At 34.3% G+C, this 115,424-nt stretch overlaps 3 protein-coding genes across 4 annotated transcripts; all 3 read left to right on the forward strand.

The window, feature by feature from the left end:
• Window positions 1-20,664: 20,664 nt before the first annotated feature.
• vsx1 (visual system homeobox 1 homolog, chx10-like) lies at window positions 20,665-22,818 on the forward strand. The gene is made up of 5 exons (XM_056477708.1): window positions 20,665-21,049; window positions 21,669-21,747; window positions 21,841-21,964; window positions 22,052-22,232; window positions 22,565-22,818. The coding sequence occupies exons 1-5, from the start codon at window positions 20,665-20,667 to the stop codon at window positions 22,816-22,818; spliced, it is 1,023 nt and encodes a 340-aa protein (XP_056333683.1).
• Window positions 22,819-29,275: 6,457 nt separating this feature from the next.
• ube2d1a (ubiquitin-conjugating enzyme E2D 1a) lies at window positions 29,276-36,750 on the forward strand. The gene is made up of 7 exons (XM_056476807.1): window positions 29,276-29,364; window positions 30,922-30,985; window positions 31,069-31,100; window positions 31,209-31,286; window positions 31,367-31,472; window positions 34,255-34,348; window positions 36,333-36,750. Exons 1-7 carry the CDS (start codon window positions 29,341-29,343, stop codon window positions 36,376-36,378), a joined length of 444 nt encoding a protein of 147 aa, XP_056332782.1. The 5' UTR covers window positions 29,276-29,340; the 3' UTR covers window positions 36,379-36,750.
• A 1,841-nt stretch (window positions 36,751-38,591) lies between these two features.
• bicc1a (BicC family RNA binding protein 1a) lies at window positions 38,592-111,716 on the forward strand. 2 transcript variants are annotated; one of them, XM_056476823.1, is made up of 21 exons: window positions 38,592-39,020; window positions 56,948-56,991; window positions 75,747-75,816; window positions 84,014-84,093; window positions 84,735-84,893; window positions 89,666-89,719; window positions 91,463-91,648; window positions 94,257-94,517; window positions 98,812-98,943; window positions 99,023-99,224; window positions 103,355-103,555; window positions 103,668-103,828; window positions 104,910-105,033; window positions 105,590-105,743; window positions 105,821-105,923; window positions 106,009-106,048; window positions 106,903-107,057; window positions 107,148-107,322; window positions 107,412-107,572; window positions 107,973-108,072; window positions 109,583-111,716. In XM_056476823.1, exons 1-21 carry the CDS (start codon window positions 38,834-38,836, stop codon window positions 109,711-109,713), a joined length of 2,880 nt encoding a protein of 959 aa, XP_056332798.1. In that variant the 5' UTR covers window positions 38,592-38,833; the 3' UTR covers window positions 109,714-111,716. The 2 variants fall into 2 exon arrangements, with proteins under 2 accessions (XP_056332798.1, XP_056332799.1); XM_056476824.1 differs by having other exon boundaries at window positions 107,415-107,572.
• Window positions 111,717-115,424: the final 3,708 nt, after the last annotated feature.

Here is a 115,424-nt window from a genome sequence, read left to right on the forward strand (position 1 = left end):
TATTCATACTTGTTCTGAAATGGAAGTGCACACCAGAAGGATGATTTTTGGTTCTTAAAGACCATGCAGTCAATGGTCCATTTATTTCTCTAATAAAAACTTTAATGCTGGAAAGAAACTTTTCGCTGCATAAACCTTTTGCGGAAAGCAAAAATGGATGTTAAAACATTTAAACATTAGCATCATCTTCACATTACACAAAAGGCCTTAAAGTGGAAAATATTCTTGATCTTGAAAATACAAATGGGTATTTGAAGAACATTTTGCATACTGCTTTTTGTATTGTAAGATCATTTTATGACATCACTGTCAACCCCCCTTTTTTGGTTCTTTGTGGAATACTGTATCTCTAGTTTTAAGAGTGCATTTATATATACTCTTCAAGCAAATAGCTATTTCCCCCCCAAATTGTTCAGTATTTAGCCTTTGGTGTTGAACAGCAGAAAGAAACAAATGGAGGATGAGTATATAATGACAGATTTTTAATTTTGGTGTAAACTGTGCCTTTGAGAGTGTCGTTTTCTTGTCATTACTGTTTTAATGTTTTATTTTTTCTTTCTGTGGACTTTACGGCTTGCAGTGTGGCAATGAGGTGGATGTTATGGCCTTGGGGAAAGGGAAGCTGTGTGCTCATGGAGCCCCAGTTCTCATTTGTGACAGATTGGAGCCAGATTGGGAGACGTTCTGACAAGGGACAGGAACTTGCAAGTCTGTCCCGCTCCTCAAGGTTAGTTATTGAATGCTAGCACATGACATCTGCCACTCAGTGCCAAACGCCACAGGGTTTTGGGCACTTCATCAGCGCCGTTTTCCTCTAATTAACACAGTTAATGTGAATTATAGAAATTAATAAATAAATTGCTTGCCCTCAAAAATGTGCTTCTATATTTTGGTTTTGGATGGATTGTATATACAGTTGAAGTCAGAATTATTAGCCCCCCTGAATTATTAACCTGTTTATTTTTTCCCCAATTTCTGTTCAGCAGAGATCTTTTTAGCACATTTCTAAACATAAGAGTTTTAATAACTAATTACTAATAACTGATTTATTTTCTCTTTGTCATGATGACAGTAAATAATATTTTCTAGATATTTTTTAAGACACTTCTATACAGCTTTAATTGACATTTAATGGCTTAACTAGGTTAATTAGGTTAACTACAGTTTAAGGTAATTAGGCAAGTTATTGTATAATGATGGTTTGTTCTGTAGACTATCGACAAAAAATAGCTTAAAGGGCTAATAATTTTGACCTAAAAATGGATTCTCAAAAAAAATTAAAAACTGCTTTCATTCTAGCCGAAATAAACAAATAAGACTTTCTCCAAAACAAAAAAATATTATCAGACATACTGTGAAAATTTCCTTTCTCTGTTAAACATCATTTGGGAATTTTTTTTTTTAAAAACATCAAAGGGGGTTGAATAATTCTAAATGCAACTGTATGTATATGATAAAAGTTATAAATAAATCTAAATATCATGTAACAGATTTTTTTGTATAGTTTTGTTCCTGTTCCTTGTGTGTGTACATCACATATACATAATAAATATCAGTATATAATGCACACACATATAATATCCCAACAACCTTTTATTTTGGACGAATTAATTGCAAATAATCTTTGCCCAGCACTAATTTTAATAAATGCATTTGGTAACCCTTTGCATAAAAATGAAATATTTCTATAGTGACAGATTAGTTTCTGCTTTTAACTTGGTGGATGTTGAACTATAATCACATTTTTATGAGGAAAGAGACTTGCAGATATAAGTTGGTAATCCATGTGAAAGATTGCTCCTTCTGCTCCGCTCAGATATGAACCATATGCCTCATAACATATGTGATTATTTTTTTAAGATGGACATAAAAAAGGACAATAGTCGCTTCACTCTTTTAATAATCCTTTCGTCCGATTTAATATCGCAACTATTATTCAAATCAAAGGCAGATTTTGTTTTCATTGTTTTTTATAATACTCTTATGATTTCTCCCTATCACTTTCAGGAAAGTCCTCTGCCAGTTAAAGCTAAACCCCTCCTCTTGTCCTGTCTAGGACAGGGGGGTGTGCTGGGTCGAATTAAGTACAGCATCTCCAATTTATAATATGGTGAAAAGTGTACACATGCTATATCAATCAACATCTGTCTTTGCTATAAGCCTGCAACACAAATAGTGTTCAATTGTTGAAGCTGATGTACATTTTATTCAGCTCTGTAACACAGAAATGCATCAACTATTATTATTCAAAACTCAGTGTTGAATAAAAAGCTTTCAAATAATTTCATATTATTATTTTAGAATGTTACATCTCACCCTGGTGGAAATCATAATCTACATCTCACCCCCGGATGTGTTACAACTAACTCTATGGGGTAAATTTGAACATTTCACTCATACTTTTTTAAACTAAACTGTACATTTTCTGTTTGTGCTGCAAAGATAACACCCATGTCACTTAACAGCACACACTTGTAAGCATTTTGAATCATATTTTGTACACACTGGTATTAAAGATACAGAGAGAAAAGTGAAAATGTTACAACTATCCATGGTCTCCCCTATATAAATATAACTTTATATTGTGCCATTCAGTCTGACGTCAGTAAAATGTTATCTTTTAGAACATTCTTCACAATACAAGATTACAATTGTAGTATTTATTATTCTCACAATGTCAGCATATATTGATCAAACAGTGTAAAAACTAAAATATATGAAAACATTCATTCATTTTCTTTTCGGCTTAGTCCCTTTATTAATCAGGGGATCGCCACAGTGGAGTGAACCGCCAACTTATCAGCATATGTTTTACGCAGCGGATGCCTTTCCAGCTGCAACCCAACAACGGAAACACCCATACATGCTAATTCACACACATACACTAGGCTAGTTTAGCTTTGGACTGTGGGGGAAACCGGAGCACCCACACGAACACGGGGAGAACATGCAAACTCCACACAGAAATGGCAACTGACCAGCCAGGGCACGAACCAGCGACCTTCTTGCTGTGAAGCAATCGTGCTACCCACTGTGCCACCATGACGCTCATTATTATTGCTATGTAATAAATTGAATATATACTGAAAATTAAGATTAAATGTTTTTTTTCAGCATCGTAACTTTAGTGTTTTGTGTGACAGAAATCTAATTTGCTGTTCAGTTTTGTTGGAAAGCTTCTGCAATTAATGAACTCTCCGTTTTATTAACTAACTTACTGGCATGCGTAAACTGGGTTGCCAGTTCCCTGAAAACTTTCTAAAAACCCAATTTAAAGCCCACCCAAAAGGAATGAAAACAGGTCATGTTTTTCCATCCAATTACATCTGACAGCTGCAGGATATCTTAATGGACCTTTAGATTAACATTTAGACTTTAATTATTCTGTTTAAATTCATTATTCGATGATTTCAGCTAGACATGCTTTTTATTGCAGATTTCAATTTGCAGATTTAATACTGTTTTAGATTGCAGACTGCACATTTTTTTGCTGTATATCCTTTTGACTGCCCGCTCAACCAAATGGTTTGACCATGTTTTGACTGCTTTAAATAATGACTGTTAAAGTCATTTAAAGAATGGCTTTTTTAAATAATGGTTTACACACACAGCATTGTTGGTTTACAAACATAATCCTGTTGCACTACACTTGATTCTTGTTATTTTTTACAATAAAACCAAAACGTGTGTTAAATGAGAATCTGAAATAGTTTATGGCATATTCACACAAATAAAGATCATTCAGTATTTAAAAAGGTTTTGTTTTTAATATTTTTTAATAAATTGGTCTTACACTTTATATTTTCTGATTTTCACAGTATATGTATTAATTTCGGTACTTTTACCACAAACCGACATATCAACCGTTTGGTAGAAGTTGATATTTTATTAACTATGGGATGTGTTGAAAAAATGCACTGAGTGTGTTAACTAGTGACTTTAGGGGTCAAAAAAATCTTGGTGTGGGTAGTTAAAGGGATATTGTCAATTCTTTCTTTTTACTGTCAAAATACAGATATTTTCTGTTAAGATATAACAGAGACTATACATATACTATAAACTTTTACTGTAAAGGTTACATGCTATTAACTGTAGCTATCATTGTACAATTATTTGCATTTGAACACTCTACCCCCCCCCCCACCATTCCTGTGTTTAAGTTTGTTTTAAATACCTAAATAATGATCTATTTTCTCTGGCTTTTTAAAAATCCTTGTATGCTGTTTTTATTGCTTTTACTTATTAAGTGTTTTCTATTTACATTTCATTTTCTTATTTTCTTCCCTGTCTTTATTGTACAGCCAACATAGGCTCTAATCTGAAAACGTAGCCCTATATACATTTCTGGAGATCGCAAATTATGTAGCCAAAAGTACGAATGAAAAAACGAACACTATGGGGCGGAATGACGTTGTTCCTTTTCGAGCTTACCAGCTGACTGCTTACCTTCATATGGACGGCTTTCTGCTGTTAACAGTTTGTTCAGTGGCTCGCCATGTACGTCAACGGACTTAAGACACAGAGAGGAGTTGACCACCATGATGAAGTTCGAGTCCAGCAAAGACAGTTCCAGAAAGCAGGTAAGACAAAAACAGAAGCCAAAAAATAAAATAAACACGTAATTAACTGAATGTCGTAATCTCTGAAAACGTGGTAAAAATCAGGCGCGGGCTTTTCTTTTGAAAACACTATTGGTTGGGTTTAGGGAAGGAGGGGGGTGAGTCAGTCGACCACTCAGTCAGTCGTTCAATCAGTCGACAGTGGCCTCTGGTGGATTTACGGGAGAACAGCAGGTGCAAGTGAAATTTGAGATCTGGAAAAGTGTGCACAGTCGCCTCTGGTGGATTCGCAAACAAAAACTGCAAATAAAACGAAGCTCCTGGGACGTTTTGGCACTCTCCAAAAATGTATATATAGGTACGTTTTCAGAATGAGCCAGGGTTGTGTACAGGCCTTTGGTCAGCTTCGATTGTTTTTAAATGTGCTTTCTTATTAATAAATATTGTATTTTATTGTATTTGAAAATGACTAAATCAATTAATCTGTCGTAATACAATCCATGAGACCATGACGTGGCCCAGTGGCGGTTGGTTGTCTGGACAGCACAATTTGTCGCTGATCACGGCCTCATAATGAGTCTCCGTCTTATAATTGACCTGATTCCTTCTAATTAGCACACTTTAAGGAAGTGGGGAGAGAAAAGGAGAGAGCGGGAGAGGAGAGAGGGGGATTTGGGAAGGAGTGGGAGCAAGAAAAAGAGAGTGATCAGTGTCTAATAGGTTAAGTGAGTGCGACAGGCCTGTGATGGCTTTTCAATGGTGTCTTTGTTAGCTAGACTAACTGAACAGGACACACAAGGGTCATTAGTGGACGGGATTAGTCATTACACAAACTCAACTGGTGGTTCGGCGAATCCAACTGTTACCTTCATATTTGCGTTTTTCCTCTAAACTGATTTTTTTAACCTCATTATATAAATATTCATTTTATATATTTTATACATCAAATATTATTTTGGAATACTGAAATCAAGTGTCTAGTTGCTAGTAACAAATGTGTATAGCCTGGGATGTAATTTTTTCCATCATTAAAACAATAAACGTATGATACAGTTTCTTTCCTGCATTAAAATGAGGAATAAATACCATGATTTACATTAGATACACACTAAATGTCATTGAGCTTAACTATAGTTTATATAAAAAAAAAACCTGACAGGCAAATTTACAACAAGAATAACATTAAAATAAATAATTATTAAATAAATAATAATTAAATTAATAAATAAATTATAATATTAATAATATTATTATAAATAATTAATAAATAATTATTAAAATGTCATTTAAGGTTCTCAAGGGAGGTAGTCATAGCATACAAATGATCAAATATTCTTAAATGTAGCATAGTATATTGCCTATTATTACTTTTAATCCCTGTACAGATGAAGTCACAATTATTAGCCCCCCTGAATTATTAGCGCCTTGTTTTTTCCTCCCAATTTCTGTTTAACGGAGAGAATATTTTTCAAAACATCTCTAATATATCATCTCTAATAACTGATTTATCTTTGCCATGATAACAGTAAAAAATATTTCACTAGAATATATATTTCAAGACGCTTCTTTACAGCTGTGACATTTAAAGGCATAACTAGGTTAATTAGGTTAACTAGGCAGGTTAGGGTAATTAGGCAAATTATTGTATAAAGATGGTTTGCTCTGTACACTAAAAATTGCTTTTATTCTAGTCGAAATAAGACTTTCTCCAGAAGAAAAAATATTATCAGACATACTGTGAAAATTTCCTTGCTCTGTTAAACATCATTTGCAAAATATTTAAAAAAAGAAAAGAACATTCAAAGGGAAGCTAATAATTCTGATTTCAACTGTATTTGTGCAAGAGTATTTATTAAGCTGAATGATAAATGTTTGACTGATATGTTGACAGTTTTATTTGACTGTTAAAGGTTTGTTTGTTTCAAGTAAAAATAATAAAATAAAATTAGACATTTAACTTGCTTTCATGCTTTTTGTTTATAAAACATAAATGGGATCAGTAAAATGTAAGCTTTGATTTAGTAAAAATGCATTAAATTAATCAAAAGTGACAATAAAGTTTTATAATGCTACAAAATATTTCTGTCAACTGTGTCAAAGATTCTTTTTTTTTTAATATGAAATGACAATAACAAAAATCCATAAACAAATGCATCAACAATTATAGGTGTTGAATTTAAACAAGCAAATTAAATTTAGTAATGTTCAACTTAATAATGTTTTACAATAATACCGCTTTTTATACTTTTGCATTTTGGTGAGCATAAGAGCTTTTAATAAAAACGTTTAGAAAATTTTATAACCACAATCAAAAAAAAAAATCTTTGCAGTGTACTTGTTCAAACTACTTATTTAAAATGAGCTGAAACAACACAATTCTTGAGATTTTTGGGGACAACTTAATTTTTCTGTTCAGTCCATTTAAGTTAAGTAATTAAGTTAACTTAATTGATTTATGTTGGAACAACATAACATGTGAAATCCTGGATATTTTTACAGTGCATATTAGACAAAACATTAAACTTTACATAAATCAAATTCTTCTGATTATTCTTTAAGTATGATTAGCTTCTCCTTATCCATTAACCAAAGAAGGATTCTGTCAGTTGTTCTGACTGCTGCTGTTGCAAAAAAAAAAAAAAAAAAATCCTTAAAATATGTCTGGATCCATCTGCTCTGGCTGATCTATCCTGGAGGCTCTGGACATTATTAGTTTGGAATACACCACAGCCAAAATAAATCTCATATTTAACCAAAATTGTACAGTTTTTTTTTTACTATCAGTAAAAAAAAACTGTACAATTTTGGTTAAATATAAAGAGACTGTATCAGATATGTTTCAATCCTGATTTTGTACCTATTTTACAGTATTACTTTAGGTTTTATTTGACTTTTTTGTTGGGTGGATCTCGGGCTTTGTTCAAAATCAAAAGAATTTTAAAAAAGTATGATTAGCTTGACAGCTAAGTAAGGTGTTTATCCAACACAGGCTGTAAAATAGCCATTTCAGTTTATATTTGTTTAATATGCATATTTGCAGAAAGAAACTTTCTATTATTGAGCATGTCCAGTAATTATATCAGGGTCACAAAGCTTTGCTAATCATGTGCGACTCAGGATGACCCAAGCTGTGCTGGACAGCTTTAGAGAAAGTGTTTAAGACGAGACACTTAAGGATTAAGACTATTGACATGTCAAAACTACATGTATAGATTGCTCGACTAATCTGTAAGTCCAACTTATTTATATATTTTAAAAATTTTAATATATATGATTTATAATTCACAGTTATGCTTTTAAGTTTAATTTTGTAAACTGCTGACAACATTTCTTCCAAATTTATGGAATTTGCCATTGACTGCACTTTTGACAAATGATCAAAATAACAAGGTGCCATGTTTTCACATGTTTATATTAACATTTAGACACAATACCAATATTTTAACTTCATAGCAGTTAAGAAATCAATATTTGCTGGAATAAGCCTCATTTTCAATCAAACATTTTAAAATTTTCTTTAAAAAATCTAATGAAATCATGATCTTTTTCCAACTCGTCATTTTCTGGAAATAAAATGCTCTAAATAACATGGCAGAATTCATACATTTTAATTTTAATGAAACATTAGGAAAATACCTTATCAGAGGACCTTTATAGAGGAAAACAAATATTAACATTTTACTCAAGTCCATATTTTATTCTATATGTTGCATGAACCCGAGCATATCTTATATATATTTTCACTTGTTTTCAATGACATGAGGGCAAGATGTCAGAACTTTATTTGTAATTTGCAAAGCTAGCATTTTGCCATTAGCATCTAGCTTTGTAAGGTGGGCACGTGGCTTATTTGCATATAAACACATGCATAATTACAAAGGAAAGCTAATATAGGTTATAATAGAGAACGTTTATAAAACGCCTCTGACCCTGCGCATTCTCCAGTAATCTTTAATCCTTAACTGTTGTTTATGTTGTTGACAGATTCGTGTAACGTGTCTTGCGCGCTGCGTGGCGTGGCCTCACTTCGCATGTCAGATTACCGGTAAAAGAAAATAACGCTCTAAGAAGAGCAAAAGCCCAGACTTGCAGACATCAGAGATCATTAGTGGCCTTGACTAATTTACAAAACTTTAATCCCACGACTACCCGTTGTTTACATCAATGAATTAGGTTAATCTACAAGGAGGGCTATTTGCATAAATGTGCATTTTTGAATAATTAGTGGGCCAGAGGCGGTGAATGGGGTGTGACCGGCGGGAGGGGTGACGCGTGGCCAGACTATTGTTGCCCCTTTATCTAGCATAAACAATGGACCAGCTAAACAATTAAAAACAAACCTAGTTGGGTCTGGTGTTTATAGGTCATTGTTGAAGATGACCCAGCACATAATCACTGTCTGGATGCAGAATTATAGCAATTACTGCTATCGTTTACAGTGTGCACACGCAAACATGCCAGATCTGAATTACAGTATGAAACAGTTCCTCTCCCATCTGCCAAATTGCCTTGTCTTTAAACAATAAAACCATTAGCATATTTATATATATATATATATTATTAATATATATATAATTATATATATATATATATATATATATATATATATATATATATATATATATATATTATATATATATATATATATATAATATATTATATATATTATATAAATCATCATGCACTGATTCATCTAAAAACAAACATTTGATTTACTCACTCTCAGGCCATCCAAGTTGTGGGTGACTTTTTTCTGCAGTAGATTTTTTAGCTGAAACCGTGATCCTTGGTTATCATTGGCTTGTCATCCGCTACCAGCACTTTCGTGATTCTAGAAATAGATAAAACTTCAATAAGCTTTACACAAATAAGCTTTGTATGTGTATTTAGGGACAATTTGATTAGAAAATATTAACATTATAAACATATACATATATATATATATATATATATATATATTATATATATATATATATATATATATATATATAATATATATATTATATTTATTTATTTATTTATTTATTTTATTTATTTTTTTTCAGGGCCAGAGTCAGTCAAACATAGTAGAAGTTAAACATTCATGTATACATTCAGCTTCAATGATCATGAAATAAATAAGTGTAATTAGGGCTGCGTCCATAAACAATATTATATCGAATCGCAATAAAATGTATGTCAATAACAATGATAAGCTCTGGACTTTTTACTCTATATTGATTTAAGAGCCAATCACACTGCAGAAATGCGTTCATATTAGAGATTTTTCATCCACCGACAATTTATCATGCAAAAAAATGTTATGCCATTTAATGGACCCTCTGTGGTTTCAGTCATTGTGGGATATTCTTTTAAATCTGGAAGCATTAACAACTTACTTTGAAATAGACATCATTACTGTTCAATATGGATAATAATTATCGAGATTGCATTTTTGCCATATCGCTCAGCTCTAAGTGTCATTTAATGTTTAAATCTGCTTGGTACTTTAAATACTTTAAGTACTTTTAAATAATGAGCAGTGCGGTGGTGCAGTGGGTAAGTTGGCGGTTCATTCCGTGGTGGCGACCCCTGATTAATAAAGGGACTAATTTGAAAAGAAAATGAATGAATCAATGAATGAATGAATGAATGGCTTTAAATAATTATGTCTCACTTATGTCTCACTCAATTATGTTTGTGAGTAAGAAAATTTGAATATGTTTTGTTTTTTGTGCATTTAAATGTTTTAAACTAGCATTTGACTAGAATTTGTACAGATTGCACAATCTCACCCTCATGTTGTTCAAAACAATATGCATTTCTCTATTCTGTGAAACAAAAGACATTCAAAACTACTTACTAAAAACCTTAAAGGGGGTTGTTTCACCAAAATTCTGTCATCGCTCCATTTCTTCCAAAACCCATTTGAGTTTCTTTATTCTGTAGAACAAAAAGAGATATTTTGAAGAATGTTGGAAAAAAGACATCCACAGAGTCCCTTTAGCAAAAAAAGTTAAGTACAATAGACAGTTATTCCACTGCCATTGGTTTTGTAAATAGTATTTAAATAATTGTGTAAGTGTATTATGTTTTTGCTGTTGTGTGTGAGGACTCTGTCAATTTCTAACCACTGTGGGATAGACAATAAAGTAAGTTTATTGAATTAAATTGAATATAATTTTTTGACATCCTACAATACATTTGGCAACTACCAGTTTCCAACATTCTTCAAAATATCTTATTTTATCTTCAACAGAACAAAACTAGTCACACTGGACACTTCTAACCAAGTTTCTTCTATTTCCCAGTATTTGTGCGCAAAAATCCATTTCAAAATAGCAATTCAGCTGAAATTTTGTGTCTTCCCAAGGGGCAGATTTACAACATAAGTGATTCACAGCTTTAACTGACTGGCCAATTTCTCTATGCTTCTGAGTGTAATTGATCAGATGACCCCTGATATCCTTCTATGTCTGTGTAAGAATATGAGAGTGTGTGTGCGGAAGGTTTTTAATTAACCCGCCTCTCTTAGTCCCAGGTGGGCTTTTCCATGCTTTTGTACTTTTTCCCCAGAGAGGGAGAAAACCGCGTCCTAACGCCTCAGCAGCACACGACTTCACACAATGCATTTATTATAGCGCAAATGTGGGTGTGCATTGGTCTTTATTGCTTTCAGTGACTGCTAACAGATTCTAAAGGTTTTGGCCTGGAAGCGGAAGAAACGTATTTAAAACTGATCAACAAGTCATAAGGATTCAGTTATCAATGCACTGTATTGCAAATTTAGGGATATTTGGATCAAATATGAAAAGTATTACATCATTTAATTTAATTAATGTTGTTACAAATCTGTATATGTTTCTTTTTTCGTTTGTTTGTTTCTTTCCTTCTTTCTTTATGAAGAATAAGAATAAATCAGCTTTTTTACATACTAAGACAGTAAACAGTGTTTAGTGTATAAATTTAAAGTTTGTGTTACTCCGAAGAAACAAAACTTACATTATGCAGGTTTATAACAACATGAAAGTGACAGATGAACTGGGACTTATGAATAATGAATCCTCTTTTGATAAATGATGATAGCAAGCCTCTGCTCTCGTCAGGATGACTAAAGAAACCAATGTTGTGATGTGCACTCTAGCTGTGAAAAATAACCAATAACAATATAATCCTCCGATTCTCCACTTCTTGGGAAAACCAGCAATTTCTTGAATAAAATGTAGCATATTTATGTGTCTATATTAGTATTAGATGTTGCAATATCGTTTCCTAGCGAAAGGACGGTGTGTTTTTAATAAAAAGGAAACGTACCTTAACCAAGACTGGACATGACATTGGGTTGATGTCTCCTCTGGGTTCTAATAGCCAAAATGACGGCCGAATATCTCAAATATGTTGATCATTTCCTTTAAAAACTGTAGAGATGAACACGGGAGGTAGAGAAATCGTTTTTATCTGTTTAATTTAGATCGGCTGTGAAGCACGCGTTTGTACCACCAATGTTTAAGAGTGCTGGTGAAACGGATATAAAAAACATGACACGGAGAGGTAATTTGATAAAAAATAACAACAATATTGCGTTATAGCCTAAATAAACTTGGTAATACTTTATAATAACTACACACTATAAATCATTTATTAAGCATTAGCATCTAGTGAATTCATTATCTGTTAAGCATTAACTCTACATGAATAAACTTTAGTAAGCAGTTTGTAACTGCAGCTACAAATGGTGTGTTATTGACAACTACATTTATAATGGGCTTAATAATTGTACTTTTGTACTTTATAACTGGTTGATTTTTCATTACTAAATTAAGTATTGCATTATTTACAAATCATTTGTATTTAAGAGTAGTTGGAGGTTTTTAAGATCATTCAGAATGAGTTAGTAAATGATTAATAAACTATTGAAATCAACGTTTAAATATCTTATTATTTAGGCATATACTAATAGTAAATTTATGTATTAAAAAATGCTTTATTAACTCAACTTCATGCAGTTTTGTGACCTAATCTAAAGTGAGGACTATTTATGCTTTATAAATCCCTTATAAATGACAATTAAAAGCTCAGTATCAAATGAACAATAAGCTTTGCAATCTTATCTGAAAAGTAAAATTACTGTAAAGTTTAAACATTGCTGAATAACAGGAGTGTCAAATTACGACATAAAACTGGATAAAACAACAACAATATAATAATTTATCAATATAATAAGATGCGATGTTTAAACTGTATAGTTATTTTATTTTAGATAAGGTTGCAAAGATATATATTTTTTTACTTGATACAGTTTCATTTGTGCATCTTCAAATGAATAGAAATGAATGAAAGTCATTTATGTTCTTTTTTTTCCTGTTAAAAATAAATGCAATATAGCATTTATTAACATACAAATTAACTATTAGTATATGCCTGAATAATAAGAATTATAAATGTTCATTTGAATAGTTTATTAATCGTTTACTAACTCATTCTGAATGATCTTAAAAAACAACCAACAATTCTAAAATAACTGGTTTTCAAATAATGCAATACATAATTTAGTAATAAAAAATGAATCATTAAAAAAGTATGAAAATATGATTATTAAGCACATTATAAATGTGCTTATAAGTCAATAATACAGCATTGTAACTGCATTTACAAACTGCTTACTAACGTTTATTAATGTAGAGTTGATGCTTAACAGATAATGAATTCACTATTTGCTAATGCTTAATAAATGACTTATAGTATGTAGTTATTATAAAGTGTTACTATAAACTTTATAACACAAAAACAACATTGTCAGTTAAATCAGTTGACTGTTGAAATTAAAATGTTTTAACCCAGCTGGTTATTAATGAATAACCCACTAAAGGTTAAAAATAACCCAACACAGCACCAAATATTTTTAACTCAACCATTGGGTTAAATAAATAACTCAACGCTTTTTAGAGTGTACACAAAATTCTAAATGAAACATAAATTGAGTGGCATGGTGGCTCAGTGGTTAGCACTCTCGCATCACAGAAAGTAGGCCGCTGGTTCGAGCCCCAGCTGGGTCAGTTGCCGTTTCTGTGTGGAGTTTGCATGTTCTCCCCGTGTTCATGTGGGTGTCCTCCGGGTGCTTCGGTTTCTCCCACAATCCAAAGACATGTGGTAAATTGAATAAGCTGAATTGGCCGTAATGGATGTGTGTGAATGAAAGAGTGTATGGGTGTTTCCCAGTGCTGGGTTGCGGCTGGAAGGGCATCCTCTGCGTAAAACATATGATGGAATAGTTGGCGGTTCATTACGCTGTGGCGACTCCTGATCAATAAAGGGACTAAGCCGAAAAGAAAATGAATGAATGAATGAAACATAAATTGGAGCATCTTAAAAGAGTAATCCGTTCATTAGAGCATATTTGAACCTTCCAGAGTTTCCAGACTTGTTTTATTACTGAATTCTACAACATCTAATATAAATGGCAGATAGGAATTCAGTAGAGTAAAGCATACTGAGGTGACAAAAAGGCAAACCCAATTTGAAAACAGAGAAAATGAATGACTAAATCTGATAGATTTGTGCTTTGACAGATAAGCTGCCAGCAGAGCTAAGAATGCGAAAACATAATCTCGACAAAAATTATTTACCACTCGTGGATGAATACTTCTGTGGTGTGATTACAATTCACGGCTTTAATGTGGCATACGTTCCAAAAAAAAAAAAAAAATGTTCAGCAGCTTATAAAATATTACCCCATCAAAGCACAAATCGTTGCCCTTAGTCAGTTTGAATTTTTGTGCACAAATGCTGTTAAGCCTGTTCTCCTCTAATACAGCAAAATGATTATCTGGCTGGTCTCCCTTTGCATGTTTGAAAGCAGCCGAATGGACATCTGCATTGGTTTTTCATTATTGTTATTATATAAAAGATTATATAGGGTTGGGATGAGGGCATTTCATTTTGCTTACAATTAATATACGCTTTATTTTTGTCCTGATTTGAGACAAATAGGATGCTGGGTTACAAGCTTGTTTGTGGTTTTCAGGATGAAGCTTATGTGTCACAGACAGAAGCTGACATTAACAGTGCGACGTTCTACTGCATGAATTTCTTAGACTACTAAGTGATCCCTCAGTGTATTTGTGGAACAACAAGTCGTTTAAGGGGATCATCCACTGTTGTTGAAAAGCAATGAGTGTCAGTCGTTGTGACTATTGGTCGGACTGAATTTAAGTAGCGGTGTGTCATGTTCTTGCTGATTACAAATCAGCCGGGATCTTAATAGATTGACGAAACATCTGGAGATCTAAGGACACAGATGTTTGCACAACAAACACATAAGACCCCTGACTCTTGACATAGACAGCTACCAAGAATCGAGGATTTGGATTTAGATTTGAACATCTGCCCAATGTTGTTAAGTGACAAAAAAAGCATGTATAACAAGGGAATCCATGATTAAGTTTTTGAGGGATCTTGTTTCCCTAAAGCCATTAAAGAACAAAACTGAAGATCCTTATACCAATATTCTTAGACATACACTTTTAAAAATAAAGGTTTTCAATTGGCATTCATGATACATTCATGGATACTTTTCATTTCACAAAAGGTTTTTATTCTGGGAAAAAAGTTATTTAGATGATTCAAACTTATTTCAGACTAAGAGAAAGCTGGTTATTTTAAGATTTAAAAAAAAAAATAAGTTCTCTGAAACATAAATGCCATAATTGTGAAAAAAACAACATGTGGAAACTTTACTATTGTTTGTGGAAGGTAAAGTTCCATCGATGTTAAAGGCTCATGGAACCATCAATGCCAATACCCAGTTAGCACAGGTATGTCTGCAAGAATTATTTAAAAAAAGGGTTTCATTTGTAAAACATCTGCTACAAAGATCTGATAAACATCATAGCATCTAACAGCAGATGATGAATATGAACATGGGTGTCTCTGTGATGAATCTGTTATTTCATGAAGAACTTTTATTTTTTAAAGTGTATAGAAAAACTTTGTTCATCTGTTAACAGTAAACTCTTAAAAATAAATGTTCTATACGGGAGCCAATGTTGCACGAAAACCATCCATGGAACTTTTTCATTTCACAAAGGTTCTTTAGATCATTAAAATGCTGAGCTCTCTACGATGGCTCTTATAAGAACCATTGACTAAAAGGTTATTTGAGAAAAATGTTTCTTCTATGGCAAAACCACTCCTTTGTAACCTTTAATTTTAACACTGTACTTTTTCAAAAAAAATTTAATAAGTGTATGTTTTAGGGGTTTTACAGGTTTCACCAAGTCAAATCTGAGACTTTTTTTAGACCTTTATAAGATCATTATGAAAGAAATTTCAGACAGGGCAAAACACTTAGGATTTTTTTCTAGTGGCCAGCGGAAAAGATTTTTTACTTGCACTATTAAAATTCTAATTTAGTTATTTCTTAGCCACATATTTTGAATAATGTGTCAAGACAAGCACACTCTATGCAAATACATATACATTTCAGCATAACCTTTCTTTAAAAACTATAATAAGCTACAGTATGCACAACAGTCTGTCCATGAACCATATTGGTAAATACACTAAAAAATGGCTTTTGCTACTTGTAAAAACTACTTATTTAAAAGGAGTTAAAGCAACACAATTCTTAAAGAGCATATTGTAAGTTAGACACCCCAGTTACACTTTTTCAAAAAGAATTACATAGGATTTTCCCCAATATATCCCCTATTTGTGATTAGTGCAAATCAGAAGAAGCTGATTTAGCTCACAGTTTTGTATTCTGTCATAAAATACAGGGTTTCTGGAATGAGGTTTTTAAAGTGCTTTCAGATGTTTCTTGATCTACACATAGATTCTGACCCAATGCTTATTATATTAGGACATTCTGATTATAAATATTCATTGAACAGTGCACAACCGAAATTCCTTACATGTTGTTTAATAACAGATAAAAAGCTGTTATTATTGTTCTAGAAAAATGTTAATCATCCAACTGTTAAACTATGGCTTGAAGAACTGATATATACTCTGCACTTGGAATGAACCAAAAATATTTTAAAAGGCAACATTGGACAATTTCAGAAGATTTGGGGGTCTTTCTTCTGTCACTCCATGGGAAATTCTTTTCCCCAAAGAAATGTGTTGTAACTAAAAAGTTGTTTTGATTATCACTGCACTGTAATCTTGGGTTAGGGTGTTTGTTTTTTGTAAGTTTATGCATATAAGAAAAATTAATCCTGAAATTTGTGATTAATTTAAGTCCATTCAATGACCAAATAAAACTGGCAAAACCATTGCTTTGGAACCGTTCATTTTAACTGTCTTCGTTTTCTTATAATAATAAGTGTATGTTCTTACACAACTGCAGGTTTCATCAAGTCAAAATTAAGACTTTTTAAGACCATTGCGAATGACATTTTAGGTTATACACTGCAAAATGCTAAGGATTTGTCTTCAAAGGCTTAAATAAATCTTAAATAATGGATCAAAACAAACAAACTAACAAACTGTATTTATATATACATACTTTTTTGCATAACTTTTTTTTAAAGATGTTTAAAAAACTATAATAAGCTAAATGTATTTACAACAGTCTTACCAGGTAGCTAAATACAAAGAGAATTTTTAAACAAATATTATTGTTCAGGAAGGTAATTAAACCATATTGATAAATACACTCAAAAACGGCTTTTGCTGCTTGTTCAAACTATTGAAAACAACAAAATTCTTAAGTGTTTTTTTAACAATGTAATTGTGCTCAATCCCCTTAAATTTGTAGAAACGGTTAAATTAACTTAATTTGTGTTGGGCCCCTGATAAATATTAAAATTTCACAGTAGGTTCACACAAGACTTTTGGGGTTCTTTAGACTACCATATGAAAAATGTTTTGCAATGAACAGCAAACTGAAAGGTTCTTGAAGAACCATGAATAGTCATCACTGACTTCTATTTTAATTGTAGCCTATCATGCAGTTGCTAAAAAAATCGCTAAAAGCTTTTAATGACGCGGGGAAAACATTTAACCTTGAAAAAAAAAGTTCACCTTGATTGACTTAGAATCTGCATTTTGTCCATCATATCAAATGTAAAATCTGCATCAAATCCTATTGCTTAATAGCCATTCTGCTGGCAGTCAGTCAGCGCTTCTCATAGGTGGGCGGCCGGGCGGGTGATGGCGGGGCCGCGCGCGCGTGTGGCGGGTCATGCTTAGAATTAGGGCACGTGGCAGGTCTATTAGTCAAACAACCTCCATGTGCCGCGCGCCACGGCCAGAGGAAATTAGAGCAAAGAGCGATTTTTTGATGTTACGCTCTTTAAGAGATTAATAATCTTGGCGGCGGAGAATCGGCTGGAAATCTTCTCTGGAAAATAATGAGCGGAGAAACATTTACTGATTAGTTTAATCCAGGATTATCCTATCTGATGACACCATGAAACCCAGCCTTGTAATCTGGCCCTTAAAATAACATAATTTATTTCCTCGCTTTACCGAAAACGCATAAAAATGTTGTTTGCTTCAGTTAGGCCTACTTAGCGCTATGATTTCTATATATTGTTTATTCGGGATATTTCTGTTAAAGCGCTTCTTCCTGAAAACCAAAGCAAAGAAATCAACGGTCAAAAAAAACAAAAACAAACTCGCTACTCTGAAAACCGCGCTAAAGTCATAATCTAATATTAATTATTTCTTTCATTTGCAAATTGTTGGCTGGTAAGCTGCCGATAGGCATATTTAGCCACATCATCAAAAAGTCCAATTAAATAAAAATTAAATGCGCTTCAGACTCGGCAATAGTCTTGATCACTTGGCATTTTTGATTTCATAATGTTAGTAGACCTGCATGTGTGAAATGATGGCTGAAACAACTATATAAATACTGAAAACAAACAAACAAACAAACAGTTCCGTTATAAGGAAATTTTTAATTTTACATCTTGATCCTAATTAATGATAAGGTTAATAATGCATAAATTCTGTGTTAATACCTTTCTCCTGTAGGTCTATATAGCCACTTTAAAAACAACAACAAAAAAATGTTGACCATGACAATTATTAGGCTATTTTGTTGCAGAGATAATAGCCTAATGAGACAGACAAACCGGCAGGCAAGCAATTATAATTTTACTCTTATTTGTTGCAGAAATAGGCTAATAGCCTGCTGATAGAGAGATAGACAGACGGACAGATAGATAGATAGATAGATAGATAGATAGATAGATAGATAGATAGATAGATAGATAGATAGATAGATAGATAGATAGATAGATAGATAGATAGATAGATAGATAGATAGATAGATAGATAGATAGATAGCTTATTCTCCTGTTTGATCACTGATCTCTCTCCATCCCTTTTCTCTGGTAGGATCGCATTCATTTTTATTTAACGCTGTATTATACAGTTTTAAGGATTATTGTGGAGCAGCTCTCCGCCGGTTAAAATGCTGGAGGTCGTCCTGGTGGAAACGGGCCCTAAAAGCAGATTTTACAGAGTCGAGCTCTTTAAATGACAGATTAATGTTATAAACGAATTTAATGGACTTCATTTAATTATCTTGTGTAAGATGATTTCTCTAATTGCTTCTTTTAAAAACAGACTGGACGCGATGTTGCCTGTTTTTTTTTTTTTTTCTTTCTTTCTTTTTCTGGCTTCTGCTTTATTATTTCGATCTGCTGACAGCATTTTAGGTTATACTGTAACTTTGACCTCATTTCCTTACTTAAAATTTAATTAGGTAATTTTCTTTACTCGTTTTTCTTTTATTTATTTTTTGTTGCAATAACTGAGTAGATGAAATAAAGCAGATTCGGATCATGTTAATGGACGGTAATGACTTTTAGTCCGATATCAGTGGATTGCTAGATCTCAGGGCGGGAGATTCATTAGTGAAATAAAAAATATATATTGATGAAATATATGCGTTTAAGGACAGTCATCAGTCATAGGCCTATTAAAAAGTAGAACTTTTTTTTGTTTAAAACATGCACATTAGGAAAATGTTTTCGTTAAAAGTTGTTTTCTTAATTTAACTACTATAGGACAAAATAACATACATTTCAATATAAATAAATGTAATATAATACAGAATCCAAATGAATTAATATTTGATTACTAATATCGGCTATTCAATTAATTTAAATTGAATATTTAATATTAATAATTATTATTATTATCAAGGATAAACAAGTGTATTATTGATTAAGGCTATATTCTCGAGTTGAAACAACATGTCTATTATCAGTACATTTAAGGCTTTTAAAAAAAGGCTAATAGGCCTAAATTTAAATTGATAAAAGTTTACATACCAGCCTAATTATAACACCACAGTATGATAAATCGGTCTTTATACATAACTAATTAATTTTTAAATATGCTAGTTATAAAATAATAATAATAGTTTTTGCTATTAATATTAATATTCACTAACAAAAAATATGCTCGTTATATTTATGTTTTAGTTGCTGTTGATTTGCACGCAGTATGCTTTTAGGGCAGCGAAATCTTTTTTTTTAATAGCGGCAAAGAGTGAATAAGCCTAGCCATATTTTATTTTGTTTACAGTCAAATAAAATGTAGCCTATATTAGCAATGTACTTGACAACGAGATATGATTTTTAATAGGCATAGTGTATGATAAAATTAGAGGATTTTATGATAAATTATTTTTGTGTATATTTATTTAGTTTATTTTTATTTACCGTCTCATTAATTTTTTAACACATATTATGCCTAAATTACGGCTATCGAACAAAAACACAAATAAGGAAATCTACTTGTTATTTCTTTTAATTATTTTACACATTTCAACTGAAATGCACATAAAAATCAGCAACAACCCACTTAACCAGCGGCGTTGGAGTGCATGCGCACATGAGTGAAATCTTTCATCTAAAGGGAAAAAACTACTTAGGACCAATTCAAACAGGGGAGGAAAATCCTTATCGGATTAAAGGGAAAATTGGTGGCAATTAATCCTTTGTGATTGAAAAAGGGAAACGCCTCCTCATGGTAGACATATCTGTCGTTGAATCTGATTGGACAGGGCGATGATCTGCTGGTTTGGACAGGGGGATAAATGGTCCCGGCGGAGCGCGTAACCGTCCACCAGTCTGAGAGAAAGTGAATTAAACAAACTGCCACCATGACGGGAAGAGAAGAGGCTACAGATGAAAAACCTAAAGTTAAACTTTACCCTTCGTTCGGAATCGACAAATCACGTCTGAATGGATCTGGTTTTCGGTCCAAAGGGTTCGCAATCACAGATCTCCTTGGTCTGGAGTCGGAACTTCAGCCGCACCAGTCCGGTCCAGGCGCGGGGCCCAATGGAGAGGGCCAGAGCGCGGCGGTTGGAGGATTTGCTTTCCCGGGAGGATCTTTGCCCCTGGGCTTGGGGTTTCTGTGTAGTTTGGCAGCGCAACAGCCTCCTGGAGCCCCGTGTTTTCTCCCGAGCCACATTCCGCTGCTGCAGTCGCGGACGGAGAGCCACTTCATGCAGAATCTGGAGCAGCAACGGGACGTTTACTCCGGTACGAATCACTTTGTTTGTTCGTGATTGAAGTGAAGAGCTGTTCACAGATGCTGGTGCTGAAACTGTCATTGAAATTAAGTTTCTTTATTTGCACTGTAAACTTTTAAATGAATGAATTGGTGGTAATTTTGGTGATTGTAAATGAAAATTGCTTTAGATTTTAAAACTTTTAGTTGGGACTACAAATTATTTTAATTTCTTTAAACGCATTTTAAAAGACGTAAACTTCAATTGGAATAGAATTTCTGATTAAAAAGATCTAATTTACATTAAAGGTGCATTTAAAAAAAAAAATTACTGATTTGTACCAGTTGACTTAGAAATAACGAAATGCTATTTTATTAACACTCTTCTCGCAACCTTCATTTGTGATTTTAAATTATATTATAATTGTTATTATATTTTAATACACTTAAAACAAAGAAACAACTTTCAATTGTTACTTTGAAGTATTCTAGCTATATAAAAATATATAATTTTGTTGATGTAACCTGTATTCAGGTTGATTAAGATTATCAACATTATTCTACTTGTGTAAACTGTTAAAATTGCACTCAATCATTTTGATGCATGTCAACAATTCTTAATTTTTATGAACAAAATTGTTTTCAATGCAGATGATGACTGTCTTTCTGGGGATCGCAATGATGGAAAAAACTCTGGGAACTCTCAAAAGAGAAAAAAGAGAAGGCACAGGTATGTGAATGAACTCAAATGTTCCATTCAGTCAGATGTTATACATATCTGTTAATCCGTTTGACAAATCGCTCATCTCGTTTTGATTTTTAGGACAGTTTTCACCTCCCACCAGCTTGAGGAACTGGAGAAAGCCTTTAATGAAGCACACTATCCAGACGTTTACGCGAGAGAAATGCTGGCCATGAAGACAGAGCTGCCAGAGGACAGAATACAGGTATAGAAAATTTTGCACATTTTTTATTCTCCTCCATCTTTGTTTCTTGATCTCAAATATGTAATGCACATATTTGTTTTGGCGCAGGTATGGTTTCAAAACCGGCGTGCAAAGTGGAGGAAGAGGGAGAAGTGCTGGGGCCGCAGCAGCGTGATGGCGGAGTATGGGCTGTATGGAGCCATGGTGCGCCACTCCATTCCCCTCCCAGAATCCATTATCAACTCTGCTAAGAGCGGGATGATGGGCTCATGCGCTCCCTGGCTTCTAGGTGAGCCAGCAGGTGGTTTTCCTATTTAGTTCTCAAAGACTCAAATATGTATTCGATCACTTGAATACATAGCTGAGGTGTCTTGTGAATGTCTGTCTGGTGTTGTCCATAATATATTTTAATATTTAACTTTTTTTAAGAAAATTTCAGACTTTTTTACTTCAAAATAATATGTTTCAGTGAATTATTTTTGGTGATTAATTGTGAAATTTGCTAATATTAGTTTCTGCGTGAATTTCTTTTAGTTAATTATATATATTCTAAATGAAAAGCTATAAATATCCAGGATCTTAAGATCAACTTTTAATCATGTCTGCATTTTAATCTAACAGGAATGCACAAAAAGTCTATGGAAATTGTGAAGAAATCTCCCGGCACGCCTGAATCGACACATTCAGATACATATTCAGAGGAACACAAAGGGAAAGACAGCGACACGACATGGTCAAGCGGAGCTAATGGAGCGGACGATTCAGAGGACATGGCAATTGATCTGTCCAGCACTTCAAAACAAGAGAACAAAAGCACTTTGAAAAGATCTCCACCTCGCACAGAAAACAGCAGCGATTCTGAAAACGAGAGTTAAATATGCACCTGAATTTATGGACAGTTTGAAGAGCACATGCTGTACAAGGACTATCAGTTTATAGGCTGTATCACCTTTTGTTTGTCAGCGTTTCTGTGTCATTTAAGGGTTTTTTATGTTGTTGTTTATCAAATAATTGAATACTAGAGACTGTTTTATTCTGAATTATTTTACGTTTGATGTAAATAGTGTTAAAAAAGTTTGCATTTATGGGCATTATCCATCGGTCTGATTTTCAGTAAGTTACCTTATTTTCATTTTTCTCTGTCAAAAAAGTAATAACAAATGCTGTAAGGTGACTACTTGTTCACCGCTACTGTGAATGTCATATTTCCCTGTTATAATACAGCATGTGTCTGGGGAACAGAAAGGATTTTAAAGCACTTTACCTGCTGTGATGATGAATGTTAAGCATTGATCGGTGTCATCAACAGAGCAATATAATGCCAGCAAAAACAAATCCACATCACCACACACAAAAAAAGAATAACTAAATAAACATATTTTATGCTTTTGATCATCTGTCTGGTTTCTTTGTTGTTTCAGTGCACCACAAATGAAAATCATAGAAATCATAGAAAGTCATAGAAAATTACCTTGACTTGCCGCACACAATTGCAATTTCAACATTCTGGCCACACGTCCTGCTGTCAAAAATATGCGGAAGTTATGATGAAGGCTTGCTGACCTGTTTAATGGTCAGTTAACACTCCTACCATCTGGAAAAAATTAAAGTGCATTCAAGTCAAAAATAGGTTAAGCAGTCTATTTCCCAGAAATGATCAGACTGAACAACCCAGTCATCTTTAATTAATTTCAGCCTGTATTTATTTTAACAACCTTTAATTTATTTATTCCATCTCTGCTCTGTAAATATATTTACAGTAGATGTCTTGTGCTTTTAGTCACTTTCTATTCATGATCAGTGGAAACTGATAAAATTGTTATGTTTTCATATTTAGCTGAAAATACTTTCATATCCAGTTGTTTAATATAAGGGTTTAGCTTTAAAATCTAATAATAAATTGATATTCTGTCTTATCATAGAAATTTACATTCATCTTCCTTTGGTCTGGTCCCTTTATTCATCTGGGGTCACCACAGCGGAATCACAATGCCAACTTATCCAGCATATATTACACAGCGGATGCCCTTCCAGCTGCAACCCAGTACTGGGAAAAACCCACACTGTAAAATATTTGACCTTAAATTTACAGTAAATTACTGGCTGATAATTGCATTACTTTTACAGTAAGGTACTGTATGTAAATTCACAGCATATTACTGTGAGGCATTTCATTATAACAATAATTCTGTAAATATCTCTAAACATCAAAAAAGTGCCTGTACTGGCAAAAGTTAATGTGTATTAATTTCTATGTTGAATAAAATATTAAGTGTTTGAATTCATATAACTAATGTGCAAAAGATATAGCCATTTTTATAGTAATTTTCTGTAATCATGATGCCTGCCTTAATTAAACAAAATTCTAAAAACATCAAATTAAACAGTTAAATCCTGTAAAGTGACACTAATGTAATTTACTGTGAAAAATTACAGTAATATGTTGTGGAATTCTGACCAATTTAGCTTATTCAATTCACCTGTACCGCATGTCTTTGGACTTGTGGGGGAAACCAGAACACCCGGAGGAAACCCACACTAACACGGGGAGAACATGCAAACTCCCAGAACACACAGAAACACCAACTGACCCAGCCGAAACTCGAACCAGCGACCTTCTTGCTGGGAGGCGACAGTGCTAACCACTGAGCCACCGTGTCACCCTACAAATAAATATACACTCGACTGTGACCCAAATGTTGTTGTTTAAAAACAACCATTTACAAATCAGCAATTTTAGGATAATGCAAAATATGGCAAAAAATTTAATAACAATAAAAGTTGTTGTTATTATTGTACTGGCATTTTTGTCTAACCTTTGTTTAAATGTCATGTAGTAATTTGGTAATGGGTGAATAAGCAATTTTATAGTATCTATATTTTTTTTCTTCCAAAGGTAATCTCAATAATATGACATTAGGAAAGTAATTGTTTTGTTAGGGCTTTAAAGAGAATAATAAAAAAACAGATTAGTAGAGGAGAGGGGCACGAAAACAGAGATTAAAAACACTTCAGCCTGAGACGAGCTCAGGACCTACTGAACGAATTAAATCTATTAAAATATTATCAATCACTGCTGATCCCAATAATCTTTCATGCCAAATACCCATAACAAAATAACAATTTCAGATGATGGGTCCTTTTTAAACTATTATGTCCAGGGTTAGACAGGAAGATAATCCTGCCTATTGTTGGAAATGGTCATTAATGAAAAACAAAATTAAATAACCTGATTTATTTTAGGGCATACCGAAGAAGAGTTACATAAAAGCGCCATTTGATTTATGATGACAGGGTGAATGCTTGATGTATTTCTTTCTAATGGTGGCCCACATTACTTTAAAGGGATTTTAAACAATTTGGAAAGTGCTGTATCATCTGCTATTGTTGTGGACAGAAGACCAATCAGCATCCAGAGCCACATGATGTAAAAGTAATAATAACAACAGTGTTGCAAAGCATTAAAACAAAACAAATAAATTATATCCCAATTCAACATCTGTTCTGGTTATAGGCTTAACCATAACCCCACAAAGGACACTGGGTTTGGAGCCAAGTTGTTTTAAAATTAGCCATGTTTGTTGTACTCTCTCTACAGTATGTCCGTGTTATGAGGGAAAAGGACAGATTGGCACAAACCAAAGCTGTGATGATTATGATAATGATGAAGAGAAAATATGATGTCCACTGCTAATTTGTAAGTAGCTTAGCAGTGCAGAGAGCTCCAAACATACAGATGTGCATTTGGCACACAGTTGTCCTTTGGCGAAAGCCCTGTGGAATCACATATCTGAACAAAGCTGATTTGGTATAACGTGGTGGAGCTGACAAGGTTTTTCGAAACGAGACCATTTGGCATATGAGAGCTACCTCAACCGGTAAACAAACACTAAACCTCTACTACAATAACAACATTCACTGCATATCTAGTAGTATAACAGTCTATCTAATGTAAGAGAAAATAAATTTTAAATAATAACACAAATCTTACCTTATGATTGACAGCAAGTTTAAGATCTTTTTCTGAAGCTACTCCGCTAGTCAGATAACGTTAGCATCACTGGAATTTCAAAGTATTTAGTCAAATATAAAATTGTATGGAACATATGAAATCCTTTGACTTTCTTTTGTGAGACTGGCATCGCAGACATATAAATGATAATGATTTTACTGTACAATTTGTACACCCGCAATCTAAACCTAATGAGTTGCACAATGTCTACATGTTTATGATGCAATGACGGGTAAATATTTAATCGTATGCTTCCATCTGGTGGCCAAATGAAAAATGAATTAAGGGCATATGCAAACTTTTTTTTAGGTACCTTAGGTCTTGCTTGTATGGTTTGTTGTACCCCCTTTTGGCACAGACTCCTTTGAAAACATTACCTCTGAGATTTTGATCTATTTTGATATGATATCACACTTTAGATTTATCAAAAACACATAATGATGGTGTGAATCTCCAATTTCTAGCCCATCCCAAGTCTGTTCTACGTTGGATTGAGATTTGAGAAAACAGTTAAGGAACTCCCTGTCATCTGTCATGTTCAAGAAAGCTTTTTGACATGGCACATTATCCTGAATTAATTATTAAATATGGGTCACCTGCAGTGTGTGAATTATACATTGACGTCAGCTTTTTTAACAGTGGTTTGGTAATACATGCTTCAGTGAATAAAATTTATGGATGTATTTCAATTACATTCAATCTAATTTATTAATAAAATGTACACGTTTTAATTGTTTTTAGGGATTTAGTGACTATTTTAGAAGTTATAGGCTTATAGGTTATACAAATTATGTGTATAATTTTACTTTTATTTATGCTACATGCAGATGTTAAATGTTAAAAATATGTTTTGTGAATACTTAAAATCTGCTTTGGTTCTCTAGAACTGCCAGTTAATTGGGGGGCGGGGGGGGGTGCAATCCCCCCTAAACCCCCCTGTAATTCACACCACGGTCACCTGTTGTAATAAACTATTGTGAATGCCAGTAGCAGCCATGCACAACCACATTTAAATTATGCTCAGGACAGGTAGTACTCAAGGCCCCAAAGTGAGCAAAAACCAAATCCCCTACATTAGACAACCAGCAGAAGCCTGCACCATTGATACACAGTATAAATGGATGCTTTTCTCTCCTGTTGTTTATGCCAAATTCTGACCCTATCATCCAAAAACAATGCAGAAGAAATTAAGATTGATCAGGACAGACAACCTTTTTCCAATTACCTATTGTCTGTGTGAACTGTAGCCTGAGTTTGCTGTTCAGTGCTGTGTCAGAGATGCCATTTTGCAAACCTCCGTTGTAATAAGAGGTTATTTTGTGGTATTATTGCCATTATATCAAGTGGCAATTCTCTTCTGACTTCTGAAATCAAAATTTCTTTGATATGATTTCTTTCATATTTTTTACCATTATTTTGAAAACTCAGAAAGTCTCAGTAGTTCCTTAAAAACTTAAGACGTTGATCATTTTTATATTGATAATAAAGAAACTATGGATTGTATAATATAATATAATATAATATAATATAATATAATATAATATAATATAATATAATATAATATAATATAATTAAAACAATTTAAATCCAGTGGAGTGCAAATACACACTCATTTATTCATTTTCTTTTCGGCTCAGTCCCTTTATTAATCTGGGGTCGCCACAGCGGAATGAACCGCCAACTTATCCCGCACAGGTTTTACGCAGCGGATGCCCTTCCAGCTGCAACCCATCTCTGAGAAACATCCATACACTCTTGCATTCACAAACATACTCTACGGTCAATTTAGCTACCCAATTCACCTGTACCGCATGTCTTTGGACTGTGGGGGAAACCGGAGCACCTGCAGGAAACCCACGCGAACGCAGGGAGAACATGCAAACTCCACACCACATGACTCGAACCAGCGACCTTCTTGCTGGGAGGCGACAGCTACTTACTGCGCCACGCACATGTTCCCACACTCATTCATAGAACAACAAAATACAATGGATACATTTATCAGTTACCTAACCAACCTATATACAATTTTCACATAAAAAATTATGGAAAGAATTTCACTCTAAGCTAACAATTAGCCTGCATTAATAACATAGTCTACATGAAAGTATATCTGCACACACAAGACAAACAAGTGATATGAAAGCTACAGAAGCAAGGCCGCATAAACAATCAGATTATTTCCTGCAAGTAAACATGTAATTCATACAACAGTGAAGTGGAGTTCATCGCAGAGGATGCAGGCAGTAATTCTGTCTGATATGTTGTTTACTGGGATTAGCTCTAATTTGCGATTAGCACACAGAACATCTGCATGCTGCATCAGAAATGAATTACAGTAATCCCTCAGCACCCATCCACTAACACCCTGTCCTTCCAGTACCCTTCTCTTCCTGTTTGGTGCATTTTGAGTTACGTGGACATGCATTAATATGGCAAATGCTTTCATCTAAATCACCGTAGTGCATTATTTATCATTCTCTGAAAACATTCACATATTTGTGCAGGATACCTCTAGGACTGCAGGGGGTGTATGATGTCCAGCTAAATTTCATAAGCAAGTGCAAAACAATTAGTGTCAGATGTACACTTCTGTGATGTTTTGTATGATTTTATGTATATGAGATACTGTTAAAGTAAACATTCATACATTAATTTTCTTCGGCTTAGTCTCTATTTCAGAGGTCGCCACAATGAACTACCAACTATTCCAGCATGTTTTACACAGATTGCCTTCCAGCCACAACCAGTATTGGGACATAAAGTAAACATGTAAAAGCAAAATACTGGTAATAACGACACAAGAAGCAATACAAATGAGTTGTGCATTTAAAAACGCAGGATCGTATGATCATAAGCAAATATAGTTTGTTAGTTTATTGTATAAAAACATAATATATAATGCACGCACGCACGCACGCACGCACACACACACACACACACACACACACACACACACACACATATATATATATATATATATATATATATATATATATATATATATATATATATATATATATATATATATATATATATATATATATTCATTTTGCCATATATATATATATATATATATATATATATATATATATATATATATATATATATATATATATATATATATATATATATATATATATATATATATATATATATATATATATATATATATCAACCAACATATATAATATAGTCAGTATAACCAATATATATAAGTCAACCAACCCCTGAACGAACCACCCGACGCGCTTTGTTTACTTTTGCAATTTGTAGTCAATAACGAGTGGGACTTTTATTTTGAAGTAAACTCCGCTCATGTCCGCCCTGTCATTGTTTTTCTCTTCACATCCACACAGACTGAGAGAAAAGAAGCGGAGGTCTGATGGCTTTGAAAAGGATCCAAAAGGTAATATTTTTTTATTTCTAAAAAATAATAAATGTCTTAAAAGTAGACTAGCTTTACGTCGATTCTGGAGATCTACTCGTGTCTGTTACAACGAATCCTCTCAGTCCACATTACTATGTAAAGTCAGAGGTTAGAGGAATTTATTTTTCGGCCAGATGAAAAGAGCTTGATGTCGAGAACAAAGCGAAGTCAAGTCTTATAATAACATCAAAAATATTACATTGTAATTTTAATAAGTATACCATTGCATTGATTCACTTTAGATTGGCGAGGGATGTTTCCGTAGCTGTAGTTAAGGCTGACCTTATATAAACTGTGGGGGGAAAGTGTTAGGCATACATAATAGACAGTAAAAACTTAATATATTTAATGTTTACATATTTAACATAAAATAATATCTATAATATATAATGGTAAATTATATTTCAGAGATTATTATATGGAATGTTATAAAATTATAATTTCAGTAAATATAACATGAAAGTCTTGTTAACAATGATTACATAATAGCATATTGTATATGCATATTATATAATCAGTCATGTCAAGTCGAATAAAGCTAAAATAAGAACATTTATTAAAAAAAATATTTACAACTATGAGCTATAACATAAACATAGTATAATCATACTACTAGGCTAAAACTTAATATACATTTAAACTGGATACATTAAAAATGGGCTCATTAGAATGTTAAAATGTTAGAAACAGTAAAATGTTAGTAGTTTTATTGTAACGGTTTCTGATCAAATTTCTTTCAAATAACAATACTGTTCTTTTTAGCTCTTTTAATGTCTATTCTTCAAAATAACAAAAGCTTTTATTTGTTGTGACTGAAAATTTGGGTTATTTGACCAAACATTGATTTCTTCTTCTGAGGTAGAAACATTGGCATCAGGTTGTCCAAAAATAAACACAAGCATGCCAAAAAATTGTGTAAATTAATTTTCTTTACATTTAGATTAAATGTCTTCAGTGGTATTATTAAAAAAATATAACATACTTTACTAAATTTAGTCCTTTTTTCATAGGTAAATACCAGTAATTTTGTATATTAATATTTAATGTAGAATTTGAGCTTTTTCACTTAAATATGAACCTAATTAAGGACAGCACGGTGGCGCAGTGGGTAGCATGATCACCCCACATCAAGAAGGTTGCTGGTTCAAGCCCTGGCTGGGTCAGTTGGCATTTCTGTGTGGAGTTTGCATGCTCTCCCTGTGTTGGTATGGGTTTCCTCAGAGTGCTCTGGTTTCCCCCTCAGTCCAAAGACATGCGGTACAGGTGAATTGAATAAGCTAAATTGGCTGTAGTGTGAATGCAAGAGTGTGTGGGTATTTCCCAATGTTGGCTTGTGGCTGGAAGGGCATCTGCTGCGTAAAACATATGCTTGATAATTTGGTGATTCATTCCGCTGTGGCGACCCTTGATTAATAAAGGGACTAAGCCGAAAAGAAAATGAATGAATGAACCTAATTAAAGCCTTCTGTAAAGCTTATTCTTATGAGTCTTTGTTTGAAGCAAATAAAGATACCTTATTGATACTTTTATCTATAGGAACTACAGGACTTGCAACGGGATCCACCCTCGCAGTGCTCAGCTGGACCACTCGGAGAGGACTGTAAGTGTGTGCAAATTCACAATAATGGTCTTGAATTATTTTACAGAACATTCTGCTCTGATATATAATATTTGCACTTTCAGTGTTTCACTGGCAGGCGACAATAATGGGCCCAGTAAGTACACAAGAATAATTTTAGGCCAGTATTTTCTGAAATGATTTACTGGCTCAATAAAACCAAGAAATTTGGTTATACATAAACTCTCGCTTCATCTCCTACTAGGGTGATAGTCCATATCAGGGAGGCGTTTTCTTCCTCACAATTCATTTCCCGACTGATTATCCCTTTAAACCACCAAAGGTGACTGGAGAATTACATAAATTTGTTCTTACATAAATGACTTGTTCTTAGATATTTGACGTAACGTTTTTTTCTGACAGGTTGCCTTCACAACAAAAATCTATCACCCAAATATCAACAGCAATGGAAGCATCTGTTTGGATATTCTGCGTTCCCAATGGTCACCTGCTCTCACCGTATCCAAAGGTTAGAAGGTCTTAAAGCTGGGGTGCCAAAACTTTTTGTATTGAAGGGCCATAAACCAGAATATAGTTGTCATGTGTAATTTCCAAATTTATTTAATAATATTTAAAAATAACTAGAAAACATTGCTTTATATTAACTATTCATTCATTTCCCTGCGGCTTAATCTCTTATTTATCAGGGGTCACCACAGCAGAATGAACCGCTAACTATTCTGGCATATGTTTGCCCTTCCAGCCAGAACCCAGTACTGGGAAACACCCATACACTCATTCACACACACTCATACATTACGATGAATTTAGTTCATCATATCACCAATTTACGGCCAATTTAGTTCATTTAGTTCATGCCAGCGACCTTCTTGTTGTGAGGCCACAGTGCTGACCACTAAAACACCGTGCCGCCCTTACAATGAACTTATTACAGTAAAAACAATCTCATTATGACAGAATAGAGTTACGCTGGTTTTTGCCTTGATTTCCTCACAGATGTCTTCTGCATAGTCCTCTATCCATTGAGTGACATTATTTACATCTTAAAACAACAGATTCATGTACAGCATTTACTTGAAACATTTCATTTTAGTGTTTTTTTTTTTTTTTGCAGCAATAAAACAAACAAACACAAAAAGGGTTACATCAAATTATAATTGACGATCTCTTTTAAAGGCATTTGCCCCAACCTTCTCTATTATTCTCACTCTTCTCGGATGGGCGAACTTTGGCCCGCAGGCCCTACTTTGGGCATTTTTGCTTTAAAGACAAAATCAAAACAAAATTTATAATGTTTAATTTGCTAGTGTACATTGTTATTCTTTAGGTAAATAATCTGCAAAGTTAATTTATATATATATATATATATATATATATATATATATATATATATATATATATATATATATATATATATATATATATATATATGTATGTATGTATGTATGTATGTATGTATGTAGATATATATATATATATATATATATATATATATATATATATATATATATATATATATATATATATATGTATATATATATATATGTGTGTGTGTGTGTGTGTGTGTGTGTGTATATATATATATATATATATATATATATATATATATGTATGTATGTATGTATGTATGTATGTATGTATGTATGTATGTATGTATGTATGTATGTATGTATGTATGTATGTAGATATATATATATATATATATATATATATATATATATATATATATATATATATATGTATGTGTGTATATGTATGTATGTATGTATGTATGTGTTGTTGTTTTTTTTTTTTTTGCTTTGGTAATCTTTACTCAAAATCTGACCATTTGGACAGTTCTGACATTTAGACAAAATCTGACATTTGGAGAGGCGTTCCTTCAGCCACCATATATTAAACCACGCCCCTCTTTACCATATTTTGGTATGAGGGAATGATGTACAAAAAGAAAGCCCTCAATGCTCCCTTTGAGTCTACCTTCAAGTACATCAACATGCTGATTTAAAAGTTCTAATTTAGATCTAATTTAATTTATTGTAATAAATAGATCTTTTTGTTAGATAATTTTTTGGGGGTTTTCACCTTTATTCGATAGGACAGTAGAGAGCATTTACAGGAAAACATGGGGAGCAGAGGGAGGGGAAGGATAGGCACAGGTGAGGCGTAATCGAACTCGGGTCACCATGAGCACCAGAGTGCATGTGTCGACGCAGCAAACTACCACACCACTGGTGCCGACGTTCACTTAGACTTTAATGACAATGTGAAATCAAAAGTACATCGTCGCCATTGTCATTATTATTATTTTATTATGTATTTTCGAATTTAATAAGTTTTGCACTCATAAACATTCATAAATTCATTAATTTTCTTTTTGGCTTAGTCCCTTTATTAATCTGAGTTCTTCTCAGTGGAATGAGTCACCAATTTATCCAGCACATGTTTTACGCAGCTGCAGCTCATCACTAGGAAACATCCATACACACCCATTCACACACATACTCTACGGACAATATAGCTAAATCAATTCACCTATACCGCATGTCTTTGGACTGTGGGGGAAACCGGAGCACCAGGAGGAAACCCACGCAATCACAGGGAGAACATGCAAATTCCACACAGAAATGCCAACTGACCTTCTTACTGTGAGGCGATCGTGCTACCCACTGCGCCACTGTGATGCCCCGCCCTCATAATCTTAATTCAGAAAAAGCATCACTTCCTTACAGTAACAACATTACTTGACTTCTCTTATGATGCATTTAATGGTGGGAGGAGCAATCTGTCAATCAGTTCAGATAAGAGCAACAGCTATAACAAAGCTGCCCAATCAATTTATACTTGATAAGTACAATGCATTAACACTTGTTTGAAAAGCTGTTGTACATGAACATACAGTATGTAACAGTAAGGAGGTATGCTGACTTTTTGTCATAAATACGTCTTTTTGTCATAAATACGTCTAATTTAGGGATTTGTAATACTGACAATTAAATTGACGTACTGGTATTTGTATTTTTGTGTTAATGTAAATCTTTCAATTTGAGATTTTCTGGTAATGATAATTCAACAGTATTTTGCTGAGTGTGTTTTTGATGGTGTGTTGATGATTGTCTTGCATAAACATGACACTAAATTTATTTTTTATATTAAATAGTCAAGCAAAGAAAACCTAAAAGCAATTGGAGCTCGGTATTATGGCGCATAAATTGATTTTATTTGAGCAATGTTCTCTTTACTTTTATTGACGCCACTAAAACGATTCTTGTGTGTTGTTGTTTTTCTTTCAGTTTTATTATCCATATGCTCACTTCTGTGTGACCCCAATCCAGATGACCCTTTAGTTCCAGATATTGCACACATCTACAAATCAGACAAAGATAAGTAAGTGATTTTGATCTAGTTGATCTGACTTTTTCTGCCGGGTTCATCATAGTTACGTTTCTATATTCTATGTATTCTAAAATGTATTACTATAACACGGTATGTATAGCATTTTATTCTTTTTAAAACCCTTACTAAAGAAACTTAGGTTTACTTTATTGTCCATATACATTTTGCTTTTGAGAAAATTGTGTTAAAAAGTATATCAGATACATCTCAATCACATTTTTTTCCAAGATTTGCCTGTGGAATAAATCTGCTTTTGAAAGCTGCAGGCCAAATTAATAAAACATATATTATTATAATATTGTGGGTGTTTTGGATGTGTACAGTAAATTGAGAAATGTGTATGTGTGTAAATGGTAGTGTGTTTATGCACATTGACTTATCCAAAATTGAAATAAACAAAACAAAAACTCTGCTTAGCCTTTAGTTAAGGGGTCACTAAAATTGTTCCTGGAGGGCCGCGTCCTGCAGATTTTACCCAGAGAATTTCTTACTATTTAGGGAGATAAAAAAAAGTGTTAGCATTAGCCATTATGCTTTACAGGCAAATAATTTCAGGCTTGCCTTCAATTGACCTTATTCCTCGCGTACGAACGTTTCCGAGTCATTCACTTCCGGTGATTTTTTTTTTTTTTTTTTTTTAGATCTTAAAAAGAGCTCCTTCTGCTGCTTCATGTTGCAAACTGATCTTATCTTAGTATATTATTATACTTTTTAAGTATAGTCATGAACACACTTGTTTGTAGAGCAAGTAGTTTGACCGTTTTCTGCAGTTTATTATTCCTAGTCATTTCCCCCATATGTAGCTGAATCGGAGGTTCTAAAACAATAACAAAAATGATCACTCCTCCACAACGCAGAATAAGGTTAATAGGGTTTGGTTTATCTCAAGCCCCAAGCAAACAGACCTGAATCTATCATTAATAATAAAAGAATAAATACTAAAGCAACAACAGTGGCATTAAGCAAACCAACTGTAATTTGAAGGCTTATAATCCTTCAAATAATGTAATTTTTAATAGTTGTCATCAGATGCTCGTAAAGAAATCTGTCAGTGAAATTGCAAAAAAAATAAAATAACTTGATACTTTTATGTTATTTTTATATGAATATTTTGGTCGTGTATGGAACTATTTGTAACTTTTTTAACTAATGCACCAGGGTTGAATATAATTATACTAAGATACATTATTATAGTTACAAATGTAACATTACTTGATATTTACTTAAATATTTACTTACTTAATCATAAGAAGTTTGCTATAATGTTATAAACTTCTCAGTGATATACTTTACAATCTGTCAGAATCAATGTTTTTTGAACTTATAAATATCAGTAGTAGAACAAATTGCATGTTTTCGCTCAATTTGGACCATTGTTTATTTTCCTTGTAAAATTTGAGCTTCAAATTCTCCTATGAGACACAAAAGTCTGCTTTTTTTTAACGATTTTGTTTTAAGTTTCAAAACTGGGTGGCAGGATGGCTTAGTTGTTAGCACTGTCACCTCGCAGCAAGAAGGTCGCTGGTTCGAGTCCCAACTGGGCCAGTTGGCATTTCTGTGTGGAGTTTGCATGATCTCCCCGTGTTTGTGTGGGTTTCCTCTGGGTGCTCTGTTTTCCCCTCAAGTCCAAAGGCATGCGCTATAGGTGAATTGGATAAACTAAATTTGCCGTAGTGTATGAGTGCATGTGTGAATGAGAAAGTGTGTGGGTGTTTCCCAATACTGGGTTGCTGTTAAAAGGGCATCCTTGCATAAAACAGATGCTGGAATAGTTGGTGGTTCATTCTGCTGTGGAAACCCCTGAAAAATAAGGGACTAAGCCGAAGGAGAATGAACAAATGTTTCAAAACTGATCATTTTTTCACACTTTTATTTCATATGTTATGTGTTAAAGAGGTGTTAATAGCAGCCATGTGCTATTCATTTGTATTAAAATCAAATTATTATTATTCTTTTTTTTTTTTCTTTTTTTTAGGTATAACAGACTGGCAAGGGAATGGACTCAGAAGTACGCAATGTAACTGGACCATGAGGGTTTTGAAATGGTTGCACATGGACACTATTACTGCACATGGATCTGTACTGCACCTGTACAGAGACGAGACGTTTACCAACAGATGAACCTCTCCCCAAACACACATATGCATAAACACACACACAAACATAAATACACGCACAATTATACAGAAAGCCTTTGTTCAGGAGGAGCCAATCATCTCTGCTCACAGAGGCGTCCTGGAACAACCTGTCAGTGAACACGCGCACACACACAGACAAAAAAATTATTTTATTTTCCAATGAATTAGTTACATTTTAGTAATTTTATTGTATAGAAATAAATACAATACTGGATCATTTTTATTGTTTTTGCATTAAAATGTGTTATTATAAAAGATGTGCCTCACTGCAGATGTTTATTGTAAGATATTTTCTATATTTAGTGTCACGGTGGTGAAGTGGGTAGCACCATCGGCTCATAGGTTTGAGCCCCGGCTGGGTCCGTTGGCATTTCTTTGTGGAGTCTGCATGTTCTCTCCGTGTTGCTGTGGGTTTCCTCCGGGTGCTCCGGTTTCCCCCACAGTCCAAAGACATGCGGTATAAGTGAATTGAATGAACTAAATTGCCCATAGTGTGTGTGTGTGTGAATGCGAGAGTGTATGGGTGTTTCCCAGTGTTAGGTTGCGGCTGGAAGGGCTGCGTAAAACATATGCTTGATAAGTTGGCGGTTCTTTTCACTGTTGCGACGCCTAATGAATAAAGAGCTTAAGCTGAAAAGAAAATGAATGATTTTCTATGTTTGTGTGATGTTGGAATCGGACACTGCTCAGTATTTCTGTGTTTGTGCCACTAGATGGCAATATTAGCTGTTTTTATGTCTATCGATGAGATCCTCAAACAGGGATTCACATAAGCAAACATTGTTGAAATAAGTTTAAATGAAATACTTTATAACGTATTTTAAAATAAGTTAGTAGAAATGTAGTTTTGTTATATTCATACATTTGGCAAAACATTTTACATGAGGTTGATTTAGTGACTTTACTTGATCTTATATCAAATACAATTATTCTGACCTTTTTTAAGAACAAAATCTACATGAGATGAAAAGCATTTATACTTTCAAAAAGTACAATGTTTATATACTGAAAACAGCTTTCATGCATTCATTTCGTGACTCTAAGATGATGTTTTTATTCCACAATTGAAGTGAATCTCCCTTGGTGGTGTTACACTTCAAAAAATAAGTATCATATTAATATATGTGTGTGTGACGGTACATGTTTCTTGTTGCATGACAACAAAATTACTTCATTTATGCTGGTCAAGGCTCAAGGTTAAACAAAAAAAAATCGCTACTTTTGCTGATTTATAGTTATCAGGAATTTATAATATAACACCATGCCAAAGTGTTTTACCAATGCTGAACTTTCTTTGGTCACTTTATTTTGATGGTCCGTTTGTTGAATTTAAGTTACATTGCATCTACATGTCAACTAATTCTCATTAGATTATAAGTAGGCTGTTAGGCTGGGGTTAGGGTTAGTGTAAGTTGACATGTACTTTGCACATGCAAAGTGTCTTATAGTCAGTTAAATGTCTGTTGAAGGAGCAGAATCAACAGATATTAAGCAGACGGTGTACTAATACTAAAATAGACCATCAAAATAAAGTGTTACTCTTTCTTTTATTTCAGAAATGAGTCTTTTGATGACACATTTTTAGTGAATCTTTTATAATAATTTCTTATACTTAAAGGGACCGTTTAAGCTTTATGGGTCTTTTCTGTTGAACACTAAAGAAGATATTTTGAGAAATGTTGGAAACGTGTAACCATTGACTTCCATAGTATTTGTTTACCACTATAGAAGTCAGTGGTAAAAGGTTTCAAGCTTTCCTCAATTTATTCTTTTGTGTTCAACAGAAGAAAGAAACGCATAAACGTTTAAGCGACTTGAGGGTGAATAAATAATCAGTGTAATTTTGGGTGAACAATCCCTTTAGCGGCCATTGGTTAAAAATAAATCATCGAAAAGTGCAACCAAGTTGTTTTGTATTAATTAAATGCAATATAAGTTGTTTAAACTTAAAAACGTTCAATAAATGCTAAGATAGAACGTTTTATTTTGCCGTGCAAACTGGCTGTGATGATGAGAAAGTTTGGGAGGAGAGTGGGCGGTGATCCTGACACGTGAACGATCCCGCAGGAGCTCAATCCATCCATGTATCCATGACCTGCAGCTATAGTGTGCTGTGCTCTGCTCCTGGAGCCAGAGGAAAAGTGGAGGGCAGAGGAATCTGGGGCAGACTAACTTTCTCGGGGGCAGCGACTGGCCAGAGGGGCTTCAAGGAACTTAAAAGGCAGGAGAGCGAAAAACTTGCCTGCAAATCGGGATGTTTTTCTCTTAATGTTCAATAGCCGTTTACCTCTTCCACATACAAACCCAGCACATTAAGTTTATAACACATAAAGGCACAATGGCCGAACCGCTGAGTTTTATGCATCATGATCATGGCTCCAGCAGCGAGCGGAGTGACGACTCTCCGTCTGCCGTGTCTGAGGATGATTCCAGCGGCCACTGCGGCCACATCTCCCCGCCTGACCCAGACTGGACCGAAGAGAGGTTTCGAGTTGACCGCAAGAAACTAGAAACTATGTTACTGGGTACGTTAACTTCTTAAACACTCCCTTGAAGAATATAGAAGCCGGTTTGATGTCTTGAAAATACTTTTTGCTAACTTTGTGGTGCTGTTTGGCGACGAGTCTCATAAATAGTTTGTCTAAAAATATCACAATGTTTCCTCGAAGACCATCTTGAGGGTTAGTTCTCCTTGCCTGTGTAGGACATGCTGATTAGTGTTTGGATGTTTTAATAGTAGACAAATATGACTTGTTCACATATAAATAATTATTTTTTGAGTAGCTTTGCATTGTAACCTGTTTAAGTTGTTAAACTTAAGCTGTTGCATGCACAAATGTAGTATTTAAGCTTCTAATGTTGGTTTAGTATAAAAATTTTGAGGTTAGACCTTCAAGGTTAAGAAAACGTTTATGCATTTGATGTTGGCGTTTCATAAAAGTTTAATTCAATAATGGCTATATTTCTGACAGTTTTAAAGTGTTTAGCAGAATCACAATACACTATCATATCAGGATCCATCAAGGTATCATAATTTGTCAGCCTTTCATCACAGAATCTGTAATATTCCTAAAGTCATAGTTCAATAAAATGATAATTCAGTCATCATTTATTCACCATTATTTCATTTCATAAGGGGTTGACTTTGGGTTTTCGCTGTCATTGACTTTCACATTGAGCACAAAACAAGAGACATTTCTCAAAGTATTTTTTTTATCCTCCAAGGAAGAAAGTCATTCAGCTTTGCAATGATTTGAAGGTGAATAAATGAAGACAGAATTTTTGTGTAAGCTGTGCCTCTCTAAAAGCTGCCTATTGCTGTAAATGTAAAGCAAAACATAATTTGGTTGATTTATCAGTCTGCTAGACATTGATGGTCACTTCAAATGTCACCACAAGTCAACTTTCAACATGTTTTCCTCTATTTGTAAGAATATTTTCCAATTGTTTGGGCCTCAAGGCCAAGATACAAAAACACTTTTGAAGCTACAGTATATTAGTGAGGAAGTTTCAAATATATAGTGTTTTATTAATACTACTGTAAGTCTATCCTTAACCATACCTTCAAATAAAAAATGTCAACTAGTTAATGTAAAATATGATTTGTAGGCAATCATAATATATTGATGCGTATATCAATGTCCAAATATAACCAATATCAGTTATCAATATCTGCCAATATTAGTATCAATATCAGCCAAAAGTTCCATAACTGTGGATTCCTAATAACTTGATGAATCATAAGTCAATTCAACTTCAATTTTAAGAATGTTTTCATGAATTTGGACCTCAGAATTTGCCAAATCTGTATATAAACAGTTTTTGAAGCAACATCATCTGGTTAAAGCTCATCATTCAACACTTGCATCATATTCTACATCAGCAATAGACAGTTTACTTTACTGCAGAATAATGTTCAACTCCTTTTGTTTTCCTTTTGTTGTAACTTCAGCGCAGTAGAATTTAAACAAGTTAAAGTATCACAAGTTGAGGTCAGTGGTTTGGTATTGGTGTATTCTAAACATGTACAAAACTTCTGGTCTGCTGTAGCCGGCCCTCTAGTTTGCAAAGACTCTGTTGTTAACATGTATTCAAATCAACCAAACTCAAGATAGTTATGGCTGTTTACTCCATAAATGAACAGTGTATGCATTCCTTTCAAATGATTATGCTGCATTATAAAGGAACTCTCTCCTTGAAAATAGGATCATTTTACAACCTTCTTAGAGTTAAACATTTGAGATTTATCAGATCTCTGGCAGGAGCACTTTTAGCTTAGCTTAGCATAAATCAGTGGATCGGATTAGACCATTAGCATTTGACCAAATTATCAAAGTATTGATGATTTTCCTTTTACTATATTTTCAATCCCGGCGTAAGATATTATTCAGATTCTAACTATTGGTGCAAGTATAGGGTTTGGTGCAGAGGACTATTTTTAGGCGATGTGTAATATGGAATGAAAGTACAGTTTAGGGCTGCACGATATTAGAAAAGTCTAACATTGCGATATTTTGTATTTCTGCGATATGTATTGCAATATAAATACAATTTCAGCAGATTAATTGAATAGCTCTATTGGGAAACAATTTATTAATTTATTAATATAGGGGAACAAATCATGCATGAAATGTAATAAACAAATTACAAGCATAGCTAAATGCAATAGAACAGATATAAAAGTAAAATAAACAGTGCTTTATGGTTTCAGGGTATAGTCAAATCATGTTTAGATACAGGAATTGAAAAAATCTAACAAAAAATAACACTGCAAAGACTTTACTGTATAAATAGTTTAATAAAATTTCTAATAAAATTACAAATAGTAAAATTGCTTGTGTCTGAATGCTTTAAACTCTCTTAGCACTTAAAATCCTGTGCAAATGGTAAACTTTTACTCCATTATAGTTAAACTCTGGAGCAACTCCTCAAATCTCCTGCATTTTGAACTGTGGCTATAAAATGCTAATATAATTTATAATGCGAATGTTGCGATATATCGAGGCTGAAATAATATATTGTGCAACCCCAGTGTATATATATATATATGTATGTATATATATATATATATATATATATATATATATATATATATATATATATATATATATATATATTGCCATATCTGCCTAGAAAATAGCAACTTATGATTTTTCCATCAGTCTTAGTACAATGTAACTAAAGACCCAAGCTTAAAATGATCTAAACTTTATCTAAAGATTTTGAGTGAGATGCTAATGGTCCAATCCAATTCAATGATCTATGCTAAGCTAAGCTAAAACTGCTCAAACAGGAAAATCAGGCGAATGGATTCAAAAATGGTTTAAAACAGCTTAATTCTAGAGGAGTTGAGTGTTCCTTTAAGGTGTTTTGCATTGAAAAAAAGTAAATAAACAAAGACCTCCAGTATCCATCGCCCACCTTTGTGTGCTTCAGTGAACGCTTCCCTGATATTTTGACCCTGTGTCAAAAGGTCAGTTAAGCACGATCATCAGAAAGCCCTCCATTGCAAATTTACCACATTTGCGAATCATTTAAAAACACCTTCCACATCACACACACACATATACTTACTCTACAGTCATTGTTGAAGTGATGTGGGCATTTTTTCCCACACCTATGATTCAGTGACTCGTAATCATCCCTTTGCTCCGGATGACGTTCCAACATCTGGAGGTGTTTTGAACAGTGGCTGTTTTGATTGGTCGTATGCAGCAAGCAGGCGGGATCATAAATTAGCAATGTGTGTTTTTTTTTCTGTATGTGTGTGTGTGTGTGAAGCTTTAGTGTGTGGCACAGTTCTTCTCTCTGTTTCCAGGAAATGGGAGAGAGAGCAAGAGAAACAAGGCATGGAGGGTTACAATTAAAATCATTTTTCTTAAGAATAACATTGAAGAGAGTGTGGTCGAGAGAGACCCACTCTTGTACTTTTGCCTCTTCAGCCAGACTGATTAAATACTCATTTATAGGCTTACTCAGAAAGACTGATGGGGAGAAGTTGATCACCTATGATTCACGTTCACGTAAAGGAATCAGAGCAGGTTTAGTGTTTCTTCGGAAAGCACCATTACTTAAATGTCTCATAGACCCATAATAACTTGCACAGGAGAAAATTTGGAGGGAAATGCATGCATTGACTGACTTTTTCTTTGTTACACTTTCTATTTGAGTCTCTATTTCTCACTATAGTTAATGGGTTTGTATATTAGGATTCAGTATTTTTCTGCACCCCAGTGGATGTTACATCAGATGTCTGGTTTTGATTAAAAACAGAGGAATGTGTGCTTGCCTGACCTTATATTCTGCGTGATGAGGAATTCGTAAAAGAATGCAGTGTTTGTTTAGCAGAGTTTATTCCGGCACTTTATGGAAATCATGTGTCCTCTTAAGTGGCTGTTTGATCGAAATGTGTTTATTTTTAGGGGGTTTTGTTGCAGTGGGATGTGAAACAACATATTAAGCTCTAAGTGTCAAAATATCTCTTTAAAGGGTAGTTCACCCAAAGATTATAATTATGTTACCATTTACTTAACCTCATGCTGTTTCAAACCCATATGATTTCCATCATTCCATCTTCAGTTCAGAAATTAGATGCATAACGATATTTTTAGGCTGTGTTCAGATTTGACCGGTTTAATTTGATTAGAATTATCTCTTGGAAATTAGAATTATCATTTGGTGCTGTTTTGACTCCTGTAAAGTCCCTGTGAACTCAAAATTGAAGATAGTATGAACATGTTAAACTCACAGTAATCTATAAGCTATAAAAACAATGACAAAAATGTAAACTCTTTCTAACTACAGTCTCTCACTTTTACCAATGTAGAATAACAATTATTTAGTTCTTGCACTTCAGCTTCTGCCCAATCAGATGCTCTAGAATCTAGTGTCTAAAATCTCCCTGCAATATAAATAAGCCCAACTAAGTACCGTCACACTGGTGTGTTTTGTTGTAAAATAACATTGTCTAACAAAACGTATGCTTCAGCTGAAATTGGACACTTGTTGTAGGGCCGCATGATATTGAACAAATCTGGCAATGTAAAATAACACTGTATAGTCTTCATTGTATTAATAAATCAGTCAAATTTTTCTTCATTAAAGTTACAAATGTTTTACGTTATTGTGCCAGAATGCTTTACACTTTCTATAAATGCTATTAAAACACATGCAAATGATAAAGTTTCACTCTGTTATGGTTATACATTGGAATTACTTCACAAAATTTATGTATTCTCAATTGTTGATTGACTATAATCCCAACTGAACATTGCATTTAGTCCTGCGTTGTGACTATTGTGGACACACACATTGCGATATTCATGCTGAAACAATATCGATATATTGTGCAGCCCTTACTTGTTGGCACAATTGCTATTCTCTATATGGTTAAAGACACAAATAGGTAGTAGTGTCATGAAAAACTTTTTATTTTTTTCCTTTAGATTTTATCCTAAAAAAGATATAATTAATGCTAAGTGGACCAAACAAACCTATTAAAACCTTTAAAGGGGTGGTCCACAGTGTATATTTAAGGCTTGGTTGTGTTTATAAGATGCAAAGCAATGTGTGCTCATGCTTCATTTTTTCATAAATCTTTAATTATATACTGCTACTTATAATTATATTACTTATAATTATATACTTACATATATATATATATATATATATATATATATATATATATATATATATATATATATATATATATATATATATATACTTATAATTATACTACTTATAATTATATACTGCTACTCAGCTAACATGAAAACGACAGTCATATTTCCCAGTTCATCTAAAAGGCCCAACCTCAAGAGGCTCTGATTGGTCAGCTAACATAATGTGCTGTGATTCGTGTATCGGCTCCAGGTCATGCCCATACAAGCATGCGCTTTTGCGCTGTGTAAACAGTAGCTGAATTAAACATAAAATAAAGAGCACACAGCTCAACCTCATGGCTGCTCTCTAAAATAAAATATGACAAGTGTCTTTCACATATATTCGGAATAACCATGTGTAAGTAATATGAAAAGTTCACATATCTTTTGCGAGTTTGTTATTTGAGATATAGAACGTGTGGAAAGTGGCCGCATAGAGAGACACTGCAGCGCCTTGAAGATGTGGGTGTTTACAGGGGTTTGAACAACGCAATCTCACTGCAATTTGTAACTTTTTGATTTACTGGCTAATTCGTATGAATTTGTACGATCTAATTCGTACAATTTATTACGATTTTCTCATCACTCACTGACGGTTGGGGTTAGGTGTGACGCCTCCTTTTTAAAATCGTACATTTTCACACGACTGAACTCGAATTCGTATGAATTAGCCACTAAACTGACAAAACGTAAAATACTTGCTTTTCCTCATGAGATCAGGCTGGTTTGAAAGATAAATATAATTTGTAGCTAATTGTTAACGGTGCTAAACAGCATTTCCCATAGTTTACATCTTACGTCCTCACTACAACATACTGTTAAAGCTAGAAACTGTGCATGTAATTGATCAATTTTAACAAATAAAAATGCTTCCAGATTGTGGCTCACAATCCACAGCTTTGTCGGTAGGAGGAGTTTTAGCCGAATCTAGCACTGAACTAGGAGAGATTTTGGAAGCTGTCCTTTTTCAAATGCTAGCTATATAATTTTTATAATACTCTGAAACATAATTAAACTTAAACTGTAAGCACTTCTGTCTTCGTGTCATGTTCTTTGGGAGCCCAAATACAGAAACAGAATGAGCTCTGTGGAAATAGCAGCATTGGGAAGGCATTTTAGATTTCTCTGCTACATAACAGCATTACAGCGCCTCTGGTCACGCCCCGTTGCTATGCGAGTTGTCTGCACGTGGTGAATGTGCATAACCTGAAGCGTTTGGGATCTCACTAGCCTGGATGTATTTTTTTGTAGTCCCCGAATTCGTTCGCTGTCGGCTTTGCTAAGCTAACTCTGTAAAAGCCAATGTCTCCCTTTGCATTGAACTTTAAGCATATTACACTCAGAGATGTTGTTTATGTTCACACAGCTACATTACACATCAACTAAAGTTTAAAATATGATATCGTAGTGGATCACCCCTTTAATGATTTTTGAGATGAATTTTTCTGTTGAAAGTCGGTTCACCCAAAACTCTCACACTTAAAATATTCGTTAAAAGATCAGAAAATAAAATCATCAGTTTATTTAAAGTCCAAAAGTAAATGATAGTGCTTGGACCTTATGATTAAAAAACGTTATTACAAATATTTTAAAGCTTTTACACTTCTACAATTACAATTAATGCACATAAAATCTCATAAGGTTAAAAACTGTATTTTTTGGGTGAATTTCAATTTAGGGTGTGTAAAAGTGTGTGATGGTTGGGTTTGTTACAACCAAACATTTGCTGTGTATTTTCTGAATTTGCTTATGCGTGCAGCGTGTTTTAAGACATGTGGATTTTATTTATTGAGTCTAATTTTGTCTGGGAGCATGTTCAGTGCATCATTCTTAACATGCTGCATGTGTCTGGGTTGCTGAGTGAAGCAACAGGAAGCGCGTTGTGTTTTGGGAATGCGCTCATGGCTCAGTGCTGTTGCCAGGAAACACAGGTCTAGATTTTTCTTTTTACATGCGTGCATACATGTGCAGTTTAAGGCATGTAAGGCACTCTTCCATTGCAACATAGACATTTAAGCAGACTTTATCAAGCAGGCATTGAGCTGCATTTTTAAATGTCTATATTATTAATCAAACATTGTACCATTGTTAATGTTGTCATGGTAACAGTTGTTTTATGTATTGACTGATGCAGTATGTCAATGACTACATTTACATGGACATCACTAATCAAATTATTTGTCTTAATTTGATTAGACAATAATATGATTAAGGTGTTTACATGAGTTGATTTTAGGGCAGTGCGATTTGGGGAAAATATTAAATTTGCCAATTTTTTAGTAGCGATTTGATTTACTATTTTATACAATCTTCAAACTAATTTTAGTTTAATTCAAGCTTCAGCTTAATAATCTATAAGCCGTAGCAACAATTCTGCGACAGCGCTTAGAAATGTCCTGTTTTTGTTCAATGTCTGTGACTTTTAAACCAAAATATTCCCATATTACAAATGCTTTTATTCTTTGATATTAATTTGTAATGCTTCTAAAGCAGCAGACACCATAATCTGCTTTTTATTGTGAGCGTAGGTTGGTTAAGTCATTCTGATTGGGCAGAACGAAAGTATGCTCACTGAATTGGCTAGTAAGTCGCATTTGCTTTTGGTTGGAAATCAATACCTTTTTTTACGTTTGGCTAGCTAAGGCGATCTACTCCCCAGAGGGGGTAGAAATCGGGGGCCAAGCGGTTTACTTCCAGAAGGAAGGCTTAACTTTTTGACATTAGGTAAAAAATTGAATCTGTTAAAGACGTCCGATAGATTAATAGGTACCAAAAAAGTCCACAGAGGGGGGTGATCACCAGAATGTGGAAGTCCCAGTGTAAAATGAGAAAATATGATACACCAGTGTTTTGGAATATGGAAAAAACAGTTTTCATCTGTTCATTCCTGTTTATGTAAAGCACTTTGAATTGCCACTCTGTATGAAATGTGCTATTTAAAAAAACTTGCCTTGCCTAATTCGATTGATGTCATTGCGTCACGTTTTTCGACTTAAACTGCAGTTTGGCATTTTCACTTTCATTCAGAAACATTTCGTTCATGCCCCAGTGTCAAACTGAGGTATTGAATATGCGTATAAAGTAAGGACTGTTTTTTAAAGGGAATTTAATACCGCACGCTGATTGGGAAAAAAAACTCTACATTTCGCGATGCAAGAGTCGGTGGTCCTTCACTATCTTGGTAGATATAGAGAATAGTGTCAAACAGCCGTGTGTGTATAGACTATCCTGTCGCTAAATGTGGCGAAAATCCTACACGACAGTATTAGTTTGATTGCGGTGTTTACAAGTCTGTACTGCACTTCAATAATGCGATAAGGGATGCAATGATTATAGACTTTGGTTGTACGATTATAGTCTGAGGAATAATCACAGTTATTACGATTATTATGCATTCATTAATTTCAAAACACCACTTATTTAGTAAATCACAAAAACACCTTATATTTAAAGTGTTATTTTTTGCTGCTCAGTAACTAAATAATACAGAACACAATATTAAAAACAAACAACAGTCATTTGGCATTTAAACATAAGTAATATTTATTCATTCATTTTGTTTTCGTCTTAGTCCCTTTATTAAACCTAGGTCGCCACAGCGAAATGAATCGACAAATTATCCAGCACATTTTTACGCAGCAGATGCCCTTCCAGCCACAAGCCATCTCTGGGAAACATCCACACACACACACACTCATACACTTTGGACAATTTAGCCTATCCAATTCACCTGTACCGCATGTCTTTGGACTGTGGGGGAAACCGGAGCACCCGGAGGAAAAGCACGCTAACGTAGGGAGAACATGCAAACTCCACACAGAAACATCAACTCACCCAGCCGAGGCTCGAACCAGCGACCTTCTTGCAGTGAGGCGACAGCACTACCTAACATAAGTAATATTTTAACTGAAAATAAATCAATAAATAAAAAAAAAAAGAAAAATAGTATTTGTCTAATGTAAATCTAAAGGCTTCTGAAACTCTGTCTGAAAGGCAATTCTAATCCACTGTATTATGAAATGTTTGGTATTTTCATTATTATTATTTATTATTATTGTTTTCTCTTTGGTGTAGAAATGTGTATGTTCCATACAAAGTATGAAGCTGAATGGTCAGTTCTTGTCATGTGACTTCTGGTGCACCTGGAAAGCATGAGCTCGTTGTGTCGCGTGCGCACCGTGTGCATGTCACTTCCAATATTTGCGCAAGAAAAGAAATAACGAACTTGCACGTGCAAAAGACTTGACGTGAACGGCCCTTATTTAATAGCCTCAGCCATAGTTAATCCATGTGTGTTATATATTAGCCTCGGTGTACAAGCTCGGAACTTTAAACTAGCGCACAGTTGACATAACTCTGTTTGGTTGCAGCAACTTTGTTCCGTGAAGAAACTCAGTGTTGAGAAGCCTTTACGATTAATTAAGCGCAACGAATTAAAGCACGGTTAATAGTGAAACCGGTTAATCGTTGCATCCCTGAATGCGACTAAAATCAGTATACTCCACATGTCCTAATTCCATTTTTGTTTAGTTTGGTTATGACCTTAATCAAATAAACAAACATTGCTGTTTACCTGGTAGACTCTTAATCAGAGTATTATCTCAATCATATTAAAATCAGATTATTGGTGTCCTTGTAAACCTACTCACTGATAATTCCATTACTTTTTTTGACAATTTCAGCTGGCAGGTCATTTTTACTAGTTCTATAAATACCAGAACTTCCAAAAATTGTTGCATTTTGTTCCAAAAAGACTTCTGTTTGTGTGTTTACAAATCCATTTCTCGGGTTTAATGCATCAGGTTTGGAATTGTTTTTGTAAAACATTTCAGACTGGAGTTATGAATCATAATGTACTGATGCACTGGATTACTAAGACATGCATGTTTGGCAGAAATACTCCGTATCTGATGAGGGAGAGTTTCAGCTTGGCTGCAGACTCATCCGTGTTCATAACCTGTCAGACAAGGATAAAGTTCCTTGAGATTAGATGTTCGCATTATTTCAGTCACATTATCATTGAATCCCTTTCACCTAGAGCTCTTGAATGCATTTTCAGCACATCTGTAGTTTATAACCGCACACATTTTTGCAGTTCATATGCCTGATTATTGGCTTATTTTCCTTCTTAAGTTGAGTAGTTTCACAGGCTTCTAACTGTTAGTGGTACGCATTGTTTCTGAGAGGCATTCGGCCCTGAGTGGGAATTATTATTATTATTTTTTTTTTTTCCCATGACCAGATGTTTCACTCGAGCTCTTGATTTTGAGTTTACTTTCGTGCATACTTCTTGCTTTCAGAACTTGCAAAAGAAACTGTTGCAGAAGATTGTACAACTCTAGTCTGCAATGGATGTGTCGGCGGCATGTGTCTAATCTCAAGTTATGACATTGCGCATAAACTGTCTGAGGAGATAAAAGCTCTGATTCTTTTACACAAGTGGCTGAGTAGGTCTGCTTTAGTAGGCCATTGACAGGGTTGTGCTTTAATGTGATTTATGTTTCCTGTCGTGAGAGCTGGGCGTAACCAATCAGATTGTGCTCCATGCAATAGTGCACTGCCATTTAAAAGTCTGGGTCAGTTTCTGTCACTCACCAATGTTGCATTTAATTAATTAGAAAGAGTACTTTTATGGAAAAACAGTAGTATTATGAAAGGTACAAATATAGAATATATCTAATAAAATTCTAATATATTTATATATATATATATATATATATATATATATATATATATATATATATATATATATATATATATATATATATATATATATATATATATATACACAAAACTATGCATACAGTTGAAGTAATAATTGAATTATTAGCCCCCCTTTTTATTTTTTCCCAAATTTCTGTTTAACTGAGAGATTTTTTTTTTCAATAGTTTTAATAACTCATTTCTAATAACTGATTTATTTTATCTTTGCCATGATGACAGTAAATAATATTTGACTAGATATTTTTCAAGACACTTCTATAAAGCTTAAAGTGACATTTAAAGGCCTTACTAGGTTAATTAGGTTAACTAGGCAGGTTAGGGTAATTAGGCAAGTTATTGTGTAGCGATGGTTTGTTCTTTAAAGAAAATATAGCTTAAAGAGGCCAATAATTTTGAACTCAAAATGGTGTTTAAAAAATTAAAAACAGTTTTTATTCTAGCCAAAATAAAACAAATAAGACTTTCTCCAGAAGAGATAATATTGTCAGACATACTGTGAAAATTTCCTTTCTCTGATAAACATAATTTGGGAAATATTTAAAAAGGAAAAAAAATTCAAAGGGGGGCTAATAATTCTGACTTCAACTGTATATATGTGTCAATATATTTAAGTTATATACATGTATGTCAATATATTTTAATTATTTACATGCATGTTGGTGCATTATTTTGTACGACGTGATTAGTCATGATTCAATGGTGCTAAATATGTGTACATTTTAAATAGATTTTATTAGCGTTGACTGAAATCATAGAGCCCTTCTGAATGATGGTGTAGGTTATTGTGACAGCACTGTTCATTCATGAATTTTTCTTTTCGGCTTAGTCCCTTTATTAATCAGGGGTCATCACAGCAGAATAAACCGCAAACTTATCCAGCATATGTTTTACACAGCGGATATCCTTCAAGTCGCAACCCAACACTGGGAAACATCCATACACTCTTGCATTCACACACATACACTACGGCCAATTTTAGCTTATTCAATTCACCTATAGCACATGTCTTTGGACTGTGGGTGAAACCGGAGCAACCGGAGAAAACCCACGCGAACACAAGGAGAACATGCAAACTCCTTACAGAAATTCCAACTGGGGCCAGGGCTAGAACTTGCGACTTTCTTGCTGTGAGGCGATCGTGCTACCCACTGCGCCACCGTGACATCCAATGACGGCACTGTTAAAAAAAAAAAAACAAATGCTGATTGTGAGTGTGTTTCTATCCTCTCTCGCCCACTCTCTGAGCTCTGGAGTTGAAGGGAAGTTCCAGGATTATCCAGGAGAGATGCACTCAAATTATACAGTTTTGTTTTTACTCCCGCTTACTCATCACATTGCCAAACACACACAGATTGTACAGGAGCTGTGCTATAATCAAACACTTTTCCCTGTATATAAAGCTGTTTCATTAGAGCTAAAACTCAAAAGTTGGAATTTTTGGACACACTTAATCTTAAATGGTACATAGAAAAGAGCTGAAATCAACACACACACACTTAACTTCTTCAGTTGTCTTCATGGGGACTCCCCATATACCTAATCAGGCCTGTAGCCAGCCTGGTAAAAGGGTTGCTTCTTTTTTTCTCAAAAAGTGGACCTTTTTGCAGTTATTTGCCTCATTTTCTATTTAATTATGAGATTTAAATGCTGCATTTTAGTTTTATTTTTTAAGCCTTATTTTTAGCTGAATTAGCTTGTTGGAGCTTGTTGATATACCATAAATATTTCCTAAAGGTTTATAATAAAGAAATGTGAAATAATACTTATTTTTAAAATACTTATTTATTGCATTATAAATTATTAGAAAAAAATTAGAAATCTGTTGAAGTTTTAAATGAAAAAGTGTCTCTTGTAAAAAAAAAATCTTTTGAAAATTCATGGATAACAGCAATTGCCAAAATAGTATTAAAATCAGTTTCAATGTGACCCGCTTTTAGTGCTTCACAACTTTTTATTGCAAGTTTTTTTTTTTTTTTTTTTTTCAAGAATAAGGTCCTAGATTTAGAATAAAAGTTACCTTTAAAATGTTTTCTCTGTTTAAAAAAATACATTAGCGAAAGAAGACTTCTCCTACGGCAGATTGTATAATTAAAATATTTGTTAGCATTGGCCAAAACTGATTAGCTAAAGTCACACAGAAGTGATTCTGCTTTGTCTTAAATCCTTCTCTATGGGTTATTTTCACTATTTATGATAGCATGGCAATCAATATACGACAAATGAGCTTATGTGACAAATTCTGGACCTTTTTAAGTGAGGGGTGGGTCTTCCGAGCCACCCGAAACCCCCTGGCTACGGGTCTGCTAATAATTTTTATACTTTACAAACTCTATATTCTACCTCCATCTGAACCTTACCCCAAAAACCAACTCTCACAGTTTTACATTTTCAAAATACGTCATTCTGTGAAGATAAGTGCCCACTAGGTTCAAATTTACAGATGTTTTCTTACTTATAGGGACATTTGGTCCTCATAACGTGAGGAATACAAGGTACACGCACCCTGCATTTACATTTATTTATTTCATTTTCATATTTTTCTCTCTGTGTGTTTGTACGTGTTTTCTATTTTAATGTGTGTTTTCTGTTTATTTGTGAGTTTGAGAAAGATTTTGTAAAAGAAGTGAGCAATTCCAGCGTTATAGATGTGACATTTGCAGTAAAAATCAAAACATAAATTCACATGGAAAGTATATGTTTATATTACATAGAAACAAGGGTTATGGGATCAGAAAAATATCAATCTGTGAACTTTTTTTAAATATTTTAAATGAAAAAAATAAACATGCTTTATGAATGTGACCTAAAAAAGTCTGAGAGTTTACAGTTTACAAAATACTTTGTATAAATTCTCATTCTGTGAATTAAACTGCACAACCCAAGAGAAACAATGCTAATCAAAAGAATAAAAGTTAGCTCTATAAAGACCAAAAATGATTGATTTTATTTAATTTAATATTTTCACGTTCATGAGTAAAAAGCTTTGTTATGGATGTGACCCCTCCTTTATGGATGTGAAATTGCCACTTTGTGTGACTTTGATAAATCAAATATAATTGTTTGTAAACATTGACAAAGACATTTTTGAATATTTTTACAGTACTGTAAAATACGAGCCTACACAAAAATCCTAGAAACAGTTTCACTATTTTGATAAACTATTTTTTTTTCATGGCAAGGTTGATATTTGCTTGGAATATCAAGTACAACTGCTCAAGTACAGTTAAACTGTCAACTTCTCAAGTACAGTTAAACTGTCTAAGCAGAGATTATGTATTAAAATATATATACTTTATTAAAATATATATATTATACTTTTTAAGTGAAGATGATGTTCCTGTGCTGGTCTGTCAGAAACTGGGACAGGAGAAGTATTCGCCTGTTTGTTTTGTAGTACCACATATGTGCTGCGCGAATAAGACATCATCCAAACATCCCATGAAACTAAATGAAACGCAGCATCTGATAGAAGAGATGTGAAGTGAGTTTCTCTGATTTCACAATTGTAGAGAGCGAACTCAGCCTTGCTCTGTCCTCACTTCACCCTGAGTGACAACTCTGGATCAGACTCCTGTGAGCTCATGCAAATAAACTGTTACCATTGAATATAGTATACTGGGCTATTACTGTTTTAAAGCTTAAAATACACGTCAGAATTATTAGATATTATAATTCTCTATCTTTCTGTCTATTATTCTAGTGATACATTTGATGGTATTCTTGCTGGAAATTGAAATAACATTGACATGTTAAACTATATTTAAACAGCTGATTTATAAAATATGAAAGTGAAAATAAGTACTTAATTTAAGATAGATTTTTTTGTACTATTTGTGCAAGTCATCTGGAAAATAACTTGTTTATTAAAACTGGGAACAATCAAAGTGTTTCTGCTAAACATTTAGCAGAATCAATAAATGAAAGCATTTAAATGGGATTTTGTTTTGGGAATTCAGGGGTTTGGAAGATTAAAACCCTTTTTGTGTATTTCTCTGTCTATCACAGTTGTTTTTCAACTCTGCCACATGCAAGATAATACAGAAGTTATAATGATAGTAGGACTGCACAATATTGGGAAAAAATTACATTCGATAGGGCTGCTCAATATGTTGTTTGAGCATTGATATTGCCATGTGTGCATCCGCAATAGTCAAATCGCAAGATATGCAATCTTGAGTTGGGATTATAGCAGAAACCACTGGTCAAAACACATGAGATTTGTGGAGACTCTGCAGAATTGAACCCCAATAGAGTGATGGTTTATCATCTGCATGTGTTTTCAAGGGCTGTGACTATGTGAGCATTTAAAGAGAGTTTAAAGCATTTAAATAGTGCATAAAGACTGAATAATTCTTATGATGATGTCCATGCATTGCTGTTTTACATTTGATTATTCAATTTCTGCACCCAAATACTGTTAGACTCTCCACAGAAAACCATAAAGCATGGTTTATTTAACTTTTTTATTTGCTCCATTGTTTATTTATGATGGTAGTTTGTTTATTAAATGTATTTAGAATAAATTACATAAAATATATTTATATATTGCAATCCCAATCAATCCAAAGTAATGACTTTGCAAAAAGAGTTATTTAAGTCATCTGGTGAAATTGTATTGATATCGCAATATGTATCGCAGTATGTAACATCCATCCATCCGTGATTATGGTGATTTTGTAGGGTATGCATCTGCATAAAATATAAGCTCAGATAAATGCAACAGAGCAAAGATACACATGAAATAAACAGTGTCCTATAGATTTCTGGGGAGTCAGAAATCAGTATTCAGACAGAAATAGAATAATCAAATGTAAAATAACACTGTATAGTCATTGTGTAAATAATTGTATAAAAATAATCTTTAAGCTACAAACATTATAATCACTTGTGCCCGAATGGTGTGCAGTTACAGGTCCTAAAAACAACGAAATTGAAAAACTTTTACTTTAAACTTTGCAATGACTCCAATTTGTTCTGAACAGTAGTGTTTGGTCAACAAACATATTCTGCACTGTGTCTGTAAAAAAAAAATTTGCACAGCTTAATTTTTTTGTTAAATCAAGTAAAGTTTTCTAGTCATCTCAACTTAAATAAATAAATTAAACAGACTAAAAAATATTAAGTTAAACTTTGTATAAGTTAAAAACATTAGCTGAAACCTGATTAACTTAATAAATTAAGTTAAAGTAACATAAAAACATTTGTTTTCATGACCTTTTGTCATATATTTGTAGTGTACACAAATTGAAGTCAGTTGAACTTAAAAAATTAAGTTGTCCTCAAAAAAAATCTCAAGAATTGTGTTTTAGCTTATCTTAAATTAGTTTGAACAAGTGTATTGCGGTACCACACGTTGCGATAAAGCTGAAACAATACATTGTGCATCCCTTGTGTTGTGTTAGGGAATATGACAACAGAGTTGAGGATCCAAATGCAGGTTTATTATGAGAATGGTCAGGCAAGCAATGGTCAAAACAGGGGCAAACAGATGCATGCAGGGATCCAGAGTTGTGGTCAATAAACAGGCGTATGGTCAGTACAGGCAGCAAGCAATGTAAAAAAAACAAAGCAAAGCAAAGCAAGGGTCAAAAACAGCACAAAGTAAATTTGTTGTAAAGTCACAAAAACGGATAACAAGACTCAGCAACTGGTGTGTGTTTGTGTGTGTGTGTGTGTGTGTGTGTGTGTGTGTGTGTGTGTGTGTCTGTGCTGCTTTTAAAGTCCATGTAATCAGCTTCAGCTGTGTTAGCAATCAGCAGAAAATGGGAACAGGTGTGAGTGTGTGGTGCATGACAGGAGTTGTAATCCTGAGTGAAAGTGAATGATTCCCAGCAATCTACATGCCTGGATTGCTGGTGATTGTGACACCTAGATAGCATTTCTCGGTTTTCCAAAAAAAAAAACTCCAAATGTCATCATTGGTGAATAAATCTCTGCAATACTCCACTGACTAGCAAGGCTGTAGGGATTTTTGAAAGAGGTCTCAAAATCACACACTTTAGTGAAATTGTAGCTTTTGCTTTTCTTGTTTGGATCTTTAGTGAAATTCATGGCGAGGTGGGTGGATGTGCTTTTGTTTGGGATTTGTAGGGTCATTTTGAGGATTAGATGACAACCATTTCCAACCCTTTTATTTCCTTCCATTTGGGGTTTGTTGTTCTGACCTCTCTATGAAATCCATATTTCAACTTTTCAAGGTAAAGTAAAGTGCAGGCCAGGGGTCGGTGCGTTTTGATGAAACTGTCTTCTATATACACAAGAATGCTCATTTATTAAGATGGGAAGATCTCAACCAAACATCTGGAGAGCCAGCCTCACACCAAAGCAAACACGCTTTTTCTTTCCTTTGAACCTGACTGCACTCGATTTCGCACTTGCGTTTTTTTCAACATAATACTTTAATTAAATTTTGCACATTTGAGTGATCAAAAGGCTGATAAAGGTCGGACAAATGGATCAGTTTAAGTGGGCTTTTTTTGTGTTATAAGTTGTTTTGATGCACACATTACATGCACAGACTATTCAGGCATCATTTGTGAATTGTAAAGATTTGTGAATGTGTTTATGACGATTATTGTTTTGTCATTTATAACTCGTGCCTGCGTGTGTTCGTGCGTGTGTGTGTGATTTATTGCATGTGTGTTTTGTGGTTTTGAATGCATTATGTGCAAATATATGAATTTGGAAATTAGATTTTTATGTGTCTAACAGCAACCTTGAACTATAACTAGTTTGCCTTGCTTCGTACAGTAGGTCTCAAACTCTATTCCTGGAGGGCCACAGCTTTGCACAGTTTTGCTCCAACCCTATCAAACACAACTGATTCAAATAAATAAGGTGTTCAAAAGAGTCATGACACTTTGATTAGTTTGCATCAGCTGTGTTTGATCAGGGTTGGGGCAAAACTGTGCAGAGCTGCGGCCCTCCAGGAATTGAGTTTGAGACCTATGCCATGCAGTATGTCTTATAATTAATTGCTTAAAATATTTTAGAGAAGCAAAATAATTGTGAAATAAATTTGTCTTGCTAATGGTATGTAAACATTTTTTCTCTCTTTTTCCTCATAGCGGCCAGTGAGGGGAGGATAAATGGAGATGACTTTTTTCAGAAGGTGAGAATTATATTTTAAATGTTTTAATTCTTTTATAAAATCTCTTGGGTAAAACTTTGTTGAATGAAGCTTCAAATTCATCTGCTGTTTTAATGTACATTACATTTAAAAGTTGTTTGTTTCTTGAATGAAATTATTATTTTATTTGGCAAGTATCACACAGCAAAAAGGCTTTTCTTTTTTTGTCTTGTTCTAGTCCAAATATCTAAATATCTTGCTTGTTTGAAAAAAAAAATCACTTCATTTTGTCATTATTTCTTAAAACAAGACATTGTTTTGCTTGTCTAGAAAATACTTCATGATTCAAGATTTTTTTTAGATATTTGGACTAGAAAGAAGACAAAAAATCCTAAGTAAGAAAAGCATTTTTGCAGTGCAGTAAAGACATTTATAATCAAATTTCTGAAAGATAATGAGTCACAAAAAATTATATATATTTCAAAGATTTAAGTTGTTTAAATATATAACAAAGCAAAAGAATAATTTTCTAATGCTGTATTATTTACAATGTTTTTCTGGATTTTTGAAAATGCAGCTCTGATGAGCATAAGATTTTTTTTTTACAGCATCACATTTCATTAAATGGAAATCTAAATTGTGAAGAAATATGCGAGGGAACAGACAGTCGACTCGCACTCATCGTCAGGTCATCAGGTCTCTTTTTTCACAGCAGATGAGTCCGTGTACTGTTCTAGTAACTGAAAAACTCAGGATATGGATTCATTTGGAGTCAAGAGAGGGTATCCGGTATGTTAGTGCTGAAGACGCAAACCATTTAACAACAACTCAGTTCAATTTAATAAACTGGTTCGATCAGTTCGCTTAGAAGATCCAGTTAAAACAAACGATTCATTCGCGAATCGCCCGTCATCACTACAGAAAGTCAGAATAGCAGCCTGGAGACTTACATTTTCGCAATGTATTCTTGTTATTTGAACTCATCGAAGAAAAGTAGTGGATTGTTGTTAAGTGTAGATTCTGTGTAAGCAAAACTCTTGACAACTGCGAGAAACACGACATTGAAAAAAACAAAACAAAACTGGATGCAATTTATTCTATGTACTGTATAAAGCTCAAAGGTTTATTTTGATTTGGGGATTTTTTATCTTCTTACTGTTCATTTTGTTATTAAACATTTTAAAGGTTTAACATATGTTTTTGCCTTAATATAAATTATTTCATGTTAGTACTCTTTATTAAGTCTTTGTTGCCATCTTTATCTCAATAAACAGTGAAATTACTTAACTAATAACACAAAACGTACAAATGTAGCAAACACATTACTACTTTACATGCTTTCATTAATCAGTATATACAGCATGTAGCCCTTGACTCAGAAAGTTCTCAAAATATAATTTTATCCTACATTTTTTACAGGGATATGAGGTGTAGGTTATATAGGTGGTTGTTAAATGCAGAGCTATTTGATTAAAAAAGGTAAAAAAAAAAACACCTACAAGTTCTGAAAGAGATCAAACCTCAGCCAGGTGAGGAAAAGTAACGCAAAAGTAACTCAAATGTAATATAACCCATTAAAAGTAACTAAGTAACGCAATTAGTTACTTTTTTGGGGGAGTACTGTAACTCAATATTGTAATGCACTACTTTCAAAAGTAACTTTCCCCAACACTGGAGAAGACCGTATATAAAAGTCAGTGTTTACGACTTTTCTATTATTAAGAGTTAAAGAAACCCTTTAAAGCCTTACCTGTTTGCTTCTCTTTTCTTGTGTTCATTTGACAAACAACTTTTATCAATTTCAGTATTTGTTTCCAAGAAGTATATAAAAAAAAGTAGGTCTCCCCCATTTCCTGCATAACACAAGCTTTTTAGCACGCATCATCCTCTTTCCAGTAGCACACTGGCATTTCCAGCGGGTTTTGTGTGTGTGAGAGAGTTTGCAGCGAGGCTTGTTTAAACACACAGTAAATCTGACCAAAGATGTGCATGGAGAGGCCAATTCAGAAGTTTGATTGATTTGGTCCAAACAATTATCCTTGCTTAGGTTTCTAATAAACAGAGATAACAAGGGCCAATGAGATAGTCCAAATATTCTTGGTTTGGCTGAGATGATTGAGGTTTGTGTATAGTCTTTGAACATCGCTCCTCTGGTTGCACCACTGATATGATCACTGCTTTCTGTCCTCACTTGCACTTTTTTTGCTGTCGTATACCGTGGTTTGTCCAAAATTCAAAGTGGTACGTGTAGACGTGTTTATGCATCCAAATTAATATTTTCTTCTGTGTGCATGTCATGTTTGTAACTATGTCTGACATAGAAATGCATAATTTTTAGAGATCAAAAACCATAATGTTATTCAGATATTATTCAGTTTTTCTTACTGTGAACCAGCGGCCCACAAGGGGGCCTCAGCGAGCTCTGTGGGGGTCGCGTCATATTTTAACAATTTTTTAGCAGTGGCAATTAGGCGATCATGTTAGCTTAGTTCATTTAGCTTAGTTCATTTCATTTCTAGACAAATTTGTAATTCGTCCTCCACAAAAAAAGACAGATGCTGCGTCACAAATGGCACACTATACACTATGCACTCATGTACTATGTACTTTTGCACTTACACACTCAACAGCATAGTATATGTATGTAGTGTCGTCCCAAATGGAGCACTAATGTTTTTTACCAAGCGGAAATTTAAACCGTTTCCCAGATGACGTTTGCCGGTTGCCAAATCAGTGAAATAAATGACCAAACTATCAAATAATACCTGCCATGAGTATAACCGCATTCACCATTGGGAGGCAGTATAATCACTCTCGGTGGAGAATTTTGCTTTCACTATCCAAAATAAATAGTTATCCAACATGTGTGCCCGATATCGCCGCCCCTTCCGCCTGGAATCAGTCTCATGCTCTCCACTCCTCCATGACCACCACAGCAGCTGTTCAGGATAAGGCTTGGTCCAGGATTATGGAAACCTTGGGATCACTCGTCGCTGGTCTTGGATCAAATCAGTGGCTCTGCATAGTTTGAGGGCCTCTGGATGAGTATCCCCAGGTGGAAATAGAGAATAAAGAGAATAATTAGCGTAGCTGCTGTTCATAGTGTATATAAATGAGATACAAAAAAAAATATATATATATATATATAAAAATATAAGCATATCTGGATATAGTAATAAACATATTGTTTGTTTGAGAACAACAATTTTGTAATCCTTAGCAACATTGTAACATTAGTCTTGTTTGGTAAAATTATGGGCAGTTTTTTTTTTTTTATTTAGTCTGTTTGAGCATGGCATTGTTTTTATAGTTGCAATGAACTGGCAGTAGTTACCGAACTTTTGTGTCTGTATTATGATATACATCTTAGTAAAACTAGTTATTAAAAAATGTTTTTTTTTTTTTTTTTTTAGATTTTTCAGGTTTTTGATTTTTAATAAATTTGTAACAATTTCAAAAAATCTTTTTTCACATTGTCATTATGGGGTATTGTGTGCAGAATTTTGAGGAAATAAATGAATTTCATCCATTTTGGAATAAGGCTGTAACATAACAAAAAAATTTGGAAAAAGTGAAGCGCTATGAATACTTTCCGCATCCACTGTATACATACTGTGTGTATATGTTTTGTGATTATTGACAGCTTTTTTGCATAACTTCTCAGTAACTACAGCTCTGTGTAGTAAATGCGGCTGTTTCTGAAAGCTCATGAAAATACTACGTTTGTACTTCAAACTCGCTTCATATCTTCAGTCAAGTGTTTGTAATGAATCCTGCTGCGAGATAATTATGTAATCACATGATTATATATGTTGAATGGATAGAAGCAGTTAAATCTGTTTATTTAGTAAATGCTATAGACTGATTTCACGCGGCCGCCATTTTTAAAAGCGAAATCGAGGCTGCGGTGGTAAGAAACCCGGAAGTATCGTTGGGAGTTACATTAGAACTTTGTGTACTTGGCTGTATATCTTATCAGCGAAGAGAAAGTGACACAAATTTATCATTTCACCGCCTTCCGAGTGACCCGAAGGTCCGTCCCATAGACTGTAAAATATATGGACGGAGTATCCGTGACGTCACCCATAGGTTTCTGAAGAGCGCAAAAGAAGCCACAAGTAGGCGCGGCCAACCGTCGCCATTTTGTTCGCGCGTCATCGCACCCACGGCGGGATACCAAACAAGGGCAAAGAGGCGGAGAGTGGGCGGAGCTACAGACACCTGCTGGCACTTTGCTTAGACCCTATGCTTAGACCTGGCAGACAGACTTTACTTTGGGAGAAACGCTTGATACTTTATTACCTGCGACCCGTTTGTGTTCTGACCACATGTGCTTGGCTGTACACTATGTCAATAAAGTGTTTAGACTTTCAAAAACACTGTAGTAATACATTGAGCCACTAAACATTGCTCTTTTTCTACAGGAGGAAAACGCGAATTACTTCCAAACACTTCAGATATGTGTGTGTGTTAGTAAATGCAAGACTATTGATAAAATCCAGCACAACACAGTATGATAACGCTTCAGATGACTGTTCTAGAGCCTACAGCTAATCAATCTGTCACATTCTGGAGTGCTTTACGGGTCTAAAGAAAAATATTAATGATAAATGATCTTAAATAAAACAAATACATTTATAGAGATGGTATACAAGTATATAACTTTACTCACATGGGAAACGGAGGCCACGTAAACGGTTTGTGAGCACAATTAAGGGCACACAGCATCCCATATCATCTGATAATTGTAAGAAATATGTCCAAAAGGCAGCTGACTGTGTAAAGCCACATAAAACAAAACAAAAATACGATGAATATGCCGAGATCAGTGGCTAATCTGCCGGATTCAGCTGAGGTGAAGTGACGGCGACCAGCGAGACCTAGCTGTCACTCAAGTGGCCACGCCCTTAATTATGCAAACTTAATATAACCTAATATAAAGGAAATGGATGAGTTATAAAAAAATTCACCCCCCTCACAGTTGTCATGGAGGGTAATAATAGCTATATGAACCAAAATCGTTCTTTGTACCAGGCTGTAAACACCCTTTTTTCTGCTGTAAAATTGACCATTCTAACAGTGGGCTCAATTACAACTTGCTCTATTATGGAGCCAGGACTAGCGGAATTTTGATGAATTGCAGTTTCTGTTACTTCCGTATTGGCCTCCCGAGGGAGAGCGGGAGGTTGCCGCTTGGTCCGTCCTGAATGAATGGTGAAAATAAAAAGTGATATCAGAGCTCATTTTCAGCTAAGTTAAGGGAAACGGCACTAGTTAGCTAACGTTTTCTTTCCCAAACACACGTTTTAGATGCCATTTATCAAATTCAAGTTAATGAACTGATTCTTTCACTATATTAGACTTGTCACGATACTGAATTAAAAGAAAAAACATCAATTTCCCGCTAACATTTAAGGCACTGTTGACGGCTTTCTTAAAACAGCGCTGATTTGCCATTGTGTTCACGTGATCAACAGAATAGCTTGTGATTGGCCGAGAAGGTCATCAGTTCACCCTCCGCTGTTTACCGAGTACAAACACAGACGAGCCGAGCGATCTGCTTGATGACTCGACTGATCTTCATGGCTGTTTCCGCTCGCGTCTCCGTGTATCTGTGTTTGCACTGGGTGAAGGGCAGTAAACTGTGTGCAAACACAGATACACGGAGACTGGAACGCGAAGCAGCCGTGAAGATCAGTCGAGTCAAAAACTCAGCGGGAAATAGATGGTTTTAAAACTTCAGTACCGGGACAACACTATTACAGACAACACGAGGGTGTGCTACAGTGTTTTAGCGCTCACTGGGTAACATAGACTGTAGCAGGGAAGCGTCCCCACGGTGTTTACCTGCTGCCATGATCTGAAGCCTAGGAGGACACTTGAGCATATTACTCTTAAAGAGATTGTGATGTTGTTTGATGCTAAATTGCTTTTAATTTTCTAAATTAAACTTACTGAATGATATTAAAGTGATGTTTACACCAGTTCTGCATTTTGAAATCTCGGCAACAGCTGGAGGTGTGTACTCCACATCATGTTACTGTAATGTGTACAGTCCTTGTCCTATACTTCCGGGTTTCTTCCCACCGCAGCCTCGCTTTGGTTCTTTAAAATGGCGGCCGCGTGAAATAAGCGTATATGTGGATTAACTGGCATTCTTCTTTGTGGGTACATGAAATTTCCACTTGAGAGCGCCCTCTAGCTTTAGGAGGATATTTACTACACCTCACATTTACTAATTGCAAAGCCTCCCTGAAAAGATGTGCATGATAATTCAAGTTTGCTCGGTCAGGTTTGTGATTGTCATTCTGAATAATTGAAAGAAGTTTACAACCTTCTTTTCAGTCTGTCTCTTTATCATCTTTTTATTTTTTATTACTATTAATATTATTTTGTTTTTTATATTTTCCTTATTTACTTTCTTGTTTGTTGGTGTGTCTGTGATTTGATGTTCTGAGAATTAACCATAAGTAATGATTTATGAAGAGAAATATCTAGATATAAAGATTCTTCAAGAACATATCTGATGCTTTCTGACAGTAGTGACATGATGGGAAACAACATCACAGTTTATTTTTGGGGGAGGAGGGCAGTTGAGAGTAATCATTTCAGTGATTTTTAAAACCTTTTGTTGAGTTCTCCTTCCCTGCAGTGAATGGATTGGCTTCATGCCTGTTGTTGATCCTGGCTCCTCAGTCTTTCTCTGCATGTCTCTGTCTCCGTCTTTGTCTTCACCGTTATCATTATCTCGAGCATCGCCTCGGCGGTGTCTGTCCAAATACCTTCACTGTTCTTTACACTGTTGTTTTTCACATTCTTGCTGAAATTTTAATCAGTTATTTTGCACAACACTAGCTCAAAACCCACTCCAAAACATCTCCCTTCATAAGGAATATTAATCAGCCGATGTTCTGAAATGATCCATTTTGTTACTGTTTAAAGTGAATGTGGTGGTTGTCAAGAATGATGTGCAGTAATATGTATGGGGCTAATTTGGTTTTTAAATTTTTAACTTGTGATGTTGTCTTGATGAGTGTTGTTATTGTGTGATTGTTGTATGTATGCAATTGTTGTCTTAAATCCAGTGTTAAAGACATTTCCTTTCTGTGCCAAGTTTAAACTAAACTATTATTATTGTCAATGTCGAAAGCAGTTGTGGTTCTTGATATTTTGGCAGAAAGCATGATTATTACATTTATTTTACATTTCTTTGACGAATAGAAAGTACATATTTGAAATTGAAATTTTACAATAATGTTACAATAGCAACGTCACTACAGGTGCCACGGTGGCACAGTGGGTAGTGCTGTTGCCTCACAGCAAGAAGGTCACTGGTTCAAGCCTTGGCTGGGTCGGTTGGCATTTCTGTGTGGAGTTTGCATGTTCTCCCTGTGTTTGCGTGGGTTTCCTCTGGTAAAGTCTAGATCGGATACGCAGCCGGCCGGAATTGTGAAATGCACATCACTATAGCAGCATTTTTTTAATTACACTGTATAACAGTAATTTATATTTTTACAGTACTGTGACGGTTGGGTTTAGGGTTGGGGTGGGGGGAGGCCTTAAAAAATACAATTTATTGGGGAATTTAATAGATAGCATAAATAATATTCTGTGCAACTACTGTTTTTACGTTAATGTGACAGTTGGGTTTAGGATTGGAGTGGGGGTAGAGGTTCATAAAAAACAATAAATGGGAATTTTAATAAATAATATATATAATTCTCATTAACTTCCGGCCATATCTGATCAAGCAGCAACCGTTTTCTCCTGGTGCTCCGGTTTCCCCCACATTCCAAAGACATGCAGTACAGGTGAATCAAATAAGCTAAATTGGCCGTAGTGTATGTCTGGGTGGGAATGCAAGAGTGTTTATGGGTGTTTCCAAGTGCTGTGTTGTGGAAGGGCATCCGTTGCGTAAAACATATGCTGGATACGTTGGCGGTTCATTCCGCTGTAGCGATCCCTGATTATTAAAGGGACAACCCAAAAAGAAAACGAATAAATGAATAAATGTCACTTTTCATCAGTTTAATGCCCCCTTGCTGCATAAAAATATTGATTCACTTTTTTTAAATATAATATATTTCAACTCATACACTCATAATAAATCTTAAAGGAATACTCCACCCTTAAATTCTTTCAGGATTTACTCAGACTTGTATTGTTCCTCCAAATTTCATTCTACAGTAGAATCTAAGAGAAGATTATGTTTCAAAAATACAAAATGGTAGACAATGAGGGCTTCAAGGTTGTTTGGTTTGCCACCAAACAGCAATATTAATGAATGATTGAAGTTGCTGATTTTTTTATAACGTGTGCCTTTAATTCCTAATATGCCATTATGAATCTATCGGGATAGTTCACCCATAAATGAAATTTACTGACTAATTACTTTTCCTGCGTGGTTTCCTCCATCTTTTGAGCAAAAAAGATATGTTTGAAGAACTGTAACCGTTGACTTCGATAGTATGAAAAACAAATCAGTGGTCAATGGTTACAGATTCCCAACATTTGTCAAAATATCTTCTTTTGTGTTCAACAGAAAAAATGAACTCATAATGGTTTAAAACAAGTAAAGGGTAAATAAATAATGACAGAAATTTCATTTTTGGTTGAACTATCCATTTAATGAAGCTAACTCTGCTACTTTAATGTTCCTGCCGTTTGAAACTCTTTCTCCTGTTAGCGGAGCCTGGATAAATTCCTCGGACAGGATGAAATTGAAATTACAGATTTTTTTAAAGTGTGCCTTTATTTCCCAATATGCCATTAAGAGTCCATCTTACAGAACAGTAAGATGGTCTTTAATGGATTTTCATTTTAGTTTTTCAGCACACACACACCTGTGCAGTTCAGCCTCCAGTGAAAGTGCAGGTTTCTCTGACCTTCCTTCGTCTCGTTTTCCTCCTTTTCTCCTCATTACTCCTCCTCTTTTCTGTGCTCCTCAGCTGAATCAACAAAAGAAACGGGAAGCAGATCTCTATACACACTCTCTTGCACATGCACGCTCTCATACACATCATTCGTCAAATATAAACTCTGCTCTCCATCCACTTTTTAAAGACTCGAAAATTTACTCACTAATTACTCTTCCCCAAGTGGTTTCCTTCATCTTTTGAGGATATTTTTGAAGAACACTAAAAAACCTGTAACCATTGACTTCCACAGTAATAAAAGCAACCACCACGGAAGTCAATGATTTCACAGATTTCCAACATTTTTCAAAATATCTTCTTTTCGTGTTGAACAGAAGAAATGAACTTAAAAAAATCCCTTTAATGAAGCTTAGAGTTGGTGTAGCTCTGGTACTTTGATGTTCCTGGCGTTTGAAACTCTTTCTCCTGTTAGAGGAGACTGTATACATTCCTCTGACAGGATGATATTGGGTGTGGGGCAAGAGGAAAGGAACACTTTCCAATGTATAGCTAACCCAATTTTTCTGAAATCGTCTGACCCATTTGAGAAGTATGTGCTGGTCCGTCACAAAAATAAACCGCAAACCCCAAAACTGCTGTGTGGTCTGTCAGAAATCTCCCTCATCTGCTGAGCGGAGCCAAAGAAAGCAGTGAAGAGAGAAAGCGAGAGCAGGTCGGGAATAAAGGCCTATAGAAAGCACAGCAGCGCCGCAGCACAACACAAACACGGCGGATGGAAATGGGATCTGGCTCTCAGCCTGCACAAACGTCAAGCATCGCTCACCTTTTCATCCCCTTCTGAAATGTTCAGGGTTTCCTTCAGGCGTGTTTGATTGTGCCTTTGTTTGGCTTATGGTCATCAGTGTAAAGTGTTCTGACGTGGGTGAGGTGCTTAACGGAAACACCAGATTTTACAGAGGAGTATAGTGAGTGCAGCAAATACATAAAGGTGGTGTTGCTTTTCTGTTGTGAATAAATGGTGCTCGTTTTAACTTTCGGTTAATCAAAAGTCCTGAAAACAATTCAGAAAAAAGTGCATTCCGCAAAGTTATTAGGCAATACCTTTTCACATGTGTTCATAATTAAAATAAATATCAACAGAATGATTTCTCAAGGACCACAACACTGAAGGTTTTAGTTATATTGCTGAAAAATGACCTTTGCCATCTCAAGAATTCAATTTTACATGTGTAAATTTAAGCTCTTTTTCAAATATTTCCTAATGATCCCTTTTCACTTTTAGCAGTCATCATAATCTTAAATCAAAAGTTTTAATATTTATATGTTTTAAATGTATGAACATTTATATGCATATACAGTGCTAAGCATATATATATATATATATATATATATATATATATATATATATATATATATGTATATATATGTATATATATATATATATATATATATATATATGTATATATGTATATATATATATATATATGTATATATGTATATATGTATATATATGTATATATGTATATATGTATATATGTATATATGTATATGTATATATGTATATATATGTATATATGTATATATATGTATATATATGTATATATATATATATATATATATATATATATATATATATATATATATATATATATATAAAGTACATTCCTCACAAATCTCTCTTTTAAATTCATATTTTAAATAGGAAAATAGGAAGCTATACAATATTATATTTGTGCATATACATTAGACTAGTCAGTACTGAAGCCAAATCTGGAGCTTATCTAACAAAATAACTTATAATGAAGCCAAAAAACTAGCACACCCAAATTTATATGTTATAGAAAAATATTAAATACAAATAAAACGAGATATCAAGAGAAACAAAAAAAGGAAAAATTTAGTTGATATTTTGTAATTTTTTTGCATTTTTTTTTAATTTATTTATATAATCTATCATGTTTGATGACTAAAATATTATTTTAATAAATATATCAGTTTAATAAATCAGTTGTTTAAATGCACCAAAAACATTGCCTAGATTCACTGAGAAATTAATAATATTCATTTTTAAAATGCGGTGTATTCAATTATGCCAAGCACTGTATATAATAAAGAAAATCAAGAAATTGTATCATGATATACAGTATGTAGAATTTTTTTTTTTTTGCTTTTAGCTGACAACATAATGTTACGAAGTGACATTAAAATCTGCAAAACATAAGGACAAATACCTCACCCAAATAAAAATGTTTTTAAGACATGAAAAAAATACTGAACAGAATTAATCAAACAAAAGATGTGCATATTTTTGTTGATGTTCGTCAAGTAACAACTGCAGAATAATACCCTGAAGGCTTGTAATTTTATAATACAAAAGACAACTTATTTTTTTATGACTTAATAGTCAGAATTATCCCAAAATGAACAACTGTGGTATCACTGTTTCTAATGTTTTTGCATGGTGTAATATGAAAGGACATGCAGACTTATTGAGACACATTGTAAAAAGGGTGTGAAAAATTCCTGTTTTATTGTAGCTTCTCTGAACTTTGCTGTTTTCAAGCTGTAATTTCCCAAATCTAAATCACAGGATGTGTCACAGCTGTGTGTGCGATTTAGAGGCTCAAGAAGATCTGGAGAGATTAATAAACTTGTTCGCCTAAGTTAAAGAAACATTCTCATGTTCTTTTGTCCTTTAGGGTGTCAAAACAAAATAAAAACTGAAGCCTGCTGTTGAACCTCAGGTCCAAGACTAACGAAACCTGGAAAAGCACGGGCCATAAATTTTAGAGGAACACGTGGGACTGAATGTTCTAGTTTATGCGTGAGCACGTGCAGACTGGGGTGGAAACATGCAATACGTGAAATACTGGACAACTTAGACTGGATGACCGTAACTGTCTTATGACATCACTCACTGCTGTCTGTCACATCTAATCCTCATTGAAGAGAATGTACAGTATTAAAGAGGAGAATAAAAGCTAGAGTGACCAGATGTCTTGTTTTTCCTTAGACAGTCCTGATTCAATGGTGTCTTCAGTGTCTTGACTTATTATGAAAAAAGCATGTTTTGTCCCATAGGTCTGCTAATATATATCCCATGTATGTCCCATAAATTTCCTAAGATTGTTCATCGCTTAGCCTTCTATCACACAAAAAAGCCAAACAATCCTAGCCAATCATGTTATTAGTATATTTTGAAGAACAAAATGACCATCCAATTGCTTTTCCATATTGATATTGAAGTTAAAGGGATACTTCACCCAAAATAATGTAAATTTACTCACCGTTTACTCCCTCAATTGGTTTCAAATCATTATGAGATTCTTTCTTCTGTTAAACATAATAATTAAATAATAATTAAAGCAAGATAAAAAGAGAATGAACATTACAAACAGGGTGCGAATTAGGGGAATTGGGCGGGGTGTGGGTGTAGTGCTTTGCGTCCCGTTTAGTTTTTTCGATGACGTGTTTCTTGCAGTTGTCAAGAGTTTTACTTGCACGGAATCTACACTTAACAACAATCCACTTCTTTTCTTTAATGAGTTAAAAATAACAAGAATCCATTGCGAAAATGTAAGTGTCCGGCCTGCCAATGTTTCTGTTTTTGACTGTCTTAGTGATGACAGGCGATTCGCAAATAAATCGTTTGTTTTTAACCAGATCTTCTAAGTGAACCAGTTGAACCAGTTCATTAAATGGAACTAAGTTGTCATTAAATGGTTTGCATCTTCAGTACTAACACACCAGATACCCCCTCTGACTTGAAATAAATCCATATCCTGAGTTAATTCAGTTACTAGAACAGTACATGGACTCATCTGCTGTGAAAAAGGAGACCGGATGATGATGGTTGGTGCAGGCTGACAGTCGCAGCACGCTCTCTCATTAAGTGTGTGATTCAACCTGACTAAGGTCATTTTTATTCTGCAGTATATTTTGTAAAAGCCAATAAAGCAGGGTAAAATAACTCGCATTACATTTTTTAAAAAGTAACTCAAATAATATTACTTAATTTTATTTATTTTTTTTAAATGTGTTACTTTTACTCGTTATTTAAAAAAATCAATATTCTTACGTAACGCACGTTACTTATAACACGTTTCCCCAACACTGCCTAGGACTAGGCATGGGACGATTACATTTTTAGGGTATACCACGGTTTGGAAAAGTCAAGGTTTTAAACCGCCAATTTTTTTTTGTAATACCGTTCCTAAGGTATGTGTAAAAATTTTATTTACTTTTTTTTTTTCCGTTTTTTAGGACAACAGTATCCATTTTAAAATGTAAAGAAATCTGTGTTTTTGAAACAAACACGTTTACTGCTCCACAATATTATAAATCTTTCAAAAAATCTAATATATTGTGTACAAAGGGGAAAAAAGTTTTCGTTTTTTACCCAGACATTTAAAAAGAACATATTTACAGATTTCCCAGTGATGTGTTGTGGCTGGAAGGGCATCCGCTGCGCAAAACAAATGCTGGATAAGTTGGCGGTTTATTCTGCTGTGGCGACCCCGGATTAATAAAGGGACTAAGCCAAAAGAAAATGAATGAATATTTTAGAGCAGTGAACACAACACCGTGAAACCTTGATATTTTTATCATACCGTCAGAATCTTATACCAGCCCATGCCTAGCCAGGACTATATTTTCAGATAAAAATCTTCTTCAGTGTTGCACAGAATAAAAAAAAAGACACCTACATTTTAAAGGGTGTTTGGATAAACAGCATTTTTACCATTTTTGGTGAACTACACCTTTAAATTTATGCTTGCATGCTTTCAGTCCATTTGGTGGAGCAGGTGCATATCTATGCCACATTTAATTATGGTGGCTTGAAAAGCCAGCATACTGTTATCTATCTTAAACTTATTATTATTATGGTGGCTTGAAAAGCCAGCATACTGTTATCTATCTTAAACTTATTATTATTCTTCTTCTTCTTCTTCTTCTTCTTCTGAGACTAATTTCTAAGTGTATCTCCTCCTAGGCCTTTCAAGCTACATACTTCAAACTTTCGTCAAACCTTCGAACTGGTCTGACTCGGGTTGCTATATCTTTTCTAACTGATCCGACCTTGGGTTTTCCGAAAAACGACCCAGAAAAATCCCAAAAGTCCCATTGACTTAACATTGGGTCAAACTTTGTGAGCTCATAACTCTGCATCAGACTGTCCTACAGACTTCTAACTGGACTCATTTAACTCAGTCTAGCCAGCAGCCAATACCTGATGACTTTTTAACTTACTAGCCACTCCCTAGCAACCACTTACAGCACCCTAGCAACTGTCCCATAGACTTCCATTGTAAAAGACTCCCATTTACTTAACATTGGATCAACCTTTGTGAGCTCATAACTCTGCATCAGACTGTCCTACAGACTAGAGTCTGGCCTCATTCAACTCAGTCTAGCCAGCAGCCAATCACTGATTACCTTTAAACTTACTAGCCACTCCCTAGCAACCAATTTCAGCACCCTAGCAACTGTCCCAGAGACTGTGACTAGCTATTCTAACACACGCTAACAGTTTTAACATCCTACTGACATGCTAATCTTGCTAGAAAGGTGCTAGCAACATGATAGTGACATGCTAGTCATGCTAGTAACATGCTAATTCATGCTAGAATCATGCTAACAACATGCTAATTCATGCTAGAAACAAGCTGACTCATGCTAGAATCATGCTAGTAACATGCTAGTTACATGCTAATTAATGCTAGAATCATGCTAGTTACATGCTAATTCATGCTAGAAACATGCTAATTCATGCTAGAATAATGCTAACAACATGCTAATTCATGCTAGAAACATGCTAGTAACATGCTAATTCATGCTAGAAACATGCTAGTAACATGCTAGAATCATGCTAGTAACATGCTAATTCATGCTAGAATCATGCTAATAACATGCTAATTCATGCTAGAATCATGCTAGTAACATGCTAATTCATGCTAGAATCATGCTAGTAACATGCTAAATCATGCTAGAAACATGCTAGTAACATGCTAATTCATGCTAGAAACATGCTAGTAACATGCTAATTCATGCTAGAAACATGCTAGTAACATGCTAATTCATGCTAGAAACATGCTAGTAACATGCTAATCCATGCTAGAATCATGCTAGTAACATGCTAATTCATGCTAGAATCATGCTAGTAACATGTTAATTCATGCTAGAATCATGCTAATAACATGCTAATTCATGCTAGAAAAATGCTAATTCATGCTAGAATCATGCTAATAACATGCTAATTCATGCTAGAAACATGCTAGTAACATGCTAATTAATGCTAGAAACATGCTAGTAACATGCTAATTCATGCTAGAATCATGCTAGTAACATGCTAATTCATGCTAGAATCATGCTAGTAACATGCTAATTCATGCTAGAATCATGCTAGTAACATGCTAATTCATGCTAGAATCATGCTAATAACATGCTAATTCATGCTAGAAACATGCTAGTTCATGCTAGAATCATGCTAGTTACATGCTAATCCATGCTAGAATCATGCTAGTAACATGCTAATTCATGCTAGAATCATGCTAGTAACATGCTAATTCATGCTAGAAACATGCTAGTAACATGCTAATTCATGCTAGAATCATGCTAATAACATGCTAATTCATGCTAGAATCATGCTAGTAACATGCTAATTCATGCTAGAATCATGCTAGTAACATGCTAATTCATGCTAGAAACATGCTAATTCATGCTAGAATCATGCTAGTAACATGCTAATTCATGCTAGAATCATGCTAATAACATGCTAATTCATGCTAGAAACATGCTAATTCATGCTAGAATCATGCTAATAACATGCTAAATCATGCTAGAAACATGCTAGTAACATGCTAATTCGTGCTAGAAACATGCTAGTAACATGCTAATTCATGCTAGAATCATGCTAGTAACATGCTAACTCATGCTAGAATCATGCTAATAACATGCTAATTCATGCTAGAAACATGCTAATTCATGCTAGAATCATGCTAATAACATGCTAGTAACATGCTAATTCATGCTAGAAACATGCTAGTAACATGCTAATTCATGCTAGAATCATGCTAGTAACATGCTAATTCATGCTAGAATCATGCTAGTAACATGCTAACTCATGCTAGAAACAGGCTAGTAACATGCTAATTCATGCTAGAATCATGCTAATTCATGCTAGAAACATGCTAGTAACATGCTAATTCATGCTAGAATGATGCTAGTTACATGCTAATTTATGTTAGAATCATGCTAGTTACTTGCTAATTCATGCTAGTAACATGCTAATTCAGACTCGGCTTTTCAAGCCACCATAAAGTTTGTCCTCAAACTTTAATATCTAGTTCTTCTTCTTCTTCTTCTTCTTCTTCTTATTCTTCTGAGACTAATTTCTAAGTGTATCTCCTCCTAGGCCTTTCAAGCTACATACTTCAAACTTTCGTCAAACCTTCAAACTGGTCTGACTCGGGTTGCTATATCTTTTCTAACTGATCCGACCTTGGGTTTCCGAAAAACGACCCAGAAAAATCCCAAAAGTCCCATTGACTTAACATTGGGTCAAACTTTGTGAGCTCATAACTCTGCATCAGACTGTCCTACAGACTTCTTACTGGACTCATTTAACTCAGTCTAGCCAGCAGCCAATAACTGATGCCTTCTTAACTTACTAGCCACTCCCTAGCAACCACTTACAGCACCCTAGCAACTGTCCCATAGACTTCCATTGTAAAAGACTCCCATTGACTTAACATTGGATCAACCTTTGTGAGCTCATAACTCTGCATCAGACTGTCCTACAGACTAGAGTCTGGCCTCATTCAACTCAGTCTAGCCAGCAGCCAATCACTGATTACCTTTAAACTTACTAGCCACTCCCTAGCAACCAATTTCAGCACCCTAGCAACTGTCCCAGAGACTGTGACTAGCTATTCTAACACACGCTAACAGTTTTAACATCCTACTGACATGCTAATCTTGCTAGAAAGGTGCTAGCAACACAATAGTGACATGCTAGTCATGCTAGTAACATGCTAATTCAATGCTAGAATCATGCTAACAACATGCTAATTCATGCTAGAAACAAGCTGATTCATGCTAGTAACATGCTAGTTACATGCTAGTTACATGCTAATTAATGCTAGAATCATGCTAGTTACATGCTAATTCATGCTAGAAACATGCTAATTCATGCTAGAATCATGCTAACAACATGCTAATTCATGCTAGAAACATGCTAGTAACATGTTAATTCATCCTAGAAACATGCTAGAATCATGCTAGTAACATGCTAATTCATGCTAGAAACATGCTAGTAACATGCTAATTCATGCTAGAATCATGCTAGTAACATGCTAATCCATGCTAGAATCATGCTAGTAACATGCTAATTCATGTTAGAATCATGCTAGTAACATGCTAATCCATGCTAGAATCATGCTAGTAACATGCTAATTCATGCTAGAAACATGCTAGTTACATGCTAATCCATGCTAGAATCATGCTAGTAACATGCTAATTCATGCTAGAATCATGCTAGTAACATGCTAATTCATGCTAGAATCATGCTAGTAACATGCTAATTAATGCTAGAATCATGCTAATAACATGCTAATTCATGCTAGAAACATGCTAATTCATGCTAGAATCATGCTAATAACATGCTAAATCATGCTAGAAACATGCTAGTAACATGCTAATTCATGTTAGAAACATGCTAGTAACATGCTAATTCATGCTAGAATCATGCTAGTAACATGCTAATTCATGCTAGAAACATGCTAGTAACATGCTAACTCATGCTAGAAACATGCTAGTAACAAGCTAATTCATGCTAGAATCATGCTAATTCATGCTAGAAACATGCTAGTAACATGCTAATTCATGCTAGAATTATGCTAGTTACATGCTAATTTATGTTAGAATCATGCTAGTTACTTGCTAATTCATGCTAGTAACATGCTAATTCAGACTCGGCTTTTCAAGCCACCATAAAGTTTGTCCTCAAACTTTAATATCTAGTTAAAATCAATGTAATTGTAATTGGTGTTAACCGAAAGGCTGAAAATCTCCACAAGGTCATGTGGAAAACTACACTTGTGTGTGTGTTTGTGTGTGTGTGTGTGTGTGTGGTGTGTGTGTGTGTGTGTGTGTGTGTGTGTGTGTGTGTGTGTGTGTTTTCTTTAATTGCTGCAGTTTCATGCTTGGATATATATATATTTTTTTCCCTGAAAGAAATTGGGTTTGTTGCCAAAGCTTCTCATGAGAACTGCTGTACAGTAAAGCCTCGCTGACCATGAAAGCCAAGAAGTTTTTATAGGCAGGATGATAGAAAGCGCACCACCAAACTGGTACAGAAATGTGTTTTCTATACAGACAAAGGTTTGCGTTGCCAGCGTTGTGGTTTGCGCTAGAAAAATGAAATTTGCATGAAAGACGAAACCGCTATAAATGTTGAAGCGTCTTCCTAGGGCAGGATTGAGCTCCAGTCTGAATGTTATTATACAACGAACCTGCGTATTCGTGTAGCTGCAAATTACCATACGTTTCTCTTTTGTGAATTTTATATGTGCACAAAACACATTACCATTCTTGCTTTCTGTCTCTTATTTTCTTCACATGTGCTACTGGTTAGCATACTAGGCCTGTCAAAGACACGCTGCCAACTGGCTGTTACATGTTTCACGAGATTTTGAGCCAGCTGTGTGTGTGTGTGTGTGTGTGTGTGTGTGTGTGTGTGTGTGTGTGTGTGTGAGAATGAGAAAGTGGGGCATGTTTTGAGCCATTGTAAGGCCTTTATTGAAACAGTCTGAAGATTTCTGTCAGTGTGCATACTTTAGCACAACTGAAATATGTGAGTTCTTGTTTGTTTGTGTTTTATAATCACTTGCATGCACTTATGCCAGGGTTTTTTTGTTTAAGGTCATGGATGAAACCAACACTCAGATTGCCTGGCCATCCAAATTGAAGATCGGAGCAAAGTCCAAAAAAGGTATACACACACACACTCACAGACGCAGAGACAGAAAGCAGTTTTGGCAGAAGTCACTGCGCTAGTAACACAGAACAAAGCTACACAAGCAAATGTGTCAAATGGAGAATGTGCTTTTATCCTATTGGTCGATTCTGTCCTGCTGTCTTTCTCTGTTTTGTTTGCAGAATGATTGTCATGATCATATTTGGTGTTCATTTTTTTGTGGCCGTAGCTGTGGAATACACAGTAATAGTTTTTCTGATGCATCATGAACATTCTGTATTGAAAAAAATTAATCATTGATATATTATGGTGTTGTAATGTATTAAATATATATATATATATATATATATATATATATATATATATATATATATATATATATATATATATATATATATATATATATATATATATATATATATATTTAATTAATCAGTATTATTCTCTAATATTAAATAATCACACAAGTGCTTTCCTTCTCCAGGACATGTAAAACTTACCAATATATTTTTGTAAATACTTTTGAAGGACAGTAAGTGCGTCTGATGTTTTTTTGTTTTATTTACAAAAAAATTGTCTGGTATGGTGTTTTACATTGCATTCGGAAAGTATTCATAGTGCTTCACTTTTTCCACATTTTTTTATGTTACAGCCTTATTCCAAAATGGATTAAATTCATTTATTTGCTCAATTCTACACTCATTCATTCATTCATTCATTCTTTTCGGCTTAGTCCCTTAATAAATCTGGGGTCATCACAGCGGAATGAGCTGCCAACTTATCCAGCACATGTTTTACGCAGCAGGTGCCTTTCCAGCTGCAACCCATCACTGGGAAACATCTATACACACTTGTTCAAACGCATACACTACGGACAATTTAGCTTACCCAATTCACCTGTACTGTATGTCTTCGGACTTGTGGGTGAAACCGGAGCACCTGGAGGGAACCCACGCAAACACGGGAAGAACATGCAAACTCCACACAGAAATGCCAACCAGCGACCTTCTTGCTGTGAGGGGAACGTGCTACCCACTCCGCCACCGTGCAGCCCAATTCTACACACAATACCCCATAATGACAATGTGAAAAAAGATTTTTTGAAATTTTTGCAAATTTATTCAAAATAAAAAACCTGAGAAATCACATGTACATAAGTATTCACAGCCTTTGCTCAATACTTTGTTGATGCACCTTTGGCAGCAATTACAGCCTCAAGTCTTTATGAATATGATGCCACAAGCTTGGCACACCTTTTGGGAATTTTTGCCCATTCCTCTTTGCAGTACCTCTCAAGCTCTATCAGGTTGGATGAGAAGCAATGGTTTACAGACATTTTCTGATCTCTCCAGAGATGTTCAATAGGATTTAGTTCTGGGCTCTGGCTGGGCCACTCAAGGACATTCACTGAGTTGAAAAACATCCCCACAGCATGATTCTGCCACCACCATGCTTCACTGTAGGGATGGTATTAGCCTGGTGATGAGCGGTGCCTGGTTTTCTCCAAACATAACGCCTGGCATTCACTCCAAAGAGTTTAATTTTACTCTCATCAGACCAGAGAATTTAGTTTCTTAGGGTCTGAGAGTCCTTCAGATGCCTTTTGGCAAATTCCAGGCGAGGAGTGGCTTCGTCTGGCCACTCTACCATACAGGCCTGTGGATTGCTGCAAAGATGGTTGTCCTTCTGTAAGGTTCTCCTCTCTCCACAGAAGAATGCTGGAGCTCAGACAGAGTGACCATCGGGTTATTGATCACCTCTCTGACTAAGGCCCTTCTCCCCCGATCACTCAGCTTGGATGGCCGGCCAGCTCTAGGAAGAGTCCTGGTGGTTCCAAACATTTTCCACTTACTGATGATAGCCGAAATTTTTCTGTAACCTTCCCCATCCTTGTGCTTTCGAGACAATCCTGTCTCGGAGGTCTACAGACAATTCCTTTGTCTTCATGCTTGGTTTGTGCTTTGACATGCACTGTCAACACTGGGACCTTATATAGACAGGTGTATGCCTTTTCAAATCATGTCCAATCAACTGAATTTACCACAGGTGAACTCTAATTAAACTGGTGAAACATCTCAAAAATGATCAGTGGAAACAGAATGTACCTGAGCTCAATTTAGAGCTATACGGCAAAGGCTGTGAATACTCATCTACATGTGATTTTTCAGCTTTTTTATTATTAATAAATTTGCAACAATTAAAAAAAATCTTTTTCACATTGTCATTATGAGGTATTTTGTGTAGAATTTTGAGCAAATGAATGAATTTAATCCATTTTGAAATAAAATGTGGAAAGAGTATAGTGCTATGAATACTTTCTGGATGCACTGTATATTACAGTACAAAAACCTTAAAATAAACTGGCAGCACATTTTCTGTTAGTTTACAAATGTAGTTCTCTTTATATTATTTCTTATACATTATTTTAATCTACTAAAATATCAGTAAAAGTCACTTTGTTAAACTGTGGAGTTGATTTTTCAACATCAAAAGGCGAAAGAGCAGAAATCAACATCCCATAATGCAATTCATATAAGCAAACCGAAAACCATTTGTGAATCACAAAATATGAAAACTGTTTATTAACAGATATTTTTAGAGTGTAGTACAGCTTTGGAGACATCTTTAACACAATAAGCAAATCTTCATACACAACTGTAGCGTATATTAAAGGGAAATGGTAACTAGCATCAAATTGTGTTCAGGAGATTAGGGGGAGCAAGTCTGTGGTATTCTGTAATTTTCTGTGGCAATAGTTCAGACCAACATGTTGGCCTGAAAAAGCCATAGAACATAATCAGGTCCTTAAGGATTTTCCTAAATGATTAACGCAGGAGGACCTGGCAACACTTTGTAAATCCAAATCTAGTGTGGGTGAAGAGTGACATGAAGCTGGATGGCTTAGGGCTCTCAAAAGAAGCTAGTGTTCTCTTCTACCTTGAAAGTTCATTAGGAGTTTAGAAGAAAAAGGCTATTGCTGTGATTCTCACAAGTCTAGTATTTATGACATTTAATTGGTACTTTATAATTAATGAGGCAAGCACACCTATACAATGAGTTGTATTAGTTCATGTTAGTTAATGTATTTACTTGCACAAACAAACAATGAACAATATGTTTTTTACAGTAGTTGCTCATGTCAGTTAACATCAAGCAACCTCCCGCTCTCCCTCATGAAGCTAATACAAAAGTCAATGAAACTGCAATTCATGGAAATTCCACTAGTCCTGGCTCCATAATAGAGCAAATTTCTAATGACCCCATTGTTAAAATGGCCAATTTTACAGCAGAAAAAAAGGTGTTTACAACCTGGTCCAAAGATCGATTTTGGTTCATATAGCTAATATTACCCTTCCAGACAACTGTGAGGGGGTGGGGGGTGTTTATAACTCATCCATTTTGTTTATATTAAGTTATATTAGGTCTGCATAATTAAGGGCGTGACCACTTGAGTGACAGGTCTTGCTGGTCGCCGTCACTGATTCCAGCTGATAAGCCACTAAACTCGACATATTCATCGTATTTTTGTGTTGTTTTATGTGGCTTTACAGTCAGTTGCTTTTTGGAATTATTTCTTACACTCACACTATGAGCACTTAATTATGCTCCCAAACCATTTAAGTTGCCTCCATTTCCCAGGTGAGTGAAATTATATATACTTACAGGCATATGTCATACAAGTCTGAGCGTCTGAAGCTTTGCCGTACAGTGTTTTGCCTAGATTTTGGAATTAGAATTGCATTTACCAACAGACTATATGTATTTTGTACATATACAAAGTATTTTGAAGTAATTTGCATTTTCCTCCTGTAGAAAAACATCATAAGAACAATGTTTAGTAGCTCAATGTGTTACAAAAGTGTTTTTAAAAGTCTGAACATTTTATTGATGTAGTATACAGCCAAGCCGGTTTAGGTTTTCACCCAGGCAGGGTCGAAGCAAACAGGGGGGATGGGGTGGATACGTCCCCCCTCACTTTTAGTGACAGACCATTTAGAAACAGTTGATTAATAATTATATGAACGTAAACTTTTGGATCTTATACAGCTGTCCCCCTCACTTTTAAAATGTCAGCTACACCCCTGCACCCAGGTAAATGCTGAGTTTTCTGGCTCAAGATGGTGGATTGGTTTTTGTGCTTCATCACCATGATAACTTGCTCCACAGCTAAACTTCTCTTTACTCTGGGTTAGAAATTGTTAAGCTAAACTGGACAAATCAGCTGAGTAAGTGTGTATTTAAAAGGGTGTTTTGAAAAGTGAATTGTGCTGACTCTCTCAAGCCTGGTTTATACTTGATGCATCCGCTAGTTCACTTGAGTGTGCGCGGCGAACGTGATGTCATCGCGGTGTTTGCAGAGGTTCGCTTGGGGTGCGTCCAACAGTATTTCGGCTGGCGGAGCGCAGTTTTTTTTTTTTTTTTTTTTTTACTTGAGCGAACTGTGCGCGCGGCGCAGCGTTTGATTTGATTCAAGTTGAATATGAAGTACTTTAAAGAGATTTTGTCTGAAATGGGTACATCTGTACAGACATCTTTATGATCCGAGATCATAGAGAGAACCTAATGATCAATATATCTTGGCTAGAAATTGCAACAGCCATGGGAAATGAGGACAGTTTTTGTCAAAAGTTTGGAAAAACCTGAGGGATAAGTTTGTCAAAGCCAAGAAAAGCCATGGCAAAAGTGTAATTGTGTACCCGGGTACACGATTACAGAAATGTGTTTTTCCACCAGTCATAGTTATTACACTGATGTATATGTTACAATTTTGAATTTAAAACTATTTAATAGTTACAAAACTATAATTAGGGGAAATTATTTCTTTGATAACTGGAAAGGAATATTTGAACTTATCGGTTAATATACTGATGGGCTGTTTTTATAGACTTTATTGGTGATAATTGTCAGGAATTTTGGATCATTATTGCTTTTTTAGCATGAGTAGGGGACAGAAACTAGTCAGAGTGTAATGTGTGAAGTGTGGAGTGGGCAAAATCTAAAAAAAAAACCCCATCTGTATTTATTAGGAAGTGTACTTTTTTGCTTTCATTCTTGCCATAATAAAAATATATTTGTAGAGCAAGTCATGTTCTGTTGTCATTAATATTTTAATAAACTTTAATAGGTAAAACTGTCCGAGATATGAACAAAAGCAAGTGATGAATCAAAGATTGATTTAAAAAAAATCTTGAATGGTTATAAAAATCCTTATCATTATAATAATTAATAAAAAATGTCATTTTAAAGAATATCACAACGTCGGACGCGGCAAGTATAAAAGCCTCATCCATTTCGTGAGGTGCGCACGCAGTCAGTGGAGGTCCGCAATGCGGTGCCAGTCGAAAATATAAATCCAGCTTCATGCGAACTGACAAACGAATTCTCAAACCAACTCTCTAATGTCTTTGATTGGCTGTTAGCTGCACTCGTGTGTCGCATGATAAGCTGTTTGATTCAAATACTACAAGTTCATGTGTACAGGCTCCAGAGTTAATCACTAACCCTGAGTTGACAGAGAACATTTATATCAAGCATTGTGAAACAGTTTAACCTGATCTTAACCAGTTTACATTTCTTTGAATTTGTCAAACCTAAACTTACTCTGCAACACGGAGTTTGTTCAACAGACCTCAGGTGTCAACGGGAATGTGTCTCTCTCATATACTTTTGACCTGATTGACCAAAAAGGCATCTTAAAACTAGATGTAAACAGGGGCTAAGAGGGTTCTTTTCTGTTTAAGACCCCTAAAGAATGCCATAATGAATCAAGCAAACAGAACAACCCCGAATTTACTTTTTATTTGTTAAAGATCTGTTATGTGGATATTTTTAATGAAAAGAAATCAAATGTGCGTATCATTCTGTTGTTATTTCTGAGTCTGACCTTAAAGTTCCAGGTTAGTCTGTTTCTCAATAGTCTTTTAACAGAGTTTTTCTCGATAGGCCCAAGATCTGTGTTTCACTCAATCACCAAATATTTTCCCTTTTTTTTATCATTCTGTTTTCTGTAAAGTTCCCTGTTCATCTTGTTGTAAATATTGGTCAGTGTTTGTGACTCAGATGCTAAACTATATTTCACTTTGCCAGGTCTCAAACTATTTTCTCGTTTTTGCCCTCTTTTTTTCCAATTTCTTTCTTTTTTCAGCCTCTGTAACAGATGTTATCAATCTGAGAGATGTCTGTTCCACTCTGTCCTGAGTCAGTAAAGCACTTTTAAATGAGGCTGTCTGCTACACAAAAACAAAATCTCTCTCAAATGAAGTGTAGAGACCAGACAGTATGGTTGAGAACATAAATAAATGGCTTGGTTGAAGCCAAGACCAGCATACTTACTATGCATTAGATTTTCAACTTTTTTTTAAGGAAATAAATACTTTCAAATGAATCATAATTAACATTTATTTATACAGTTGAAGTCAGAATTATTAGCCCCCCTTTGATTATTATTATTTTTTTCTTTTTTAAATATTTCCCAAATGATGTTTAACCGAGCAAGGAAATTTTCACAGTATGTCTGATAATATTTTTTTTTCTGAAGAAAGTATTTTTTGCTTTATTTTGGCTAGAATAAAAGCAGTTTACAATTTTTTAAAAACCATTTTTAGGTCAAAATTATTAGCCCCTTCAAGCTATATATTTTTTTTCGATAGTCTACAAAACAAACCATCATTATACAATAACTTGCCTAATTACCCTAACCTGCCTAGTTAACCTAATTAACCTAGTTAAGCCTTTAAATGTCACTTTAAGCTGTATAGAAGTGTCTTGATAAATATCTAGTCAAATATTATTTACTGTCATCATGGCAAAGATAAAATAAATCAGTTATTAGAAATAAGTTATTAAAACTATTATGTTTAGAAATATGTTAAAAAATCTTCTCTCCGTTAAACAGAAATTGGAAAAAAAATAAACAGGGGGCGAATAATTCAGACTTCAACTGTGTAAATTCCCTTTATTTTTATAGTAACTGTACATACAATTTTATTTTTTATACCTGTTATGATATATATACATTTTCAATTAGTAATGTATCTTTGCATGCTACAAGTGGTCAGAGTTCAGTTAGTCTTAGCCTCAAACCAAGCACTGTCCATGTCAATTTGGAACGTTAAATGCATACACTTTCTCAGTAATCATCACACATGCAACCCTCTCTTACACACACACACACACACACACACACACACACACACACACACTCTCTCACTGGAGCTGATGACTTCCACATGGCAGGAAGAGGACAGTGTTTTGGGCAGGACGAGGAGCCTCTACTGGTGTTACTCCAGTACCTCCCCCAATATCAGCCCTCTGTGTGTGTGTGTGTGTGTGTGTGTGTGTGTGCAGGACAGTGATCCTTCCTGTCTCGTTTCCCCCTCACTGCTCCTCTTAGACCAGTCCTGAAGAGTTTTGGGGGAGTGAGTAAGGCAGAGAATATGTGTTGAGAAAAACACAACTCAAAGAGCTATTTTTAGAAAGTACCATAAAGCTGATTTGCGTCACTCGTTATGTGCCGTGGTCGCATGAGTAAAAATGTCCTTTTATAGTTTAACCTTTTGATCAAAATATTAACAAAAAAAACAGCTTTACGCTTATTGAGAATAAACAAGTACAAACAGGGCAAATATTTTTCTCAAATATGTATGTAAAGGTAGAAATTGCGTTTTTTGGAATTAAAATTTGGAGTTTTGTAAGATAACGAAACGATTTACAAACTGAATGTTGAGTAGGCATGGGCTGGTATAAGATTCTGACGGTATGATAACCTTGGATAAAACATCACAGTTTCACGATTTCACAGTATTGTGATTACTGCTCTAAAATATCTTCTTTTTAAATGTCTCCCCTATGAACACAATATATTTTATTTTGAGAAATATTTTAAATATTTTGTACAGTAAACATGTCAGGCTAAATAATTTAAATGAATCATTGACTTCTGCTTTCTTCATTAGTTTCAAAAACACTGATATCTTCACAATTTAAAACGACATTTTTGGATATCTTGGAGATACTGTTGTCCTAAAAAACGTAAATAAAAAACTTACACGTACCTTAGGAACAGTATTACAGAAAATTTTGTCCGTTTTAAAACCTTGACTTTTCTAAACCGCAGTATACCATGAAAACTGTTATCGTCCCATGCCTAATGTGGAGTATGTTAAATAATGACTGACCTGCTTAATCCATCTTCTTTCTTTTCCCCTCACAGATCCTCATATTAAGGTCAGCGGAAAGAGGGATGATGTGCGAGAGGCAAAAGAGAAAATAATGTCTGTTCTTGACACAAAGGTACAGTACCTGCTAAGCTTGTGATTGTCATGGCAACTGCTGGAAAATGTGGGTCTGTAGAGGTTTGCTTCAAAACTCATTGTATGAAAAAGGATTTTTTTTTTCTTTTTAAGCAGAAATGTCTTTGAAAGCTAAATTATATGAGCAGAGAATAATAGCCTTTCTTTCCCCTTTTCCACTGCTTTAAGCATATGTACAGCCATGGGAAAAATATGACTTGAAATGTTGAAATGACAAAAATTTGGAAGAAATGTAATCAGACATTTGTCAACATTTTACTAAAACCCATATTAATTTAATGCAGAGAAGTGCTTTGCTTTCTAGAACAAAAGTTAAATACAAATTTTTCTTGAGTTGTAAAAGCTGAATTTTTGGTGTCTGTACTCTAGTTTGCAGTGTCACATCCTGTGATCCTTCCGAAATCATTCTGACATTGCACAAACTGCAATACATCTTTTGAGAAATAGCAAGCTTAAAGAGCAGCATTTCTTTAAAAAAAATTCGACATCATTTTAATGCATAAATAGTAGTGTGTCTAATCACAGGCTGCTTAGAATTAGGAACAGGACTGAAGGATTTTTAATTCAGCTCTAAAAGTCTTTTCTTCAGGTTTCAAAGCTATGACCTTTGACCCTTTGCAGAGCCATCGAGTGACCCTGAAGATGGACGTGTCCCACACAGAGCACTCGCATGTCATTGGTAAAGGAGGACACAACATCAAACGGGTGATGGAGGAGACGGGCTGCCATATACACTTCCCTGACTCCAACAGACACAGTCAAGCAGAGAAGAGCAACCAGGTACATAATCAGACATTAAAAAGTCTTAAATAATATAAAAAAAACTAAATTTTAAGCCTTTAAAAGTGTTACATTTACTGAAATATGGCGTTGTAGGTCTTAAATCATTTTAAACTGGTCTTAATTTTCCTTTGTCCATGTAGCGCTACACAACAATGATAACATTTGTTTCAAAGTTCTCCATGTATTTAGTGAGGACACTCACCTGGACAGACTGTTGTGCATACATTTAGCTGATTATCATTTTTAAATCTTGTCTCTTAAAGTAACGCTGAATAAAATTTATGTAAATAATAAGCGTTTGCACATCTTTAAAATGTGTGGCTAAGAAATAACCATATTTGGATTTTATGGTGCAAGTAAACATATTTTGCACTAACCATGAGAAAAAATCCTTAGTGTTTTGCTCTTTATACATATGAAATGTCCTTCATAATGTCTAAAAAAGGTCTTAAAAAGTCTTAAATTTGTGAAAATTGATGAAACCTGCAGAGACCTTGATAATACACACACAATCTTTTTTATGTTAGTAAAACTCCCTCAATTAAAATGTACGTTCTTTGTGGGTCTGTTTACAATACCATGATTGATGAACAAAAGGTTTTTGCAAGTTCCCACATAAAAAAAACAATAGCAATAATTTACTGTAGTATTTTTAACCCATACTTAAGTGTATTATACTGAATATATTATAGTCTTTACATCACTTTTTTAAATGAATACCGTAGCATTGAACTAATAAATTGTTATTAGTACTGTAGCATACTTTAGTTTTACTATAGTAAACTGTGGTGTATTGTGTGTTGTACAGTGGTGGAAAGAGTACTGAAAAATTATACTCTTGTAAAAGTAGCACAACTTGGCCAAAAATGTAGCACAAGTAGAGTAAAGGTGTCTCGTATAAGTATGAGTAAAAAGTAGCCCTTTTAAAATTACTCAAGAGTAGTGAGTATTACGTTGTGAAAAGCATATTTTAAATATGCATTTAAAAAAATTCAGGAAAAAGTGTTTTATGTAATGTAAATTCGGACCACAAGTCCACTTATATGGACATCATTTTTCTCTAAACGTGCATCATATCAAAAGATGATACTTAGGTTTTTATTTTAATTAGGTTCTAATAAGCCCAAATAGCAAAGAGAAATAAAAAATGCATGTAAAAAAACACCTTGGGCCTTAAGAGGTTAAGATCATTTGGCGATTTCAGTCATCACACAGTAAACATCTGCCATCTTCTCATCAGTGATATGCAATCTGTGTCATTGTGTGTAAAGATTTTGGACGTCTCTTCTTGGACACTTTTAATGCTTGCAAATGGTTTGCTGCATTTATAAAGCGCCCTTGTCTTGAGGTTGTTCAGTACGGTGCGATTTACTTTCTATGTGCGATTTGATTGGACAGGAATCACAAAAAATAAAGTAGTGACTGCAGGTTGAAGTAAAATACTAGAGTAAAAGTACTGATACAGCAATAAAAATGTATTCAAGAGAAAGTAAAAGTACACATTTATAAATCTACTTAGTAAATTACAATTCCTGATTTAAAAAAACTACTCACAGTAATTTGAGTTTTTGTTATTTACTACTTTACACCATTGATGTTGAATAATACATCCTATAGTTGTAGAAAACTACATAATTTGGTAATTTGTTTATAGTATTATTACAACAGCAACAATACATTTACCAAAAACAGATGAATTGAAGTGCTTTATTATTGTATCGTTCAAAGCGTACGATGGCCAATTACACAGATCCATAAAATTATAAATGAATCATACTATAGATTAATACATTTCCCAGTGATGGGTTACAGCTGTAAGGGCATCCGCCGCGTAAAACATGTTGGATAAGTTGGTGGTTCATTCCGCTGTGGTGACCACTGATTAATAAAGAGACTAAGCTGAAAAGAAAATGAATGAATTAATAGATTAATAAAAACTACATTAGTTACTAATGATATTATCACATTATAGCATTTTAGTGTGTGTGTGTGTGTGTGTGTACACTGTATGTGGTAAATTTTGCTAAACTGCCTTCTTTATACTACGAAAGAACAAAAATTTACACAGATTTCAAAAAATGGGGATATTGTGGCATGGAATTTTCATTGGCACAATAATCTTTATAATAATAATCTATACAGTAGACAGGATTATCACTGTACCGTTTGTTATCGTAATAACACATTTAATGATTTTCAGAAAACAAAAACACTCTTGATTTTAAATTAAAAATACATTCATACTGTATATAAATTGTAATTACTGACATGAATTAGAGATCATTATACATAGCACTTGTACATTATACAAGTACTTTATAAATGCTCACCATTACAATATATATATTCATTAGGCATGGGCCGGTATGATAACGGTACAATAACCTTAAATAAAAATATCACGGTTTCACGGTATCACAATATTGTGCTCACTGCTCTAAAATATATTCTTTTTATATGTCTGGGTAAAAACAAATCCTTTTTTCGCCTTTGAACACTATATTTTAATTTGAGAAACATTTAAAATATTTTGGAGCAGTAAACATGTCAAAAACATGTCAAATACTTCTGCTGTCTTCATTCGTTTCAAAAGCACAGCTTTCCTTACAATTTAAAATGGCATCTTTGGATGTCTTTTCTTCTGGAGATTCTGTTGTCCTAAAAAACAAAAAAATATGTAAATAAAAAATCTTACACATACCTTAGGAAGGGTATTACAGAAAGTTTTGACGGTTTTAAAACCTTGACTTTTCCAAACCGCAGTATACCTTGAACATGGTTATCATCCTGTGCCTAATATCCATACATATCCATTACCACAATTTATTTTATTAATGAATACTGGCAAAACAACTTTTAAACTTTCACAATTTTCCTAACATTGTAATCATGATCACTTTTAAGGGTCACGAAACACCAAAACATATTTTTTGAGATGTTCACAGGTATTTGTGTCCCACGTTGCTAAAAACACTATGAGGACACACAAAATTTTGTTTTTGCGTTATTTCGAGAAAATTCATTCTTCTGGTTTAAAAAGAACATATGAAGCTACGTCACAGCGATTAGATCCTTGTGTTAATTCCAGCGTGGAGACTGGATGTCTGTACTGGCAAAATCAAAATGACTTAGTAACTAAGTTTACAGTACATTAGTATCACTACAACATTATTGACCGAAAGATCCGCTGTAAATGCTGCTCTCCAAATGTAAACATGTAAACACTGAAATGCAGAGATGTTATTTTTTTCCATACGCTATGCAATATCAAAAATGCCATTGAAACAACACTCTTGCATGCATGAAATGTTCCTGAAAAAAAGGCAAAATAGGGCAAACTGCCGTTAAAGATGACAAATTAAGAAGGAAACATAAAAAATTACATGAAACTCCAGAGGAAAAGCGGATAGCTTGCTGAAGCAATGATGTTAATGGTATTATGTGCTTTAATTTGTAAAACAGGATCATGAAAGGAACATTCAAATACCAACTCATGTAAACACTTTAATCATATTATTGTCTTATTCAGATTAAAGCAAATAATTTAATGACTGATGTCCATGTAAACGAGGTCACTGTCTATCTTTCCTGCATCTGTGTTGCCTCTGTTAAAATAAGCTTATGCATGTACTGAAACTTCCCTTTTCATGCAAACCCTTCCCTCTTTCACCACTTGACCACCTAAACAAAGCTGGACTCACCCACTTTCCTGACTTTTCAAACTAGAGGTGAAACTAGAGGGTTTTATGGCCCTTTAATTTTGTTCCTCATCCCCTACAGTGTTTCTCAACCTCCATCAGTGTGTCTCCTTTGTCTGCCACACCCATTAGAGGTCTTTTAGTCTCTGCTAATGAGCTCATGGTCTGAATCAGGTGTGTTTGGTTAAGAAGACATGGTAAATGTGCAGAGCTGGTAGGTCTCCAGGAAGGTGGTTGAGAAACACTGCCCTATATGATTGTATTATCGCAGAACTATACATTTCTGCAATATACGAGCATTACTTTGACATGGTAACCTCTGATTACCACCAATTGTAACTTTTCTTTCTGTAAAGCTATATCATGAAAAGCTCTGCATAAATGAACTTGAACTGAATTGAATGTCTAGTTTCAAATGACGTGGGTGAATACGCGATAACCAAATTGTAGTTTTTAATGTAAATAATCCAAACTATCAAATCTGTTTAGCCTTACATTATGCTAATGTAGCAAATCTCTTCCATCATACTGTCCAGCAGTGTCTGAACTTGAGCTGAATCATATTATTGGCTGAGGGACATGAAACCATTTTTATTGGCTGCAGGATGCGAACGCTTTGCAGTATGATGGATCTGATTGGCTGCTGGACGACGCTCAGCATTTAATAGGCTGTTGAGTGGTCTGACGAGGCGTGCAGACAGTTTGGACTGTTAGTAGCGAACATACACACAAACACACACCTCAGAGCCAAACCAGATGCACTCTTTGAACCGAGCAGGGATTAATGCTCGCAGGCCATGATTAAACGCTGTCGGGATGAACTGATGGAAATGAAAAAAATGAAACGCACGCAGGACCTTTAATTAGGGTTTATAGACTGGCGTCTAGCCATGCACATATTTCCATTTAATGTTTCGATGGGTAATAAATCAGGTTTCTGGATGTGACACGATGTCTTATTTAAGCTTCTCGTTCTTGCTGGATGAGAGAAAGGAATAAACACATCTGCTCATATTGTGAAGAAAGCTTGTGAAGGACAATCAGTTCTTTGTCTTTGTGTTTTTCTCTCAGGTGTCTATAGCAGGACAGTTGACTGGCGTAGAGGCGGCGCGAGTGAAAATACGGGTGAGCTTTTGATTGATTAAAGTTGAGCTGTGCATTACAGGACTGACATTTTAAGGAGATATGTCATCACATATAGATGTACAATTCTGATGCTGGATCACAAAACCAGCCAATATTGCCCAAGTCATAGCCAAAAATACATTCAAAACTGTACATACAAAAGTACAAATCATGTTCTATGAATATGTTTTGTAAGTTTCCTACTATGAATATATAAAAATGTAACTTTTGATTAGTAATATGCATTGTTCAGTATTCCGATTTATTTTATTTATTTATTTTTTGAATCCTCAGATTGCAGATTTAACATTCGTTACACTTTTGGGTTCATTTTGACCCCAAGGAGATGCGTAAAAATAAATAAGTTAATAAGAAAAAAATTAATCATAATTCTAATAAAAAGCCTTGTTTTCAGAAAACAAATCTTTTCAAAGCTGAATGTCCCTCGAAATACACATTATTTATCTGTTTATTTTATTTACTTTTTAGTGTGGACTGATTTAGATTTGTACTAATAAAATATTATTTTAAAGAGATATTATTAATATGCATATTTATGGAGTTCATTTATGGGCATCAAAATATTTTTAAATAACATTTTAAGGAGTAATTTCATTGATGAAAATAATCTTTTTTTCTAAAAGTAAAAGTAGGATTTTGAAAACCTTTCAGGGGAATTTGTTTGGATGTTTTATTGATATAAAGAAATGCTGGTTTTATGAATTTTGACTGTCAGGCGGTTCATTCAACTGTGGCAACCCCTGATTATTAAAGGGACTAAGCCGAAAAGAAAATGAATGAATGAATGAATGACTCTATCTATCAGTCAGAAGTTTTAACTAAAAAATAACGTCAATAAATTCCATGAATTACAGTAGATTTAACACTGGAAATTTTTGGGTTATATCTTAGAAATTCTATAAAACCTCACGTGAACAAGATGAAGTTAAACAGAATATTTTTTTACAAACTTTTGTGTAACAAATGTACAGATGTATAAATCCTTTTTTCAACCAAAATATGACTCTACCAAAACATTCGAATAACTTTGAGTTAACTCATCCTGAACAGTCTCAAATAGATTTAGAGTAAGTCATAATTTACTGTCGCGCCCCCTAGTGGTTACGATCAGTTCATTTCAAATCAGTTATGGTCAATCATAGCCTTAAGGTGAGACTATAAAAACTATTTTTTAAAACAGCTGTTAATTTAAACATTTTGTACTTTTTGGCTTTTCAGAATTTATGCAAAGTCTAGTGTAAAGAATATATCCAAAATACACTATTAAGTGAGTCTTTTTGACTTTGGCTTGCATAAGTATTTTTTAAAGGCTCAAAATTAAAATCTCCACTTCTGCAGCACTTACAATGAAGTGCACTATTTTATTCATATCTTTATTCTGAATGTGATATTCTCAATTATATTACATTACATTGTAAATCCTCACTGTAAAAACCTGACTTTAAACCTAAATGTTCAGAAATGTTGTGCTAAAAATGTATTCAAATTAGCACATATTTAACCATAAACCAATGCCTCATTTGCATATTTAAACATAACATTTGAGAAAGCTTGTAATATAAAAACATTTGCAATTCTTCCTATAATCGATCATATGGCGATAACTATTAGTTAATCATTTTACCCTATCAACCTGCAGTGTCTTGCCTGAAAGTGCTGCCCTCTAGTGGTGAGAGTATTCTCCTGCTCAATGTAAGGTGTGTGTTGCTTTTCTGTGTGCAGGAGCTGCTGCCGCTGGTGCTGATGTTCGAGTGCAGTGGTGTTGTGCAGCTTGTGGACTGCAGTTCTCCTGTAGTTCAGCACATCTCTCATACCTACAACGTCTCCATCTCCTTCAGACCGCCGTCCCGTCTATACGGCAACACCGCCATCGTCCGCGCAAACCAGAACAACTCCAGCGGAGTTAAGGTGACACTTACATAGAAAGGGACATACATGAGAACTAGTGTTGTTGTTATTATTAATATTTGAGTTATTTCTAGTTATAATATGGGGCCGCTGAATACTTGATTCTGATTGGCCAGTGACATTCCAAAGCATGCTATTATTGTTGTTGCTAGATCAGATATGGTTTTGGCCGGAAGTTAAAGAGAATTATTTATATTATTTACTAAATTTCCCATTTGTTGTATATTATTAACGTCTACCCCCACCCCAACCCTAAACCCAACCATCACAGTACTGTAAAAATATAAATTATTGTTATACAGTGTCATAAAAATGCTTCTGTATTGATGTGCATATCGCACTTCCAGCCGGCCATGTATCCTATCTAGATTTACCTCCACTGCAAAAAATTATATGATCATTTAGTCTTGACAGCATATGTTTTTATTCATTGTAACTTATTAAACGAAGTTAATCATGTTCTAACTTAATTTTATAAGTTATGCAAGCTGTTTTAAGTCAGTTTAGCATAATATAAGTTCAATGGACTCGTAAAATTTATTTGATTCAACTTAAAAATTTAAGGCAACCAGGATTTTTTTTACAGTGTGCTATTATGGACCCTTTTCACATTTCTAGGTTTCTCAGTAGCAAAGGTCATCATAGTTAAGTAAACTTAGAGCACAGTGAATGAGAAAGCACAACAAATTATTTTAGATTAGATTATTAGATTAGATTCAACTTTATTGTCATTACACATGTACAAGTACAAGGCAACGAAGTGCAGTTTCGGTCTAACCAGCAGTGCAATAGCAGCAAGTGCAGGATACAGGTATAAGTTATAAAGTGCAGTTATAGAAAAACTAAGGTAATATTTACAGATGGATGTACTATGAACATTATATATAGCTTGTATTAGCTATGAACAGATTTACAATAAATGAATATATGTACAGGATGCTATTAATAATCAGGAGTGTGCAGATAGATAAACAATTACGAATGTCCATGTGCAGTGGGTATGTACAGTTCAAATAAGTGAATCAGTGCAATGCAGTGCAATGAATATGTGCAAACTTTAAATGTGCAAGTGTTAAATAGTGCAGTGATTGTGAGGAGTATAAGTTAGAGGAGTGTGGGGGGTGTAAAAATCCTATTGTGGGGGGTTGGGGGGGGGGGGTGTGGGGGGTTTTAACAATCCTATTTACTAAAATAATAAAAGAAAAAACTACGATGTTATCAAGACTTTCAGAAAAAGGAAAAAAATGTGTGACACTGATAACAGCATGCCAGAAGTGAGAATAATGTCAGATTTACTGCTTATAGACACTGCATATTAAATGCCCATATTCGGTAATTTGTTTTTTGTAATTTGATGTAAAGATATTATAATACATACATAAATACATATAAATGTTCTTACATTTAAAAAAAAATCCAATGAATGAAAACTTTAAACACACAGCTAAAGTAGTTCCAGGCAGGTTTAGACCTCATTACAGTTCCACATCACTACACTATTTCAGTTACTTCACAGCCAAAAATCACTTCAAAACTGGATATAAAAGGCTTTAGATAGGATCTTCAAGAGGCTAGTCTGACACACAGGAGCAGTTTGAAGACATAAACCTTTACAAATGTCTTGAAATACATCTGAAATACAACATCTTTAGGTGTGGTAACCATAGCATACAGTAAGTGGAGTAATTGACTCCAGCCTATTGAACTATTAGAAATAAATGCACATTGAGGTGGGCATTAGTTTCATATAATTCAATGGCCTGGAGTCAAAGATAATATTGTGCATGTTGTTATTTAATCAGTATTAAAATCTAAAGTTATTAAAGTCTAATTTTATTGTTTTATAATGTTATTAATGTATAATTTGGGTCACAGTTTTAAAGCATCAAAACAATAAAATTGCAATGCAGCTTTAATGAATGAATGAATGAATTTATTTATTTATTAGGGAAAAAATGTAAATGTTGTTTTCTAAGCAAAAAATGTTTTTTTCATAATAATTTTTTACCACTTTGATTTACAGAAGACGCATTGAATATTAATCTGATGTAATGGTGACAATCAATATTTGATAAACAAGAATAAACAAGTTTCCTAGAACGAACCTCATGTCAGAAAATAAATAAAATACAAAAATCTGTTAGTAGTTATTATAAATTTGTATTATTAGCAATGCTCCCGAGCCAAAAAAAACCTTTTGAATCTGCCTTCTGCATCAGATACAAAATGAGCCCTGTGAATAGGAGACAAAAAAGTAGGTCATTTCATGAAATGGAGAGATTTACTTTTCAAGGACATCTGCCAGACATTAAACCAAAAACAGCAGCCTTTACCACATAATGCAAGACGTTAGAAGAAATGCCTAATATTTTATTAATGGTTGTGTGTGTGTGTGTGTGTGTGTGTGTGTGTGTGTGTGTGTCAGCAGCTCACATTCTGGCATCCCTATATGTGTTTGTGCAACTGCAAGAGGTGTGTCAAAAGTATATCTGTCTGTGTGATTTATATCAAGCGTGTGTGTGTGTGTGTGTGTGTGTGTGTGTGTGTGTGTGTGTGTGTGTGTGTGTGTGTATATGTGTGTGTGTGTGTATATGTGTGTGTTTTTCAGCGTGGTACAGCGTTGTTGTTGGAGCATCTTGCAGGCTCTTTGGCCTCCTCAGTTCTGGTCAGTACACAGTTGGACATCGCGCCCCAACACCACCACTTCCTTCTGGGCCGCAACGGAGCAAACATCAAGCTCATCTCGCAGCGCACTGGAGCCCACATCCACTTTCCTGAAATCAGCCCTCACAACAGCAACGCCAGCCGCTCCGCTGTCTACATTCAGGGCAGCATTGACGCCGTCTGTGCTGCCAGACAGCAGATCATGGTACAGATACAGTTTCTCAGACTAGTCCATGATAACAAAACACCTGAAGGGCAGAAATGATCATAAAAGTAAAAAAAACTGTTTTACAACTCAAATAATAAACAAGTTTTAACAGGAATCAATGTTAACTCAAAAATGTCATATATATATATATATATATATATATATATATATATATATATATATATATATATATATATATATATATATATATATATATATATATAGGGTGGTTTCAGGTCTATTGGGACATTTTTCCTTGGTCATCTCAATGACAAGAATTATCTCAGTTGACCTGAATTCACTCTAATATTTGTTTAATTACAGTTAGTTGATATAATATTCTGTATTTATATTAAATAATAAGTTTTTGATGAAATAATAATGTATAATAATGGTTTAAATTCTTCCATAATATATTTTAATTTTCAGTTTGTACACATTGAAATACAGTACATTAAAATAAACACTTTACATGCATTTTTTATTCAAATTATACAAAATAAAAGGATATATATAAAACGAAACAAAAAACAAACAAAATTCTAATGTTAATATAATATTAAATATTAATGTAAAAATTATTTCTATAATAATTCTTGTTTAGTAAACTTTTTCTGTTTATTACATTTTTACAGAAATAGCAGGATAGTTTTACAGGACAGTAAGTAAAAAAAAATCAAAGTATGGATACAGTGGGGAAAATAAGGATTGAACATGTCATGTTTTTTCCTGGGAATATTACTAATGGAGCTGTTGACGTGGAATATAACCAGATTCTGGTAAAAAACCCAAACAATACAAACGTAAAAATAAAACAAAAAAAGAGAAATGAGTTATGTGTAATAAGAATAAAATGACACAAGGAGAAAGTACTGAACCACTGAAACATATTTAATACTTTATATAAAGGGCTTTTTTGTTAATGGCAGCTTAAAGACTCCTTTCCTATGGAGAATAAAGTCACATGAATTGCTCAGGTGTGAGTTTTTCACAGACATCAATAGAAAGTCTTAAAAAGTAAAAATCTTGATGGTTCTGTGGGTCTCGTCTAGCAACTCCAATCTTTCTTTCCTATACTCTATTGGATTTAAGTCAGGTGATTGGCTGGGTCATTCTAGCAGCTTGAATTTCTTTTTCTGGAACCATCTGAGAGTGTCCTTGGTTTTGTTTTGGATCATTGTTATGCTGAAATATCCACCCTGGTTTCATCTTCATTATCCTGATAATGTAGATGTTGGACTGAAGCAGCTAATATAAATTTACACGGACGAAGGTCAGAGGGTTGCTGAATAACTACTGAGAGATTTCAGCTGCTGTCTGGGCTTTCTCTGCCTTTCCACATCTCTCTTTCTTCATGTGTTCAATACTTTTTCCCTGCTGAATTTCATTATGCATAACTTAATTCATAATTTTTTATTCATTTATTTATTTATTTGTAATTCATTTATTTTTCTTTGTTTGTTACCAACATCCGGGGAAAATTTAAAGTCAACCGCACCTTTAGAAATATGTTTTCTGAGAAAAATGGTGACGTGTTCAATGTACTTATTTTCCCCGCTGGATATAAAAAAAGATGGAAAGAGGTTTTTAAATGTCAAGTCAAATACAAAAAAAATGTAGTAGACCTGTATTTTTCCCCCATACAACAGACTAAGTTATTTCTGAGCAAAAAAATTAAAATAAAAAAGACTATGATTTACCTTAAGCAAAACGCTTTGAATTTTAAGCTTAATTGTATCAAACCCAGCACATTCCTAATGGTACGGCTACAGTTTGTCTGCTTTTTTTCTGTTCACTCTCCTGCTCTTTAATTCAATATCTTGCTCCATATTTGTGGTCGATCTGTGAAAACAGAACACATGTTGTGTTGAAAGAGATGAAATTGAGAGAGATGTTTGGACGAGGGTTACTGTAAGCGCTGACAGATGATCAGACTGGATGAAGACCTTGAGGCTTTAGAAACAGAAGGATTTAGAGACTCATGCCAGATTTCTTCCTGTCCTCTGACTCTTGTGTTTTCCAAAACAGGAAATGCAGCTTTAGCCCCAGTGCCAATTTCAGACCATAACCGAATCTTCAGAGGCCTCATAATGGCAAAGTGACATATTTTCAAAATCATTTAGTCATGAATTGCCTGAAGGAGAAGTTGTTATGTGCTTTTTTATGTAAAGTATTCATTAGCTGTTTTTTTTTTTTTTACACTTTAAATGTTCGTTTTAGTTTCAATTCAATTCACCTTTATTTGTATAGCGCTTATACAATGTAGATTGTGTCAAAGCAGCTTCACATAAAAGGTCATAGTAAATAGGAACAGTGTAGTTCAGTTTGTAGTGTTTAAGTTCAGTTCAGTTGAGCTCAGTTCAGTGTGGTTTAATAATCACTACTGAGAGTCCAAACACTGAAGAGCAAATCCAACGATGCGCAGCTCTATAGATCCCGAACCATGCAAGCCAGTGGCGACAGCGGAGAGGGAAAAAAAAACTTCACTAATGGCGGAAGTAAAGAAAAAAAACCTTGAGAGAAACCAGGCTCAGTTGGGCACGATCATTTTAATTTCTCCGCTGGCCAAACGTCTTGTGCAGAGCTGCAGTCTCAGTGGCGGAGGCTGGAAGCTGGCCTCAGCGAAGACTCGTCTGTCTCTGGAGCGTCTGGAGTTTGAGTGTGTTATTTTGTGATGTGCTTGTCATATTGATTTAACACTTTAAAAAAAAATCTGTTAAATTATTTAGCATTTTACTAGTATTTTAGTCATTTTTAACTTCTGATTCATTTAATTCTGTTAGTTATCAGGGTAACATGTCTAATTTCTAATTAAGTTTATGTTTCATGTTTTTTCAAATGTATTTCAATCAAAATTATGTTTATATATTTATTTATTCAAAGCAACTTTGTTGTAGTTTTTGCTGCTCAATATTAATTAGGAATATTCTGGTTCCAAAGGTTTATACTTGGAAAAAATGTTAAACACACTCAGGGCTTGATATTAACACCCATCAACCCGCCAAATGCAGGTAGATTTCAGCTGTGGTGGGTTAGACAGACACCCCCACTAGCCACTTTGGCTGGTTGAAAATAATTTTTAAATTGCCATCCCTAAAGATTAAAATGTTAATTTAAGACCGTTAGCCAATATGCATGCAAATGTGCTATTAGAATCGAGAAGCAACACGATTGACAACTGTTCGCGTGAGCAAAAAAAAAAAACAGATGAATACCGGATGAGAGGATGATCAGGCGCACAACAAGACACAGGCGATCGCTGACGTTGTAAGCGATGCACAGCTGATGCGCGCGAGTGCTTAAAAGCTCCTGTTTCCTTATGCAAAACAATTGTGCCTGGAAGCGAAATTGGTGCGATCGTTTCTCTTTGAAAAAGATTGTAAAAAAGAGGTGCTCGTGCTTTTTATTTTAAAGTCATGTGAATTAAGGAGGAGGCATGTGTACATAACACAAAATTAAAAAAAAATAGTCATTTTTAGCATGCCAAAGTCAAATTTATGCATATAAAATATATTTTCCCAACAGCAAAATTGTGGCTAGTGAAAAGAGCGAGTGTGGCTTGTAACATTGGAAAACTACTAGCCACAGTGGCTGGTGATCAAAAAAGTAAAGGTCAAGCCCTGAACACACTATATTTCTCTATTAAAACTACAAACTGTAAACAGTATGAGTGTTAAAATGATTTTAGTGTGTAGCACTTGGCTTATTTATTTAATAAAAGAGTAAACTTCATATACAAATTTTCAAGTTTGTGCTGTCTATTAAGCTTAATTGTATAAAATCCAGAACATTTATTTATGTAAACCCAGTATAATCTGCTGGTTTTTAGGCTAATACTACATATAATACTATTTTGTGGTTGTTTGTTAGTTTTTGGCCTGATTTTCTGTTTCTGAATGTGTGTGTACTGTATGTAGACATTTTCAACTTTTAGCTGAATGTGTGTGTGTGCTGTATATAGACATTTTGAACTGTCTATTAAACTTTAATTGCTTCATATCCCAAAAAAAAATATTTATGCAAACTTAATATATAGATTTACAACAGATTTTCGGATTTTGGGTTCATATACTGTAAAAATACTGGGGTCAGCGCAATCAATTTGTGTTGGGGCTGCATGAAAGAATTAAGTTAACATATTAGTTTTCAAGTTGTCCCAAAAAAAAAACCTCAAGAATTGTGTTTCCGCTCATTTTAAGTGGTTTGAACAAACAACAAACATAACTTTTTGTGTTAAGCACTATGTTTTTGTTGCTGTCTCCTTCTAATGTGTGTTTCCTGTATATTTCAGGGCTGTCTGCCATTGGTGCTGTTGTTTGACATTAAGGAGGAGACGGAGGTGGCATCTCAGGTCATCACGACACTCATGGAGCAGCTGGATGTCTTCATCAGTATTAAACCAAAACCTAAACAACCCAGCAAGGTAACAAACCCCCAGCACCTCATCATGTTTACATGTGCTCCTCATATCATGTCTCTGACCATCCGCCTGTCTCTCTCAGTCTGTGATTGTGAAGAGCGTGGAGAGAAACGCTGGCTCTCTGTATGAGGTGCGCAGGATCCTGCTGGGTCTCGAGTCCAGCTGTTTTCCCTCTTCTATCAGCTCCGTCTCCGTTAATGGACACTTGTCTTCATCCCCTCCTCTCATCGCCTCCATTGGACTGGACACACTGGCTTCAGCTGGACTGAGGCTGAGCACTCTGGGTAATGTTGTTACATGCACTTTATATACACAATTTTTTGGGACATGACTAGAGCGCATCAAATTATGAGTTGCGCTTAAGGTTTGGGGAACTTTCATTCAAAAGATCTAAAATATATGGCTTCAGGTAATAAGGTTGTACTACAGATAATACATATACATAGTGTAAACTGTCTGAGAGGTATTTTTGCTTGGTGTTTTATCTGTTATGGATATGAAAGTGTTAAAGTGTGATAGATTAGATTTTCAACTTGTTGGTCAGACTCTGATAGTTATTTAACACTTAGTGAGCTGTCTATTAGCAATGAAACAATTGTTTTTGCTTTGTGTATTTATCTGTTATAAATACGAAAGCCTTATGTTTGGTATTTTAACGTGGCATCAGTATCGCAACAACATTTTTTTGAGTTGACTGTGGTTTGTTCCTCTAGATTGTTTTCTTTTTTTATTACTTAAAGTACATGCTGAATATGAAATCGACCCTCATTCACTATTCCCTATATTATTAATACACTAACATAGTCCAAGGAGTGAGTGAAATATAGATTAGATTTTCAACTTCTTGGTCAGAACCTATGATAATGATAATTATTTAACACTTTGTGAGCTGTCTGTTAGTAATGAAGCAAAAACTGACTGAGAGGTATTTTTGCTTTGTGTTTTTATCTATTATTAAAATAATGCGGGTAGGTATTTTAGCATGACATCAGTATCACAAGAACATGAAAAGATGGATACAGTGTCCTGCGCAAAGAAGGCTGTCAATAGATATGTGATAATAATCTCATTATTGTTTAACATTTTGATCTTTTCCTCAAAATATCAACAAAAACTAATATGAAATTCAGTTTTTGGATGAGAGTAGAAGCTTTTTTTCTTGAATATCTCTTTAATCAGTTTGTGGAGATTTAGGTAAAGCCAGAATTCTGCAGTTCTTGGATATGGATATTGGATCTTGGATATTCACTTGGATATGTTTTGGCCACTTAAACTGTTTGGGCTGTGACAATTTCCAGCCTGATTTATACACTGTAAAACCCAAAAAGTTAAGGTAACTCAAACCGTTTGAGGAAAACGATTGCAACAAACCATTTAAGTTTAAAAATACTGTGAACTTAATCCATTTGAGTAAATGAAGTAATTTGAGCACAGTAAAACCCAATAAATGAAGAGAACTCAAACCAACTGAGTACTGTAAAACCCAACAACTTAAGGCAACCCAAACAGTTTGAGGAAACCGACTGCAAAAAAACATTTGAATTAAAAACTAATCTATATGAGAACTGTGAACTCCATTTAAGTTGAAGTAATGAGGTATTTAATTAACTCATTATCTTCAAAGCTTTGTTCAAAGCTCTTTTCAAATGAGTAGAAATAACTTTCAGTAAATTTTGAGTTAACTACACTCATTTGATAAAGTTGACTGTTGGCTTTTACAGTGTAATAATTTCATTATTGCTCTGATGATGGAAATGGGCACATATTTGCTGTTTTTGCTATTTTCTTCTGATTTTGAGAAACTCAACAATATTTTTTCTTTGTTCTTTAGTTTTATTCATTGTGATGAATGACCCATGATTTATGCGAAATCAACCCCTACACCCTCATTCACTTTTTCCAACATTAGTCCAGTAATATAGTCCATTTGAAGGAGCCAATGAAAGAAGTGAGGGAATTTGAGCACTTTTGCTTTGTTTGTGCTTTGCTATTTGATGAATCCCTCAGATAGATAAAATTTTCAGACCATGTGATAGTTATTTAATGCTTAATGAGCTGTCTATTATATTTGTGTATTATTTAATGGAATATTTTATTTTTAATCACACACCGATAGGATTGTGTGTAGACGCCATCTTGTGGTCAGACGCTGAAGTTCATTCAACGCACGCTGCATTATAGGGATTTTCTAGCTGTTGAGTGTACATGTCTTGTCGACTCGTTATTGCTGTTCATTGTGGGATTGATTAAATGCACTTTACATCCAGTATGGTTTCAGACATCACTAAAGACGGCACTTTTTGAGGGTATAGGGGCAATTTCAGCCTGAGGTTTGCTTTGTGTTTCCCAGTATTTATGCCTCCATGAAACATCAGGTCATGACCCAGCTTTACTTAAAATGTAAACTATCCATATCTACACATATATTATTAAACAAAGACATAAAAAACTGTAGTGTCGAATAAGAGCAAAATGTTTAACATTAAAGAGATTTTTTAGCTTGTATTTACTAAGCATGCCAACATTAGTAGAGGGCACTATAACAGTATATACTTTATGGCCTAACCTCAGTCTAAGGTATGTTTATAATCTAAAAGTAATCTCTTGAATGTGTTTTCTAAAAAAGGCCTTTGTATCAGTGGAGTGTACACAGTCCTGCTTTAGCTCTACAGTCACTATAATTATACTGTCTGTGTTCGTAGATTACAACTCATGCTGCCAAACAGATCCATAATTAGATTCAGCTGTGTATTTGTGTGTATGTCTGTGAATGTGTGTGCGTGTACATGGGCTCTGTGTGTGTGTGCTTCACATTCACTCACACACTATTGGAGTGTTTTAAAACAGCCCCCTATGTTGTTCTTATAACTCTTAGTTGTGCATGTTTGCAGTAGAGTTACTTTAAGGATCAGTCTGATAATAGTAATTAAAAGTTACCCATCTTGCTGGTAAGAAGAGCAGCTTTGTTGGTAATGTACTGTAGGTTAAATTCTGTCAACGTGTAAGCTAATTCTTTTTGATCAGATTAAAAGTCTAAGGAATGGCGATTTCCCCCACTGTGTCTATTATGGATTACCTGTGATAACCGCGTATTATGCGCATACAGACTGTAACCGCGGCTGTTCTTCCCGCCATCAGTGAACAGCGTTTTTATTTCTAAAACCAGCCCTTTCTGTTGAGCAGGTGAAGACAATAACCAATCATAGGGGTGTAAGACCTCGCCTGTCAGTGCTCAAAAAGCAAGCGGAATAATATTTGCATTAGTTTATTTGCTATTCATGCTCATGTGTGCAAGTATTGGAGTTTTGTTTAATACATGAGAGAGAGAGAGAGAGAGAGAGATTTTAATAAAATGCACCGAGATATCGAATTGATCTGAATCGATGGCATGATAATCGTAACCGAACCAAACCGTGAGACCAATGTAGGTTCAAACCTCTACTCATTACAATTAAAGACCTTTTTCTTGGCTACTGCATGGAGGGCGCCAAAGTGTCTTCCAGTAGAATGTTTAGAACTTCCATTTACAGCGTTTACAACCGGTAATTTGCGACCCAAAATGGGTTCAATAGCATTTTGAGTGGATTACGGAGTGTTTTTGTGACACAACTTTAAAAGGTGTGTGTTAAAGCTGTTATAATCTGTCAGATCTGTGATTCAAGCGCGAGAGAAAAACAGTATCGTAAGCCGTGTTTCTTTTCGTTCTGCTTAATCATGCGCCCCAAAAAAGATATTTAAAATAAACTAAACAATATGATGCCTTTTTTTAATAACTACATTACACAAGACGTGTATTTTTACTTTCAGTACTTGAGTAGTAAATTTTGAAATAAACTACTTGCAATACTTAAGTACAAAAAATGTTGAATACTTTAGTACTTCCACTTAAGTATGGTTCTTAAAGAGCACTTCAACTTCTACTCAAGTCACTTTTTTGATAGAGCAATTGTACTTTTACTTAAGTCTGGGTCTCTAGTACTTTATACATCTCTGGTCCTAATAGTGTTTTTAGCAATGTGGGACATATATATGACTGTCAACATCTCAAAAAATGCTTTTTGGTGTTTCGTGACCCTTTAAATGTTCAGAATGGCTTTGTCCATGGAAACTTATTTGACAAATATCTTTTTAATAAAATATGATTTATTGATAAATTTTATTAAATTACATAATACTTGAAGTTTGAAGCATCACATATTCCCTGGAAATATTATAGCAATTGTAAATTTGGATTTGTTTAGCTAAATGTTGTAAAATGTAATAAAAAAGGAGCAGGTAATTACAGTTCGCTAAAAGTAAATAGCTAAATTGCTAAACATTCAAAAGCATACATTTTCCTGTTGTAAAACGGTGATACTATACTCATACTTGTCCAATTTACAAAGCTGTTTCTCTTCTTTCTTCATTTCTTTAGCTGGTCTTCTTAGGTCATCCGTCAGCCCCGTTCCTAATGGCTCTCCAAACCCAAACTGTGCTCTTAATGGTCACGGCTCTGTGTTGAACATTCAGAATGGAGCGGTGAACAACACGCAGCACATTCATACACCAACACACTCACACTCACACACTCCTTCACTCTGGGCCAGTGCACTCAGTTCAGCAGCCGACGCAGCAGGTGAGTGTGTGCGTGCTTTTGTAAATCTCATGTATAATATATACACACCTGCTATATGATCCTCTGTGTGTGTGTCTCTCTCTCTCTCTCTCTCTCTCTCTCTCTCTCTCAGGGTTTTCCACAGACCTGATGCTGCAGTCGGTGTCTCAGGCGACTCTCGGTGGTCTCCTGCTGTCTGGTGTCCAGAGTCAAGCACACACTCACACACCGTCACCTCCACCGGGACTCGCTCCAATACACAAAACAGTCAGCGCCGAACATCTCAACGGACATGTGAGAAAACCACTTCCTCTACTCCACACCTACACTGTAAAGAATATCCGTTTATGAACAGCTTCCATATTTTGTGATTTTCCTGTTTATTTACGGCTGTGAATTGCATTATGGGATGTTGATCTCTGCTCTGTCAACTTTTGATGTTAAAAATTCAACTCTACAGTTTCACAAAGTGACTTTTACTGACATTTTAGTTGTTTGAAATAATATAATGTTTTATAAACAATATATAGAGAAAGAATTCTGTAAAATAACAGAAAATGTACAGTTTATTACAAGGTTTTTGTGCCATAATATACAACACCAACTCAGACAATATATCACTTTAAACTATTAAAAAAGTTCATAAAAGTCACTTTTTGGAACGTTTCAAGGTTAAAAGTATTACCATTTTGAAAGTAGACATGATCAGGTTGTACATAAGAGATGCAGAATCGGACACTCAAGACTCACACACATATTTATTGAAGAGAAACCTATCTGTGACTTGTCAGAATATTTTGATGTTAAAACATATTTTTTTATAGAATGTGTATTTTTAAATGATATTAGAGAATGTTTTTATTCAGTTGATAATTTAAGGGAAATGTCTGTGAAGGTGTCTTTTGGAACAATTTTAGAATATTTATCTTTAAGATTGTATATGACCCTTTTCAATGTTTTTTTGTATATGTATGTTTGTTAAAAAACTGATATGATTTTTATATTGTTTATTTAGTATGGGTTTTGCCATGAATATAGCCAATGCTGTGATATGGCATTAAAATATGAATAAATAAATAAATAAATAAATAAATAAATTCAAGGTTGAAAGTTGTTGGAAGTGAGATCCCAATTTAAGGTCCCATAATGCAATTCAAAAGCATAAATAAGTATGGCATAAAAATACAGTGTAGGCAATGTTTTTAGGCATTATGGTTATTAATTATTTTGACTGATTTTTTTTATTTTATTTTTTATTTTTTTAATTAAAATCATTGCAGCAAGTATCATCACTGACTGTAGGTAGAAAGAGTGCATTTCTGTTGTTTTAAATGTATATTCTTACTGTGTGTGTTTGGATGCGTGTTTGCTGCAGCTCGCCAGTTCTGTTTACAGTCGAATCTCATCTGTCTCACTGAACTCCGCCCACTGTGACACGGCCCAGGAAGTCATTGGACACACCCAGTCAGAATCCATTTCCAGTAAATCAACCGATGAAGGTATAAAATCTGTCTGTCTGTCTCTCTGTCTGTCTGTCTGTCTCTCTCTCTCTCTCTCTCTCTCTCTCTCTCTCTCTCTCTCTCTCTCTCTCTCTCTCTCTCTCTCTCTCTCTCTCTCTCTCTCTCTCTCTCTCTCTCTCTCTCTCTCTCTCTCAGGATTTTCCACAGACCTGAAGTTCAAGTTGCTTTATTGGCATGACATTCAGTACAGCACTTCAAATATGTAATATTAAAACCATCAAATTAAAAAAATATATATAAATTAAAAAAAATAATAATAAATAAATAAATAAATAATACAGTAGATAAGTAATAATGACAAAAAACTGAATACATTTGACCTAGGTGTCACTGTAGAGTGGGGTTTCGAAACATTTCGAAGCTTCGACGCATTTGCTTTGACTGTTTCAGTGTTTCATGAAGCCTCAGTTTGCCAACCACTACAATAACTATATTTCTGTTAGTTTGTATGTCTACAAATCTTTACTTATTGGATTCACTTTGTAAATTATTGACACATTATAATTTTATTCCACAATTTGTTTGTGTGTGTCAGGCTCAGATACCTTTGTTGAAGTGGGCATGCCCAGAAGTCCATCTCACTCAGCCAATGGGAGTGAGCTGAAGCAGATGCTGGCCTCCTGCACGGTCTCGCCAGGGAAAAGACAAACGGTGGAACTTCTGCAGAGAACCAAGAACACACTGCTTCAGTACGTTCAGTTACAAAATACTCCTCCTACATTATCGTTAGTCAGTGATGTTTAACGAGGACTGTTTGTGTATGCAGTGTTGAGTGTGTGTTGGCCGATTCTGAAGACAATCCAATGACTGATAAAAGAGCACCAGGAAGCGAGAGAGCTGCTGAAAGACGACTTGCACCACATATGCAGGTTTATATGCACATACGCAAACACTGTACTCACAACTGTACACACACTAAATCATACTCAGTGGCTGCATGTGAATATTTTTCAGACTTTCGACTATGAGAAAAAGAAGCTGCTTGCAACTAAAGGTGAGGAAAGACTTTTACATCACTTCATCTGAATTTGAGATCAGTGATTTAAAGTTTTAAATTCATGAAATACTTTGTTTTAGGTCTTAAATGGGAGCTATTATGCCCCTTTTTGCAAGATGTAAAATAAGTTTCAGATGCACCAAGGCTGCCAACACTCCCGTTTTTTTCGGGAGTCCCCCATATTTCAGACCCATCTCCAGTACCCCAAATCCCCCCCCACCCCCACCCCCCCACCCCACATAATGGGGGAAAATGTTTTCGATTTAACTGCCATTTTCTGGCAATGACAATGGTGACACACAACCCAGCTAAAAAAATAGGCAGATTAAACAAATTTTTATTTCAGACTAACCAAATTTGTACAAATAACAATTTAAGAGTCCTTTTATTAACTCTATGTGCTGCTGAATCACTATTCTGTGATGTCAATTGCATAAATACATCAACAAAATTAATATGTTGGTAAATTATACAAAAATGTTGATCATTATTTTAGTTAACCTAACCTAATTAACCTACTAACCTAATTAACCTAGTTAAGCCTTTAAATGGTACTTTTAAGCGAAATATTAGTATCTTGAAAAATATCTAGTATAATGTTATGTACTATTTAATGAGTTATTAAAACTATTATGTTTAAAAATTATGTTGAAATTATGTTGCTATTATGTTGAAAAAACCTTATTTCCGTTAAACAGAAATTGTGGAATAAAATATACAGGGGGGCTAATAATTCTGACTTCAACTGTAGGTCTTAAAATGTCTTTAATTGGTCTTAAAAAGTCTTGGGCAATTTGAAACCCACAGAAACCATATGGTTCAGTGCTAAGCACTTGTGCATTTTTCACTAGCTATGCTGAAGAAGCCAGTTGTGACAGAGATTCGGACCCCCACAAACACCTGGAGCGGGCTTGGCTTTTCTAAATCAATGCCAGCAGAGAGCATAAAAGAGCTGCGCAGAGCACATCATGTGCCATATAAACCCAGCATGGGCACAACTTATGAGGTACAAACCTACTGGTGCACAGTCACATGTTAAAATGAAGACACCCATAAAGGAAAACAATCTCTTCAGTTTTTTTTGTTTGTTTTTCAGGACTCTCATCTATCTATGTCCTGCACTGGGATTCAGGAGGGTTTAGGAAATGACACCAAATCCGATAAATGGGGCGATTTAAATGGGAATGTAAATATCAATGGAAACGGACTGTCAGGAAATTCAGAATTTTCCCAGACTGTCAGCAGCCCGAAGAGAATAAAAAACAAATCTCGTAAGACTAAAGACCTATTTTCTATCCTTAAAGCAAGAAAGAGTGAGTATTTCTGTCTTTGACTGTTTGTGTGTGTGTGTTTGGGTCAGTAGGTGAGCAGTATCTCAGCAGCAGTAATTATATGGACAGCATCTCTTTGACTGGCAGTAATGGCATCTCTCTGAGCTCCTCTCTCAAAGGAACAGATCTGCCAGAGCTGTTCAGCAAACTCGGCCTCGGCAAATACACAGACATCTTCCAGCAGCAGGAGGTAATACATTTACAACATCTGTGGAATTAGTTGTGTTTTACATTTATAAACAGTTAGTATAATGTTTGCAAAGCCCAAGAAATTTCATTATATGCAAAAGTTGTCATATTTTAGTAAAATGACGTATGTATTAGTAAAACATTTATAGTTAGGTAAGGCTGATATTAAAATATTGTCATATTAGTGCAAATAATATAGAAATATGATTAATTATTGTGTTAATGTAGTGAGCATGTTAATTTAGGTTATAAAATAAGTGTTAATTTAGAAAAATTCCTTCATTGCATTTTAATTAAAGAAGTTTTGCTAGTTACTAGCATATTACTAATGTGGTTTAATTAATATTGTTTTTTGTAATCGTTCATTAATTTGCATGTGTTTGTGCATTGTTTTCTAATAGATTGATCTGCAGACATTCATTACCTTAACGGATCCAGATCTGAAGGAACTGGGAATCACCACATTTGGTGCTCGCAGGAAAATGTTATTGGCGATCTCAGGTGAGGGATCTCAATAGGGAAAGATCATAAAACAAATAAAATGAGCATTTTCTTCCAATATGACCTTGTTAAACAAAAGCTCGCTTGTAACCTAAAATAAATATTAATGCTTTTAATTTAAACTACTGAATTTTTAAACATTATTTCTCTCTGCTTGTAAAATATTGTATTGATAATTCTCGGTTTCTCTGGATGTAATGAATATAATTGGGGTGTGTTTGAGTAAATATTTGTCTTATAAAGGCTTGATGACATTTCTTTCACATTAAAAAGAATATATATAATTTGAGTTTTTCTCTTTCAGAAAAAGACATTTGAAAAAAGACATTCTAAAGTTAAATCATTAGTATTGGTAATATTTTATCCTCTAAATGACAATATTTTTATTTTAAATTTGAAAGAAATCTCATTAATAGTTTACTGAGTGTAACAACTGTTATTATGTTGTGAGATACTTCAGATGTATTTATTTATATTTTTAAGAAAAATGTAATCAATTCATATAGTGTGCATGAAATGGAACACTTTGAAGTTTTTCACTATAACCTCCTAGAGCTTGAGTGTCCACATACGTAAACAGCACATTTTAGCTCTTAAGTGGCTATTTAAAATACCTTAAATGTTTTATAATTTGTTACAGACATGCAGTGTCATCCAGCTACTGTTTTGCAGCATATGAAATGTCCCAAACACTATTTTTAACTGTCCAAAATGGGGGGGGAAATGTTTTTACTCTCTGATAGTTAAAGCAAGTTCAAAAAATTTTTTATGTTAAATATGCATTAAAAAAACGCCTTGGGCTTTAAGAGGTTATAGTTACTTTTGTCTATATATACTTATAGTAATTATATAATGACGAAATATGTAAATGAATAAGACCAGTTTCTTAAATCTAATAAGATTTCCCATTTAAAGAAGGTGGAACACCTACCTTTTATGTTATCATCATTGACCAATGGTGGTTTAAAGGCCCATTCACACAGAACACATCTTTGCATCTAAAAGCGCCAGATTCAACACTCACGAATGGTTTTTAAAAATCACCAAAAACTATTTGAGACTCGGAACGCACCTCCTCTACCATGTTAATGCCAAACAAAACCGTTGTCATGCCAACTTGCTACTGTAAATAGTAGTGTCTCAGAGTTGTTCTGATTGGCTCTCTGCTTTGTAACTGACATCGAAGAGTTGAAATTCCTGACACGCCATCTTGAAATACAGTGCGAGGTGCTGCAAAAGATGCAAGAACGGTCACAAACATCTATAAATCATGTGTTAAACTAAAAAAACAATAGAAAAGTAGCGCATTGGAATGGAAAAATGTGCATGTGTGAATGGCCCCTAAAGCTGAGGGCAACCGTATCAGATAAATTCACTTTTTGTTTTTGTTTGACACCACACCAGTTTTGCATATATTTCAGGGCCTTTAGACTCAAGGAGATCAGATTCAGAAATGAAGCTCATGTGTTTACCTGAAGGTTTACTGATCATATATTAAATGTCTCCTCAGAGCTGAATAAGAGCAGGAGGAAGCTCTTTGACACGGCCAACATTCGCTCCTCTTTCCTAGAAGGTGGTGCCAGCGGTCGACTGACACGCCACTTCCACACAGACATGGCGAGTGTCAGCGGTCGCTGGTGATCGAGGACCGCAAACCACTTCATACTGGACTCAAGCTTCATATAGAAAGACAAAAAGCAATAGAGATTCTCTCAGGAGTTATTTAGGTTGCTTTTTGTCTTTGCTAAATATATATGAAAGGGAATTAATTCCGTATTCTTAGGAGAATGTGCCATTAATATTGTCTTGCATTTACTCTGGGGTAAACAGGCAAAGCACAGAGTTTAAAAAATCTAACCATGCTGTTGACAAGAGCGCTTCAGTATTGGTGTCTAGCACTTTAATCCGTAAACTCTGCTGTTTTTGCTGGTAAGTTTGTATGAAAGGTATTTTGTAACGTCGGACTGTCCAATATCAAAAGCCAAACGTGCACTTATTTAGCAGGTTATTTCCGGATCCCATATAAAGATCATCTGTTGGTGATCACAACCAGCCGATGCTTATGTTGTTTACCAGACTGTTGTATTCATGTTGAGTGTTTTATTACTCTTTGGTCATTGTGGTAATGTTGTATTTTAAATACAGTTTATTTTATAGTTTGATTATGATTTCATATTTTTATGTTAATCTTTTTTTAAAGGCATTATCAGTTTACTTCAATTTCCTTTGGATTCTTTGAATTTTTTGCTTGTTTCGTTTATTGTTGAGTCTGTGGTCTGAAAGGGTCATCTCGAAAAGATGTCAATAGTATTTTGTGGTGTAAATGAAGTTTAGTGCCTGGGGTAATTTGGAATATTTGCCATAAAATTCCAGTGATTTGTTTAGGAAAATCGGTACTTGCATTTTACTTGTAGCACAGATATAAAATGTAAGCTGCATTAGGTTGTTTTCAACAGTAAGTGTTTCATATTGACATGAATAATGGATTATTATTATTTTTGTATGTGCGGAATGTGTTACATGTCAAGCATCTGTGTGTATAAATGTGTTTGTATGTAGCTTTACTCAGCTCTTAGCCATAAAGTAACCTCAAGGGCTAATTTTGCTAAATGTATGATATTTCACCTGCTTGTCCTCGACCAGAAATTCATCATCCATTTATTTTTCCTATTTGATAAATTGAGTTGTTTCATTGTTTTTTTTTCCACACAAGCAAATATATCATGTATATCACTTGAAGTATTCAGAGTAAATCAGTGTTACCTGGTCTTTAATTTGTTTACATTTATGTTAGGTTTATAGTACGTTCATGGTACCGCCTACAGAGAATGTATAATGCTTAAAAAGAGCTGTCTAAAAACATGTACTATGGTTAAATATTCCAACATAAGAAGCCATGCTCATCTCTTTTACATGCTTTCGAGGTTTGTTTTTGTTTTGTGGATGGAAAATAATGATGGTCTTTGAAATATTGCACAGAACGCTTGTGGTACTCTTGTATTGTTGCTCAGTCTCAGTGATATTATTAATTGCTTGATTGTTGGTCCGAAGTGAAAATCTCATAAGATTTATGTGCAAAATATGGACTTGAAGAGATTAAATTCCTCACCGTTGAGGAACCAATGTTGTATATTGCAGAGTTTGTGATCTAGATTCATATGCTTTTCGTTGCATCTGACAAATCGTGTATGTTCATTTAGTTATTTGCCACTTTCATCTGAAGTAACTTCACTGTTTTAACAGTGTCATGCTTTTTTCTTTTTATTTTCTGTATTTCATCTGAGTTGAACAACTGTGTTGTTCTGTTTATTGGATGTGCTACCTTTCTCCTTGAGTAGAGCATTACGGGAGAACGTTTTCTTTTTTTTTTTTCCCTGGATGGGGCACTGGCATTTGTATTACATTTAGGTCTTTGACAAAGGGAACAATGTTCATGTTTTTGCCTTGTAAGAATGTTCTGTAAATCCACATCTGTGTCTCCTGAAATAGACCAGAAGCCATTTGCTGCCTGTGATTGGGAGAGTTTTTCCTCTCCGAAAGTAACAGAAAAAGGAATTTAAAGCATAAGTGAAAGAACAAAAAACTGAAATGTTCACCACACATCTGTGGTTTTGTTCTTGAAAATAAAAATGTTACAAGCCAAACTGAATTTGTCTTATATTGTATTAAAAACCCATAGCCGTTGAAAAAGCAGCTCAAAATGAGCAACAATGTCTTTGTGTTCACAAAAACATCAAGGAAAGCTATTGAAAGAGTTATAAATGACAGATTAGACTTTTTTCTTTTTTTCCCCCTTCACTTCATCAATTGGTGAAGTTTTTTTTTTCTTCGCCACTGTCGCCACTAGCTTGCTCGGATCAGGACTGGTGGAGCTGCGCTTCGGTGGAGTTGCTCTTAAGTGTTTGAACTTTCAGCAGTGGAATTTAAACCACACTGAACTAAACTAAACTGAACTTCAACTGTGAAATCTGGACTTTACTATAACTTCGATGTTAAGTTGTTCTGACAATCTACATTGTAAAAAGCGCTATATAAATAAACATGAATTGAATTGAATTAGTAAGCAGTTTATAAATACAGCTACAAATGCTGTATTCTTAACTTATAAGCACATTTGTTGTTGTATTTTCATACATTATTAATTGTTCATTACTAAATTCAGTATTGCGTCATTTACAGACCATTTTTATTTAAGAACTGTTGGTGCTAATTTAAGATCATTCAGAATGTGTTAGTAAACGATTAATAAACTGTCCAAATCAACATTTCTGTATTTTATTATTCAGGCATAAATTAATGTTACTATGTATGTTAATTAATGCTTCATTAACTCAACTTCATGCAGTTTTGTGACCTAATCTAAAGTGAGGACTATTTATGCTTTATAAATTTCTTTTAAATGACAAAGGCTTGGTATCAAATGAGCAATAAACGTTTGCAATCTTATCTAAAAAATAAAATTACTGTAAACTTCAAACAGGAGTGTCAAAATACAATTAGAAATAAATACAATTAAATAAAATTGGATTTTGGAGTTTGTGTGACCTAATCTAAAGTGAGGACTATTTATGCTTTATAAATCCCGAATAAATGCCAATTAAAGGCTCATTTATATATTATAAACAGAAAAAACTGAAAATAAAGGACATTTCTATTCATATGAAGATACACAAATGAAACTGTATTAAATGAACAATAAATCTTTGCAGTCTTATCTAAAATAAAATTACTGTGCAGTTTAAACATCGCTAAATAACTTTGAAATTATGTATCATAATATATTGTAAAATTATTATATTGTTGTTTTATCCAGTTTTATTTAATTGTATTTATTTCTCATTGTATTTTGATCCTCCTGTTATTCGTCGATGTTTAAAGTTTAAGATTGCAAATGTTTATTGTTCATTTGATATTGAGCCTTTAATTGTCATTTATAAGTGATTTACAAAGCATAAATAGTCCTCACTTTAGATTAGGTCACAAAACGGCATGTTTTGTTGAATTATTAAAGCCTTTATTAACATACAGAGTAACCGTTACTATATGCCTGAATAATAAAATGTAGAAATGTTGATTTAAATAGTTTATTAATCATTTACTAACACATTCTGAACGATTTTGAAAGCCACCGACTACTCTTAAATGCAAATGGTTTGTAAATAATGCAATACTGAATTTAGAAATGAACAATTAATAAGTAATAAAGTATAAAAAATACAATAATTAAACTTGTAAATGTGCTTATGTCAAGAATACAGTATTTGTATTTGTTTTTATGAACTGCTTACTAACGTCTAATAATGTACAGTTAATGCTTAACAGATAATGAATTCACTATTTACTAATGCTTAAAAGATGATTCCTTGTGTGTAGTTATTATAAAGTGTTACCAAATGTTAATTTGAATAGTTTATTAATCATTTACTTGCACATTCTAAATGAACTTAAATTAGCACCAACTATTCATAAATAATTAGTTTGTATATAATGCAAAACCTAAGTAATGTAAAAATGAATTAAAATATGAAAATACAATTAATAAGCACATTATAAATGTGCTTCTAAGTAAAGAATACAGCATTTGTATTTGTTTTTATAAAGTGCTTACTACTGTCTAATAATGTAGAGTTGATGCTTAACAGATAATGAATTCACTATTTACTGTTGCTTAACAAATGTTTCATGGTGTGTAGTTATATAGTGTAACCAATTATTTCTGCAAAATTGTTGCAAACAGTTTATATGGGTTAAATTTAAACAAACAAATTAAATTTAGGAATGTTCAACTTAATTTGTTTGTTTAAATTCAGCCCAAAAATAGTTTACAACCACTTAACTTAATAAAAAAATTTGTTAATCCAAGTAATCGTCTTTGAATCATTTTTTTTTCGGTGTACTGTCTGAATACAGATGAAAGGAAGCTCGCTGGCCAAGCTGAGACGGTACGAGCAAATTTAGTCTTGATGATAATCACAATCTACAGTGCCACTGAACACTCAGAAAATCACCATGCTTCACATATCACAAAGGACACAGACCGGTACATCTCTTTTGAAAGTAATAGCAAAGACTTGGGTAATTATCTGTGATTTTATGGTGTGTTTTGCATATTAATGTACATCTGCTTCTAAATAGGGAAACTGAACCGTGTGTGTGTGTGAGAGAGAGAGAGAGAGAGAGAGAGAGAGAGAGAGAGAGAGAGAGAGAGAGAGAGAGACCGAGGACGGTGAAGCTGTCAGCGTGATGTGAAAGAGTGCAAGGAGAAATTAAATCTGTGTGTAATTAATGAGCAACAAAGCTTTGAACCTCTTGGATTTACTATAAAATTAACTCATTTAATGCCATGGGGACAAAAACCCTCTTCTGCTATTAAAACTACAGAAGGAACGTAAAATGAATAAGGGAGATACATGAAGGGAAAATATGTGTGCTATTCATATATATTCGTATGGATTTGTATGTATTGAAAGAAATGCACGTAGCCTCCTAATATAACCACAAAAATTAGGCAAATGCGAGCGTAATGTTTTGCTCAATGTGTTTGGATTAGCAAGAATGTAGGGGGCGCCATTTGCCTTATTTACTGCCTTGGATTGAAATGTACAGTACATCGAAATGATGCTGCGTTTTTTTTAAATGCTTTTTGGAAGACTTGTAACAATCAACATTTGTATTTAAATCTGATTAATTCAAATGCTCAAACATTGAATAAAACAAAAATATAAATATTTTTTAATAAATCTTATAATTGAACCACTTGTTCTTGTAAATATCAATGTACTATGATCATTATTTCTTTTATTAAATAGATTATTAAAATCTTTTTGGATATTGCACGAAGAATAGAATGCATGAAAAAAATCCCAACTTTTCAGCAATGAGTGTGCATTTCACTGTTTTTTATTATTTTAAAGGGATAGTTCACACAAAACTGGTAATTCTGTCATAATTTATTTCGTCTTTATTTTTTCCAAACCTGTGTGACTTTCTTTCTTCTGAAAATATTTTGGGGAAATCTGTAACCACTGACCTCCATAGTATTTGTTTTTCCTGCTTTTGAAGTCAGTGGATACATGTTTTCACCTTTCTTTAAAATGTATTTATATATTTGTTATTATTGTTCAACAGAATAAAAAAACGTATAGGGTTTTAAACCATCTGAGGATGAGTAAATGGTGAGTAAATTTTACTTTTGGGGTGAAGCATTCCTTACAGGCTATGTACTAAAGGATACTGAATCTGTTTTTGTGCTAATAAAACGAGTAAGTACACATTTTAGCTTAAACTACAGTAAGTACCAGGCAAAAAGTGTGTTTCATAGACGTCTAATAGACATCTAAACGTAGACAGCT

Source organism: Danio aesculapii, chromosome 17 (genome assembly GCF_903798145.1).
Source record: "Danio aesculapii chromosome 17, fDanAes4.1, whole genome shotgun sequence".
In the NCBI taxonomy this organism is placed as follows: domain Eukaryota; kingdom Metazoa; phylum Chordata; class Actinopteri; order Cypriniformes; family Danionidae; genus Danio; species Danio aesculapii.

Coding starts and splice junctions, on each gene's coding strand:
- vsx1 (XM_056477708.1), top strand. CDS start 20,665: ATGACGGGAAGAGAAGAGGCTACAGATGAAAAACCTAAAGTTAAACTT. Junction 21,748..21,840: donor AGAAAAAAGAGAAGGCACAG/GTATGTGAATGA, acceptor TTTGATTTTTAG/GACAGTTTTCACCTCCCACC. Junction 22,233..22,564: donor ATGCGCTCCCTGGCTTCTAG/GTGAGCCAGCAG, acceptor TTAATCTAACAG/GAATGCACAAAAAGTCTATG.
- ube2d1a (XM_056476807.1), top strand. CDS start 29,341: ATGGCTTTGAAAAGGATCCAAAAG. Junction 29,365..30,921: donor CTTTGAAAAGGATCCAAAAG/GTAATATTTTTT, acceptor TTTTATCTATAG/GAACTACAGGACTTGCAACG. Junction 31,101..31,208: donor AGGCGACAATAATGGGCCCA/GTAAGTACACAA, acceptor ATCTCCTACTAG/GGTGATAGTCCATATCAGGG.
- bicc1a (XM_056476823.1), top strand. CDS start 38,834: ATGGCCGAACCGCTGAGTTTTATGCATCATGATCATGGCTCCAGCAGC. Junction 84,094..84,734: donor TGTCTGTTCTTGACACAAAG/GTACAGTACCTG, acceptor GACCCTTTGCAG/AGCCATCGAGTGACCCTGAA. Junction 103,556..103,667: donor TTCAGCAGCCGACGCAGCAG/GTGAGTGTGTGC, acceptor TCTCTCTCTCAG/GGTTTTCCACAGACCTGATG.